This window comes from Pseudonaja textilis, chromosome 3 (genome assembly GCF_049901715.1).
Source record: "Pseudonaja textilis isolate UNSWEBS1 chromosome 3, rPseTex1.2, whole genome shotgun sequence".
Taxonomy (NCBI): domain Eukaryota; kingdom Metazoa; phylum Chordata; class Lepidosauria; order Squamata; family Elapidae; genus Pseudonaja; species Pseudonaja textilis.
In genome coordinates this window covers 106,431,936-106,576,114 of record NC_141992.1, presented here as the reverse complement: position 1 = coordinate 106,576,114, position 144,179 = coordinate 106,431,936, and the positions used below count along the sequence as shown (strand labels likewise).

Genomic DNA, 144,179 nt, shown 5'->3' with positions numbered 1-144,179 from the left:
AATTTCCTTTTTTCCATAAAAAGGGAAACTCTTTTTTTGACCCTTTCTGATCATCAAAACCATAAATCACAATTTCATTTTCTTTTCTTTTTTCAGCAAAAATTCCATGAGGGGTTTCCAGTCACTAATATAGTTACTGTCCTTTCTCTAATCAAACAAATCAAGTTTGCAATCTCTGCTAATTCCGTCATCTTCACCAATCATTCCTCCATTGTGGATATTTCAGAGTCTTTCCATTTTTGTGCACACAATGTTGCAGCAGTTATATATAAAAATGATTTTTCATAACTCTTCTAATTCTCTAGCCATTAATCACAGGAAAAGGTTTGGTTTGAGAAAGCAGAAATTGACTTTAAAAAGATCTTAAGAGTAGTTTGATAAAATATAAATAGCTGCACAATTGCTATGAAAGTACAAATACATAGTGGAGATGATTAGAAAAGATATAATAAGAAAAGTCATCAAAATGCCCATGATATGGTACTGCAAAGCTGGTGAAGATAATCAAAGGTATTATGGAGCTGGAATCATTCCTTTAAGAAAAAAATTATAAGTTTAGGAACAACGGAATAACAGAATTGGAGGGGACCTTGGAGGTCCTCTAGTTCAACTCCCTGCTCAAGGAGGAAACCCTAAACCATTTCAGACAAATAGTTCTCCAATCTCCTCTTAAAAACCTCCAATGATGGAACACCCACAACTTCTTTCTTAATAAAAGTTTTATTTAAGTTTTCACAAAACATACAAATAAAATATCTTTTTTTTTAGAACACCGTGGCCCTGGGTTATCACTTCTCCATACAGACATAAACTCAATACATATTTATCTTATGCATTCTAAACCATATCTTATAATTATTTTTGCAATTTTTTTCAATAGATTTTCCCTTTCTTTACTTCCTGTAGCCTTATTTTAAATTATCTCATTCCTTTCTTAATTCAATTACATATCTTTTTCTAATTTTTAAAATCTTTCTAAACAATGTTTTTATACTTTCGTCTGTCCTGTTTACAATTTCATATTATCTTTTCTCATAAAACAATTTTTCCCTGTAATTACTAGACAGGGGTGTAACACCTTTGTATCTTTTTTCAAATCTTGTTTAAAAATTTAATTTACACCTTTACAGTTATAACATTCATTTTCTAACCTCTATTTTATAACACATACCTATTTTCAATCGAATTCTGCTTGGTACATTCCCTTAAAAATACACACTAAATTCTTAAAAGAAAAAAGTATATATGTGTATATATATATATATATATATGTATATATATATATATATATATATCTAGGTGTGTTCAGGTGTTTTCCCGTGTAAGATTAAGAGTATCTTGGTGATGTTTCGGCGAGGTCCCACTCGCCATCCTCAGGCTGATGCTTTCAGCTTCGTGCCAGTGCAAGCAGTGACATCGCCAAAATACTCTCAATCTTACATGGGAAAAGACCCGAACACACCTAGACCTACATACCTGTACCCGTGAAAATCTATGAAAACAGTATATATATCTGTGTATCTATGTATAACAATAGTAAATAGAATAATTATTCTATTCAAGTACAGCTCTGCCATTAATATTAATAACAATCTTTTACATTTCTATTTCTTTTAACAAACATTACCTAGTAATATCAGTTGTCTTTCACTTTAATCATCTATATTTCATATTTTACTTATTACTGTCTTTAAATAAAAAACCAAACAATAGTTATTAACAGTAGTCAATAAAGTTATTATTCTTATTCAAGTTCATCTTGTCAACTGATAAAAATCTTCCATATTTCTTTTCAGTTTTTTTAAACGTTCTTTTTAAATCATTGAGAGCCTTATTCTCTTTACAAACAAATATTCCACTACACATCAATATAAATTTTTTCTATCACTTTAATCATCTAAACATATTTTCTAACCCCTTTCTATTTCTAATATAACAATGCTATCACATGCACCCTTGCAGAATCGTCTCCTTAAGTTAAATTTTAACTATTGTCTCTGTGTCTTTTAAATAGGTTTATACCTTTAATTCTTGTACTCTTTTCCTGTACCTCTATATCTTGTTTCTGTCCTTTGTAGCTTCTTTTCCTTTCCCTCTTCCCTCTCTCCTTCTCCCTCCCCTTTTTATTCCCTTTTCTATCTGATTCTCCCTTCTGTGATCCTCCCCTCTGCTTCTTCCTGATATTATGATTACTTTTCAAATTACTCATTTTTTTGGTTGTTGCTTCAGTGCTTAAATTTTTAACTCCCTTTCCCCCCTTTCCGTTTTTTACCCTGCTTAAAATTGCTTGGTCATTAAAGATGACTTCTTCGTTGTCCTGCCCTTCTTGTTCTGCCAGCGTTTCTTGTTGTTCAAGATCTCCATTTCTAAAAATTGAAATACGAAGCCAAAAGATCCTCTTCTGTCTTGTGCTTCTTTTGTTCTTTAAGTCTGATTTTTAACTCTTCAAGGAGTGATGCCATTTTAAAACATTATAAACAACCCCCAATTGATTTTATTTTATTTCATTAGAATCCTCCATCCTCCATTCCAGGAATCATCCAATAATCCAAAACTGTTTCTTGCTTCTTTTCTCACTTTCTCTTTCCAGGGGTTTTGTTATCTTGTGACAAAGTTTCAGCTCCAATGTATCTTTTGCAAGCCTTGTTAAAATTCCACTATCATTTTTTTTTAAAAGTTCCAGGTGGTCTCCTCCATTTTCCAGATTCCACCCTCTTTTTTCCTTTTTCCCTCAGCTGCTTTCTTTCTTTTTTAAAAGAAAGTTTTTAAATTATCCAAGAAAATTTATCCCTTTGACACTTTATTTTCAGCTAGAAATAGCCTATTAATGTCAAAGTGGATTAGTATCAATTTCTTATTCGAATCTCTTCTTCTTAATGTTCCAAGTCAGTTAAAACTGTCGATGTTAGACAAAAAAAGCCAATTCCATTTCCTTTCCCTTTCTCTTTCGCAGCTTAAAATCTTTTTTAGGAATAGTATTAGTCTTTAAAATTCAGGTTCCAGGTACCTTAAATAGATGTTCTCCATTCAACCCGGTCAGTCAAACTTTCTCCTTTAAACTTCCCTCCTGCACAATCTTGTCTGGTTGGGTTCTTCTTTGAGGTGGCCATTTCTGACCACCGCTGCAACCGCCTTTGGGAAAGGGAGTAATGGCCAGCTGAGGAGGAGAGTTGCGTCTCTCCTCAACCCCGCTGATGGCTCCCCCTTCTTCACCACCTCTACGGGGTGGCTTCAGCCCCAAATCCGGGCGGCTCAGGGTGCTCCAGCGACGAGCATGGATCAAAACCGCGCACGATCGCGATTTCGGTCCATCACCGAAGAAGCTCAAACCAGAAGTCGAACACCCACAACTTCTGAAGCTAAGCTGGTAGACTGATTAATTGTTCTCACTATCGGGAAATTTCCCCTTCCTTCTAGTTGGTTCTTTCCTTGATCAGTTTCCATCCATTGCTTGCCCTGTCTTCAAGTGTTTTGGAAATAGATTGACCCCCTCTTCTTTATGGCAGCTCCTCAAATATTGAAGCACTGCTATCATGTCATCCCAGTCTTTCTTATCACTAGATTAGATATACCCATCTCCTGCAACCACTCTTCATATGTTTTAGGCTTCAGTCTATTAAAATAGTATTATAGTAGTAATGAATTATAATAGTAACATAAATAAAATAAAGATCCAATGGCAGAGATATATAATGTTACCTGTAGTGTCAACATAGTGATAGAGAAATTCCTCCCTCATAATATTAAATCCAGAAGCTTCCAATAAAGTAGCATGTTAGAAAATTCAAGAAAAGAAAAAGAATAAATAGTGACACTTAGAAAAGCAATTGAATCAATTCACAAATAAGATATTTAGGAATATTAGTTGTTGTTTTTTAATCTTTATTGGTCATATTTTCACAATTAAAAACAAATTTCCACTCATTACAGCGTATTCTTAACAGTGTTCATTCACATTGACATATTCCTAAATATATAAGTTATTACTAAATATTATTACAATTATTTTTACATAAAATTTAGAGCATATATTTATATATTTACATACTTATTTACATAGCTGTACACAGTATTGTTTCATCTTACCATAACCTTTCTTTTATTTATCTACTTTATGTCTACCTTCTAGCCAGTTGTACTATAGGTTCCAAATCTCGTGGTATTCTGTTTCTTCTCTCTCTTTCATTTCCATCGATAGCCTATTCATTTTTGCCCATTCTAAGACCTTTTTTATTATCATGGTGTCAGAAGGAATATTATCACATTTCCAAGTTTGGGCATAAGCAATTCTTGCCACAGTTATTATATGGAGTATGATATATTGAATTTTTTTTTGCCAATTTTATCTCTTAATATACCCAGTAGGAATATCTCTGGTTTCAGTTCAATTTTCTGTTTTGTAAATTCTTCAATCCAATTCTTAATTTTAAGCCAATAATTCTTAACTTTAGGGCAGATCCACCACATATGGTAAAAAGTTCCCTGTTCATGATCACATTTCCAACACATTTCCTATTAGGGAACATCCTAGCCACCCTTGCCAGAGTTAAGTGCCATTGATGGAATATTTTATACAAATTTTCTTTGTAGGCTGCTGATAATGTTAATTTGTAATTTACTTCACATATTTTTCCAAATCTTCCAAATTAATCAAAAATTTTCACCCAAATAATCATGGTTTCTTTTACTATTTCTTCTTCCATTCAGAATCTTAAGAGATAGTTACACATTTTAGTAATAATTTTTTCCTCTGTCAGGAATACTAGTTTTGATGGCTACATACTACTTTTAATATGATAAACACTTCAGTGCTTTTGTACTATTTTTTTCTTTTCTTAAAAAATCTAAATAACAGACTAACAAGTTGTGACTTTGTTGTGATCATTTTAAAAGGAACAGGAATTTACAGTAATTGTTTAGTAATTGTTGCTACATCTTTCTTAGTATATATTTCTTTTCTGCTCTTTCTAGGTCAAGCTGGGAACTTCCAGACTTGAGAGAAGGACGTGTAAAAGCCATCAGTGATTCTGATGGAGTGAGCTATCCCTGGTATGGGAACACCACAGAAACAGTTACCCTGATTGGTCCTACCAATAAGGTTACCAGGTTTTCAGTCAGTATGAATGACAATTTTTATCCTAGTGTGACATGGGCTGTCCCTGTCAGCGATAGCAATGTGCCACTATTGACTAGGATCAAACGGGACCAAAGTTTTACTACATGGTTAGTGGCCATGAATATGACCACTAAGGAAAAAATAATCTTGCAGACTATAAAATGGAGGATGAGAGTAGACATTGAAGTTGATCCCATGCAGCTCTTGGGCAAGCGAGCCCGCCTGGTGGGGAAAACTCAACAGGAGCAGCCTAAGATTTTGAGCAGAATGGAACCCATCCCACCAAATGCACTAGTGAAGCCCAATGCCAATGATGCCCAGGTCCTCATGTGGAGGCCTAAGAGAGGTCTGCCTTTGGTAGTGATACCACCAAAATAAAAAATGCATTTAAATGAGGACTTTTGCCACTCTAGAATGGATATCTGAACCAAAGAAGACCTTTCAGGTTCACCTGCCTTTTGTTACTGCAAGTATGAAGAGGGCTTCTTCAATATAGTGTTAGATGGCAATGGCCAATTATGTGCCATTGCAGAATAGTTGAATTTCTGGACGTTGGAAGAAGAAATGTTATTCTACGCTTTCAGGGGCATTCTCATGAAGAAGAAAGTTTCTATTCTTAATTTTGAAATATAATGAATATGAATATAATTTTCAGTGCCTGTGGCTAATGCTGCTTCCCAATCAATTAAATGTGATTATAAAGACTGTTATGAGATATTTATGGACTCATGTTGCTTGATTTCTGCTGGTTTAGGACAGGAAGGGATGGCATATTACCATATTATAGCTATGCATTTTAATTGATAATCAAAATGAACAGTCTGCTCATTGGAATGAAGAGAATGTTTACAAAAAGAAAATACTCTCAGTTTAATCTCATCGGTATAAAAAGAGCAGTTCTATCCACAAGGAACTATCCATAGTGCTGAATTTTGAAAATCAGGACCTCCATCTAATCAACTTCTTTCTGGGGCTAATTATTTGGATTAATGAAATTAAGACTTTTTGCATGTTTTTCAATGTGTTTGAGTAATTGTAACTGTAGGAACTTTGCCATAGAGTTTTACCAAGCTATAGGTGAAATCCAAGGTAAATAACTGGCAACAGCCCAGGTATTTAAGAAATGCTTTTGTTTTCATAAACCATCTCTAACTTCGCTTTTTATACAAATTTAATGGATATCTACACATAGTATGTTTTTTTCACTTTTTTTTAAAGAGGAGAAAAATAATTAATTACATTTGGGATGGAAGGTGTTCATCCCAAATGTTCAGAAAATTAAGTGCAATCCAGCTTATTATCAGTAAAACAAAATAATCTGAATTGTTACTAAACATGGATAAAAGGGAGACTTTGGAAATTCAGTATGTCTCAAGTTTCTGCTGGGCTGTGACATCTTTGCTCAGGGGTGAGGGGGGTGAGGGCATTCAGAGCCTGTGGAACAAAAGCATTACTTTGTAATATGGGCAAAAAAAAACCCAGATAACATTTTGCAAGGGTAGACATTATTCAAGGGCTGCCATTTGAATAATGGAAAACTTCCCAAAATATTTTCTTCCAACTTAAATGTAGCTAGGTAAGGTATTTTATCTTCTCGTGTTTGAGAAGAAATACATAATTTTAGATTAAATAATGGAAATGAAAAGTTAATGGGTATTTACCATCTCTAGCATTTTTTGAGAATTCATTAGGGCCACTGATTTGTCCCAACTCTATTTAATGTGATGTCTATTTAATGTAACATCTAAATAAAAAAATAAATGTAGTTATGAATTTTAGCTTATAAGATCTTCAGAGATGTGTTTTAGCTTATTTTACTTTCTATAGAATTGTTCTGGGAATCTTTGAGAAAGAGAATAAATAATTAACAATAGTTCCTGCTTTGCTTTTTCATCCCATATTAAGAGCCTTAACAGCCAAGAAGGTCCTATAGAAAGCTCCAAAATTTAAAGTCCATCTCCCTCCCGCCCCGCAAAAATCTTGTGCTTTTACCTTCTATATAACTTTCATATATGGGATGTATAGCTAAGAAATAAAAAATAAGAAATAAAGTTTCATACAATGAATATTATTTCAGGAATGTTTGAGGAATATATAAGAATGAGAAACTAGTATTGAAAAGTATTCTTCAAGTATATAGGGATGAAGCATGGCTGGTCTTATGGGTCATTTTATTTTCCATATCTGGGTGTACAATGCTCTAAATATTGGGCATTTATACATCTATCTGTCTGTCTGTCTATCTATCTATCTATCTATCTATCTATCTATCTATCTATCTATCTATCTATCTATCTTGGATATGAAATAATTGGATTATTCTTCTAAATTTAGCAGTTTTCTTGACAATGGACTCTTTGCTTTTGCAATAATTCTATTCTATCTTTTGGGGAGAACACCTCCCAAGTACATTAGGACTACATTTTGGCTGCCCTTCTTAAAAACTTAAATGCAATTCCTTATTCCTTACATCAGCACTGGTTAGACATTTTGATATTGTTCTGCCTCACTGTAAAATGCATATCACAGAATGATCCCATTATTGCCATGTTTCCCTATAGAATTTTATAACCCCTACTTCTACATTTACACGAGCCCTGTTATACTAGTAGAATGTAAGAACCCTGAACATCAATAATATACATATTTTTCAAGATTTATAAGAAATTACATTAAATTACATTTGAAATAACTTCCACTAATTCCTTAAGCATTTTGGGGTTTAATTTATATTATCTCAGAGAAATTCACTCATTCATAGATTTAAACATCTTGCTTATTCTGGGCTGCATGATCTTCCTTACACCATTTGTTTTCCTTGTTTCAGGTTGAACAACTTGTGGAAGAGGACAGAGGCAAAATAGGAACAAGTAGTTGTCAGGCACAAGAATTTAGGAAGCAAGTCAGTTCAAATTATTAGAGATCTAATACATGCTAACACTATAAGTTTTGCATTCTCTAGGCTCACAGAAGCAAAAAGGATTATCTAAAATATTAGATCCAACTCCCTGATCAGTGTAAATTAAATAATCCTCAGGTGGTGGCAGTCCAACCTCTGTTGAACACATCAGGTGAGTGAAAAGAAATATATCTGTAAATATTTTGTGATACTAATAACTGGCTGAAGAATGAGCAGGAGCTGTGTGCGGTGGAGTCTTCCCTTCTCCTCCTCTCCCTCCTTCTCTTGTCACCCCGTCTGGCTTTGGCAAGGCTGGGAAGGGGCTCACGCGTGGGGAGACCCTTAAGTGAGCGGCCACCCACCCTGCTCACACCTTTGCTGCGGTTTGGCTGAGCTCGTCCACTCACTTGAGGAGAGTCTCCTCACATGAGCACACCCTCCCGACCCCGCCACAGCCAGCCAGGGGGCAAGAGGAGGGGGGGTGAGGAGAGAGGAAGCCTCCACCATGCTCGTTCCTCAGCCAGCCTGTATTTTCAAAAAGAAGAAAGAAAAGGAGTAGTGAAGAGCCCCAAGGAGAGCTTGCTGGTTTGGCCCAGCCTTGGCTTTCCTAGAGAGAAGAGAAGAGAAGAGAAGAGAAGAGAAGAGAAGAGAAGAGAAGAGAAGAGAAGAGAAGAGAAGAGAAGAGAAGAGATACACACACATACACACACAGACAGACAGAGACACAGAGAGAAATATAGAGATAGGGGGAGACCGGCTGATGGGTAAGCATCTTTGTGAGGGCGCTCCAGCTTTCTCCAAGCCTGACCCCCCAGGGTGAGCGTGCAAGGTTTGGTGGGGCCAGCCCTCTTTTTCTGCTGCCCTGAGATTCTCAAAGCTGCAGCTGAGCACTGCAGGACCATCCCTCTTTCCAACGTCCTGTCCTTCCGGTTCCCATTCCCACCCCACCAGCCCTCGTGTTAGTGAGGCCAGCATTGGTCACAGCTGGGTCAGACCAATATCTTGGGGTGGAGAGCAAATTGCGTGTCTCCCGAAGCAACCAAGGCATGCCCAGCACCAACAAGGGCCAGAAGAAGCTCCAGCAAGAGTCGCGGGCCGCTTCTCCATCCCCCTCCATCGCCCTTACCTTCTCAGGCTAAGCAAGGGAGGGGAGGGTGAGAGGTCAGCCAGTGATGGGACAGGGAGCTACAGCAGAGGGCCCAAAGTGCCACATTCAGCTCCGGAACCACGAGTTGCCGACCCCTGCACTAGACCAACTGACTCTTTCCCTTTTATCCCTTTATTCTTTCAGTTTTCAGAATCATTCTTCTTGTTTGAACTCCTTTCCCCCTTCCCTCAAGTTTTTTTTTAAATTTTAAAATAAAGCTTATTTAAGATTAGTATATTTAAAACATTTTTTAAAAAACAAACATATAAACAAATATATATACATATATACATTTTGCAGCAGGTATGGAGCATTGGTTACACTTTTTTCACCCCCTAACATTGACGTGATCTGCCTTGTTACAATACCTTCCTCGTTCTTTTAAAGTTTTAATTTCACAAAATACTTCATGATTAAACTCATGTCTTCCACAGTTTCATAGCTTATCTAGTTGTCAAATATTGCTTTTTCTTTAACCATTGATACCAAACAATTCCAAATTTTATAGTAGTCACTATCTTTGTTGTTTTTTAATAATTTAGTTAGGCTATCCATCTCTGCGCACTCGTGAATTTTTTTAATGACTATCTCCTCTGAAGGGACAGTAGAGAGTTTCCAATTTTGTGCATAGCTTATTCTGCCTGCCGTTATAATGTGCAAGATTAAATATTGATAATTTTTTTTCTATTTTTAAATCTATCATACCCAGCCAGAATGTTTCGGGTTCAAATTTTACATCTTGTTTAGTTATGTTTAGAATCCAATTTTTAATATTTCTCCAAAAGTTCTGGGCATATGGACACATCCACCACAAATGAAAGTATGTTCCCTGGACGCAGTTACACTTCCAACAGTTTGGCCGGAGGTTCAGAAACATCTTAGCCAGTCTTGCAGGTGGCAGATGCCAGCGAAACACCATTTTATACAGATTCTCTTTGTACAAGACTGACATAGTTAATTTGTAATTTATTTCCCAAATATGTTCCCACTTGTCTAGTTCAAAATTGTGGCCCATGTTTTTTGCCCAAATTATCATACATTCCTTTATTGTTTCTTCTTTTAATTTATAATCCAAAAGATATTTATATATTTTACTAATCAATTTCCTTTCCTCTCCATGCCAGATCTTGTCTAATTCTTGGTAGGTCATATTAAAACCAATTGTTCTTTATCTTTTTTATAATACATTTTTATATGTACCAAGGGCCACCATGCTATCTCTTTTCCTTGGATTTGTATTTGATTCCTACCCTTTAACTCTCTGGTTTCATGTAGTAGGTCTTTATATCTTACAATATTATCAAAATCTAAAACATTTCAACGTGCAACTGCCTCCATTGTAGATAACCAAAGTGGGACCTTAAAATAGTGTCTTTTTTTAATCTTTTCCCAAATAGTTAATAACATGCTCCTAATATAATGCCTTTGAAAATACGAGTGATGTTTACTCTTTCCATCCCACATAAATGCGTGCCATCCAAGTTGGAGATCAAAGCCCTCCAATATTAAGATCCTTTTATGTATCAAATTAACCCAGTCTTTGAGCCAAGTTGCTATTGCGGCATGGTAGTATGTTTCGAAATCTGGAAGACCGAAGCCTCCTTTCTTTCTGTCATCCTGTAACAATTTATACACTGCTCAAAAAAATAAAGGGAACACTTGAACAACACAATGTAACTCCAAGTCAATCACAATTCTGTGAAATCAAACTGTCCACTTAGGTAGCAACACTGATTGACAATCAATTTCACATGCTGTTGTGCAAATGGAATAGACAACAGGTGGAAAGCATAGGCAGTTAGCAAGACATCCCCAATAAAGGAGTAGTTCTGCAGGTGGTGACCACAGACCACTTCTCAGTTCCTATGCTTTCTGGCTGATGGTTTGGTCACTTTTGAATGCTGGCAGTGTTTTCACTCTAGTGGTAGCATGAGACGGAGTCTACAACCCACACAAGTGGCTCAGGTAGTGCAGCTCATCCAGGATGGCACATCAATGCGAGCTGTGGCAAGAAGGTTTTCTGTGCCTGTCAGCGTAGTGTCCAGAGCATGGAGGCGCTACCAGGAGACAGGCCAGTACATCAGGAGACATGGAGGAGGCCGTAGGAGGGCAACAACCCAGCATCAGGACCGCTACCTCTGCCTTTGTGCAAGGAGGGACAGGAGGAGCACTGCCAGAGCCCTGTAAAATGACCTCCAGTGGGCCACAAATGTGCATGTGGCTGCTAAAACGGTCAGAAACAGACTCCATGAGGGTGATATGAGGGCCCAACGTCCACAGGTGGGGGTTGGGCTTAACAGCCCAACACCGTGCAGGACGTTTGGCATTTGCCAGAGAACACCAAGATTGGCAAATTCGCCACTGGCGCCATGTGCTCTTCACAGATGAAAGCAGGTTTACACTGAGCACATGTGACAGACGTGACAGTGTCTGGAGACGCCATGGAGAACATTCTGCTGCCTGCAACATCCTCCAGCATGACCGGTTTGGCAGTGGATCAGTAATGGTGTGGGGTGGCATTTCTTTAGGGGGCCGCACAGCCCTCCATGTGCTCACCAGAGGTAGCCTGACTGCCATTAGGTACCAAGATGAGATCCTCAGATCCCTTGTGAGACCATATGCTGGTGCAGTTGGCCCTGGGTTCCTCCTAATGCAAGAAAATGCTAGACCTCATGTGGCTGGAGTGTGTCAGCAGTTCCTGCAAGATGAAGGCATCGATGCTATGGACTGGCCCACCCATTCCCCAGACCTGAATCCAATTGAGCACATCTGGGACATAATGTCTCACTCCATCCACCAATGCCATGTTGCACCACAGACTGTCCAGGAGTTGGGGGATGCCTTTGTCCAGGTTTGGGAGGAGATCCCTGAGGAGACCATCCACCATCTCATCAGGAGCTGCAGAAGGGGCAGAGGGGCAGCTGCAGGGGGCTGCAGAAGGGGCAGAGGGACAGCTGCATTAAGGAGCAGGAAGATCTTAGCCATGGTTTATTCATTGACTAAGCCAGAATCAAACAGCATGCTAAACTAAACCAGAATGGCTAGGTTGATATATTCAGCCCGTGTTTCTCAACCTTGGCAACTTGTGTGGACTTCAATTCCCACTCTGGCTTTGCTCTACTTTCCCCTACCTACCTACTTGTCCACCAATCTACTTACCTACCTACCTATCCATACATTCATCCAAAAGGTCTGCCTGCCTGCCTGCCTATCTACCTATCTATCTACCAATCTATCTACCTACCTACCTGTCTCTCTCTGTCTCTCTCTCTCTCCATCCATCCATCTATCTATCCATGTTCGAAGCGCCAGCCCCGCAGGCACATTGGGAAAGTAGAGCAAAGCCAGTCTGGGAAGGAGGGAGGGAGGGAGGGGGAGAGAGAGCGCGAGCGCTGATGCATCTGATTGAAATGAGGCCTAGCTTAGACTGAGGCCCTTTTCCACATTGAAACGTCTTTGCCAGCACATTGAAACATCTTTGGCTTCTATTAAAGGTTTTGTGGACAAAACATGGTCAAGACTATCAGGAAACTCACATTTTGTTGAGGCTTTAAACAGGATACATTGGACCAGATCTCCCCCCTAAAAATTACTTTTCCCCAATATATTAGTGTGCCAATTCTGAAAAAGGCAAAACCAAAATGTACTGGTAAATTACAAGGCGAACACACACACACACACAGTCCCTTCTAACTCTGCTGGAGGAAGTGAGTGGACTAGAATAGTTATCTCATTATTTTTCTCCTCCCTCCTTTATTTCTTTTTCTTTCTGCCCCTTCCTTCCATCCCCCCCTCTTTCTTTGTCCCTTTTTCTTTCTTTCCCTTTTCTCTTTCTTTTCTTCCTTCTCTCTCTTTCTCTCTCTTTCTCTCACTTCTTTCTCTCTCTTTCCCTCTCTCAGGCTCACCCCATTGACTTGACTTGCTTGGGCAGGTCCCTCCAATGCACTGGGCTCAATGGGGTGGACCTGTGGGGCCTGCACCTAGAATGCGGCAGTGTCGGCATGTTTGAAAAGTAGAGCAAAGCCAGAGGTTGGTAATTTTTGCTGCAAAGAATCACAAAAGCTTCTGGGTTGTGCACAAGAACGGACACACATGTCAATGCAATTCAGCAACATAAAATAATGAGAATCAGCAAAGTGACTTCCGGTTTGGAGGGCTTCAGTGACAGACAGGAATCCGTAATCGTGCACGGTTTCTGCTTCGGGGCTAAGCCACCCCATAGAGGTGGTGAAGAAGGGGGAGACTGCCAGCAGGATCGAGGAGAGCTGCATCTCTCCTCCTCAGCTGGCCATTACTCCCTTTCCCGCAGGCGGTAGGAGCAGTGGTCAGAAATGGCCACCTCAAAGAAGTTCTCAACCGGAAAAGAACGTGCAGGAGAAAAATAAGAAGTGAAAGTTTTGGCTGACCGGGCTAAGTTGAAAAAGCAATAACTAAGGTATCCTGGAATTTAAATTTTATAAGAAATAACATTGCTCCCAAAGAAGAGTCGGAAGCAGCAAAAGAAAGTGAAAAGGGAAAGGTTTGACTTTTTTTTCCTTCTCTCTCCTTCCTTATATTGACAAGAATAAAAAATTGGAAAAATCCACTTTGGCATCAATAAGCAATTAAGCTGAAAATATAACTAAATGCCAAAGGGACAATAAACATTTCTGGACATTAAAACCTTTTTCTTCTATAAGCAGGAAGGGAGACAAAAAGAATAAGGGCAGGATCTGGAAGAGGGAGGAGACTGCCTGGACTTTAAAAGAATCTAAAGTAAAATTTCAATAAGACTTCTAAAAGATACATTTTAACTGAAACTTTGCAACTAAATAGTAACCCCAGGAAGAGAAAGTGGGAAAAAAAAGAAAGAGCAAAAAGAAACAGCTTGTGTGTGTTTGGATTGCTTGGTGACTTTTGGATTTTTGGCTATTATATTTGAATGACTAAAATCAATTGGGTGGTTGTTTAAAAATTTCTACAATGGCATTACTTTTGGATGAATTGAAAATGGAACTTAAAAAGTACAAAGAAGATGCACAAAAAGGAAAGGGTTCCTTTGGCTTCGTTTTTCAATTTCTAGAAATGGAGATTTGGAACTATGAGAAACAACAAGAAAAGACTGCAAAACAAGAAGACTGGGACAAAGAAGAAGCCATCTTTAATGAACAAGTAACTCTATGTGGGGAAGAAAAAGGAAAGAGGGGAAAGAGGATGGAGAATTTAAGACTTAAAAAAACAACCAAAGAAAAGAAAAATAATTTGAAAAATAAGTATAATACTGGAAAGCAACAGAAAAGGGGAATACGGAAGAGGGAAATAGAGGTAGAGAGACAAAGGGGTAAAAAGGGGAGAGAGAAGAAGGAAAGGAAAAGAAGTTACAAAGGTCCGGAGCAAGATATATAGAAACAGGACCTATTTAGAGAAAATGGGTGAAAATCTAACTGAAAGGGGGATTCTGTAAAGGTACATGAGATTGTGTTGAAATAGAAATAGAAATAACTTTGAAATAGAAATAACTTTAGAAAATTGGAAACAACATATGATTAGAATGAGGGATAGAATGGCTAGTCTAATTTAGTGAAATGTTTGTGAATAAAGTAAATGAAATAAAATAAATGAGAAAATTGAATTAGGAAGGAATGGGAACAGTTTAATTAGTCAATGTTTTATAAAATATAAGTGAAGAAGGGGGAATTGATTATGGAAAGTTTATAATTGCTCCCATAGAAATATGATATTTAATTGAAAAGTAACGTGAAAAATGTTAAACTGCAATGAATATTAATATTAATGATAGAATTGAATTGGAATGGAATGTTGTTTTAATTATATACATTTATAATTTTTTCTTTCCTTTTTTTTTTTTTTTTGAGAATACTGTGTGTAGTTTAAGAATGTACCAAGCAGAATCTGAATGGAAGTTATGTATTATATTGAGTGTTATAACTTTAGGGGAAAGATATAAAGGCATCATACTCCAATCAGTAACTACAGGAGAAATTTTGTTTAATGAGAAAAGATAATAGACAATTGAAACAGGACAGATAAAAAATATAAATATAATGATTTGAATTGAGATAAAATAAATACAATAAAATTGAGGAAATTAAAAGAGGGGAGAACATGTAGAAAATGTAAAACTGTAATAAGATATGGAATAGAATATAAAAATGAGCATGAACCTGAATTTGTGTCTGTACGAAGAAATGTAACCCGGGATTATGCTGCTTTCAAAAAATATGTTTTAATTGTATTTCTTTTCTTTTTGTGAAAACTCAAATAAAATTTACAAAAAAAAAAAAAAGAATCCGCAAAGCATCTTTGATTAGATTTTATTCACTGCTAGAATCTAATCAGAGATGCTTTGCCGATTCTAGTGCAATGACCTGCTCCAGCAGGGTTAGAAGGGAGTGTGTCACGTATATGTGTGTGCATGGCTGTCAAAACTCCAAAACCGGGTCAAGTATCTCTGGGGAGGCCAGTCATAAATTAGAACACTTGCTAAACAACTGGCCATTAAGTGAGGACCACTTGTATTTGGTTTGCCAGTCACCTGGCCATGCCCACCCAGTCACATGACCAGCAAATCATACCTACCCCATCCTGTGACCAGCAAGCCATGCCCAGCCAGCAAGCCACGCCAGCCAGTCACGTGACCAGCAAGCCACGCCCGCCCAGTCACGTGACCAGCAAGCTACACCCTCAAATTAGGCCACGCCCAAGAAATTTGAATCCCACCCCTGGGTGGGGGGGCACCAAGGATGAATTTGTAGCACCAAGGGGGTGGTGGACTTAAGTTTGGGAACCACTGGGTTAGACCTCTCACATAAGCTTTTGTTGTATCCCAGAGGTTCTGTAGGGATATATGTTCTCTCTTATTTAATTCAAAAAATATTTTCAGTTCTTTTTTCGCCATTCCAATATATTAGTTATCTTTAAGTATACTATTATTAAATGTCCATCTTCCAGTCATTCTCTTTCCTTTCCACTTAATTTGAACAGGATTATGGTCAGCCCATGCATTTGGCAAGATCTCTATATTTTCAATGTTTTCCATTAAGCCTGGGTGCATCCTTATCTGATCTACTCTGGACCAAGAGTGGTGGGGGTTGGAAAATAAAGTCTATTCCTTTTTAGTTGGATACAGTTCTCTCCATACATCCTTCAAATTTAATTCCCTCACCGCATTGTTAAAAGAAGATGGGAATAGTCTCCTTTTATTTTTTATATTTGGAACTTCTATAGTCTTTATCCTTGTCTGAAACAACATTTAAATTTCCTACAATACATACACTTGTATATTCAGTTTCTATTATCTTGTGATGGAGTTTGGTATAGAATTCTTTTTGATTTACATTTGGGGCATATACTGTAGCTAAAAAATCTTTTTCTGATTTAGTATTATTTCTATAAATAACATTTACCCTTCATCATCCTTGTTTGTGTTGCAGCCAATCTTTTACATATACTACAATACCCCTTTTTCTTTGATGTGAAAGAGCCCAATACATTTTACCTGAATTAATATCCTTTAGAAGGTCTGCCTGTTTATCTATAATGTGTACTTCTTGTATACAAGTTATGTCTGCATTTTGTTTTTCAAGTTTTTCAAATGACTGTTTTCTTTTTAACACTGAGTTTAAACCATTGATATTAACTGAGAAATTTCTCTGTTCATGCTACTATCTGTGTAGAGCATTTTTTATTTCTGTCCTTGTTCTGGATCCTCTAATTCTTCACTGGGTTTCTGAGATTCTGTGTTACAGGTTCTTTCTCTTCGGAGAGTTGTTCTTCCTGACTTCTTGTATTTGAATCTTCTCCACTTTCATGTTCTTCCTCAGGTCCCCGATATTGTTCGCAAAATTGATGCGCTTTCTCTATTGTATCAATTTTATATTTTTTGTCCTGTCATGCTACTAGGAGCCCTCCTGGGGTGAGCCATCTGAATGGTATACCATTCTTGATTAACTGAGATGACAAAAACTGGTAACTCCTTCTTTGCTCCCTGACTCTCCTGGGTATTTGCTTCAATGTTACCACTTCGTGATCTTTATATATCAGTGGCTCATCTCTGGTCTTACTGTATAGCATGTCTCATATCGTCTCTCGCGAATCGGATGTGGACTTCTCAGGGTAGTCTGTGTCTTCAGGCGTAATGTGTGTATACTCTATAAACCTCGTTGATGTCAAGTTCACAATATAAGACTTTCCAATTTTGTTCCGATTCATCTTATCTCTTTTCCACCACCTTAGTTCTTACCTCTACTGTGTTTAATTTTTGTTCATTTGTTGTCATTGCCTCCTGCATCTTTCCAATTTTACTATCCAGATTTTGTATCTCGTTCTTCACTCCTATTTCCGTTCTCATTTCTAATTTCATGTCTTCGTGATTCCTCGCTATCATTTCTTGGGTTTTTACCATCACTTCCTGCATCATAGCAAGTGTTGACTGTACTGTCTGCAAACTTTGGGCAGAGCTTGTCTTTTTCACCAATAACATTGCATCAATTGATCTCTGTCCCAGAGGTGAAGATGTCACTGTTGTAGGTTTCTTCCCTGATTTTGCAGTTGTAGTTATTGTTGCCATTTTAACTATTTGTAGGAGCTCATCAACTATCCCTAGTAGAGTTATATTGTCCTCTCCTTTGAATTCAGTATACGTATTAATACATATATTGTTAATTGAAAATTTTCTATTATAGATAGTCCCAGTCAAATCTTATTTCTATTTTTTAGGTACTCAAATATTCTAAGATTTAAAAAGTTAAATATTAATCCAATATAGATGTAGTTAATCCACTATAAATATAATTAAATAAGTATAAATATAATTAACCAGAAAACAACAGTCCTATATAATTAATTGATATAAATAGTTAAAGCACCAGTTCATTAATATATTTGAATTCCTATATCTATTTCCTTAAGGTTATATATTTAATCAGTGTAAATGAATCTAATTTCTTTTTTTCTAAATTTCTTATGTATTGATTTTAAACAGAAACTGATTAATATAATTTATCAGTATTCAACAATAAGATGAGGATAATAGTATTACATAGTTATTCTTTGAGAATCTAATTTATATGCTTATACAATCACTTTCCAACAATCATTCAATTAATCAAAAAAGTTTAGTCATTATTAAGCAATATTCTATATTCAAATTTCTAATGTATTTACCTCTATCAAATTAGTTTTCTACAATGTCACTTAAATAGACTTATGTTTTACCAGTATCTTTTAAGTCAAATCCAAGGTCTTTTTGTTAAATGTCTTACTACAACTCTTGATTCAAAATGTCCTCATTCCAAATTGCACAGTCACTTTCTCTGTTTCGTTTCTTCTTTCCATTTGTATATTTTCTTCTACTCTTTTATTCTTTTACTCCCACAGTCACAGTTCCACTTATGGATATTAAATAGATCTTCCTTATTTTATCGTCAGAATTGTCTATTAATATTTGTCAAGTTAAAGTTTCTTTTCCCCAGTCCTTTCCTCTGATCTTTTAATGTGTCAAGAGTTCTTTTCCAAATTTTACACCCTTAACTGTCCTTTAGTTTTCCTGTACCACTTAACCACTTTCACTTCTTTCTCTTTCTTTCCCCAATTCTCAAATAAACAAACAATAAAGTTCTATAATTCATTCCTCGACTCACAGAGCCAGTGTTATTGTCTCACCCTTTGTCTCCTCAAGTTTCACGATTTCACTAGTCAGTATAAATCTCTGCCATTGTTCTGGTCAGTGCTCCTGTCAATAGTTCTGCCATTTCACCACACCATTCAAATCGGAGCTTCCTTTACAATATACACCAATATTCTGGAAATTTTTAAATATGCCTTTCCAGTGCTCAGCCTGCTGTTTCCCCCTTTGCTTCTTTTAATCGGCTGGGCTGCTACGTCTCTGGTTCCAATTGTCTCGGTCGTCACGATCTCCCTCTCTGCTGTTGGTTTTCGGGGGGTTCTTCCAGTCTCTGGGATTGTGGCACCTCCCCAAGACCTCCATGTCTTCCTCTTTCTTTTGCCTACCCCTCTGGGGTCCAACATGCTCCAAAAAGCCACCAACTAGTGAAAATCGGAATCTTTCAGAATGGCGATCCGCTCCTCAGCTCTGCACTGACACAGCGCCCAACCGGAAATCCCCCTTCCCTCAACATTTCTAATTATGAGATTTTGTCTAACTTTTTTCCTGAAGTTTTGATAGCGACTTTCCTAAATTTTAGGAAGTTTACACTAATTTCAGTTTTCTGACTATAACAGCTTTCAAAATCAGACAGTTACATTCCTCCAACATTACTATTACATCAGCATATAGTTCTTCCCTATTGATCAAAATTAATCCCAGAAGAGTCCCTTTATCCTTTCTTCTGAGAAATACATTTAATATACAACAGCAAATATATTCCTTTTACCCGCATTTCTAGCCTTATCTGCCTGCCTAACAGGATAAGTCGAGAATCATAGAATTGGAAGGTTCATTGTAGTCAATTGCTAACATAGTGCAGACATCCAAATTAGATTTCCAGACACTTTCTGGCCTCTGCCTGAACACATCCTTATTGAAATAGTTTCCATTTGTTTTCTGAATAATTGGACCCATTCTTGAACTGCTCTATTAGGATTTTTTTTTCTAGTACTCAATCAGAATTTGCCATCCCTTAAATTAAACTCACCACTTTGTGTTCTGCATTCTAGGATGATAGAGAGTAAGACTTAAGCTTCATCTGCATGAAATCCTTTCAGAGTATTTGAAGATTACTGTTAATATCAGTTCTGGAAATCATACTTTGATTGATAGAATAGAATAGAATAGAATAGAATAGAATAGAATAGAATAGAATAGAATAGAATAGAATAGAATAGAATAGAATACTTTATTGGCCAAGTGTGATTGGACATACAAGGAATTTGTCTTGGTGTAAATACTCTCAGTATACATAAAGAAAAGATACATTTGTTAAGAATCAAGAATCATAATGTACAACACTTAATGATAGTCATAGGGTACAATCAACAATCAAATCATACTAGGAAACAGTCAATATAAATCGTAAGGATACAAGCGACAAAGTTACAGTCCTACAATCACAAGTGGGAGGGGATGGGTGATAAGGAGTGCTGAGAAGATTAACAGTAATAGTTGTGCAGACTTTGTAATAGTTGAACAGTGTTGAGGGAATTATTTGTTTAGTAGAGTGATGGCTTTGGGGAAAAAACTGTTCTTGTGTCTAGTTGTGATGCAGTTTAACATTGCATTTGCCTTGTTAGGAGCCGATCACTCTATTAATTCATATTCTATAAACTACTATCCCAAGATTTCTCTCACAAATGCTATTATCAAGTGAAGTTTTCCCTATCCTTTATCTCTGCATTTCTTAACATAGATCAGTTTCCAAGGTCAGTTCAGTCTGATTTGGTCAATGCCCCGCAGAAGATACATTTTAAGTTCAAACCTCAACAAGTAATGTCCATAGCAAATTCATCTTCTGTGGTCCCCATACTACTACTTCCTAAGACAAGTTGCTCCATATGTATGTGCATTGCTTTTTGTTTTCTAAATGAAGAACTTCATATTTGCCCCATATATATTTCATTCTATTATTTTCACCCAATTCTCTATCAAAATTATTTTGAATGTTTTTTACAATATTGGGCACTTGTTCTGTCATCTTTGGATTTGAAAAGCCTTTGTTCTATAATTTTGACTTTAATAAAAATGTGAGTAGTGTTCAAGAAGGAACTTTGTAGTATTCTGCTCAGTCTCATAGTTTTATAAACCAGATTCCTTATAAACCTTCCTAGAATCTTCTCAAGTACTTATTTCAGAGTGACTCAAGTTCTCCAACTCCTTCCTTTTCCACAATACAATCAACACTGGCTCTCCTCCAGTTGTCAGATTTTTCGTACTTTTTCCAGGATTGCTCAAAGATAACATGCATAAATATTTCTAGTCAGGCCATCAGAAACTTCCTTCAGAACCTTAGAATTTAATCCTAGTCCTCAAGTTCATTCAAAGGAAATAGAAACATAATTAGCAAGTACCCATAGCTTTTAAAATTTAATTTTGCTTTATTCTGCTCTTGTTGAACACCTACCCTTCAATACAAGAAATGAAAATCAAAGAAGACATTTTTGTAATTTATTAGCATTTTTCCTCATGAGTAGAAACCAGTATGATTCTTGACTCTTAATCTGAAGATTTAATTCCTTTGTAAACCTCAGCTCATTTTAGCTTTGCTGACACCTCTATAGTTCCAGTCCATCTGTCCATACAATTAGTCCTTGATTTACAACTATTTATTTAAGAACTGTTTGTAGTTATGGGGCCTCAGAAGAAGTGGTTTGTCACTTATCCTCAAAGTTACCACCAACCTCCCCTATGGTCATGTGATCACAATTTGGATACTTGGCCATCGACTCACATTTGCGAGTTGCAGCATCCTGTAGTCATGTGATTGTGATTTGCAACTTTCTGGCTTCTGACAAAGTCAATGGGGAAGTCAGATTCCCCCAATGACATGTTTTGCTTAATAACTTTGGTAATTTGCTTAATGACAATGTTAAAAGCCATAAATTTGGACCTAGATTTCTTTAACAACTGCATCATATAATGACTGAAATTCCAGTCCCAATTGTGGTTGTAAGTCAAGGACTACTGTATTTTCTTGGTGTCTAAACCCCGTAACTTTTTTCATATTGTTAGAAAGTGCTCTGTGTGTCTGTGTGTGTGTGTGTCTACACTGAGTCAAGAGTCAATCTTCCATCCCTTCTGAAGTTGGTAAAATTAAGACCCAGATTGTTGGGGGCAATATGCTGATTCTGTAAACTGCTTAGAGAGGGCTGTAAAGCACTGTGAAGAGGTATATAAGTCTAAGTGCTATTGCTATTTTACTGGTCACCATTTCCCCGTTCCCAATTATTTTTTGCAGTTCTGTTTTGGAGTTCTCATTTTTAGGAGAACTCTCTCTCTTTCTTGTGCTTCATTTCCCATTAATTTCTTCAGCTGTGGGAACCTGCTCATAATTACACCATGTTTATTCATATGTATTTTCTTCAAATTGAGCATGCATTGTTGAACTACACTCAACTTTAGTTTTCCTTCTAGTTTAGTTTCCCTTTATTTACTCCTGCTTTTTCTACATCACTTAAATCTTCTGTACTGATTAATGTTGTATAGCATAGGGTCAGGTTATTTGCTTGGATCACTTTTCTCCCATTGTTTCTACTTATGCCATCAGATCTTGAGAGGGGGCATACTGTAGGCTCCTCCTATTACTTTGTGTTATTTGCTTAGAGCCGTGAATTATATCTTTTCTATGTCATTACCTGCCTTGTGGAACATCATTCCTCTGAAAATCTGGAGGTCACCACTCTATTATCCTTTTTAAAGCTCTGAACACCTGGCATTTGTCTTTGTTGGGTGTTTATAATTGGAAAGTGTCATTTTCCTAGGACAGTGAGGATGTTTCTGGCAGAACTATTCCTTTGTCTAAGATTTTATATCAGGATAATTTAAGTTTCCAATTACTTCATTCCTTTTTGAAACGTTTAAACTTATTTTTGGAAGACATTTCTCTTTGTTTGGGCAGACAATAAATGAGATTATAGATTAGGGGTAGGGATGAATTTTCCCCAGGAGCCACACGAAGAACTGGGACTGCTGTGGAGGTCCGAACCAATAGCTTCCAATTGCACTCTACCCATCACCTATAAAGCTCCATTTTGACTGAGCAGTAGTGGGTGGCTAAGCCTGCATCCTCTCATACAATGACTGCCACCACCTCCTCCTCAGGCTGCTCCAGGCATAGAAAAACACTTTCCTCATCCTCCCACAGCACCCAGCTGAATGAAGGAGCTGGACCTAACTCAGCTTTCCCATCCCCTGCAGTACGCTTATTTACATTTGGTTTCTAATTTCTGATTGACTTCATGCAGGCTAGACAGAGACAGCCAAAGGGCTGAATGTGGCCTGGTGCCATAAAATGTCCAGGTCTGTTATAGATCTATATAGTAAAACACTGGCTCTTAGTTCATGAGGGATCTACCAGTGGTGAGATACAGTAATCTTGATGAGCAGGGCAGCAAAGCAGATTGGGAAGGGGGGTGTTGAGGACAAATTACAGAGAAGTGGCAGCATTGGAGTCCATGCAGCCCGCAAGTAGATCCCTCCCACACCTCCCCCTCTCCTCTGATTTATCCTCCTACACTTCAAAGTATTTAAACAGGGTGAGAAGTGGGCTGAGTGATCATTGCTGCCGCTGCTGCAGGCAAAGGACAGCCTTCCTTCCTTGCTTTGCTTTTGTCCTCTGATGAATTGATTTGATCCAGCTTTGGAGTGTTTTGCTGCGAGCCGCCACCACCGTCCCCACCCTATCCCGCCCGGGTGCATCCAGGTTGACACACCATCCTGCTGTTTTTCTTTTTAAAAATTTGGTTTTGAATTTTTTTTTAAAGTTCCCCTTCAGGGGCCCCTTTTGAGCTCCATGGGCCTCGAAACAATGTACCCACTGACTGAACCTTCCCCCTCTCCTCAGGCCTGAGCATAGTCACCCTGTTAGAGACTGCACAGCGGAGGAAACTTACCCCAGCAACTTGAAACCTTCTCTGCTGTTTTCCCCACTGATTTTCTGGGAAAGCTGGCTGGAAAAGTTGCAAATGGTGATCACGCAAATACAAGGTATTGCAACCAGTTGTAAGTGCAAGTGGATTGCCAAGCATCCAGACTGATCAATTGATCCCAGAAGTGCTGGGACAGCCAGAACTCCAAGGACCAATTGTAGCCATCATTCATTCAGCAGCATCGTAACTTTGAACAGTTTCTGAAATCAAGGGCTATCTGTATTAACTTTTTAAAAAGGTTTCTGTTATGTACATACACTGCTCAAAAAAATAAAGGGAACACAAAAATAAGACACCCTAGATCTGAATGAATGAAACATTCTTATTAAATACTTTGTTCATTACGTAGTTGAATGTGCTGACAACAAAATCACACAAAAATTATCAATGGAAATCAAATTTAGCAACCCATGGCCTCAGGTTCCATCAGACAACCGAGAGGAACAGCCTGAGATGAATCAGGAGGAAGGCATGTTGGAGCAGCCCCTGACAGGGAGTGAAGAGGAAGAGTATTGGCTCGATCCCAAGCAGCGTCATAGGGAGAAACGTGAGCAGCAACATAGGAGGCGTGGGAGGGTCAGAGAGTGAGCTGAGTCATTGAGCCACACCCCACAGGGGATAAAAGTGGGTGTGTTTTCTCCTTAAACTTTGTACGGGACAAAGTTTAACCTTACTTCAGATTTTCTTCGTGAATGATTGTTTTGTGGACTACCTTGTGATTTTTATGAAGTAAAAGAACCATTTATCTCTGTGAGTAAAACTTTTATTTTATAATTGCTGCCAGCTCGGACTTGGCAGGCAGGACATGGTGGAATGCCAAGAATATTATCGGTTCCAAAGAATTAGCTCTGCGAAGTCTGAGCCAGCTTGCCTGCCTGAGTTTGTGTGTGTGTGTACTCCCTCACCTTTTGGAGGAAAGGGAAGGCGAGACAGAACACATGGGCATGCTCCTGATGAGGTGGTGGATGGTCTCCTGAGGGATCTCCTCCCAAACCTGGACTAAAGCATCCCCCAACTCCTGGACAGTCTGTGGTGCAATGTGGCATTGGTGGATGGAGCGAGACATAAGGTCCCAGATGTGCTCAATTGGATTCAGGTCTGGGGAATAGGCGGGCCAGTCCATAGCATCAATGCCTTCGTCTTGCAGGAACTGCTGCTGACACACTCCAGCCACATGAGGTCTAGCATTTTCTTGCATTAGGAGGAACCCAGGGCCAACTGCACTAGCACATGGGGTCTGAAGATCTCATCTCGGTACCTAATGGCAGTCAGGCTACCTCTGGCGAGCACATGGAGGGCTGTGCGGCCCCCTAAAGAAATGCCACCCCACACCATTACTGACCCACTGCCAAAACGGTCATGCTGGAGGATGTTGCAGGCAGCAGAACATTCTGCATGGCATCTCCAGACCCTGTCACATCTGTCACATGTGCTCAGTGTGAACCTGCTTTCATTTGTGAAGAGCACAGGGCGCCAGTGGCGAATTTGCCAATCTTGGTGTTCTCTGGCAAATGCCAAACATCCTGCACAGTGTTGGGCTGTAAGCCCAACCCCCACCTGTGGACGTCAGGCCCTCATACCACCCTCATGGAGTCTGTTTCTGACCGTTTTAGGAGCCACATGCACATTTGTGGCCCACTGGAGGTCATTTTGCAGGGTTCTGGCAGTGCTCTTCCTGTCCCTCCTTGCACAAAGGCGGAGGTAGCAGTCCTGATGTTGGGTTGTTGCCCTCCTACAGCCTCCTCCACGTCTCCTGATGTACTGGCTTGTCTCCTGGTAGCGCCTCCATGCTCTGGACACTACGCTGACAGACACAGTAAACCTTCTTGCCACAGCTCGCATTGAAGTGCCATCCTGGATGAGCTGCACTACCTGAGCCACTTGTGTGAGTTATAGACTCCGTCTCATGCTACCACTAGAGTGACAGCACCACCAGTATTCAAAAGTGACCAAACGATCAGCCAGAAAGCATAGGAACTGAGAAGTGGTCTATGGTCACCACCTGCAGAACCACTCCTTTATTGGGAATGTCTTGCTAACTGCCTATGCTTTCCACCTGTTGTCTATTCCATGCACAACAGCATGTGAAATTGATTGTCAATCAGTGTTGCTACCTAAGTGGACAGTTTGATTTCACAGAAGTGTGATTGACTTGGAGTTACATTGTGTTGCTTAAGTGTTCCCTTTATTTTTTTGAACAGTGTATTAAAGTGTCATGTCTACTCAGTTGTTTTCTTTTTTTTAATATCTAGAGGTTTATTAACTTAGAGTGAGAGAGATAAAAGCTTTTCTTAAAGAATGCCTCCAATTTTCCATTATCTAACTATTGACTTTATCCCATACTCACCAAGATTATCCATATCTTTAGGGAGAATTATATCAGCATATATCTTGGTCTGTCAGAAAAGAGAAAATCATGTTAGAGCAACTGTAGAGATGATATTTCTCTAGGAGAAGATGACTTGATGGGTTTCTCCCTTTAAACTGCAAGTGGAGTTAGAAATCCCCATTGTTGCACTTTCCTTTCTATTAGTGTCCATGCCAGCCATCATAAGAACAGATGAAGAAGTGTGAATGGCTGTACCTTTTTTCATAAGAGGATTTCCAGAAATACTACTTCACCAAGTGTTCCACCAGAGTTTTTCTCCTTCTAAACCTTCAATTCCCATTCCAGGGAAGGATAAAACCTTTTACTCACAGGTAGGAAGAATTCTTCAAAGGCTGGCTTGACAAATGTAATGTATTGTTGTCCCCAATTCGGGTCTGAGCCTGGTGCCAAGGCCAATGACAGATGCCAGACACGAGGTACAGGTTTTCTGATTGATTTTTTGTTGGAGTACTCCAAGGAAAAGAGCTCCTGGTCAAAATGCCAAGAGCCCCAAAAAAGGATTGAATAAGTTTTATACATTTTCACTAAAGGAGAAGGTGGGACAAAGTGAGATAATAAGAAATATCATCTAATAAACATTTTAGTAATAATTGCACAATCATTGTCCCTATTCCCAAGTCTTAACTAATGAATGACCTAGGACTGTGATGCGAACCTATGGCACGCATACCACAGGTGGCACGCAGAGCCATTTGTGCTGGCACACGAGTCGCAGGCAAACTTACCTCACTGCACATGTGCACACCTCACACCTGAGTTTTGGTCTGAGGCCATTTTTGGCTTCCCAGAGCCTTGAGGAAAGCCTTTGCAGGCCAAAAAATAGGCCCATTTCATCACTTCCTTTATTTCTGGAAATACTGGAAGTAATGAAACGGGCCCATTTTTCGGCCTGCAAATTCTGCAGAAGCTTTCCTCAAGCCTCTGGGAAGCCAAAAAAGGCCTCAAAAGGGCTGAAAATCAGCTGGGAGGCACAGTGTAGGTAAGGGAGCAGCAGGGGGAATTGCGCGTGCATGCGCAGGGGGCATGGGAGGGGCACATGCATTGCCTTCTGGGTGCTGGCGCGCGAGCGCAAGCGTGCACACAATTTTTGGCACAAGAGTCAAAAAAGGTTAGCCACCACTGCCCTAGGAGTTATCTAATACACATTTGATTTGCTGCAATCCTAACTTTTAGCTGAGGTCTGCATCTTGGCTAACTTGTGTTACTTTTATCAGCTTTCCAATTAGCCAGGACGGTTACATGATTTACAAAGAATGCATATCTCCTGTGGATAAGTATTCTTTGTTCTTGCCAGACAGACTCTACAATTACAGGCTTCCTGATTTACCTTGAAGTGTGTGCCATGACCTGGCTTTATTTTAGCAGGTGGCCCATCACTGTGATAAGATCTGCTCTAAATCCCTAACTTGTTTACTGGTATCTCAGAGAACTGCAGGCAGTAAAGAAACATGAAACAGGTGGATGACAACAGAAAAATACTAGTATACAGTTACAGTACATTCGCAGTAAAAACCCAAGCATACAAAGATTAAGCCGTCATATGGAAGTGAGCTACTATGATGTAATGGTTATAGTCTTAAACTAGGATTGAACAGATAAGATTCAGGTTCAGAACAAGTGCAGGCCAAATAAAAATACATCCTTCTGTTCCCTTACTTTTTAAACTAGTCCCTTTTTGGTTTTCAGTTACCACTTTCACTCACCCTTTCAAAGCTCTTTCAGTAAGATCTGCTTCTTTATTATTATTTCTACAAATTAGTACATTTACATTGCTGTTTGCTCTTTACATTGCTTTTGCCATGCAAAATCATATTAATTAAAGTCCTTTTTGTTTTTTGAAAACAACTTGCATTTCAGAATTAGAAAATTCTGTACCATCCCTACTAAGAATATCTATATCAAAAAGACTGAGGTCAGATAGAAAGTGGTTACACAGGTCAAGAAGAAAGAAAAAGTGAAAGAAGAGGCAGTGCCAAGATTTGGCAGTCAAGAGAGGGGAGGAATAACTGAAGGAAGCTTGATTTTAGTATTTCAACTGTTCTTTCTGATGAAATAATTGTGTCACCAGGTAACGTGATGGAAGAAGCTAAGAAAGAGTTAGGGTTGGGAAAGAGCTCTTTAAAAAACTCTTCTGACTGCACAAACTGAGAAAGTATTGGTGTTGATGATGCTTCAAGTTTACTCTCCTCCAGTAGCAATTTGGGACTGGAGATAAAGGTCTAGAGGAGAAAGAGATGTTACTTTCTGAATATGGATTCCCAGCACATGGTGCTGGAGGTGGTGGCTAACAAATCATACTCAATGTGTACTCCTCAATGGAATTACATCTAGAGGTAAAGAAGGAAGCAGTGGGGAACCCCAAGGTTCTGTTTTCAACATCTCTTCAACATCTTCAAAATTATTTAGATGAGGGAATAGAAAGGAACTCATCAAATTTACAGGCGACACTAAACTGGTAGACATAGCCAGCACTCCAGAAGATACTCCAGATGGATCTCAACAGATTTGAGCATGGCAGATTGTTTATACAGATGCTCATCTGTGAAACTATAGATAGCTGGAGTCTGGAGTTGAAGTTGAAAGAAAGAAGATTGAAGTGACCTTGAAAATACTGGAACTGGAAAGTCTGAGTTGATTTACCAAAGAGCCTAGGGGATATTTAGTGGCAGTGGCTTGCTTTCAATTAGAATTGTTTGTTATTTCTTACCTTCTTTTCTACTTCCCCTCTAGTTAGATTTTTATATTTGGATTTTAACCTTTTAACCCAGGAACTAGAATATACATTTTTTCTTTTGCTCTCTTTTTTCTATTAAGAGAAATACATTTTTTCTCTCATTCCTCTTACCCTCTTTTTCTTTTTAAAAAAACCTTTTTTATCCTTTTTTCCGTATACTGCAATTAATTGGATTAAGGTATATAAGTGCCCAAAGATTTTTTTTCCTTTTTATTTTTTGGAGTGGTAGCTATCTGCCTTCGCTCTCTTTTTTTCTTTTTTCTTTCTCTTTCTTTTTTTTACAGATAAGTATTACAAGATGATCAGAAAGACAACAGCCCCAGCTCCCTCAATACCAATAGACTCCTCTTCACCATCTGGAGGACAACGATCAATACAGACAATGTTACAACAGGAGAAAGAGAAGGATGTGACATTGTAGATGATTATGCAAGGAATCCAAAAGATTGAAAAGAGAATAGAAAATATTGAGCAAAGAACTGAAAAGACAGATGAGAAAGTAGAGAACATTCTACAGATGATGATGAAATATGAGGACAGATTTAAGAAAATTGAAGAAGATACATAAAGAGATAAGAACATTGAAGATATTGATACTCGATTGAGCGATGTTGAAAAGGGACCATTAGGATGGGAAATCGATAGATCAGAATTTTACCTGAGGTTTCAAAACGTAGAAGAAGGAAAAGGTGAAAACCTTGCTGAAATAATGACAGAAATACTGGCAGAAGTGTTAGAGATAACCAAAGAGAAGATGATCGATGGGATGGATGAAGTGTTCCATGTCTATACAAGATATGCAATGAGAAATAGGTTACCAAGAGAAGTTCACATCAGATTTACCAAGAAGATCATTAAAACACAGATATTGCAGGTGGCAAGAGAAAAAACATTAAAGTACAAAGACAAAGAAATTGTGGTGCTGAAACAGGTACCAAGAAGAGTAAGTGAGATGAGAAGAGAATATTTATTTTTGACTAAAGACTTACTTAAAAGAGGAGTAAATTACAGATGGCTGATACCAGAAGGCCTCTTGTTCACCTGGCAGGAACAAAGACACAGAATTGACACAGTCGAAAAAGCTGAGTTATTCTACTTAGAATACCTTAGAGGAAAGGAGGAAGACATAAGAAAAAAGAGTTGTTAATTGAATTTCAAGAGGAGTGTATAGCAGTAATTGATAAAGAAAAAGAAGAAGGTACAATAGGTGGTGTATCCAGAGAGCAACGAGAACTAAGATCTACTAGAGCAATAAAACCCTCTTATAAAGCTTAATATGGATGAAAGAAAATTGATTCCGATTAACATAAATTGACTTAATTTGGCTACTAAAAGAAGAAAAGTATTCCATAAATTAGAGAAATTAAAATTTGACATAATTTGCTTACAAGAAGTACTTATTAAAAAAACACGAATATATATTGAAATGAAATAAATTAGGGAAATTATTCACATATATAAAACAACGGTATTAACAAAGAATATGTTAGCAAGACAAAAGAAAGAGTTGGAAGAAGTTTTAGAAATACAGGTCACAAATAAGGTTAAGTATTTAGGGATATACATTACACCAAGATGTAGCACACTGAAGGAGGATAACTATCTTAAACTCAAACAGCAGATTGCGACAGTTTTGGCAAAATGGGAAAACTTACAACTATAATTGATTGGGAGAATATCTACAATTAAGATGAATGTATTGCCTAGAATTTTATATCTATTCCAGACAATTCCAATTCGACTAGAGAAAGAGTTTTTTGAAGACTTAAATAGAATTGTGCTGAAATATATTTGGCAGGGTAAGAAAGCGAGAATAAAACTTAAACTGTCACAAGATGCAAGAACAAGAGGAGGGTTTGCCTTGCAACTGGGAATTATATTACCAAGCGACAAATCTGATGTGGGTAAAGGAATGGATAACATTAAGGAACAGTAGATTATTGACTTTAGAAGGGCATGACTTGCTGCTGGGATGGCATGCTTTCCTCTGGTATAAGGGAACTAAAACACAGGGATATTTTAGAAGACATTACATTAGAGAGGCACTGGTTTTGAACTGGGAGAAGATAGAAAGACAATACTACTTAAAAATTCCATTATGGATATGTACTTGTTGTGATTGGAAGGACCAATCCTGTTAGGAACTTTGAATCTGATGACTGTTAGATCGTGGATTGACGTCAGAACCAGGAAACGTTAATCTGATGGGCAAGCCAGTTAATTAGCACGTTGCCTTAATGGGTATAAAAGGAACGAAATGACTGTTTGAATTTCAAAAGGGAGTCCTAACAGTTTTGCTTGCAGTTTTGAATGAGAACGTTACTCCCTTTAGTTTGATTTGATTGTGAAATGACTGTTTGAATTTCAAAAGGGAGTCCTAACAGTTTTGCTTGCAGTTTTGAATGAGAACGTTACTAGTTTGATTTGATTGTGAAATGACTGTTTGAATGAAAGCTCCAGCGAGGAGGACTTGTATGAATCAGCAAGTATTAGTGATTCCAATGAAGAGGAGGAGACGAATGTTACAAGGGAGGTCACATTTGATTTGCAGGACCGGCCTGAACCTTCAACCTCCTCTGCTTCTCAATCAGGTTATCAGCCGGGAACGGCTGACAATGAGGAACTTATGGAGTCTTCAGGTGAAAGTAATAATTTAGATGATTGCTGGGTGGATGTCAGAAGCAGGCGTCTCCTTACGAGAAGAAACCAACGGGAGCACAGGAGGAGGGCAGATCAGTAATTAGACTAATTAGCTGCTGCTCTATAAAGGGAGAGAGATGACTTTGCACTCTGTCCGGAACAAACTGTTTGTTTGCAAGGAGAACCGAAGATTTTGGCTTGGAGGATTTAAACCTGAAATATCTTGTTGGGACTTGGATTTATTTCCTTGGGACTATTAACTTGGACTATCTTGTGGAGGCTAACTACAGCTGTTATCAGTGAAGATTCCTGTTTGCTGCCTTTATTTGCGAGGACTGCTGCTTTCAGCCTTATCTGTTTATTTTGGAAGGTGGGACATAACATGTACTATTGAAGCTTTTTCCTATCCAATAATATATAAAAAGGAACAAACAGTTAGATATGGTGAGATATTGAATGAAAGGGGTGAACTGAAATCTATGCAAGCGTTGGAAGAACAAGGTTGTAAAAATGAATTGGTTTTCATATTTGCAAGTACAATCTAGATTTGATAAAGATTTTAAAACAGAAGGTATTTATGATAAGACTTGGATAAAATTCTGGTGGGTACTGATGAAAAGGTAATTAAACAACTCTATGGACATTTATTAGAATTTAAGTTGGAGGAAGAACAAGAAACGATGATTGCTTGGGGGAAAAATTTTGGATATGGGATAGATTTAGAGAAATGACAAGAATTGTGGTCTCAAAATTATAAAATGACAATGTCAACTGCATATAAAGAAAATTTGTATAAGATGTTTTACCTACCCCCAATGAGAATTGCGAGAATGTTTAAGAACAAATCAGATAAATGTTGGAAATGTCATCAGATACCTGTTTCATATTACCATATGTGATGGACTTGCTCAAATGCAAAAAGATATTGGACTAAAATCCACACATGATTGGAAAAAATGATAAAACAACACATAGACTTTAAACCAGAGATCTTTTTATTGGGAATTATACTGGAAATATACAATAAAGAGCTGAAATATTTGATGTAAATGTTTTAACAGTGGCTAGAATTGTATTTGCTAAGAATTGGAAAAATGAAAAAATACCTGTGCAGGAGGAAGTTATTAAGAAAATTATGGACTATGCTGAAATGAGCAAATTGACATTTGAAATTAGAGAGCAAGAAGATAAGCAATTTTATATGATATGGGATTTCTTTTATCAATGGTTGGACAAAAAGACATGGTAATGTAATAGATTAGATAATTTTGTAATAGAAGTTCAATGGACTGTTATAAAATATAATATAGACATATATAACCATTGGATGAAAGTACAATATAAATTTCAAAATAAAATTTGGAATATCTCATATAAAATGATGGAATAAATAGTTTAGTCATGGATGATTAATAACTGATAAATATATAAGCATATGTTAATTTGACAATGTGAAAATTTATATAAACTGTGAGTAATGACTATGACAGCACAAAAGATTAATAACCAACTGACACACTGTATGTATATAAAATGGAAGGTGGTTTTATGTTTTTAATGTTTTGTTTGTATATGTTTGTCTTAAAAAATAAAAACTTTTATATAAAAAAAGGGTCGCCCTGACGAGGTGAGAAATGATGCCTGCCAATGAACAAGGTATCAATAGCCCCTCCTGCCACCCCTAGGAAGAGCCTGCCTGGAGCCTGCTTCCAATGTGGAAAAGAGGGCCATCAGGCAGTCAGCTGTCTGGTCCACAACCCATTTGGCAGTGAGGGGCCCAGGTCAGCAAAGACAAGGCGCAGAAGAAGGGAAAAGAGAAGATGTGGGTGGTGCAGCAGGTTGTCGAGGTCTCTTCCCACTCTAGCAAGGGGAGGGGAACTCTGACCTCCAGCAACCCCAACCTGATCTTCTACAAGAGTGATAGCTAGGGGGAGCATGATCTGATGGTAAGTGGAACTACTGCCCCTTTGATTACCTGAATGGAGATGCTAGAGCCCCACTCAGGGGCAAGAGTGGTATTTATGGCCCTAGTAGACTCAGGTTGTATCTGCTGCTTAGTTAGCCTGCAAACTGTTGAAAAGATGGGACTGAGACTTTAAAAATTGAGGCAACCTATGAAGTTTGAGCAAGTTGATGGCTCCCTTAATGGGGGGGGGGGGCTGCCAGTCACATGCCTAACCGAACCAGTAACCCTGAGATCAGGAAGCCATGAGGAAACTACATTTCATAGTAACCCTGAAAATGGCAGAGACAATGATATTGGGGTTGGCATGGCTAAAGAAGTGGAACTTGGTAGTTGACTGGAACAACAACTGGCACTGAAGAAGTAGAGCAGGCAGGCTGCAGCACATTGCTGGCTCATACTGAAATGATTGCCTACTAGGACACCTAGATCCCTCTCACAATTACTGCTATTGATCCAGGTACCACCTATTCTATACTTGTGATTTGATTTTTCTTGCCCAAGTGTAAAAACTTACTTTTTTCATCACTGAATTGCGTTTTCTTGGATAGGATTCAATTCTGAATCTTGAGTCTATCTTCTAGTGTTGGCTATTCCCCTCAGCTTGATGTCGTCTGCAAATTTTATGAGCTCCCGTTATCAACATGCTTCTCAATGTTGACAACAGCACTGCAGCTTCTAGGAAATGCTGCTACAAAGTAAAAAACATAAAATCTCACTCTTTTGTGTCCAAGTTTGGTGTTGGAACATTTGCAAGAAAGGAGAAAAGCCAAGTACCAAAATCCAAGTAAAATATCACATTGGCATAAGTATTCAGACCCTTCACTCAGTATTTTGTTGAAGCATCTTTGGCAGCAATTGCAGTTTCAAATATTTTGGAATATGATGCGACAAGCTCTGTACACCTGGACTGGCAGATTTTCTGCCATTCTTCCTTGCAAATTCTCTCAAGATCAGTCACATTGGATAGTGACGATTGGTGGACATCCATTTTCAGGTCCCTCCAGAGATATTCAATAGGGTTGACTGGGCCATTGTAGGATGGGGATTCTCAACCCCTGGGCCATGGCCAGAGGTGGTATTCAGCAGGTTCTCACCAGCAGAAATTTTGAGTAGTTCAGAGAACTGAAAATACCACTTCTGACTGGAGATTTTACAGTATCCTTCCCCTGCCACACCCACCAAGCCATGTCCACAGAACTGGTAGTAAAAAAAATTGAATCCCATCACTGGCCACGGCCCACTAACGGGCCATGGTCTATTCAGAATTGGCTGATGCAGCTAAATTTCAAGATCTACAAGGCAATGTGTTTCCATAAAAATATAATGGCTGCAAGTTTACCGTTCTCGGCTATATTGAATGCAGTTGAATGTTCATGATACATTAATCTAACTACATATGTTTTTCCATGCAATACTTCTAGGAAACTTATCCCTATATCACACTCTAAGAAATCTGTGTACACAAACGCTACAGTATTCCTCTGCTATCACTATAAAGGTAACCCTCAATTTAATATAAATCACTAAATAAGCATTTGAAGTTACTGTGGACCCTCAAAACCTACTTACAACCTAATTCCAGAGTTATGACTGCTGCAGTGCTCCCATGGTCATTCACCTCTACAACCAACCAGTGTTATGTTTCAATGGCCCCTCCAATTATATCTTCCTCTTCCCTCCCAGGGTCGCCTCTGGCCTTAGGCCTGCTTCCCTCCATGTGTCACACCCTCCTCCTCACTCATAATGCACTTACTTTCAAAATTTTGCAGAGTTCAGCTTAGGGAAGGGGGCAACCTGTTTTGTTTCTGGGCTTGTGAAAAGTTCCACAGCAGTCTGGAACTCGCATTAAAAAAGCAGATCAAACCACTCTAATCCTGGGCCACGTGCACAATTCTGGAAGTGGCCCCTAAGGCACCCCATACTCTGCTTAATGACACACACATTTATTTAAAGACTGCATCAGGAAGAGCAGGGATGAAGGCACAAGTTGTTAAGTAGAGCATAGGATTCCTTAAGGGTCCGCACACACACACACATATTAAAAAGATACTAGCTGTATCTAATTCCACATCTAGATCTTAATGTCAGCAATGCCAACAATGGCAGTGCTGTTCTCAAAATCTTGGGAAATTTAGCGTCTTAAGAGGTGCACTGCCTAGCTCTGGAAATACATTGCTGCGTTTTGATTGTCCAATGGAAATGTTTACCTTGCCACCAGGGGTGGGATGCAAATATTTTTACTGCTGATTCTGTGGGCATGGCTAGGTGGAAGTGGCTAGGTGGGCATGGCCATGTGACTGGGTGGGTGTGGCTTCTTTTTGTGCAGCACCCCCCCTCCATTTTTTTTGCCTCCTGGGCCTTAGGGAAGCTTCCTGGGAGGCCATTTTTGCTCCCAGGAGGCTTCCCTTAGGCCCAGGAAGGTGATAAATGGAGCACGGGGGGACTGTGCAGCACTCCTCTTAGCTCCGTTTTTGGCCTCCTGGGAGCAAAATGCCTCCCCAGGAAGCTTCCCGGAGGCCCAGGAAGGTAAAAAATGGAGCTTGGGGAGGCCACGCAGCACCCCTCTTCGCTCTGTTTTTGGCCTCCTGGGAGCAAAACGCACCCCCAGGCGGCTTCCCAGAGGCCAGGAAGGCAAAAAATGAAGTGTAGGGGGTGCGCAGTATCCCCCCACGGCCCCCCTTTTGCCTCCTGGGCCTCCAGGAAGCCTCCTGGGCAAAGCAGTAAAATAGCAAGAGAGGGATCCCAACACAGCTGATCGTCGGAACAGCTGATAGTCGGGAGGAAAAAAAAGAAAAAAAAAGAAATACTGGTTTGGTCGAACTGGCAGCATTTTTTACTACCAAGTTCGGCCGAACTGGGCTGAACTGGTAGAATCCCACCACTGCTTGCCACTGGCTGTCCTCCCACTAACTCCAATAAGGAAAAGCTTTTTCACCAAACGAACTTGCGAAAGCGCTGGAGCCGCTGCTCGCTGTCCCCCGCCATAGTCTGTGTGTTTCAGGATATCTAGTCTTGGAAGATTTGTTGATGCTGGCCTCTTAAGTCTCTATTGCTTCCAGACAAGTCACAGCTTGGCTCATCCACCAGGCACTGCCCTTCTCTCCACTTCTTACCTCAGATGGCTTGTGCAGATGATCCTCGTCATTCCAATAGAGAATGCAGAATCCATACTTGCCATGCAGCAGAGAGCAGTGGGAAAATTATTGCTGCCAGTTTAGATCCATGCCAATACGGATTTTCCATTATGTCATAATTCTAACTTATGCTTCTTCATGTTGATTTCGCAGGCTTTGGAATGTAGAAAAATATAGAACTACACTATAATATACCACACTGTTACTATATACTGGTGCATGTTCTTGTGGTCAACCACGTAAGTATGAGTTAGCAGTGTGCTGCAGTTGCCAAAAAAGCCAATTCGGTCCTAGGCTGTACCGAACAGAGGGATAGTATCAATGTTTCTTTTTTTTAAAAAGAATTTTATTAATTTTCAATAAACATACACAAACAAAACACAAAACATGAAAACATAAAGCATCTTTTTGGAAAGCAGCTTAGTCCCGGGTTACATTTTTTGTACAGACATAAATTCAAATTTGTTGTGACTCCGAGGTTTGAACCTGCTCTGTTGGAGGACTTGGATAATGAGGAAGAGGAGGATTTGGCTCTGAGGTTTGAGCCTGCTTTGTTAGAGGATTTGGAGTTGCCTTCCTCCCCAGAACCTTCCTCCCTGATTGTGCCTTAGGTGTCGGCAGATAACCAGGAGGGCGTAGCAGAGCCTCTAAGGATCAAGCTATGGAATGCTGGTTTGATGCGAGGCAACGACGCAGGCAAAAGTGTGCAATACAACGCAGGAAGAAAGGACAAATCAGGGAATGAGATGAGGGACTGACACACCCCACAGGGAATAAAAGTGGGTGTGTTAGCCCTGGAAACTTGTTCGGGACAATTGGTTAACTAGTGAAAGAAGCTCCTGAATATTCTGTGTGGCATCAGAGTGTGATTTACATTCCTGCTCTTATATCAGACTTGGCTGATAGCTTGCGTGGGACTGCCAAGAACTTTCTCAGCTCAAGTAATTTAACCCGGTAATTTCTGAACTTGCTTGCTATTTGTGTTTTCAGTTTGAAATTTGGACTTATTACTTTGTTGATACCGGTGAGACAGAACACAAATTCATGCTCACTTTTATATATCATTTCATATCTTATTTACCATTCTACATTTTCTATATAGTTTCTCCTCTCTTTTCACTCTCTTAATTCTATTTTATTTATTTCATCTCAGTTTAAATCATTATACTTATATCCTTTATCTGTTCTGTTTCAGCTGTCTATTATCTTTTCTCATTAACACAGAATTTCTCCTGTAATCACTGATTGGAGTATGACACCTTTATATCTTTCCCCTAAATTTAACACTTAAAATAATACATAATTTTCATTCGGATTCTGCTTAGTACATTCTATTTTCTTATTTTAAAATAAGAAAAAATTATAAGTTTATAATTAAAACAATAATCCATAGCAATTAAACTCTACCGTTAAAATTAATATTCATTTAAGTCTTAAACATTTTACACATTCCTTTTCAATTAAGTATCATGCTTCTATGGGAACACTTATAAATTTGCTTAATTACTTCCTCCTCATTTCAGTTATATTTTAAAGTATTATAAGATTAAAATGTTCCCATTACTTCTTAGAGCAATTCTCTCATATTTCATTTCATTTATTTTATTCAAAAAGAAAATTTCACTAGATTACATTAAATATTTTATCCCATTTTATAATCATATATTGTTCCAATTTTCTAACATTTATTTCAAATACAAATACAACAATAGTCTTATGAACTTTTGCAGAATCTCTTTTTTAGTTATATTTTTACCCATTATCTCTAAATAAATCCTGTTTCTTTACATCTTGTTTCAAACCTTTGTAGCTTCTCTTCCCTTTTTTCCTTCCTTGCTTCTCCAGTCTAGCCTTTTTACCCCCTTGTCTCTTGATCTCCACTCTCTTCTGTATTCCTTTTCTGTTGCTTTCTGACGTTGTATCTACTTTTCACCTTATTTTTCCCTTTTTTGGTTGTTTTTTTAAGTCTTAGATTTCTCTTTCCCCCCTTTCCCTTTTCTTCCCCAGCTAGAGTTGTTTGTTCATTAAAGATGGCTTCTTCTTCATCCCATTCTCCTTGTTCTTGTAATTTCTCATAAGTAGAAATCGCCATTTCTAAAAAAGGAAAAACAGAGCCAAAAGAGCCCTCCCCTTCTTGTTCCTCTTTATACTTTTTAAATTCCATTTTCAGTTCATCAGCAAGTAATGCCATTGTAGAAAATTTTTTAAACAACCCAAATGTTTTTAATCTTTCAAATAATAATTTCCAAAAGTCCCAAAGTCACCAAGCGATGCAAATACACACAGACTTGTTTCATTTAACACTTTCTTCTTTTTACACTTTCTCTTCCTGGGGTTACAATTCAGTTGCAAAGTTCCAATTAAAATGTATCTTTTAGAAGTCTTGTTACAATTTAACTCTAGTCTTGTAAATTCCAAGCAGCCTCCTCCAGCAAAATCTTAATCTTAATTCTTTTCCTCTCCCTTCCCACTTACAGCAAAAAAATATATATTTTTTTCAATGTTCAGAAATCTTTATTGTCCCCTTGGCTGTAATTTTTCAGTTTGATTACCTGCTGGTGCCAAATCGGGTTTTTCCAATTTCTCATTCATCTGCTGTCACCGTAAGGAAGGAGAGTGAGAAACAAAAAACTTTCCCGTTTCACTTTCATTCGCTGCTTCCAGATCCTCCTTGGGAGCGATGTATCTTTGATGAGATTTAAATTCCAGGGTATTTTAAATGTTGCTTGTTATCCCAGTCAGCCAAAACTTTCACTTCTCAGCTTCCTCCTGCACATTCTTTCCCGGATGAGAGCTTCTTTGTGGTGGCCATTTCTGACCACCGCTCCACCGCTTTCCGAAAAGGGAGCTAAGCCAGCTGAGGAGGGGAGGTGCGATTCTCCCCGACCCCTGCCGGATCTCCCCTATCTTCAGTTACCTCTACGGGGTAACTATAGCCCCGAATCCGGCTGGATCGGGGCACTCCAGCACCGAGCGCAAGCAGAAACCGCGCATGATCGCGGATTCCTGCCGCCGCCGAAGCCCTGCAAACCGGAAGTCTAGTATCAATGTTTCTTGAAGTGTTAATGCCACTATTATGGTAAAACCACGCTTGAAATACTGCATCCACTTTTGGTCTACAGTACAAAAAATGTGAAGGGGTCTAGAAAGAATGTACATAACAATAACAAAGATAACTAGGGGACTGGAGGCTAAAATAAGAAAGATTGCAGAAATTGACTATGCCTAGTCTAATGAAGAGAAAGATTATGGGTGATATGATAGCAGTCTTCCAGTATTTGAAGGGCTGTCACAGAGAAGAGGGGCTTCACCTATTCTCCAAAACACCTGCGGGCGAAACAAGAAATAACAGATGGAAACTTATCAAGGAGATCCAACTTAGGTACAAGAAATTTTCTTTTTTTTTTTTAGAAAAAACTTTATTAATTTTACCTTTAAAAACAACAACACAACTACAAATTATGTACAACAAAAAGACAAATAGGCCTTAGCATAGGCCAAGAGGGAAAGAGAGGAAGGCTTGAGAGAGGAAAGAGGGAAAAGTAAGGGAAGGGGAGGATAGAGTAGGGAAAACAATTAAAATAAAACCATATTTTTTGTGACTGTCTGTAAGATCCTTTCTTCTTCAAAAATATCGTCGGCGGTGCTTTTCTTTATCTCTGCTTCAGAAGCCCTCGGCCTTAATTTTCCTAGAGGTGATCTATCTTTGGTTTAGCCAATTATACCAAGGATTCCAATTGTTATAATAGGTTGAGGATTCTTTATTTTTTAATGCTTGGGTTAGTTTGTCCATTTCGGCGTATTGTAAAATTTTCTGAATAACCATATGTTCAGTGGGGATGGAAGGTAGTTTCCAGCACTGGGCGAATGCCAGTCTGGCCGCGGTTAAGATATGAATTGTAATATACTTCAATTTTTTGGATATTTGTTTATCAAAAATTCCTAGAAGGAAGGACTCTGGTTTGTACTCAATTTGTTCCTTGGTTATTTCCTCTAGCCAGTGCCTAATTTTTTGCCAGTACTTCTGGGTTTCCTTGCATGACCACCACATATGGAAGAAGGTGTTTTGACATTTCCAACAGTTGGGGCTCATGTTGGGGTGCATCTTCGCCAATCTCGAAGGGGGCAGGTGCCATCTATAAAACATTTTATATGAGTTTTCTTTATAAGCTGCTGATTTCATTATTTTAATGTTCCTGTTCCAGATCCTTTCCCATTCTGCTAGGGTAATGCTCCGTCCCACGTTTCTGCTCCACGTAATCATATTTCCTTTGACAGTTTCTTGTTCTAGTTCTGTTTCTAATAAATGTTTGTAAAATTTAGATATATATTTTTTTACTCGGTCCTAATATAATTTTGTCTAAAGTCTGTAATTTATTGTAGATTCCAAATTCCTTAATGTCTTGTTTGTATCTACTATGAATTTGAAGATACACCCACTGATCAATTATAAATCCACGCTCTTGTAATTCTTGTCGTGTTTTCAGTTTTCCTTGTGGGTCTAATAAATTTTCATACTTAATCATTTTAGTTATATCCAAATTATTAGGGTGTACTATTGCTTCCATTGGAGATAGCCAAATCGGTATTTTTAGATAAAGTTTTTTACGTACTTTTTTCCAATTGGTTAATAGAGAGTCCCTGATAAGATGCCTATGGAAATATGATTGCCTGGGTTTCCCAGTTTCCCACAGAAAGGCATGCCATCCTTTCTGCATATCGTGGCCTTCTAATATTAGTGTTCTTTTGTTGGTTAAATTCACCCATTCCTTTATCCATAGTAGGGTGGCTGCCGTATGATATATTTCCCAGTTTGACAGGGCTAACCCTCCTCTGCTTTTCGAATCTTGTAGGGCTTTTACGTTAATCCTAGCTTTTTTCCCCTGCCAAATAAATTTCAGCTTTATCTTGTTTAATTGCATAAAAAAAATCTTATTTAATTTGATTGGAATTGTCTGGAATAAATATAGAAATTTTGGCAGAATATTCATCTTAATCAGAGCAATCCTGCCCAATAAGGAAAGTTGTAATTTACTCCAGGAATCTAAATCTTTCTTGGATTGTTGGAGAAGTTTGTCATAGTTGTTTTCTTTTAATGATTTGCTTTGTGGAGTTAGCCAAATTCCTAAGTATTTAATTTTTTTTGTCACCTGTATTCCCATTGTTGTCTCTAGCTCTTTATTCTGGTCTCCTGTTAAATTTTTAGTCATTAATTTCATTTTTCCCCTGTTAATTTTAAATCCTGCGACTTCTCCAAAGCGTTCTAATTCTTCTAATAAGTTATGTCCTTTTTCTATGGGCTCCTCCAGAAAAAAAACCAAATCATCAGCGAAGGCTTGTACTTTATACTCTTCTGATTTGATCCTCAGTCCTCTAATTCTCGAATTTTGCCTAATGTACGTCAAAAGAGATTCTAGGGCGAATATGAAAAGCAGAAGGGAGAGAGGGCAACCCTATCTTACCCCTTTTTCTATTTTTATCGGGCCAGTTTGTTCCCCATTTATTAGAATATTTGCCTGTTGGGTGTGGTAAATTGTAGTGACGACGTTTTCGAATCTGGTGCCGAGGTTCGAATCTTGTAGGGCTTTTACGTTAATCCATTGATTCTTGCAGGGATAATAGTGTCGCTTGTAGATTGGCATTAGTGACGGTCGGTTGTTTTTCTCCTGTCAAGGTCTCTTCTATAGTTTTCTGCGTTGTTGGGGAGGCAGTTGCCAAAGTTGTCATCAAGGTCTGGGTGTTCTTCCTTCCTGTTTTCAGGGCCGTGGTTGTTGTGGAAGTCATCTCTGATAAGATTTGTTTTTGCAATTGGACGTTAAGAATATTATCCCAAATCACCATTCGATGTAATAGCCCTTTAAGTGTGATTACAAATCTATTTACTAAGCTTACACACCAAGTTATTTTAGATCTCTTTCTTCGGCCCAATTTGTCGTTTAGGCAATTTAAATTCCAATTCAATAAAGTGTTATCAGTTACTATACCATAGAATGTTATCAAATATTATTATGTATTATATATTATTCTCTATACTAAGTTCATATACCAGAGTTAATTATATTTTACCCCTAATAAATCATTACCATATCAAATCAAACTTGTTTAAAGCTAACAAACAACTCTAGAATTTCTCACTCTATATATACCTTTATCCTATAATGTATATTAATATTTAAGGTTCCAATTAATCTGAGACAACACTATTTAACAGACCTTAAAATTTTTGTATATTCAAGAGACTCTAATCAGTAAACCCTAATAACTATAAGCAGTTTGCCTTTACACCTATATTTATAATTATTATAGAGAGAAAGGAAAGACCAAGAGAGAAAGGGAGAGAGAGAAAGAGTGCGGGAGGAAAAGGGTCTTTTCAATTTCGGGGAATCACTAGACATGTATCTGTGGGATTAGTTCCATAAAAAAACAAGTCTGAGTTGGGGCTGGAGTTTTAGTCTTATAGTCTTTCTTCCTGGGCGCACCAAAGAAGCAGAGGGAGGAAGTGCTGACTAATTGCTGTCAGCGATCAGCGATCAGTCTTTACCAGGTTTCCGTCTGTCTCTTCCTTCTTCTTTCCTCTTCTTCTTCCCTTCTGCAAGCAATTGTCAGTCCACAGTCACTTTGGGTGTCCGCCTCAGATCGATCACTTTAGAAATCAGTTTTGTAGGCAATATTGCTAAAAGGAAGAGGACCTTGCATATAAGTCAGTGTGTCGCTATCTCACTCTCTACAGCTCGCTCTGCCCTCCTTCGCAGCTATACTCCTCTCCTGGTCTTCTAGTCTTCTCAGGCGCTGGTCCCAGATGGCAATCCACTCCCGAGCTTCTTAAATTTCCCACTGCCTTCTTCTCTCCTCGACAATCTTCTTCCAAACGCTCCAATCCACACTTTCACTTTAAGTGTTGAGCCATTCTATTCGCGTTTATCCCCCTTTCATTTTTCAAACCGCTTTTCTAGCTGCTTGTCTCCAGCTTCCCACCACTGTTACTCACAATGAAACAGGGAGAGTCAGACCGATCTCTCTCACGGCTTTTGTAGTCCTCTGCCCTTTTCTGCTCTGATCTTTCAGGCTGTCACTTTTTGCTTCGTCAGTTCAGTGACAGACCGGACTTTGGAGCCACCATTAGCTGGTGGCTGGCTCAATCGCGCAGGTCTCAGAGGCTCTTACTTCATTGCTGGGGAGTTGCCTTCCCCCAAACAGCAACCCGGGGGTCCTCTATTCTGACATGAAGCTCTACGGGTTTCGTGTATCCACTGGGGATCCCTCCAAACGCGAGGTGTTCGAAAGCCACAGCTGGGCTTCTCCACCTCTGGACGTCCCTGTCCTGCCACCGGAAGTCCTACAAGAAATTTTCTGACAGAACGATCAGTGGAACAGCTTGCCTCCAGAAGCTGTGTGTGCTCCATCACTGAAGTTTTTAAGAAGAGTTTGGACAGCCATGTGCCCAGAATAATATAGGGGTTAGATTAGATATTCAAGGTCCCTTCCAACTTTTATTCTGTATTCTGATTTTTGGTTTATCAAAGATCTTGACAGGAAGAGTGGGGCAGAAGTGTTAAAATATATGGCTAGATGATGGATATGGTACAATAAGGCAAGTTTTAACAGCCTTGTACATGTCTTGATGTAACAAAAGGAACAGCATGATTTGAGACTCTCCATCAGCCTTCTTGCACACATACATACATCCAGTCTGTTAATCTTTTAACATTTTTCTAAAATTGAGATTGAGTATGATTGGTCTGCTCCTGGAATCATGGCAATCAGTTGTTCCCCAAATTATCTCCTATGAACTTCGTTTGTTACTAACCTTTATCTTCTGGTAGTAATTTCTTTTTCTAGTGACATTTTTTTTCTTTTTGAAGTCTGAATTTCTTTTGAGCTTACAATATTGTTCTCCTGCAAATAGCTGCTTCCTAATACAACTCTCATGATTATAGATATTCTGGTCTTTTCATTTTTAATACTGTTGGAACTGCACATTCATTGGTTTTTTTAAACTGTCCCCTGTCTCATTGGAATGGAGGATAAGCATACTTCCAGTATCTTCATCTTCAGAAGTTCCTAACTCTCCTGTGCTCCCTTTGACCTGAAAGTCAAGTAGTCCTACATATACTTCTCTACAGCTTTTGAAATTGGCTGTCAGTATGACTATGCTTCAAGTTGTTTTTTCAGCAGCATCTTAAAAACCTAGATTACACGGTCACTTCCTGACAAAATTCCAATTGTTTATATCTCTTCAACCAGCTCTTTTTCATTAGGATTACATCTAAGAAAGACAATCAGTTTTTTTAACTTTTTGAAATTGCAGGTACCTCATTCCCAAAATCCAAGCTTCTTTCTTGCCTTGCCTTTCCACCTGCTGCCCAAAGAACCCTTTTGCAAAACTAGAGGGGGTTCATAGAACACAATAGAATCATAAAATTATAGGGTTTGAAGGGACCTCACATCACTAACTATCTTACTGGCAAGATTCACTGTTTTAAAAGGTGAGGGTGGATCTGCTTAGACAGTTGCATCACACTGCCTGGAAGTCACAGAACACAGAATATAGAATCAGAGGTCTTTTAGTCCAAGCCGCTGCTCAAGGTAGGAGACCTTATACCACAGGTGTCAAACTTGCCATGTCATGTTGCCGTCACGTGATGTTTCGCTGTTTTTCCCCTTTGCGGAGCTAGGATGGGCATGGCCTGAGCATGACGCACCTGGCCCATGGGCCACCAGTTTGAAATTACCATCCCAGTCCTGGTTGTCGAGCATATTCTTGAAAACCTCCAATGACAAACCCACAACTTTGAAAGGCAAGATATTCCACTAATTGTTCTGTCAGGAAATTTCTCCTTAGTTCTAGGCTGGATCACCCTTTAACAAGCTTCCACCCATTATTTCTTAACTTGCCCTTTGGTGCAAATTGACCCCCTCTACTCTGTGACAGTCTCTCAAGTACAGGAAGAGCTATCGTCACTTCCTAATCCTTCTCTTTGATAGGTTAGATATACTTATCTCCGTTAACCGTTCATCATAAAGTTTAGCTTCTAGACCCTTTCTGGACTTTCTAGAAGCACCTTTTTTGTATCATAGTAACCAGAAGTGGACGCAGCATTCCAAGTGTGGCTTCACTAGCGCAGTATAACGTGTACCTTGCAACCTCCAAGACTCATCGCTTAATATAATAGGCTCCTCAACCTCTCCTGCACTCTTGCTACCCTGATGCCAAGCCTCCACATTTGTACACATCTCCCCTTCCCCCACTTTTGTGAACAGCTCTCTCTCTTTTTTGCTCCCGGGATCCGCCGAGCTCGAATCTTCTACGTCCGGCTTACCGGTACAATTCAAACAGGCAGGCGTGCGCCGGAAAAGAGGCTGGTTCTGCAGGGAGTTCCGGTCAACTCTGAAGTGTTACACACTCTCTAGGACGTAAATCTCTATATTCTCTAATTTCCGTTTGGGCCTAGTTTCCGGAAAAGAGCTGTTGCCGCTAGATCCGAGAGATGACTACTATGTTCGCTGATACTGTCCTTATTGTTTTCATTTCGGTCTGCACCGCTTTGTTAGCGGAGGGTGAGTGGGGAAAAGGAGGATAGAATCAATTTCTCGGGACGGAGAGCAGGATGGTGGCTAGAGATACAGATAATCAGATTTGGAAAGGACCTTGTAGGTCATCTAGTCCAATTCCCCACCCCCCCACCCGCCCAAGCAGGAGACCCTACACCATTTTTGACAAGTGGCTACATTTAGGGTGATCTTCCTTTAACCAATTTTAATTGTATTTGTTGCAACTTCGTGCAATTCAATCGGTATTGGTATTCCATGATCATGCTAGAGTGGATTTTGCACTTTAGTTCAGTAGCCGGCAGGATAGTTACAGGGGCTCCGAGTTATTTTACGTTGAGAGAGTGGAAATGGATGTTTGTATTGCAGTCCAAAGGACAGCGGATTGGGTAAGGGAATCAGGAAGGTGCTGGCTGACTTCTCAGGTGATTCAGAAACCGGTGCCCACCTGAATTCCATCTCAGAACCTTGGCTGGCTTATTTTGCCAGGGATGATTAAAATTGGCATATTTTAATTCTTTGATCCATTGTTTGAAGCTAAAAAAGTTAGAAATATAATAATTCTGGTCGGTCAAAATTGTTACAATTGAAATATCCTCATTTATATGCACATGACAAAATGTAGAATTAAATGTATTTTTGTAATCTCCATGATAAACTTTAAAATCATTGAATCACATCCAGACCATACCTTTACACCAGAACATTATTAAACGTGGCATGCCAATTACACCAATAGCTGATAATAAGAAATCAGCATTATGCATTTTACAGAAAATATGCCTCAGAAGTGTCTTCCTAGATCTGTCTAAAACAGGGGTGTCATACACAATTTCATTGAGGGCCACATTAGGGTTGTGGGGGGGGGCATGGGTGTGGGGGGAGTGGCCAGTTTGACATCACTCATATGGGCAGCTGTCACCATCACCTGTGGTGGCCTGGGTGGGGATGGGGGAACTCTCCCTCCTTTCCTTCTTTTTCCACTTTTCTTCTTTTTCCTTCCCTCTTCCCTCTCATATCTTTCTTCTTCCTTCTCTTTCCTTCCTTTTTCTTTATCTTTCCTCTTTCCCTTTCTGTTTTCCTGTATCTTCTTGGATGCTCAAATGCAAAAGGGGAAACATTTCTTGATGCCTCCTTGCCTTGTGTTCAAATGCCATTTTTGCTAGTAATTTGTGGGCACTTAAAATACTGAGAACAAACTAGGCTCAGTTTATCCCGTTCTTGCATTTAGTGGGGGCACTCACAGACAACAGCACAGCAAAACTGTCAAATGGTGGCTGTGATACCTGATCAGAGCTCCTCTGTTTTTTATGTGCAACAGCTTTAGTGTTTAGGAACAGAGCTAAGTTAGAGAGAGAGGAGGGAGGGAGAGATTTCCTTGGAGACACAACACTTCCTTAAGAAAGGAAAGATGCTTTCTGCTCTCCCCTGCTCCAAGCTTGGCTTGCAGACTTGGAGAGCTGCATGAAGAAAGGGGCATGAACCTTTTTGGGGTGCCAGGAGCGGTAGAGGAAGAAAGTGAGGAAGAAGAAATAGCAGGAGGAAGTGCTGAGAAAACAAATTTTAAAAAAGAGAGAGAACAAACCAACTCAGCATAGCACAGTGCTTCTTAGCAAACAAACCCAAAGCATGCAGTCACCTCAGTTTGCAAAGGCTTGGACCAAGCAGCCAAAGCCCTTTAAGCTCACAAATCCAACACACACACATCAAACATCCAAACCAAACCATACCATGAAAAACAGGCAGGATGTTGCCAAAACACATGAGGCATCCTCAAGCATCAAAAACAAAAGCAAAAAACTCCAGTTGAAGTTTAGTGGAGTCCATGGTCTTGGAAAAGGTGCAAACGAGAGAGGGATTCCCTTGGAGAGACAGCGATTATGGTGAAAGGTAGCTTCTCCCTGCCCCTATTTGCACTCGGAAAAAAAAGACATCCCCCCCACATCTTGGGAGGGCCTCCCTTAAGTGAAACTTTGGGAAAGCCCCCGTTTACAAGTTGGGCTGCTGTGTGCTTGTCTCGCAAACTTGGAGAGGTGCACAAAGGGAACACAAGCCCAGTTGGTGTGCCTGGAGAAGGAGAGGAGGAAAGTGGGGAAGAAGAGGAAGAAGAAGAGGAGGTAGCAGGAGGAAGAGGAAGCAGGACCAGGGAGAGGGGGAGGAGAAGAGGAGGAAAGGAGGAAAGATGTGCAACTCAGGTGTTGCAAGCCAGTTGTAAGCGCAGCCGCTGGAGGACATTTGCACTGGGCAAGAGGGCTTTGCATGCACTGGCATTACTGTTTGAGGGCATGAACAAAACCTTCAACTGAACGAAGCCCTCACACCCACATCCCGTCTGCCAGAATTCACCGCACCAGGGAAGGAATGAGAACCCGTTGTCCCGTGGAGCCTGCATGCATACAAGTGGGGCATTTGAGAGACCGCGCTGCCACCTTGGCTCCACCCCCTGGGCATGCACCCATACAATGGCAAGTGCAGAGGCACTGGCATCCCCAGAGATGCCAGGCCCTTTGTGTGTTCACCAACTCCTGGGTGCGAGCAAGGGGGTGGGGGAGGCCCCCTGCTGGCTCCAGAGTGGCACCACAGATCTAAAGCTGACTGCGTATCGGCCCAGATGGCCACCACCATGTTGTAGATTGGCACTTGGTCAGGCCACCACAGACCAGTCCTTTGCTATTTCCAGGGCAGCCTTGTGAGCTGGATCTGGCCTGCGGACCTTGAGTTTGACACCCCTGCCTTAGATGTTCTGTCCTACTGATAGAACCCAGTGGTCTGAAGCTTTTTGTGTGTTTCTGCCCAGTTGTACATATTTTTATGTCTAATGTTTATTTCAGGCATAACATGGGTTCTGGTGTATAGAACAGATAAGTATAAAAGACTGAAAGCAGAAGTGGAGAAACAGAGTAAAAAATGTGAGTATGTTTGCAAATACAGTAGCGGAGTGGTTAAAATGCAGTACTGCACTTTTTTAAAATAAAAGTTTTATTCTTTTTTAAGACAAACATAGACAAACACAACATAAAAACATCAAGCCATCTTCCATATGTATACATACAGTGTGTCGGTTGGTTTACAAATTGTTTTGTGCTTCTACTTCTTAGTCTTCAGTTACAATTACATTGTATACGTTCTCATATTGTCAATCAAATATTCCTAAATACATTAATATCATTGTTAATCATTTGACTATACTATTATTCATTCATGTTTTATAAGATAATCCATATTTTACTTAATTTGTTTTATGACAGTTCATATTATCATCTCAAATCTATCCTGTAATCATTTTGTAGATACAATAAAAAATACATCTTTATATATTCATTATGTTCTAAAAATCTACATATTTCATTACCATATTTTATTGTCTAACCATTGATAGAATAGATCGCAAATTTTATAAAATTGTTTATCTTCTTGTTCTCTGATTTCAAATGTCAATCTACTCATTTCAGCACATTCCAATATTTTCTTAATAACCTCCTCCTGTGTTGGTATTTTCTCATTTTTCCAGTTTTTGGCAAATACAATCCTAGCCGCTGTTAATACATTTACCATCAAATATTTCAATTCTTTACTATATATTTCAGGTAAAATTCCCAATAAAAATATCTCTGTTTTCAAGTCTATATGCTTTTTTTGTCATTTTTTCCAACCATGTGTGGATATGGTCCAATATTTTTTGGCATCCGCACAAGTCCACCACGTACGGTAATATGAGCCAGGTACCTGACGACATTTCCAACATTTTTCAAATTTGTTCTTGAACATTCTTGTTGGGGGGAAATGCCACCTATAAAACATCTTATACAAATTTTCTTTATATGCAGTTGACATTGTCATTTTATAATTTTGAGACCATAATTTTTGCCATTTCTCTAGATCAATCCCATATCCAAAATTCTCTCCCCAAGCAATCATTGTTTCTTTAACTTCTTGTTCTTCTAGTTTAATTTCTAATAAATATCCAGACAATTTTTTAATCACCTTTTCATCAGTACCTGTCAAAATCTTATCTAAATCAGTCAATTTATCATAGAAACCTTCTGTTTTAGAATCTTTATCATACCTTGAATGTATTTGCGCATATGAAAACCAATTCATCTTTATACCTTGTTCCTCTAATTTTTGCATAGATTTAAGTTCACCCTTTTCATTCAATATTTCACCATATCTAACTGTTTGTTCCTTTTTGTATATTATAGGATAAGAAAATGCTTCAATAGTCGATAGCCAGACTGGAATTTTCAAATAACATTGCTTTTTAGTCTTCTCCCAGTTTAACCACAGAGACTCCCGTGTATAATGTCTTCTAAAATACCCCTGTGTTTTAGTTCCTTTATACCATAAAAAAGTATTCCACCCCGTGGTTTGCAGGGCTTCAGCGGCAGCAGGAATCTGCAATTGTGCACGGTTTCTGCTTGCGCTCGCCGCTGGAGTGCCCCGAGCCAGCCGGCTTCGGGGCTAAGCCACCCCGTAGAGGTGGTTGAAGATAGGGGAGACTCGGCAGGGTTTGAGGGGAGCCGCACCTCCCCTCCTCAGCTGGCTTAACTCCCTTTTCCGAAGGCGGTAGAGCGGCGGTCAGAAATGGCCACCACAAAGAAGCACTCATCCGGAAAAGAATGTGCAGGAGGAAGCTAAGAAGTGAAAGTTTTGGCTGACCGGGATAAGAAACAACATTCAAGATATCCTGGAATTTAAATTTTAAAAAAGATACATCGCTCCCAAAGAAGATCCAGAAGCAGCGAATGAAAGTGAAACGGGAAAGTTTGTTTTTTTTCACTCTCCTTCCTTACCGTGACAGCAGATGAATGAGAAATCGGAAGAACCCGCTTTGGCATCAGCAGGTAATTAAACTGGAAAATCAAAGCCAAGGGGACAATAAAGATTTCTGATCACTGAAAAAACCTTTTTTTCACTGTAAGTGGGAAGGGAGAGGAAAAGAATAAGAGTAAGATTTGGCTGGAGGAGACTGCTTGGAATTTAAAAGAATCTAAAGTTAAATTGTAACAAGACTTCTAAAAGATACATTTTAATTGGAACTTTGTAACTGAATTGTAACCCCAGGAAGAGAAAGTGAAAAAAGAAGGAAGTATTAAATGAAACAGGTTGTGTGTATTTGGACTGCTTGGTGACTTTGGGACTTTTGGAAATTATATTTCAATGATTAAAAACACTTGGGTGGTTGTTTAAAATTTTTTTTACAATGTGGAGGAATTGAAAATGGAATTTAAAAAATATAAAGAAGAGGAACAAGAAGGGAAGGGCTCTTTTGGCTCCGTTTTTTATTTTTTAGAAATGGCGATCTCTACTTATGAGAAACTACAAGAACAAGAAGATTGGGAAAAAGAAGAAGCCATCTTTAATGAACAAGTAACTTTATCTGGGGAAGAAAGGGGAAAGTGGGGAAAGAGAATGGAGAATTTAAGACCTAAAAAAACAACCAGAAAGGGAAAAATAAGGTGAAAAGTGGATATAATGTCAGAAAGCAACAGAAAAGAGGAATACAGAAGAGGGAAATGGAGATGGAGAGACAAGGGGGTAAAAAGGGCAGAGTGAAGAAGCAAGGGAGGAAGGAAGGGAAGAGAAGCTACAAAGGTTTGAAACAAGATGTAAAGAAACAGGATTTATTTAGAGATAATGGGTAAAAATATAACTGAAAAAGATTCTGCAAAGGTACATAAGACTATTGTTTTATTTGTATTAGAAATAATGTTAGAAAATTGGAAAAACATATTATAAAATGGGATAAAATATTCAATGTAATTCAGTGAAGCTTTTCTTGAACAAAAATGAAATGAAATATGAGAATTGAATTAAGAAGGAATGGGAACATTTTAATTACATAATGTTTTAAAATATAAGTGAAATGGGAAGTAACTACGCAAAATTTATAAGTGTTCCCATAGAAGAATGATCCCTATTTAAAAAGGAATGTGTAAAATGTTTTTTAAATGAATATTAATTTTAACGATAGAGTTCAATTGGTATGGATTGTTGTTTTAATTATATATTTATAATTTTTTCTTTTTTTTAAATATAGTGCGTAGCTTTAGAATGTACTAAGCAGAATCCGAATGAAAGTTATGTATTATATTAAGTGTTAAATTTAGGAGAAAGATATAAAGGCGTCATACTCCAATCAGTGATAATAGGAGAAATTTTGTGTTAATGAGAAAAGAGACAGCTGAAACGACAGACAAAGGATATAAGTATAATAATTTAAATTGAGATGAAATAAATAAAATAGAATTAAGAGAGTGAAAAGAGGGGAGAAGCTATATAAAAAATTTAGAATGGTAATAAGATATGGAATGGTATATAAAAGTGAGCACAAATTTGAATTTATGTCTGTACGAAGAGATGTAACCCGGGATCAAGCTGCTTTTAAAAAAGATGTTTATGTTTTCATGTTTTGTGTTTTGTTTGTATAAGTTTGTTTTTTAAAAATTAATAAAAATTTTGCAAAAAAAAAAAAGCATGCCACCCCAACAACAGATCATGTCCTTCTAATGTCAACAATCTAGCATTTCTTAATGTTATCCATTCCTTAACCCACATCAAATTTGTAGCTTGGTAGCACAACTCCCAATTAGGCAAACCAAATCCTCCTTATTCTAGCATCTTGCAAAAGTTTTAATTTTAGTCTTGCTTTCTTACCTTGCCATATATATTTCAACACAATTTTATTTAAATCTTCAAAATAATCTTTTTCAAGCCTAATTGGAATTGTTTGGAACAAATATAAAATTCTGGGTAATATATTCATCTTGATTGTTGATATTCTCCCTATTAGTGACAGTTGTAAATTTTCCCATTTCGCCAAATCTAGCGCTATCTGCTGTTTAAATTTAATATAGTTATTCCCTTTTAGTGTACTACATCTTGCTGTCAAATGTATCCCCAAGTACTTGATCTTATTCGTGACCTGGATTTTTAATACATCTCCAGTTCTTCCTTTTGTCTTGATAGCATATTCTTTGTCAAGATCTTTGTTTTGTTTTTATTTATTTTCAAACCAGCCATCTTCCCGTATAAAAGATAGAGATCTTTTCTATCAATTTTAATGCTGTTTCTAGTGGGTCTTCTAAGATGAAAACCAGATCATCTGCAAATGCTTGCAATTTAAATTCTTTTTTAATTTTCATTCCTTTTATGTCCTTTCCTTCTCTAATATTTCTGTTTAGCACTTCCAAGGTTAACACAAACAACAAAGGTGGCAATGGGCATCCTTGTCTTGTTCCTTTTCTTATATCAATAGAGCCCGTTAATTCTCCCTCTATCATTACCTTTGCTGTTTGCTTATAGCTTCTATTGCTTGGATTAATTTTTGACCCAAACCCATCTGTTCCAGCTGTAATAACATGAATCGCCAATTCACATTGTCAAATGCCTTCTGTGCATCTAAGAATATCAAAACCATTTGTTTTTCAGGGTGTGCCGCGTAGTATTCCAAAGTGTCCAAAATTACTCTCATATTGTCTTTGATTTGTCTCTTTGGCAGAAATCCATTTTGATCAGGGTGAATAAAATTATTTAGGTATTTTTTAAGTCTTTCTGCCAATATTGGAGCAAAAATTTTATAATCTGCGTTTAGTAGGGAAATAGGTCTGTAATTCTTGATTTGTAATGGATTAGCCTTCTCTTTTGGGATAAGTGTAATATAAGCTTCTGACCATGATTTAGGTATCTTCTTCTTTGACATAACTTCATTCATAACTTTTAGCAATGGAAGATTCAACCATTCTTGTAGTGTTATAAAATTCCACTGGAAGTCCATCTGGGCCTGGTGCCTTTCCATTGTTTTGCTTCTTAAGTGATTCAGTTAACTCCATCATCGTTATATTGCTCTCTAACATTATTTCAATCTCTTTAGGTATCTGGGGTAGATTAGCATTCTGTAAGTACTGTTAAACTCTTTCATCGTCAATATTCTCTTGTGTGTAGTTTCCCGTGGTAGTCTCGTATAATTTCCTTCTTCTCTTTATTTCCATAGCAAACTTGGCCTTGATCATCTATTAATTGCAATATTTTCCTTGATTCTTCTTTCTCATTTTATATGCTAACTATCTACCTGGTTTATTTGCATCTTCAAAATAATTCTGTTTCGCGCCTCTGATTTTCTGTGCTAATTCTTCTTTTTCCATTAATCCCATTTTATGTTTAATTATATCCATTGTTAACTTAATGTCCTTTTTCTGTGGTATTTTCTGTAACTCTTTTTCAAGTTCTTTATACTCATCCTCTAATGCCTTAGAGGCTAGTCTTTTCAAGGTATTTCTTTTCATTGTATAGTCTATTATCAAGCCTCTGGCATATGCCTTCATTGTATCCCTTACATTCTGCGTTGATGTGTCTTCCTTTTTATTTTCTTTAAAGAAAAAAGCCAGTTCTTTCTCAATCCTCTGTATGATGTCTTTTTCTTTTAGTATAGTATTATTTAACGCCCATTTAGATCTTTTTCTTTGTCCTTTCCATTTAATTGGCATTGGATTATGATCTGCCCAAATATTTATTTCAATATTTATTTCTTGCATATTGGCTAACAATTCTGTTGACATGCAAATATCTATTCTGGACCATGATAAATGTCTGTTTGAATAGAAGCTGTATTGTTTAGTCTTGGCATTTCTTTCTCTCCATGCATCTTTTAAATTTATTTCATTTGTCATTTTAAAAAAGGATTTAGGGAGTCTTTCTGTTTTGTTGTTTTCTGTGTTGTATAGTCCAATTTATTGTCTACAATTCCATTAAAGTCTCCCATCATAACGATATTAGCATAGTCCACTTCAATTATTTTCATATGTAGTTTTCTATAAAATTCTTCTTGATTGTCATCCAGGGCATAGATTGTGATCAGGAATGTTTTCATATTATTGTCCATTATTTCCACCATTAATAATTTTCCATCATCATCCGTGTAGATCAGTTTCGCTGGGATAGTATCTTTAATGTATAAAACCACTCCTCTTTTCTTGCATTGTGTCAAAGAAGTAAATATTTTCCCTAACTTTGGCTGTATCAACAGTTGTTCATGTTGCTTTTTAATATGTACTTCTTGTAGGCAGATTGTATCAAATTTTAATTTCTCTAATTTATGGAAAGTTTTCCTTCTTTTAACAACTGAATTAAGTCCTTTTATGTTAATTGTAATCAGTTTTTTCTCTTCCATGGTTATACTTTATAAGTAGGTTTGGCAGCTCTTGTAGATCTTGGTTCACGTTGTTCCTTAACTTCCACCTTTCCGCCTATTGCACCTTCTTCTTTTTCAGTCACTATTTGGCAATCCTCTTGGAATTCAATTAGTGACATTTCTTTTTCTGTCTCCTTCTCTCTCCCTCCAAAGTATTCAGTATAAAATAATTCAGCTTTCTCAACTGAGTCAATTCTGTGTCTCTGTTCTTGCCATGTGAACATTAAACCTTCTGGAATCAGCCATCTATAACTCACCTCTTTTTAAAGTAGAATTTTAGTCAGGAATCAGTATTCTCATCTCTCTCACTCTTCTGGGTACTTCTTTTAGGACCACAATCTCCTTATCTTTATATTTCAATGTTTTCTCTCTTGCCACCTGCAATATTTGTGTTTTAATGGCTTTCTTTGTAAATCTGATGTGAACTTTTCTTGGTAAGCTATTTCTCATTGCATATCTTGGGAAGACTTGAAAAACCTCGTCTATTCCATCCATCATCTTCTCTTTGGTTATTTTCAGAGCTTCAGCCAAGATTTCTATCATTATCTCAGCTAAGTTTTGTCCCTTTTCTTCCTCTATGTTTTGAAATCTGAGATAAAATTCTGATCTATCCATCTCCCATCTCAGCATCCCACTTTTATCTTGTTCAACCACTGTTAATCTGCAATCAATATCTCCAATCTTATCTCTTTGTTTATCTTCTTCAATTTTTTTGAATTTCTCATCATAGTTCATCATCATTTGTTGAATATTCTCCACCTTTTCATCAGTTTTTTTCTATTCTCTTTTCAATATTCTCTGTTCTTGCTTGTATGCTTTGAATTCCTTGCATTATCATCTGCAATGACACCTTTTCCTGCTCTTTTTCTTGTTGTAACATCATCTGTATTGAGCGTTGTCTTCCAGATGGTGAAGAGGAAGAAGTAGGAATTGAAGAACCAGCTGCTGTTAGTTTCCTGCTCATTTCAGACAATTCAAAATCTTCAGGTTTTTCTAGACCTTAATCCACTCGTGAAATAACCAATTGTAAATCCAAGTAAAAATGGTGAAAAAAAAGAAGCAAGATAGAAAAAAAAAAGATTTCTTCAGGTTCTTGTATACCTTAATCCAATCAATTAGTTAAATAGCAGTAAAAACTCAAAAAAGGAAGAAAAAAAACATAAACAGAAAAAGAAAAAAATTGTTAAATCTTGTAGAAGGTAGAAAAATAAAAACTAAAAAACTAAAAAAAAGGAATTTCTTCAGGTTCTTCAACACCTTAATCCAATTAAGTCTCAGGTATGAAAAAGTATACAAAAAAAAGGAAGCCACAAAAAAACCCCAATATGGAAGGTAAATAAAAAATGCAGGAGAGGGAGAGAGAAAAAAGAAAAAAGACTACTCCCTTAAAAAAAGAAGAAGGAAAACATTAATACTAAGACTTTTCCTTTAAAATAAAATGCAAAAGTAAAAATTAGGCTCCAAAAGCAAAAAGAAAGACAAAAGCAGGTTCCAAAAGTCCAAAGATCCAAATAACTATTACAAATAATAAGCTGATAAGGAGTGTGTGTGAGGAATAGCCCAACTTAAAAAAGAGAAAAAGAACACACTGCACCTATTTAAGTTATCCAAGGTTAATTTGTATAGCTCTCTTCTCTAGAGTCTTACCTTTTTTCTGTATTCTTCAACACCAGACTCCAGCTACTGATAGAAACCCAGAAGAGCACCTGCAATAACTCTCCCATGCTCTTCTCTCTATCTTATCAGACAGGCTCAAAGTCCTTGAAAAGTCTGAATTCTTTCTCAGCTTTGTCTGGTCGAGAGAGAAAAAAAGAGAAACAATATTTCTAAGCTTCTAGTTGGCAGTGTTACAAAGTTTCCTCTGTTTTCACTTTCCCCCTCCTTTTCCAAACAAATTATTATAAAAATTAATTAAAAAGGAAAAAGGGTTTAGAAAAAAGAAGGCTAAAAGGGAATCTCTAGCCAAAAATATTGTAAAGACAAAAAGAAGAGACAAAAAAGAAAAATAAGGTAGAAAAAAAGACCAGTCCAGTTCAAAGTAAAAAATCATATATGAAGAGTCCAGCAAAAAAAATAATAATAATTTGACTTCCCGTTTAAAATCACCACTTAATTACTGCTATCTGAGATTTTACAGATTCTTTCTTTCCTTAGGGTGTCCTTTTAAATCTTAAAGTAAAGAAAAAATTCTCACCAAACTGGCACACTTTTTCTTTCTATCCTCTTCCGTTTCGGAGGTGTCCCAACTTCAGTAGCTTTAATGGCTGCCTCTTTGCTGCTGGCAAAAAGAGCTTCTCCTGGATCTACCAGGGACTTTGTGGTGTCCCTGGGATCGACAGGATGCACTCTTTACATTCACTGTCTCTTTGGGACGGTTTAGATCGGTTTGGACTGTCCAGGAGCAAAGATATTGGCAGCGATCTCAGACCTCCAAGATCGCATGCCGTATCGTCGCGACGCCAGTTCCGCCCTCAGTACTGCACTTACTTCTGCTGACTGCTGCCTACCAGCAGTTTGGCAGTTCGAATCTCATCGGCTCAAGGTTGACTCAGCTTTCCGTCCTTCCAAGGTTGGTGAAATGTGGACCCAGATTGTTGGGGGTAATATGCTGACTCTGTTAATCCCTTAGAAAGGGCTGTAAAGCACTATGAAGCGGTATATAAATCTAAGTGCTATTGCTATTGCTACATTCTTATGTACGGCTGAGTTACATTCTTTCCTAGGCTCAGTTGTAGTTATAAATCTTTGTGGTTGGTTTGTGATCTATGTGCAGTAACCCCAGCAGCCAATGCTCCCCAAGTGAGATACACGTTGCAAAAGAATGGTAAATATAACAATAGCCAGCAAAGGTGAAAGACTGGCATATAAACTCTGCAATTTTATGTATATTCGGGATCTGTTCATCTTACAAATGAGTTGCTTATGCAAAAATTTGCAAATTAACTGGAACTCTTTGATCCAAAATGAAGTAGAAAAGAAAGTTCTATAGGCAGGATGCAGATTAGAAAGACAGTTTGGATATGTCTTGAGCTCTCAAGAATAATTTTGTCTCCCCCAACATCCCTTAACTCAACATGAATGGTAATCCCAAAACCTGTCCATCTGTAATTTGATAGTTTTTAAATTAAATACACCAAGCAACAATGCCTTCATGTATTTATGAAACTTGCAGTCATATTAAAAACAATTGGAAGATTAGTTAATTTTCTCCCAAATCAGTAAAGATTCTTCTTTTTCACAATTTTCTATTACATGAAATTGAATAGGCTTAATCCACACAGAAATGGCAACTGTAAATGCAAATATGTAATTCTTTCAAAAAGTAAATATGGGATGTTCTTAAAAAACCCCATGAAATACATAGGAGGCCTGATTCTGAACCAGCACATTTATTTCCCTGAAAATGAGCAAGCTTCCAGTAGAAGAGAATATTCTGAGCAAGTTTCATCTCCTTCCTCATTAGGATCAACTATGCAAGTTATAATTCATTGCAAGATAAACTAATTTAGACAAAGCAAGACTCCCTTAGTCTTTTATTTTTTCATTCTTTCATTTTCTGCTGAGATTAGAAGACTGGGAAGGGAAATTGGTCTTCCTGGTACCCTCTATGAATTGTATGGGTAGATGAGGCACACATTTATTCACATATTTCCACTTATATATGTCCATAAACTACTCATAATAACTTTAGATTTTTGGTGTGGGTGCAAAGCAATGAAAAGAAAGGTGGTTTTCTAAGGAGGAATTGTTTATGAAAATAACTGGCTATATTGTCTAATTCCTACAGTGGAAAAAAAGAAGGAAACAATAACAGAATCAGCTGGTCGACAGCAGAAAAAGAAAATAGGTAATGCCAAGTGCTGAAGTTTGTGTGTGCTGCGGAATGGAGGGGAGGGGAGAGGATGGGATAGATGAGAAGAGAAGAGAATTTTTTATTGACCAAGTGTGACAAGGAATTTGTCACCAGTACATAAGCTCACAGTATACATATAAATAGCAAGTAATACCATAGGTATTCATAATCATAGTTTATATTCATAATCATAGTTTTTAATCATAAGTTATAAACAACAATTGATAAATCATAAGAAACCAAAAGGAGAAGATAGAAGGAAAGATGAGAAGATTTAAAAAAAGACAGTGCTGTGAGAATTAAGTGCTCAGCAGAGCGATAGCATGGGGGGACGACTATTTGGTGGTTTTGGCATGCAGTGCTCTATAGTGGCATCCTGAGGGGAGAAGTTGAAACAGTTTATGACCAGGATATGAGGGGTCTGTAGATATTTCCTCAGCCCTACTTCTGGTTCATGCAGTATACAGATCCTCAGTGGAAGGCATGCTGGTTGTGATTGTTTGGCTGATTACAGTTTGCCAAACTACCAATTGGCAGGATATCAAGAGTGGGCAGTAAGTGGTATCTGTATCTAAATAGGACAGTAGCAGAGGCTACCAGGAAATGCATGCAGCCCATGAGCTGCATAGCCATGTTTTTGGTTTATGTTTTTCCCTATTTTAAAACTGAATAAGCAATGACATTGTTCTTGATTCTGGAATGTAATCATGGAGTTCAATGTATACATGAAAAATAGTAGTGACCTTCCATTTCCAGTTGGAAGTTTTCTTAGAACACTGTGTTTATCAGTGCCTACAAAGTTTTGAAGAAAAGGGGACTCCATTGTATTATGTACACTTTTAGGACATGGGTAGTTGATCTGAATCTTCAGACTTCCCAATATGCCTCTTTGTGTTATCATAATGTGCTTTAGATGATACTTGGCTCATTGGAAGTTAATTTCTGATTTTGTACACTGATCTAACATTTTAATGCTTTCAGAGAGGCAAGAAGAAAAACTGAAGAACAACAATAGAGATCTGTCAATGGTAAGTGTTAGAAAAGAGGCTGGTCCTGTTCAATAGAATTATGAATGTGGTCGTAAGTCAAGGACTACCTGTACAAGAATTGGCTTCAGACTTCTTCCCTCTTGTATAGGTAATCCCAGATTACTTCAAAGTTCTGGGTAATCTGGGATTACTTATACAAGAGGGAAGAATTGCTTAATTCTTAAAGTTTAATTAGTTTGATTGCTGGGTTATATTATAGGTCATGTAATCATTCAGCAAAGTCTGATTCTTTTCAACATTTGGTCAAGTTATTTGTAATCATTCTCGGACCATAGGGAGTACCAGAAACTTAATGGCAAGAGTTTTGTCTCTTCACAACTTCTGTAGGAATACCTCATACCTTGATAGAATATTGAGCATGCATACTTGAGCATGCAGGTTTTTTTTCAATGTACTTTTTAAACAACCTATAACTATAACTTTACAAAATTGAAATCAACATTCTAAAAAACCAATGTTCTTAATACATTTTTCTCTTAATTTTAATCCAACACATAATAAATTGTCAAATGTAAATAACTTATATTTATAATGCTACAATAATTTCTTTTCTTTAATTCAATCTAATCTTCAAATCCTAAAGTCAAAAGTTGATTTTCAAATTGAGCAGTTTTTGAATAAAAATAATAGTTGCATTTATCACAAGAAATGAGAAGTAACCAGATTAAGATATTTCTTTGTATTTCAATCTTATTTGCATGGTCTTAAAACATTGAACACGATTTAGTAATGATGAATAATAATTCACATACATGCACAACCTGCAATGAAGATATAAAGACTGGATATGTTTTTTTGGAATGGAAGATAACTAATCCATGAATGATTGAGGGAATTTGTCAGAATCCACTGCAGAAATTGGGCATTGTTTTAGAATTACAATGAGAAAGGGCCAATGAGATCATGGAATACCCATATCTGTTGAGCATAGGAAGACAAGGTTCTGAATTAAAGCAACCCAAGAAACCTGTGTTGTCTATGCTAATCTGGTGAAGAGAATCTGTGCCTCCTTTGGTACCATATTTTTCAGAGTATAAGACACACTCCCCCCCCCCCAAAGTGAGCGGAAATGTCTGTGCATCTTATATAGCGAAATAAAAAGCCCTGCCCACTTGCCGGCCCGCACCCTTCGGCCTCTGCCTCCCAGCAATTTGCCTCTTTGCAGCAAATAGCAAACAGCTTGGTCAGCTTCAGCATAGCCTGATTTAGCACGAACAGCTGATTGGTGGTTGGATCAGCCTCCTGGAATACTGACAATCAGCTGTTTCAGGCTGCGGGGATTGCCGCTGCCCATTGCCTCTGCTACCTATCGCTGCCTCCATGTGCCCCATTTTTGGCCTCTGCATGTCCCATTTTCGGCCTGTTCCAGGCAGCGGGGATAGGCAGCAGCAGTGATCCCCGCTGTCTGGAACAGGTCAAAAACGGAACACATTAAGGCTGAAAATGGGTGTGCAGAAGCCGAAAATGGGATGTGCAGAGACTGAAAATGGGGTGCACAGAGGTGGTGATAGGTAAAAACATTCCTAATGAGATTTAACTATTCTAAGTTTTCTCCCTTTTAATCTATTCCTTTAAAAAACTGGGAGCCAGTAAACATTTGAAGTTCACAAATTCCTTTGATATTGCCAGTTCCCAGGCCAGGACTGGAAACAACTCTGTGCTCAGTTCAGAAATTTTAAACTATCCTGGATAGATAATTATTATAGTACTAGCTGGATACCCATGCTTTGCCACAACACTATGTGATTGGGCTATGCAGGAGAAATCCAGTTCACAATCCATTGGCTCAATGGTTAGTGATTGAAACACATAAGGGAGTATCGTTTCCACCACTTTAAATCCAGAAGCAGTTCCATAGGTGAAAGGTGTAGACATTTTGGTAAGGTACAGACGTTTAGTACTGTAAGGAGCCCCAGACTGCTCCTGAGTGAAGGAGTGGAACGTTTGCCAGTTTGAACTGAGGTAACAGAATGTGAGTCAACTGGCAGTGATCGGGCTATGAAGGAGAAATCTGGTTCACAATCAGTTCAGTGGTGGTTGATTATAGAAACATATAAGGGAATATCGCTCCTGCCACCTTGAGTCTGGAAGCAATTTCATAGGTGAGGCAACTGGCAGTTGGAATAGAGTTCTTTTCAGGTGGGGAGGGGGAATACTGTATTAAGAAATAGTGATGATCTGAGGGTCATTTTGAAAAATTCTTTCTTAGTGAGCGCCTAGAAGCCAAGGATCATACGTGCCAAATTTCAAGTTTGTAGGCTTTACAGTTCTGGAGATTTCATGATGAGTGAGTGGTACTTGGCTGTTATATATATAGATTAGTTGAAAAAGAACCAACCTTCAACACCATACTATCTAGACAGTGTAATCCTTTAAAGTATTCGTGTTTAAATAGAAGAGAAACTTCAATTAGACAAAATAGAGCAGCAAGAATATTGTCTGGGATTGAATGATATGATCATATGATGGCAGATTGTTTCATGAAATGATTTAATGCAATGGAATTGACTTTTAAAGCAATAAATGACTTGAAACTAAACTACCTGAATGAGCATGAAATACACATAGATACATGGTTGTTATGGTATATTCTTTGGTGTCAGGTAATTTTAACATTAACCGTGGCATTTCTGTTTTTTTAAAAAGATTTGTATGGGTGCCAATCTTAAAACAACTCTGGGAGGCTCACAACAATAAACTATAAAAACCATAACCCCCCATTAAAGACCAGCCCCTCAATCAACTTCCCAGAGTACCCTAACATTTATCTGCAGACTCTTATCACTTTTATCCCACTGTCTAGTGAAAAGCCAGGTTTTAATGACCCTCCAGAAGGCTAAGAGGATGGGGCCTGCCGGATAAATCCCTTTCTTCCTTCAGCCTCTCTTTCACACTTTGGATTCTTATTTATCAAAATAGTAATGTTTTCACTTTTATTTGCAGGTTCGCATGAAGTCCATGTTTGCCATTGGGTTTTGTTTTACTGCTCTGATGGGAATGTTTAATTCCATGTAGGTATTATTGATACCGTTTTTATTTTAAAAGAAAGATTCTTGGTGCTTTCTGAGCTTGGTTACTTTCTTGTAGACATTTCATTAGGTAATATCATCAGTGCTTAATCAGGTTGGATAATGAAAGCCAAATCTACCTTTCCAATAAGCAACTGAGTTGGAAGATAATTTAAAAGCAGTTTATTAGGGTACCCTGATAAAGTAGGTCTCTATAAAAAAAGAAGAGAGAATCTTGGGCCCCATGTTTCCCTTTTATATTTAACATAACACAACAAAGAAAATGCAAGAGGAAAGTTGATTGGACAGAATAAAAGTAATCTCCCCTTTGCACAGGAAATCAGTTACATGTAGTCAATGTGACATTTGTATCGCATAATATCACATATGTTCATTAAAATGAGGTCTGATATCAGAAGGGGCATAATTGTAAGGAAAAAGGTTGTTTAGAGTTCACGAAAGAGGTAAGCCAGACCCCAAGTTATTCTAACAAACTTTTTATCTGGAGGTAGTCTCCAGCTTGTTTATCAATTTAGAAATGTTAAAAGCTAATAAATTTGAATATCATTTTAAAAGAGAGAAAATAAATCAAATTAAAATACAAGGCAACTATGTTAGTTAACAAATAACAAAACCCACGTTATTTGCCCTTCAAAAATTGATTAATTTTTTTAAAATCATTTTTTAAAATTTAATCTGATTTATTTTTTATTTTTATCAAATTTATTTTAATAAAATGCTTTTGGAGTAAAAATCTATCTTAAGGCAATTTTCTATTTAAGATAAATTAATAATGTAGTTTATTCATAAAATAGAGCTTAGTTATGTAGCATGAGGCTGTATATTTTGCGATATTTACATTTTTGGTAAATTAAAATTAATTTAATTCAGTGAATTCAAACTGCAAGCTGAGATAACATGCACTGCATTGATGCATTCACACAATTTCACAGTAACCATGTGATAAATCATAAAGTTCAGGAATATTCCTTTATTACATTGTTTTGCAAATCTATGTACAATACAAACTCTATGATTGTTTGAAGAGAAATGCATCTCTACCAGGCTCTAAATGTGAGGAAGAAGGGCAAGTAGTAAAAATGAAAGTGAAACCTTTTAAGCAGCTTATAAACCTTGTGATATTTCTGACATAGCTTGAAGTGTTTTATTTCTCCCTTGAGGAGCAAATTGGCATCAGGCCGTAAAAGAGACCCAATTTGGAAATATTTTAATGAAGCTCCTCTAGCTATGGGTAAAACAAGTATGCATGCAAAATGCAAACAATGCAACAAAGAAATGCAAAGCCTGGTGGCCCGAAGGAAACAACATCAAAAGTGCTATGAGGAAAGGACCATGTTTGAAGAGGCAGGAGCTTCAGGTGGGTAAACTCTTTTTATTTCACCATAGTTTTTAGACTGCCACGAAGTATTGTTATGCTAAAGCAATAATATATCTGCTATTATTACTGGATGGCACTGTATTTTTATACAGTTGCCGAAAAAAGAAATAATGAGTTGAAATATGCAAATATTCCTTTTAGGCTGTACTATGTGTAAATACAATGAGTAATTCACAATAAGCATACATGGTTTAAATAATAACAGCATTGATTTTTTTATTTAGGTGAAACCACCATCAACATAAAAGATTCTGGAAACTATCCATTTTCTAAATCGCCATCCTCTTATTCTACAGTTTCAGAGTTATCTCTCCAGGATAGTGCATCAGTCACACATCATTTACACATATCTGCAATATATCACCTAAAAGAAAAAAAAACACCTGGAACCATAGATAACTTTGTGATAAAAACCAGCATATTAAAAAAAGAATTAATTGATGAAAAAATTGCTCGGTTTGTTTATGCAACAAACTCTTCTTTCCGTCTGCTAGAAAATCCACACTTTGCTAATATGATTCAGTCACTGAGACTGGATACAATCCACCAAGATGTTGCAGGGAAACTGCTGGATAAAGTATATGATGAAGAAATTATGCAATGTGCAACAAGTCAAGAAGGTAAAGTTGTTAACCTAAGTCTTGATGGGTGGAGTAATGTCCACAATGATCCTGTTGTATGTGCTTGTATAACAACAGAAGAAGGCAATGTATTCCTTGCAGAAACAATTGATGCTTCAGGAAATGCACACCCAGCAGCATACTTAGAAGTAGCAGCAAAAGTTAACGTGCAAAAAAAATTCAAATGTTAAGTATGCAGTTTGGTCAGAGACAACACTACAAATATGTCCAAAATGAGAAGTAATTTAGAACAACATGAAACTACCAAGCTAATAACATATGGTTGTAGCGCTCATTTGATGCACCTCTTAGCCAAAGATTTCTGTGTCCCAGAAATAAAGAGTAATGTTGAAATTGCTAAATACTTCCATAGCAATCATTTTGCAGCATCAGCTCTGAAAATAATGGATGGAACCAAGCTAACGCTCCCACAAGATGTTAGATGGAATTCTGTAGTGGACTGTTTTGAACAATATATAAAAAACACCTATTCTGATCACCGTTTGTGAGCAAAATCGAGAAAACAATAGATGGCAGTATCACAGCCAAAATCCTCAACATTGGGATTAAGAGAAATGAATTGAGCTTCCTTTTTTTCCCTTCAGTCTGAACAGCATGTTATCTGGACACAATTAGATTTAAGTAAAAATACAATATTAATCAACATAAATCATAAGCATAATAAATATCAGCAATAATTGCAAAACTAATACAATTAGTTTATCCATCTTAGAAAATTTTCAATAGAGTTGTTTATTATCTTTTAGATCTTATTAAATTCTAATCTCTGATTCTATTAGTTAACCATTGATAAAACAAGTCACATGTCAAGAAATATTCTGTTTCTTCCTTTTATTTTAAGTGTTAATTTATTCATCTCAGCACATTCTAATATTTTTTATTACATTTTCATCTCTAGGGATCTCCATTTTTTCCAATGTTGTGCAAACACAATTATTGCCGCCGTTAATACATCTAAAATATGTTTTCCCTTCGTTATACTGTTCTAGTAATATATCTAACAAGAATATCGTTGGTTTCAAATCTATGTTTTATCATTTTTTCTAACTAAGTATGTACCTTAGTCCGATATTTTTTTGCCCTTGAGCATGTCCACCACATATGGTAGTATGAATCTGATTACACTTTGAGCATTTAGCTGATAAATTTTCATACATCTTTGCTAATCTCACTAGTGGTAGATGCCACTTATAAAACATTTTATATAAGTTCTCTCTATAGGCCGTTGACATTGTTAACTTACAATTTCTATCCCACAGTTTCTGCCATTTCTTCAATTCTATTGGGTAGCCAAAATGTTTAGCCCATCTTATTGTTTCTTTCACTTGTTCTTCCAATTTAATACTCAATAAATAATTGTACATTTTTTATTAGTTTTTCATTTGTCCCTAGTAGTATTTGATCTAGTTCTTTATAAAAGCCCTACATTCTTGTGTCTTTCTCGTATCTTGATTGTATTTGCACATATGGCCATTATGCTAAAATAAATTCCTTGATTGGTCGGTTCTTGTTTAGATTTGAGTTCCCCATGTCATTTAAAATAACCTTATATCTTACATTTTTTCCCGCATCAATCACATTAGTATGCATCAGTGCCTCCACTGTGGACAGCCAGACTGGTATTTTCATATAATGTCTTTAACTTTTCCCCATACTAACAATAATGCATTTCTAACAAAATGTGTTTGAAAGTATCCATGCATTTTACTTTTGCCATACCATAAAAAAGCAATTGGAGAGCATGCCCCTCCAAATTTAATAACCTTTTATGTCTCAAATTTACTCATTCTTTCACCCAAACAAGTGCAGAGACTGGTAGTACAGCTCTCAATCTGGCAACCCAAAGCCCCCTTTATGTTTAGTATCTTGTAGGAGTTTCAATTTTATTCTTTTTTCCCTTGCCAAATATATTTTAATATCATTTTGTTTAGTTCTTCAAATACTTTTTTCCTAGTTTTATTGGAATTGTTTGAAATAATAATAGTCTCGGCAAGATATTTATTTTTATTGTAGCTATTCTTCCTATCATCGATAGCTGCAGATTTTTCCATTTCTCCAAGTCTAATTTAATCTGTTGTAACCATTTTATATAATTATCTTCTTTGATAGTTGCACATCTTCCTGAAACCCGTTTGAAGCTTTAAACAAAATCTAGAAAAATAGTTTTATTGCTGATGCTGTTGAAATTTGGAAGGAACTAAGTGAGCATTTAGAAACAGAACTACACGCTGACAAGCAGAAATTACAAGATTCTAAAAAGTGAATGGGACAAGCACTGTCTCCAGATACTTTTCTTGCAAACATTGTCAATATCTGGTACCAGGGTCAAACCTTAAGTGCTGAAGAAGCCATGACACGAGTATCCAGCAATCATCTATCTCTAGTACCAACTATAATGAACTTCAGAGCTAAGGGGGAACCATTTTAGAAATACAAGTTTGCTAATGAGGCTTTAAAGAAAGTTTCACCAGTGAACTGGTGGAAGTCATTTAAGCACTTGGATTCAGAAAGTAATGATTTCACTTTTAACTGCAGCGGCCTCTTTTGCTGGCATTGAAAGAATATTCTCTTCCTTTGGACTTATTTACTCTAAATTGAGAACTCATCTGGGGCCTGATAAAGCAGGAAATATGGTTTTTCTTTTCCAGATCATGAACAAACAACAGAACGGAGATGAAAATGAGTGAGCTGCAGAAGACCGTGTTTGAAGTTTTTTTTAATGTGGACCCAGCTGATATATTCAGTTTTAAGTTCTTTTGTTCGTTTGTTTTTCAAAAATATTTTGTTTATGCACCTCAGTTACTAAACATTGATGTTTAAGCAAATACAAGAATATGTAATATGTTATTGTTTTAATTAAATAAAAGAATTTGAATAGGTCTCCAACTATGTGTGATTAACCTGTTAACCTAAAATTGTTCTTGATATTACTGTTTTACTAACCTGACAGCTTATTTATTCTAAATAGGAAATCTTCATTTTGTTTGCAAATAATAAGATTAAAGATTCTAACTACAGCAAAAATGAGGCCTTATATTTAAAGAGCACCTGTCATTTCAGATTCATCATGGAAGCGCCTGTTAGCAGGCATCCATTCACCTGCTGTCGCCATGTCCCTCACTTTGTTGTGTTACTGCCGCATCACCAGCCATCCCATTAAAGTGAATGGGACTGCTGGCAAATCAACAGCAGATCAGAGGAGGAGCCACTATGGGACAGAGATGACAGTTGCTTTTTAAAAATTATGATTTAAATTGAGTTGATTTAAACCAAGCCTTTTTACCAGTGATTTAAATCATGATTTAAATTGTGATTTAAATCGACTTGATTTAAATCAAATCCACCCTGGTGCTAATAAGAAATTGGATTTGCTTTCAGTTTATGTTTTAGTGGCTTGCCCTGTAAGTATTGGTGGGGGTGGGTTTTGGATGTGCTATTTACAGGTAGGCAGTCTGGAAAAAGGAAGTCTATGCAGTGCAGTTCCTTGATTCGGGTATAGTTTACTTATTGATTGTTAGTCTGATGTTAATCTTGCTTTTAATCTGCTCATCTAGGTGTTGATTGCTGGTAGGGAAGTGTTTTGGTCTTTTTGTTCCCCTTTTGGCTTCTTAATTATCTCTTGCACAGTATATACATATCGTTAACGCCTATATGTCTGTTGATGGCCAGCATCAAGAATCCTTGTTGCTGTTGACTGTAATTTGATTCTTTGCCTTGACGTCTGTGGACTTCTACTGACGGGAAGTTGCACAAAGTGTGTGCAGCCACGTGGGTTCGAGCCTTGCTCTTGAATGTAAGTGTGCCCTGTGGACAGAGACTTTGGAGAACGGACTGGGAATTGCTGGATTGTGGGAATTTTGCAGGATGAATAAAGGCTGACAAGCTTTCTCCTAGTAGATGTTGCTTGTTCACCAACACTGGATGATAACAAAATGTCTCCCAAGTGATGCACACCCTGCATAGAATAGAATTGAATAGAATAGAATTGCATTGAATTCTTTATTGGCCAAGTGTGATTGGACACACAAGGAATTTGTCTTGGTGCATATGCTGTCAGTGTACATAAAAGAAAAGATACATTCATCAAGAGCCAAGAATCATAAGGTACAACACTTAATAATAGTCATAGAGTACAATAAGAGATCAAATCATTCTAGGAAACAGTCAATATAAATCAAAAGGATTCAAGCGACAAAGTTAGTCATACAGTCACAAGTGGGAGGGGATGTGTGATGTGTGATGAGAAGATTAATAGTAATAGTAATGCAGACTTTGTAAATAATGGACAGTGTTGAAGGAATTATTTGTTTAGCAGAGTGATGGTATTTGGGAAAAGACTGTCCTTGTGTCTACTTGTTCTGGTGTGCAGTGCTCTATAGCATTGTTTTGAGGGTAGGAGTTGAAACATTTTATGACCAGGATGTGAGGAGTCTGTAAATATTTTCACAGTCCTCTTTTTGACTCATGCAGTATATAGGTTCTCAATGGAAGACAGGTTCGTAGGCTTCCTTTTCCCAAACTGCCCACCTGTGCTTGGCTTCTGTGAGTTTTGTAGAAGTGTAGGCACATGGTTGAAGGAGGCTTACGAATTCTTTTGAAGGACAAGGTGCCTAACACAACATTTCTGCATCTGCCTGGATGATAAAGGGCTCATTCGGATCAGGGGGCTTGAGGATAGGCTCAGCAACAAACAGTTGTTTGAATTTTTCAAAGGCCACCTGGCAGTCCATGAACCTTTTAAGTGGTTGGTTTGGTCAGGGTTGTCATCCCTTTAGTCTTAAGTTGGTGATTGGCAGGGTGACTTGCGCGAACATCACAATAAATTCCTTGTAAAAGTTTGTAAAGCCAAGAAACTATAGCTGCTTTCTCATGTGAAGAGCTTCCTTTTCAAGCACAGCCCAAACTTTTTCTGGGTCCAAGTCTATCTCTTCGTGAGAAATGTGGTATCCTAAGTAGTCTAATTTGGTTTTGTGAAATTTACATTTTGAGAGCTTCTCATACAATTCCGCTGCGTGGAGTTTTTTTTAGGACTGCCTTAACAAGTTTTACATGCTCTTCCATGGTATAGATTAGAATGTCACCAGGTAAACCAGGATGCCTTTATATGCAAGTGTTTATGCACACTTCATTTATTAACTGCACAAACACAGCAGCTGCTCCTTGTAAGCCAAACAGGAAGACTCTGAACTGGAAGCAACCCAGCAGGCAATTGAAAGCAGCTTTCCATTCATTCATTTCCCTCCCTGATTCACACCCGATAATAATCAAGTCCAGCTTAGTGAAAGCTTAGCCATTGCCAAATGGTCTTTCATCAGTGACAAGGGGTACGCATTTTCTACACCAATGGCATTTAACCCATGCTTAATTTTAGAGAGCCGTTCTCTCTGAATAATATGGGGGCTACCATGTGGGATTTCACTGGTTAGATGAACCTCAGGTTAGATTTTTGTCAATTAAGGCTCTGAGTTCCTCTAGCTCTCCTGATGTCATCGAGTAAAGTTCAGGTTTTGGCAGTTTGGCTCCAGGCAGTATTTTGATGGCATGATCTGTGGGATGGTAGGGAATAGTATGTTGCCTCTCGCTCGCTAAAAACCTCCTATAGCCCTTAGGAATAATGTTAGCTACTTCCTCACGTTCACTGGCTGATGCGTGCCCTCTCCTTTCACTTTGTTAACAAATGGCAGGCAGTGGCCTAGTTTCATTTTCACTCTTCTCTGGGTTTTTCTGGCAGATACTTAATTTTTTTTTCCAGTTAATAGAAGATTTCCACTTTTGTAACCAAGTGAGACCCAGCACCATCCAGGGCTTCAAAATATGATGGTCTCATCATGGGCCTGATTTTCATCTGCATTGGTTCCATTATGAAAGTTACAGAGGCTCCTCCCACTAGGGTGCCATCTAGTTGTGAGAATGCCACAGGGGTCTTTAGCTGCCCAAGTTGAATCCAAGTTTCTATACTACTCTAGGACTAACTAGGCATCTGGTACACTCAGAGTCCAGCAGAGGTGTCATTGTGTCTGCACTCTGAGGAAGTCACCAATAATTCTATCTGGCTACCATCAGTATCATGGGGCCACTTACTAGTGGCTCATCATCTTTGCTGTCTGGCCCCATCTGGAGAGGGTGCTTGCCTTATCTTGGTCAGCACAGGTGGAGGCATCGGTTCTCTCCTGAAGTCTTTGATTGGGTTCTCAGTTTGAATTGTCTGCCCGACACTCCATTTTGCTTCCCAGGGTTCTCGGTTTCTTTCTTCCATCTTGAGATTCTCTCCTCTACTTCCCAGTCTGCTTGTTGGCGTAAAGACTGCTTCCTTCCAAGTCTCCATCTCCTCTTGTTCCCCTTCGGGAATAAACTTATTTGCAGTCCCCCCAGTAGTTGATTCTTCTGGGTGGACTGAAATTGCAGTTCTGGCTTAATGTCAGCCCTGCCCCAGCTTAGTCTTCTAGAAAAGTAAGACTTGACTCCATTGTAGTGAAAAGAATACTTTTACTAAAAGCCAAATGGTTGCAATAAATCAAAGCCACTGAGGATTTTCATATAAAAGCTTCCCAGCTTTCTCATTCCACCTCCTTACTATCTTCCATTTGTCGAGTCACTTTCAAATAAGTTATTTTAGTAATTGTCCTTGCAAAGGTGGAGTAGATATTGAGTATTCCATTCCATTTCCCAAGCCCATAACCTTGAGATGACAAACCAATGTCCCAGGATGGCACTAGGCTTAGTTTCTGTTTCCCTGTTCCCCCAGCTTTCTCCCCCTGTAATTTATGACAGGGTGACATCTAGCAAAGCTGGAATGGGCTGGAATGAAGGATGGTAGTTCTGAGACAGAGCATGAGTGATCAAGCAGAGGACCTTTCTGTCCAGAAAAAGACATAACCGGCACACAACACGAAGTCAGGCAAAGGCCCTCCTTGCCACAGCTGCTATCTGCTGTTCAAGCAGGAGCTGCGAGTCCAAGAGGACTCCCAAGTTACAATTTTGTTGAAAGATATTGTACAGATACTCTGTTTATTTTTACTGCTGTTCAGGAGGCACTGTGTTTCTGCTCATCTAAATACAGTTTTTACATGCTTCTTTTGTGGAAGGTTGGGTTATTATTTTAATAGTGGAAAACTTGATTGTTGGGGTACACACTTTGTTCCTAGTTTGCCATCATAATCTCTGGTGATTAGGATGTCCACAAAGGATAGTGAGATGTTTTCTTCTTTCCTGGTAAATCGGATTCCTTCAAAAACGTTGATGGCTGTTTTGTGTATGTTTTCTAATTGGCTCTTTTTTATTGTAGTGAAGGTGTCATCTACATATATGATCCATATTTTGGGTTGTATTTGTGGAAGTGCTATCACTTCCAGATATCACATTACAGCTTCTGCTATGAGTCCTGAAAGTGGTGATCCTTTAGATGCACTTTTAATTTGTTGGTGTTAGAGTTTGCAGTGATCCAACTAGCACACAAGTAAATAATTCAGCAGGATTAATTTATAGAAGAAACTTGTTTATATATAATAATATAAAACATGATGCATGTATACAATACCCATGCAGCTCTTGCAACTTGGTAGCAAGTACACGGACAAGAAGCAGAAGCCAGAAGCCAGAATTCAGAAGCAATATATGAAGCACAGAAGCATACCAACTCTTATATATACAGCCCAGTTACCCTAAGCCACAGGCTCCGAGCCATCTGACATGGCTCACAACTGGTACTGTTTCTTAATCACCAAACAGTTCCCATTCGCTGACTTGTTATGGCTATCCCAGCTCATAATTTCTTATATACTGACATGCCTCTCTTTATGACTGGAATAGACATAAAACTGAATAATTTAATCTTCCCATGGTGCATTCCACCCAATGGCTTGGTCATTATATCTGCCAGATTGTCCTCTGAAGAACAGTGAAGCAAGCTAATTAATTTACATTCGATGGCTTCTCTGACATTACAATACTTAATGTCCACATGCTCCTATACATCACTGTCACCTGTTGCTTCACTTTTGTCCTCACTCAAACTGTTATGAAAATCTGTGCTCATAGGTGTTGGAGCAAAATTACAATCCTTCATGTTATATCTCTCCAACAGCTGTTCAATTTTTCTTTGCCTGAGAACATAGCCACCTTTTTCAGTTTTTTTTTGTATCTCTACACCAAGATAATTTTGTATTTCATCTAAATTTTTCAAACTACTTCTCTTAATTGATTAGCAAATTCTTTTACCTGTGACACATCTTTTGCAATGAAACAAGATCATCCACAGATGCTAACAATTGACAATCCCCACCTTGTAACTTTCCAGTATATATGCAACCATCAGCTTTGCAATTATTGAACCCAAATCCCTTCAGTGCTGTATCTAAACTGATATTCCAATTCCTGGCTGACTGCTTCAGCCCATAAATGGCTTTGTTCAATTTATACACAGTGTTAGGCTCTTTACTTTCATACTCTGGTGCTTCAACCATGTAAATTTCTTCCTCTAATTTTGCATTGAGGAATGCTGTGGTTATATCAAAATGCCAAATTTGATGGTTACTTGCCTCTGCCAACGCTAGTACCAACTTTATGCTTTCACTCTTCACCATTGGTGCAAATATCTTGTCATAATGCACATTTTTCCTCTGTGAAAAACCTTGTGCAACTAATCTTGCCTTATATTGTACCTCATTGTTGGGTAGTACTTTCTTTTTGTACACCCATTTACATCCTACAACTTTGCAACCCTATGGCAAAATCATTTGTGTTTCATTTGGATTTCATTTCTTTGTCCATTTTGTCTACTTTACTTGTTCAATTTTAGATAATGCCAATACTTCCTTATAGCATTTTGGCTCATACCACACATTACACACATTTACTTCAGTAGCAGAACACCTGTCAGGTGGAATTCCCTTGTTCCATCGCTCTGACTTGCATGGCATTGATTGCTCAATCCTCTCTTGCTTCATATCCAAGTCATCATCTTCTCCCAACTCCTTTTCTAGTTCTTTTTCAGTTTCTCCTCCCTCAACGCTGACACTGTCGCTAAGTGAGTTATCATCACTAAGTGAGTCACCATCACTAAGTGGATCATTCCAAAAATTGGCATCAATTCTGTTCCAATTTTGCTTTTCAAAGCTAGCAGACCTGGAAATCACTATACTTTTGCTCCTATCGCTAAAACAATAACTCTTTCAGCCAGGCTCATAACCCGTAAACCTGTTTGCAGTCCCTTCATATCCTTTGGTTGACCTTTTCTCCTGATTGCTTTTGGAATATGCACCCATGCATTACTTCCAAATACCCTTAAATGTGCCAGAGATGGCTTTCTCTCATATAAAACTGCATATGGAGTATCATTTTGAGGAACTCCACAGCCTATTGATTAAATAATTAGCAGTCAACATGGCTTCACCCCAATATGACCTGCTCAAACCAGAATCCTCCAGCGGTGTGTCCTTTATTGTTTGTAAGACTCCATTCTGCCTCTCAGCTACACATTCTCAGCTGCTGTGTACGGATTTGTGCATCTGTGTTTTATTCCTAACTGTCCCAACCACTGTTGAAAACTTGTTGACATGAATACTGAACCTCTGTCAACTTGCAGCTGAGATACCTGTTGTTTATACCTTCTTTCTACGAAGCTTAAATTTCTGTAGCAGTTCTATTCTACTCTTTAGTAAATAGCAGAACCAGACCGGCTTAATCATCTACAAAGACCTGTGCATATTTTGCTCCTCCCAAACTGGCTTGTATCGGCCCAACCAAATCTGGATGTACCAGCTCTAGAGCTCATATTGTCTGCCTTGTGCTACTCTTGCTTACTGGAAATGCTTTGGACTTCGATGGTTTACATACTGCACAGTCCAAGTATGCCTTACACTCTTTTAAGTTTAACCCTTCTCCAAATTTTTGTGTCTTTTGCAAAACTCAGAAGCTGGTATGGCCAAGCTTTCTATGCAAGAGCTGAATGCATGAATAATGTTGTGCCACATTTCCAAATGTTTGGGCACAATGAATCTTTTGTCCCTGCGACATATAAAGATTACCCTGTTTTATGCCCTGTGCACATATACTTCCATTCTTTTTATGGGACACTTTCCATTTACAAATGTGGTCTGAAACTCTTTTTGGTTTAGACTGGAGATATTCAGTAAATTATGCTCCATTTCATGCACACATAATATGTTACTAAACTTTTCCTCCAGACATGGAATCAGCATGCTGCCTTTTCCAGTGAATTTAGTCTTCTGGCCATTTGCTAAAGCTACTGCATCTCCAGCTGGATCCAGTCTGAAAAACAATTTTGAATTATTAATAATTGTTTGAGTAACACTACTAGTCAAACTAGAATACTACTAGAATAGCAGATACTATTAACCATTTGTGTCTGCTATTAAAATAGCTAACTTTTGCAACAGCCATCTTGTCCATCTGTTGTTTTTCTTGCTTGCAAACAGTCTTTTATTAAATGATTCTTATCACCACAGATGAAAAACAGCCATTCTTTTTCTTTCTCTTTCTTCATAAAAAATCTTTGCTGGGCTCTCTGGTTTTTGCAGACATCCAGTCTGTTGCTTTTCTCTCTCTGATCCTGGGGCCCCCACCTCAGGAATTTCTCCTCCTGGCTTCTTCTAAAATGGTGTTTGTTTTCTTCTGAAAGCAAACAGGCTTTAAGGGCTTCATAAGTCCTGTTCTGGTTTGCGCTCAAAAACAGCTGAAACAATGTTCCACATTTCATCAAGACTATTTAACACCAACAGCACCTTCTGAGATTGAGGAATCTGCATTCCACGCTGTTTCAACTCAATAAATAGATTCTGCATGTGCAGCAAATGCTGCTCCACACTCGCTTGTGGCTGCAGCTGGGCTCTGTACAATTGTCTTGATGATTGCCAATATTGCATACTGACACACTCACACGCACATTTCTCAATTTCAGCCAAACTTCATTTGCAGTCTTCAAATCAACTACATTCAAGAATTGTTCATCTTCTAAATTTAAGATGATGTAGGGCAGTGCCTTATCATGCTGCCTTTGATCTGCTGCTGCTAATGGTGCCTGGGGTGGATTAATAACAATATCCCAGAGCTCCTTAACCTTCAGAAAGCATTCCAATTTTGCAGGCCAAATAATATAATTTTGTGTCCCAATCGAGGCAGAGAGCTGTCCTTGAAATAAACAGCCAACCTGCAAGCCTTCTCAGCCTTGTTCTCTTTTGCTTATAACACAGGCTGTTCTTTGACTTAATTACAGTTCAGTTTACTGTGTGTCGGTGTGCTCTGGGCTCATAACCTGTTTGAGATTGCAGTGATCCAACCAGTACACAAGTAAATAATTCAGCAGGATTGATTTATAGAAGAAACTTGTTTAGATACAATTCAGAAGCAATATATGAAGCACAGAAGCACACCAACTCTTATATATACAGCCCAGTGGTGGCATTCTACCGGTTCAGTCCAGTTCGGCTAAACTGGTAGCTCTGAGGATCATCTGTGAGCAAACTGGTTCGCTCCGACGATCGGCTGCTATGCACTTTCACCCACCCTGACTCTATACCGGGGTGGGCAATTAATTTCTGTCAGGGGCCACATGGAAAATCAGATCTGCGTTCGAGGGCCGAACCAATTTTACAAAAGGCCATTATAAAGGGCCCATTATAAAATGCAGCAAATTATATATAAGAATGTTTTATCTATCTATCTATCTATCTATCTATCTATCTATCTATCTATCTATCTATCTATCTATCTAAATATTCTTATATATAATTTGCTGCATTTTATAATATATATATATATATATATATATATATATATATATATATATATATATATATATATATATATATATTATATAAAAGAGAAAAATAACACCGCGGCTGCTCTTGCTACTATTTTCCACGCTTTCCAAACACGAGTCCCAGGAGAACAGCAAACCGCGCTCAGGGGCATCCAAGCCCACCTAAAGCTAGGTTACTGCTGGTGGAGCCTTGCCCTGCCTTGGTGCCCCGTTTCCCAGCTCGGCAGTCCTGCTCAGGCGGCACTTTAAAAGCCCTCCTCCTTGCGTACGCGCCCGACGAGCCGCTCACCACGACGGCGGCTCCCAGCACCCGAGCAACTTCCCAGCAACTTGCGGCTTGCTTTTTCCTCTTGGGCGCTTGCACCTGGCCCCGAGCCGCACGGCAGAGGGGAAACCCAGAGCGCCGCCGGGTCGCCTCCTCCAAGCAGCCCGCCCGCCCACCAGGCTTCCCCTCTGCCGCACGGCTCGGGGCCAGGCACTAGTGCCCGCGAGGAAAAAGGAAGCCGCAAGTTGCTGGGAAGTTGCTCGGGTTTCCGGGGCTTCCAGGCTTAAACTTTGCACAGGCAAAATTTGCAGGTGGGAGCGTCTTCCCGCCGAGGAGCGGGAAGGGTTCTGCCCAGAGGGCGGGCGGGCTGCTTGGAAGAGACGACCCGACGGTGCTCCGGGTTTCCACACGGCACAGGGCAATACGCCACACCCAGTGATTTTTTTTCAGGGGTGGGCTGGATTGGACAGACCAACGGGCCGGATGCGGCCCACGGGCCGTAGTTTGCCCACCCCTGCTCTATACTGACCTTTATTTCCTGCTTTTCAACCTCAGCTGCTTCATGTGGCACAGCTAATTGCTGCGTGCCAGCTGTTTCACACACAGTTTGCAGCTGAAGGTGAGTTGCAAATGCACATGTGCAAAGTGCCTGCTTGGCATGCGCAAAGCACCCATTTGGTGCATGTAAAGCGCACATTTGGCACACACAAAGCGAGCACTCACATTGAACCGGTAGGAACATTTTTTGAAACCCACCACTGATACAGACCTAAGCCACACCCAGACACTGAGCCATCTGACATGGCTCACAACAGGTGCTGTTTCTTAGTCACCAAACAGTTCTCGTTCTCTGACTTGTTGTTATGGCTATCCCAGTTCAGCTATCCCAGCTCATAATTTCTTATATACTGACAGTAAGTTTGTCCATTGAATTGGAAGTATGTACCAAACCCTAACCCTAGCATGATTTTTCATTATGCTCATAATAAGCCCCAGATGTCAGCCTTTGGGGGGGGTGGCTATCACAGGAAGTGGCGAGCGTGCGAGGGCCAATAGTGTCCAGCAGCAGCCACAGCCCACAGGTGAGTCTGGGCTGCTGCTGGACACTGTCGGCACCTGTGTACTCACCTCTTGTGCACATGCCGGGGGTGAGGCGCCCAGCCAGGCTGGGCCAGGACCGGTCCCTCACCATCACCCTGTGTTTCCCTGAAAATAACCCTAAGTCTTTTGGAGCAATATAAGACCCAGTCATTCATATATATATAAAATATATATAAATATATATATATAAATATAATATATAATATATATAATATAATATAATTATATATATATATATATATATATATATATATATATATATATATATATCTTTATTGTTTGGTTTTCTCCCGCGTAAGATTCAAGTATCTAGGCAACGTTTCGATGAAGTCTCATTCATCATCTTCAGGCTTCTGTCTCCGGCTCTGTGCTTCTCAGAGTAATGTGAGATTGCAGCTGCTTCCTCCTTTTAACTGCCAGTGGGGTGGGACTTGATTGGGTGGGGGCTTGGCTGTGTTCTGATTGGGTGGGGTGTGTTCTCATTGGTAGGGGTTTGGCTGTGTTCTGATTGGTTGGGGGTTAGCTGTGTTCTGATTGGTTGGAGGCGTGTTCTGTTCAGGTGGGGGCTTGGTTGTGCTCAGGTTAGTCTTAGTTGCTGGGGATTTGAGCTGGTGAGTTGTGATCTTGCTGTTTGGCTTCGAGTTCGTGGTCCTTCTGCATCTTCATAGTGGGTGTCGGTTTGCTTCATGTATGGCTCGGAGGGGTTTGAAGTGGGTAGTGATGCAGCTGCCGTGCAGCTTCTGGTCCATGGTCGTGTCTCATCTTCTGAGTGGGTGGGAGTCTGTTTTCTACATGGAAGTGTGGTGGTGGCATCTTGTGTGGCTCTCATGGGTGTGGGTCTGGTGTCCTTCTTCATGTTAGGTACTCGTCTGTTCATGAGGGCGGGTTTCCAAATGGCTGGAAGGTGGGAGGTGTCATCTCGTTTGTTCATGCTGTGTGGGCGTTTTTCTATCTCTATGGCTTCTCTGATTATTCTGCTGTTGAAGTGTTCGGTTTTGGCGATAGTTCTGGTATTTTTAAAATCAATTTCATGTCCTGTGGCTTTGAGGTGTTGGACCAGGGAAGAGGTCGTTTCTTCTTTTTTGATTGAGTTCTTATGTTCTTCAATGCGTGCACTTATTCTTCTGTTAGTTTGTCCAATGTATGTGGTAGGGCAGGCAGTGCAGGGGATTTCAAATATGCGGCAGCTGAATCAGTCACTCACAAGTGACTGAGGCTCACCCAGCACCAAGGGCTAGAAAAAATGGCTGCAAAATCTGAGATGCTGGAGTTTCAACCCGGCTGCTTCTCTCTGCTACAGCATTTCTAGATAGGACTTCTTACAGGACAGAACCCAAATGACTGTGGCCCACCTGCTCCGGCGCTGCCCTTGCCAACTTGCTGAGCGCTGCAGGCTGGGTAAATTGCGTCAGGCCAGGGGACATATTTTGAGGCCAGGGATTCTAGGTGAGTGTGGGCAGTGAATGTAGATTTCCCAGGGGGAATGCATGCAACGGCCCTGAGGGTGAAGTATGAGGTAAAACAGCAACTTACTTCCTAAAACTAGGGAGCAGTGAAGGCTTGGGAGTGAGGAAGCCGGAGAGCAGCTGGGCCATGGGCACCACATGGTCAAGGGCCTAGGCGAACTGCAACGGCTGCTGAGCAAGACAAGCGAGCGGCCAAAGCAGATGAGCTAAGAAAAGAAGTGGCTGTAAGAGGTGGGGTGGGCAGGGCAAGGCGGGGCCAGCCAGTGGTAGGATTTGCGCAGTGCTGAGCTGCGCAAAATCTTAACAAGTGGTTTGTCTGAACTAGCTGAATCCCACCTCTTATTCTATTCGTCTGTTAATGCAGCCGAAGTCTGAGTTGATTTTTTTGACAGCTGTAGTACACTGCACGCTCATATTTAAGTAATTGTCCACTAGAATTCCAAAATCCCTGTTACAGTTACTGTGAAGCTCCTTCTGTATCTTAAGGTTATCTTCTGAAGCAGAGTTCTCCAACCTTTCTGGAATGGTGGCCTGGAGTGTGGGGGTGGGGTGAGGAAAGAGTAGATGATTTTCTAGGGGGGCCAGGAACATGTTTGTGTGAGTGGAGCCGCAAGTGCTCACAACGAGGCTCACATGAGTGGGACCCCAGGTGCCTGCATTGAGGCAAGTGGGACCGTGATCGTGTGCAACGATGTGCAAACATCATTGCCAATGATAGTGGGCAATTGCCCACAGGTTGGGGGGCCCTGTTCTGGAGTGTTGGGTATTCCTCCTAGCTTGTTGTCGGCAAATTGGATGAGTTCCCCATCTATCCCCTAAATTGTTGATGAAGATATTGAAGAGTACCGGTCCTAAGAAAAAGCCTTGGGGTACCCCACTGAATACTTCCCTCCATGTAGATGCAATTCCATTAAGTACTACAGGTTGAATGTGATTGGTTAGCCAATTACGAATCTATTTGTTAGTGATGCTGTCTAACTCACAGCTGATTGTTGGAACAGCTGATAGTCGGGAGAAAAAAAATACCTTAAGGAGTGATTGGGCGGGGGAGAATGTAGTCAGTGATGTCAGGCATGTGCGTGATGTTGCGCATGTGCGATAAGGATTTGGCGGGGCAGAGAGGGGCGGGCAGAAAGGGGAGCAGCCAGCCAGGGTCATGATTTACTGGTTTGCTGAACTGCGCAGAATCTTAACAACCGGCTCTATAGAACTGGTGTAAACTGGTAAAATCCCACCCCTGATCTTGCCCCTTGTTGGCAGTGGTTTGTAGTAGGTGGTGCTGATTATGTGGAGAAGTAAAAGAACAGCTACCAAAGGATTAAAGGATTATTTTCCTCTTTAACTTATTAAAATAAACTAAAGCTGTGGAGATGAAAATGTTACTCCTTATTCTGTCATTGTAATTTATTTTTTTTTGCCCTAAATGTGATGTTTTTTGGTTAATGTGAAGCAAAATGTTGCTTATAAATGAAGTATTTTTATCACTATTGAAATTACTTTGCAAATAATATAAACTGCAATTTCTTTTTGCAGATTTGATGGAAGAGTAGTTGCAAAGCTCCCATTCATACCACTTTCTTACATTCAGGGTTTGTCTCATCGTAATCTTCTGGGTGAAGATTGCACAGATTGTTCCTTCATTTTTCTCTATATTCTCTGCACCATGTCTATTCGGCAGGTAAGGTCTAATTTGGATTTTACTTCTGTGGCTGAATAACCATAACTCGCACAAAAACTCTGGAGAATTAGAAGCAATGATTGGTGTACGTTGCTACTGATGGATATGTTGTTTTTTCTAGTAAACATTTTAAAATTTCGGCAAAATGGAACATTTGTCTATTTCTCTCATATCTTAGTGTGTATCTCTGTGTATTTGTGTATTTTATGTTTCTGAATGTATGTGCTGGACTAGGAATGGGGGATAAATATATGTAAGTATATGCTGGATTAGGAATAAGGAAACCTAGCTCTCTAACACAGAAGCTTGCTGGGTGACTTTGGACTAATCAATTGTCTCTGTAGTCTAGACTCTTTATCCTGTGTGTCTGTGTGTGAATGGTAGATTATAGTCTATTATAGTGATGGCTAACCCTTTTGGCACCAAGTGCCCAAAGCGCGTGCTAGAAGGGTGGTGGCAGCGGCTTTTCTGGTGCATTTGAGACCTCTGGTAGTTTTCGGTGGCCTCCAGCCAGCCACCACAACCACAAAGGCTTCTTGCAGTCACACCAAAAAAGAGCACTTGCCTTCCCCTCTGCCACCAGCTGCCGCAGAAGGAAGGTAAGCCCGAAAAAAGAGGTGGTCGTGCAGGAGGATGTAGGGTTAAGGCCACCTAGGCCAGGCCTGGACAGAAAATAGGTAGAAAGAAAGGCTGTAATAGTTCTAATTTCAAAAATTTTTCCTACCGGATTCTGTGGGCGTGGCTTGGTGGGGGGGTTCATGTGACCGAGTGTGGCCGTGAGTGATGGCTAGTTGGTCATACCCATTCAGTCACATGATCCCACCAGGCCACACCCATCAAGCCACGCCCACAGAAATTAAGCATATCTACTTTTTCAGTTTGTAAATGTGTAAGTGTAAATGAAGCTAGCAATTATTTGAGGTTGATTAACAGTGTTTACATATGATTTTGACTATTTATTAAGGGAAAACTTGCTTTATTTTAAAATCATTATTCAGTTCTTGTGTCTTTTTTGTTCCTTTATCAGAATATTCAGAAGCTGTTGGGTCTGGCTCCTTCCCGAGCTGCCACCAAGCAGGCTGGAGGATTCCTTGGCCCACCACCTCAAGCTGGGAAGTTCTCTTGAAATAAGAAAACTAATTTTATCTTTCTTGCCAATGAATATACTTTAAAAATATTCAGATTTTATAGAAAAGTTTCTAAAAATATTTGGATACCCAAGGTATCTAGTAACATATGTGTTTTGTGAATTGAACCATGTTGAACAAATATCTTTGGTTGGCTCTCAGTTTCCAGGATGGAGAGAAAGTACATTTCATGAAGATTTTAAAGTCTGGAAAAACTTGTAAGAATACATATTGAAATTAAAGATGAGGTAGGGATTCATAAAAAGTTGGAGGTTTTTTAAGGACATGATTCCACTTTTACTTATAAACAAAGAAGAATTTCTATTATCCCTGATTATTTAATTTGCCATTTTTCAAATGTTAATTTAGTCTAACATTATCTGGATTTCTCTAGGAATTTATAAGAAAGATCATACAATGTCCTTCAATATTTAATATTAATGGATAACGGAGGCACCGTTAAATTATGACAGAAAATTTGCCATGAGACACAATCTCCATTAATTATTGTAATATTAATTTATAGAAATAATTACAATTTTTCCTCAGAACGTATTTTTGTTGATTTGTTTTTTGTTCCACTGTCTGAAAGTGGCAAAGAGAAAAAAGTGGAGCAGTGTTATGAATGGAAATGTTGTGATATATTTTAGTTAGTATGCTTCACTCTTGTCAATTGGCAACTTTTTGATACGTCATGCTTATTTTATCTCCTTTATTTTTCCTTTTGAAAGCTAAACATCTCTTTCAGCCATTCCTTACTGAGCTTGGTTTCCAGAAACATTATCATCTTAGTATCTCTTCTGAAACCATTCCAACATCTGCATGTCTGTTTTATAGCATGATATCTAGGACTGGATTCGGTAATCTTAATTATGGTCCATTCATTGCTGAATATACTACCTTTTTTGATCTGGATACAGTATCTCTGCTAATGCAGCTTACCCGTCCATTAGCTGCATCACACTATTGTTTATCTGGCAATTCACTAGAAAGGTGAATCTTTACAGTTGTAGCCAATCTGCTTGAGTGAATATCATCTGCTAATGTTGTAGATGTCCCATGCTATTCTAGGCTCATTTATAAAGATACTGAAGAGTATTGGTTCCTGGAAATCACATTGATTATTTCCCTCCAGGATAATATGGAGTTATTCATGAGTACCTTTTGGGTATAATTGTTCATCCAGTTGCGAATCCATTAGATTGCAGTGCCCCCTGGGCCATATTTAATTACTTTGTGACAAAAATATCAAACTATTGAACACTTTACTACAATCAAGGTACACAGCATCCACATTTGGTCTACCAAAATATTCATGTCAGTTTTAAAATGTTATGGTTAATCTAATGCTGCTACTCTAGAAATAATAGCATTCTTTTCTGGTTGCTTACATACTGGCTACTTGATAATCTTTCCTAATAGCTTTCCTATCACAGATGTTAGAAGCATGGAGGCTACAAATAGCCTTTTTTTTTTGTCTTGGAGGTTGCCCTTAAATAATTCATTCTAGTGACATCTTCATATTAGTGATGTTCCCCTGCAGCTCCAGGATGCCAAAAAATATTGAGTTGTTTATCCTGTTGTGTATCATCTTCCTCGCTTATATAATATACCTGTTAAATAAACATAACTCTATTAATCACACTTCTTTCCTCTGGCAATATTTTCTTTTATCCTCATTGTATTTTTATTTAATTTATTTAACAGCATATCACACACAAGTAACTCTGACTTACCTAATTAAAACAACTCCAACAAATAACCACAGGGCCAAAGAAGCCATAGAACCCACTTATCCACCCCTGACTCAATTGGGTGGGAAAACAGCTAGGTTTCCAATGCCTTGTAGAAGGCTAACAGGATTGTGACAATCCAGAGGAGGCGGTTCCATAGGGCAAATGCCACTGATAAGGCACCATTTTGTGCTCAAACAATTACATTGCTTAATGGAGAGGGCCTGGAACCTGCCTTCTCAACTAGCTCATGTTGCACAAACTTTGTTCCTGTATTTTTTCTATTTAACTTTGCTAATGCTAGACATTCCACAGAGCAAATGATTAGCCTCTTATTTACTTGCCAAGAGCTTCACTGTAAAACTATTTCAGGTGCTTAACGAGAAGAAAAAGTAAAAAAAAAAAGTGGGGGGGGGAGCCTTGATATGCTATTTTTGTGCTACATATGCAGGCAAGCCTATAGAAATAGAAGAAATATGTTTTTAATAAATGTATCCCTACCATTGTTTTTTTCCACAATATTGTCTCAGACTTTTTATTACCACAGACCAAACTGCTTAGTCTGCAGTTTGTACTAAGTCTGAAGTCTAACGCAATGAGTAATTTATTGATATATTGCAGTAATTGAATGATGATTCAGTAAAAATGTTGACCTTATCATAAATGAAAGGCCAGTTGCAAGTGTCAGAAGGTTGTTCTAAATTAATATTCTGAGCAAAGACATTTGGGGAATATAAACTGCCTCATTAGAGTAGGAATTGAATGGATTTGTTGTCCCCAAAACTGGGCTTTTGCTTGGTGTCAAAGCCAATAAGTCACCGAACACAAGGTGTGATACTTTTATTTTGGTACCAAGATATAAGGACCCTGGAAAGAGACTAAGGCCCTAATTACAATCTTACAGCAATTCTTATAGTCTCCTAATAATGCATGCATAACAGATATTGATTGGTTATTTGGATTACAGCCCCCTAAACCTTTAGGCTTGCTATGCTAAATAGCTAAATGTCACATCACCTGCTTTTCACCCCAGGTCATGGGTATCTTGCAAAGTGTCCTAGTTTCATCTGCCAGCCATGTGGGTTTTGGGTTTTTCTTATAAGCGAGCTATTCTTATTTTGGGTAGTGGTTTTCTAACAGATAAGGTTTTATCTTTTGCCTCGCTACGACTGTGCATCCCTCCCCTTCCTATTGCAGAGCAGAATAAAAGAACAGTTTTGTCTCAAGGCAGCACCCCACTTTCCCCTCCTCCTGCAGAGAGAGAGAAAGGAGCAAAGCTGCTTAATTGTCTATTTTAAGACAAAGTTTTTATCAGAATTCATATTCCTCACTCTCATGTCCATTACATCCACACCTGGATCCTATCTCTACATATGACTCTGATCCCCAGGGCCACATACATTCCATCATCTGTTCCTTCAAATTCCACTACTAAATTCCACTACTACTAGCAGTTCAAAACTAATTTGAGACATCTGTGATTCCACAGTATTTGCTCCATTCAATAGCTGTGCTGATATTTCTGGGTCACGTTATATTTAAGCATTTGTAGAGGAAACACTGAAGCTTGGAGGAGAAATGCCCTGCTTTCCTGTTCCTGTAAGAGTAATGATGTTCTGTTAAAGCTTGGAGAAATAGTATATACCAAAATATAAATACAAAATGAAGTACTAGGATTAAGTAACTGGGACATTTTTTTCTCAAAAATACCTTTTGACAGTTTTCCTTTTACCTTGCTATCCTATACCTTGGTGATTATATTATTATATTATGAATTTATTATAATAGAAACAGTAATTTTGCAGAGCTAGAGAAGCCAAAAAATTATGATAAGGACAGGGCAAAACCTGTGACTGACTTGAATTCGGGGTTATTGAACCCCGAATTCCTCTCCCTTTGGGGGGGCGTTGGGGAACTCCGCTCTCGGTGCAGGCACTCTTAAAATCTTTGCAATGGGTTTGCAACGCATACTTGCTGCCTAAGCAAATACACTCCTGGATGACGAAAGGCTCGTAGTTGCAGGCTGTTCCTCCGAGGGTTTCGCATAACCAGCCAATAGCGTGGGAGGCGGATTCAATGGGCAATCAGACCCCTCCCATTATAGGGAGGGGCTTTTCTACAAGAGGGGACAAAGTTGCAAAAAGGAGTAAAAGGCTCCTTCCACACCAAAGGGCGGTTCTCGGCGCGCAGGTGTAGTGGCTGAAATGTGAGTATGAGCGATGACTAAGATTAGGGAGGTTTACGGATCCTTGAACAGGAATAATTCCACTCAGGTTGCATTGAGATCTGAGGGAGGGTTCCTGCTTTCCTGTTTATGGCGGGCAGGGTCGAAGTGAAGGGATAACTCTTTGCAATAGATTATTCCTACAGATTATAGTTGTACCCGCACATACACTGGTACAGAGCAACCCAGCAGCTCGCTGTCCAAATGATCTCATTTGAACTGCTCCGCGCGCAGGAAGGCGGTTCTACTCTCCGATTAGAAAAAAAAGGGACCTTCCCCTCCCTTACTGTGAAAAGTAGATACGGAAGGGACACGCTTTGTTTTCGGATTGCTCGTTTTGGAGCGAGTATTGTTTGACGGTAGATCCGAGAGGGTGTTGTGCGAAACAACACACTTTATTCCACTTGTCGGAGGTAGTGTATTTCCATTTCCCAAGATGGTTTTAGGCCTGAGGTTTATAAGGCGGGGCCTGTTTCATCTCCTCCCTCTGTTTTTTAAAGCTGTTTTCTGAACCGCGATAATCTTATATTACTATTGTGGTCTCCATATCCTGGCAGTATGTGCGATTTACTGCAACTTACTGGTTTTTCAATTGTTGATCCATTAATTGCGCCCGGAAGGAGGGAGAGAGAGAGAACAGATAGCCCTCAATTTACGACCACAATAGAACCCCAAATTGATGTTAAATGAGAAGTTTATTAAGTGAGTTTTGTCCCATTTTATGACTTTCCTTGCTACGTTTAAGTGAATCACTGCAGTTAAGCTAGTCACATGATTGTTCAGTGAATCTGGCTTTCCCATGGACTTTGCCTCAGCAAAAGTCACAAAAGGAGATCACGTGACTCTGAGACATTGCAACTGTCATAAATCCGAGTCAATTGCCAAGCATCTGAATTTTGATCACATGACCATGGGGATGTTGCAACAATGGTAAATATGAAAAACAGTCTTAGGTCACTTTTTTCAGTGATTTGTAACTTTTCAGTGGTCACTAAAGGAACTGTTGTAAATCAAGGACTACTTGTAATGTAACAATAATTCAAGAAATTATTGCACCAGGTTTTATGTGTTTCTATCACAAAATGCATTTTTGTGTATGGAGTGGATGCATAAATTGGATGCATAAATCAGCTATAAGTATACCAGTTAGTACTAAATAATGTAATTATGATGCTCCAGAATGGGTTATACAACCTATAATGCTTTATACAACTTCTCTGGTACAGAAATGAGTGCCCACAATTATTGAACTTGATAATAAAAATATTTTGCCTTGTTTGTAAACTATTTTGGAAGCTTTTCTGAAAGATAATATTGATTTATAGAATTGGAAGGGAGCTTGCAAGTCACCTAGGCCATTCCCAGGTGCCCAATTTAAAAATTGAATTAAATAAAACAAATGGTTGGTCTTGAAAACATGCAAAGCTATCCTTGTATGGGAGACAACCCCAGGGAATCCAGAGCAATAAGCTACACTGGGAATCTGTGAGGGCCAGTTTGGCATAATAGTTAAAGTGCTGAACTAGAAACTGGGAGCTGACAAGTTAGCTATAAAACCTATCTGGATGTCGTTGGGCTAATCCCTCTCTCAGCCCAACTTGGCTCATACAGTTGTGGTGGGGAAAAGGAGGTGGGAACATTATGTATGCCAACGTAAGTTGTAGAAAATCAAGATGGGACATAAAACTAATAATAATATTGAAAAGCAGTGGTAAATATCCATATGGGTTTGATTCTAAAGAATGTACTTTACATAAGATAACTTGTCACAGAGCATGCATATAATTACATCCTCTGCAGCTTTGCATCAGTCCTCGGATGCTTCTTAGTTCCAGTTTATTGTTTCTTCTCCGTGGCTTTCCTCGTTTACTCTGTTCTACTGCAATGAGCACCATTACTGGTACATTTCAACTGCAGCAACCTCTCAACTACCGAGAAGGTGCCCGTCACCAACCTGTGGATGGGGATCACAGTGAGGAGATCTATGAACCAGCAACTGGTAATCATCTGTTGTAATGGTGATATTAAAATCTTAGAGAGTTAATGTTCTACAGCTATATAATGATGACCTCTTATCACAGTCACAGGAATAGCTGACTTGGAAGTTATATAAATGACTTTTACATCCTTCTTAAATAATTAGATAATAACTAATATAAGACAAAAATATATTGTTTTTTCAAATATTTTATTGATACTTTTTATGGCAGGATTTATTAATCTGCTGATGGAAGAAAAATTTTGAGGATTCTTATACATCTGTATAAAGTAATTGAAAACTTATGTTTATATAGGAATACACTTTTAGATCATTATGATTGTTTTTAGAAAATTTCTGTATCAAAAAGATTTTTTTCACCAGGAAACAAAAAAAAATAAGTGGGCCTTCTGCTGTAATTCCTTCGCATATATCAGTGATGATGCCAGAACAAATAATAAAGGAGGAATATATATTTAGACACATTGGCTTTGGATTACAAATTGGTTGCAATTTTTCATTTTAGAAAGTACTATTGCACAAGGCAATCAGTGCTCTTTGCACTCAGCAATAATATCAGTGAAAGAGAAAAAGCTTTGCTGCAGTCTCATGTTAATGTAGAGTGTAATAATGACCCCAAATATGAATCATCTGCCAAATACTTAAAAGTGTTTTTATTTCATTTCTTTACCAAGTCTAGGACCTCATGTGACCTCTCAAATCTTAAATCTGACACTGAGGAATTATCAAAACTCATTTCCAAATTGCAATTTTTAATGTACAGGAAGTCCTTATTTAGCAACCACTCATTCAGCGACCATTCAAACTTATGACAGCATTGATTGAGTGGTAGTTATGACTAGTCCTTATATTTCAGGCCATTGCAGCATTCCTATGATCATGTGATCTGGGCGTTTGGTGACCATCTCATGATAGGATGTTGCAGTGTGCTATGGTCACATAATCATGTTTTCCAAATTCCCTTTCAACTTCCCACAATCAATAGGGGGACCAGTGGGAAGTTGCAGGTTGCATGAGGTTCTTGCTTAACGATCTGTGCAGTCCTCAGCAAGTGGGATTGCTGGAACTGCTGTTGCTAAACTGTGAGGTAACTTTTTTTTACTTATGACTTTGTTGCTTAACCACAGTTTTCAGTCCCAACTAGCTGCTTATCAACTGATTATTACCTTCCTGTAGTCAAAGGAAAAATAGTAAATATACATTAAAGAGAAAATATAAGTATATTGAAATAAAAATAAGCTGAAATTAATATTTTTCTTAGGTCTTTGTTTTCCCAAAGGTATCTATATTGAATGTGACCTATGGTATGCCACTCAAATGCCAACATTAATCCTGACTTAATTAGCATACAAAATATGCACCCAGATAGTACATGTCTTTTGTCAAAACGATAGCTTCTGTTGTGTACTAATAGCGAATGTGAAATATTCTATTATTCTATCAACACTGGGTTATGTACAAATAATTGTTTAGTTCTGGTACACAAAACAGATTCTGTCAGCTATGCCTCATTCAAAATCCAAGAAAGAACTCCTTCAACTCCATTAAAATAGAGAAAAAGTACTTTTACTGAGTTTGAAGTGATAGCAACAAAAGGAAAGCAAGATCTGAAGCAAATAGGCTCGGAAATTACATATTGAAAGTTATCCCAAGTTTCCTCATCCAGGAGTCCAGACTGGTCATCCAATCTGAGGTGTGTATAATGTCATGTGGGGTACATCTTCAGGTGGTTTCTCACTCATATGGTATGCCAAGACGGTTGACCCTGCATAAGTCTATGCAGTCGTGCAGTAAGCAGGAAAGCATCCCCTCCATTTTAATTCACACAGGAATGTCTTCGCACTCCAACAAACACCTCCCAGGATCAAATTACCCCTCCCCCTGTTTCTATGGCAGCCAACAAGAATCAAGAAGCAAAAGATGTCAAGAAAACTACTTGGAGGCTGACACACTCTTAGGTCTATTATTGAACATATTTATACATAACTTTCATGAGAGGTTAGAAATTTTCTAATAACACAAATATAGAAGAGATAGCAAAAACAAAGACAATACCAAGATTCAGGAGAATCTTGACAAACTTGAATGATGGTAGCTAAATCTATTTCAACAGGGATGAGTTGTATATTTGGGTACGAAAAATCAAAGACATAAATATAGGATGAGGGGGATCATATGGGACAGCATTATATGTAAAAAGATGCACATATCCTGATGGATTATAAGAGTGTGAACTGATAGCGTGCCACATCTACAAAATAGAATTATCCAGGTATGTGATATAAAAGCAATCCATGTACACTGCATCTGGAACACTGTGTTATTCTGGGCATGGCAGGCAGGCAGGCATACAGAAATAGGGCTCTCCTGAATAATCCATTTAAAAGCCTAAAAAAAAAAAAACCCTAAACATGCACAGGAAAAAAAGTGAATGGAGGAAAAGACCGAACTTGGAGAGAAGAGAAAACTGGAATTCAAACATTTATTTGGATGCAACATTTATCTGCTGGGATTTTGTTTTCCTTTTCAAATTTTATACATTTGTCATTTATAATATATCTGTGGATTGCAAACTATATCAAGAGGGCAAAATCAACATTGTCACCGAACTCAGAACTCCCAAAACGGAGGTTGAGTGATTGGATAGCCATTTGTCCAAAATAGCATAGGTCCTTTCAACTCTGTTACTCTACAAAACTAACATCTAAGGATAGAAATTTAAGTTTAAATTTTCTTTTTAAAAAAATCTTCTAAATTTTGAGATTTATGAAAATAAACTTCTAGAATTTTTAATTTTGGGGAGGGAAAAAAGCCCAACTGAGAGACAGCACAGCTGAGAGATGTCCCAGCTGCGAAGCAGCCCAATGTCCCAGCTGAGAGACAGACAGCACAGCAGCCCAACTGAGGGAGAGAAGACTCAGTGACCTAGCCTGACAGCTGAGTGGAGGCAGTGAGGTGCAAACGGAAGCCACTGAGCAGACATGAAACAGCTAGGTGGCAGTAGACCAGCAGTTGGGAGCAGGGTGGACATGAGCAACAGCTGTGCAGAGCTAAGTGGCAAAAGAGCGGAATGCCCAGAGAAGTGACTGAGAGTAGTACGGCGGACCAGCTGAGAGCAGCGTGGCATTCCAATTGAGCAGCAGTGGAGCAGAGCTGATAGTAGGCTGGAGTGCCCACAGCAATGGCTCAGAGCAGCATGGCAGAGCAGCTGAGCAATGGCTAAGCACCCAGATCAGAACATGGTACCTGCATTAAGGAGCTGAATGACTATAGTTCAGTTACTCTGACATCCATAGTTATGAAAACCTTTGAAAGGTTAGTGGTGGCCCACCTGAAAGCCATCATGGATCTGCTGCTAGACCCCTTGCAATTTGCCTACTGTGCAAATAGATTGGCAGATGATGCTGTCAGTATGTGTCTGCATTACATCTTACAACATCTTGAATCCCCAAAGACTTCAGCTTGACATTCAATACTGTCATTTCAGTAACTGTTCCTGGCCACACCTGTAGCTGGGTTATAAGCTTTCTAACAGGTAGTAAGTAGCAGATGAAGGTAAATTGGCACAGGAACCTCCCAGGGCTGTGTGCTGTCTCTACTACTCTTTTCTCTATATACCAATGACTGCATCTGGAAGGATCCCTCTGTTAACCCTACTGAAGTTTGCAGGTGATACAACAGTCATTGGTCTAATTCAAGATAATGAGTCTGTATACAGACAGGATGTCAGATCCGTGTATCTGCTATTCTTTAATGGAAGAAGAAGGGGGGTGTTGATACAAGTAATCCTTTTTGATGTAATCTGAATATCTTAATTCTTGTTTTGAATCTGTATAACCTGCATACAATTTACAACTGGGGCCTGGAGCCCAGATGCCTGGAAACTTGTCACCTCTTGGAGAGATAGCAAGAGGGAAAAAGGAGCCATAAAAATTCCATCTCTGAAAGAAACTTCCTGGAAGTTCTTCTCAACTACATTTCCAAAAAAAAGGGGGGGGGGGGTTAACATGTTGCTTCTTTGTATTGACACACCAGACTAAGGGGAGGAGTTCTAACCCCCCCTTTATCTAAGCTGCATGCCTGGAGGGATATTAGACCCTGCTTTGAATATTGCCTGGCTATCTTCCTTTTTGTTCTGTATGTACATTTGCATTCTTGGAAACCTGCACTTCTGATTGGCTAAACGCACAGCAACCGGATTGGTCGAGTGCGCGGCACTGATTGGCCGTTACGAAGCAACCGCGATTGGCCGAGCCGATCGCGGGTGATTCGAATGGCTTTCATTGGCCGTGGCGCCCGGCACCAGGTCAATATAAGCTGCTGCATACTCAGCCGGCGGCCAGATTCAACTTGAAATAAAAAGAGCTTTAAACTAGTCACTGCCTTGAGTCTCTTTGTGATCGATCAACCGATACAACACTGGCGACGAAGGTGGGATCCTGAAGCAAGACCCACATCGCATGTGGCCCGTGGAACAGCAACTGGCAACATGGCTAGCAGCACTGCGCCACCCGCACCCTTCAACCAAGCTGCCGAGGACTGGGAATCCTACATCGATAGATTCCTCATGTTCTTAGAAAGCAGCAACTTGAAAGACGCAAATGGGCAGAAGAAAAGGGCCGTCTTCCTGACCCACTGCGGGCCCGCAGTGTTCAAGATGGCAAAGGCCCTCGCCAAACCCCTCGATGTAAAGGCAATGGACTAGGCCGATCTCGAGCCCCTGCTGCGAAGCCACTACGTGCCCGCTGTGCCCACCCTCATCCGCCGGCACGATTTCTACCGGGATCAGAAGGAGGGCGAGAGTATCAGCGACTTCATGGCTGATCTACGGGACCTCGGGGGCCTGTGCAGGTTCACCGATCTCAATGCAGCCCTGCGGGACCGTGTCCTCGGCCTCAAGGACCCCGTCCTGCAAAGCCGGCTCATGGCGAGGGGCGACATATCCCTCACCAACGCCCTCACCGAGGCAACAGCAGTGGAGGCAATCAGGAAATCAGTGGCCCGCATGCGGCAAAAAAGCACCAATGGCCGAGACGACCCCGACCCACGAGAGGCAGACCGAGACCAGTCGCCGAGCAACCACCTCCACACATCATGGCGGCCTCGACTCCCCCACCGACTCCGAGGACGACGAGGAAGACATCCACCGGCTCCAAACGGAACGAGACTGGCGCAAGCGGTGAAGCCGTAAGTCGAGGTTCCAATGTGCTGGGTGCGGCGGCGATCACCCACGGTCGGAATGCTGGTTCCTTGACGCAATATTCCGGCACTGCGACAAACGGGGCCACATCGCCAAAGTGTGCCATTTTAAACGGAACCACAGCCCCCGGCGCCGAGACAGCAGCCCACGAAAACGAGACAGCACCCCCCCGAGGAACCGAGACTGAAACACCGAGAGCCGGTGGAGCCGGGAAGGAAGGAACAGGAGCTTCAATGAGGCCCAACAACGAGAAGAAACCCACCAGACGGTTGTTATCGGCCATTCTTCCAACTGGGATGGCCGGAAGGTCCATGTGGAGGTGGGCATTGAAGACCGCCCATGCAAAATGGAGGTGGATTCCGAATCCTACCTCTCCATGATCGCATGGCGGGAAATCAAGCGTCTGGTGCCAACCATACATCGGCGCGAACTGGAGAGCCAGAAACTCATCCTCAAGGACTACCAGGGGAACCGCATCCCCGTGGTAGGAATCGGACATTTTAAAATTACATTCAAGGGGCGCACCGAGATACTCCCCTTAACCGTCGTAGAGAAGGACCGCCCTAGCCTCTTGGGACTACAATGGTTCGCGCCACTGGGAATAGAGGTGACAGGCACCAACCATGTCGCCAAGACGGACTGGGAGGAGCAGCTCGCAAGGGACTTCCAAGAGGTCTTCGACGGCAGCCTAAGTACCGAGGGCCCCCGGTAACCTTCAACCTAGACCCTACCATAGCCCCAATCCGCCTCAAAACCCGGCGAGTACCTTTTGCACTAAGGCCCAAGATCGACGAGCAACTAAATAAGCTCATCGAACAAGGAGTACTTGAGCCAACGGACCATGCAAGGTGGGAGACCCCTATAGTCACCCCGGTAAAACCAGACGGGTCAGTGAGAATTTGTGGTGACTATAAGGCTACCCTCAACCGCGCGCTGCAACAAAGCGCTTACCCCGTCCCAGTGGTACGGCAACTTCTGCACTCACTGGGTGGAGGCAAGATTTTTGCCAAACTCGACCTGGCACAAACTTATCAGCAACTGCCGGTGGACGAGGAAACCGCAGAGGCACAAACCATAGTCACCCACCGCGGGGCGTTCTGCTGCAAGAGGCTCCAGTTCGGAGTCAGCGTAGCCCTGGGGGTCTTCCAAAGTTTAATGGAGAGGCTACTCCAAGGCATCAAGGGGGTAGTGCCCTATTTTGACGACGTGTTGGTGTCAGCGGCCGACCAAAAACAACTGGAAAGCCGCCTGAGGGAGGTGCTTCAAAGGTTCAAAGACGCAGGGCTAAAAGTCAAGAAAGAGAAATGCCAGCTGCGCACAGAAAGAGTCGAGTTCCTAGGGTACCTCCTAGACCAGCACGGGATCCACCCAACAGAAAAAAAAATCAGAGCCATCAAGGAAGCCCCTAGACCAAGAAATAAAACCGAATTGCAGGCGTTTCTGGGGTTGATTAACTTCTATAATGTTTTCCTGCCCCAAAAGGCAACCGCGGCGGAACCGTTGCATAGGCTGCTCGACAAGACAGCCACCTGGAGCTGGGGAAGGCGAGAGGACAACGCATTCAACCGAACAAAAGACCTGCTCACATCGGACGCTGTTCTCATCCAATACAGCGAGACACTACCCCTAACAGTAACATGCGATGCATCACCTTTTGGCATCGGGGCCATCCTCAGCCACACCCTCGCCGATGGAGAAGAAGCACCCATCGCTTTCTTTTCAAGGACTCTCTCAAAACCGGAAAGGAATTACAGCCAGCTGGACAAGGAGGCCCTGGCAATCGTTGCGGCCGTAAAGAAGTTCCACGAGTACCTTTACGGCAGGACCTTCTCCATCATCCCAGACCACAAACCGCTGCTTGGGATCCTGGCAGGGGACAGGGCTACCCCGAACATCTATCCCCGAGGATGACAAGGTGGTCCGAATTCCTCGCCGCCTACAATTACCGGCTAGACCATCGCCCCGGTAAGTCAATCTTGCACGCAGATGCATTGAGCCGCACCCCGTTACCCGACCTGGACGCTGACCCAGCACCCGCCATGTCCACCCTGAGTATAGAGACCTTACCCAAGCTCCCCCTAACTGCGTCAGACATTGCCCAGGAAACCAATAAAGACAAATGTCTGGCGCGGGTTTTAAAGTGGGTGGAGAAAGGGTGGCCTGAAAAGGACGACGATGAACAATTCAGAACCTTCCGGAGCCGCCAAACAGAACTCTTCACACAAAAGGGCTGCTTACTGTGGGGAGACAGGGTCATAATCCCGGAAAAACTACAGAAAAGAGTCTTGGACATGCTGCACGAAGGGCACCCTGGCATCGTTAGAACAAAAGCCCTGGCCAGAAGTCACGCCTGGTGGCCAGGGATGGACAAAGACATCGAAGCCTGGGTGGCATCGTGCAAACAATGCCAAGAATCCAGACCGAGCCCTCCCGCCGCCCCAATCCTAGAATGGGAAACCCCCAGAGGGCCATGGTCCAGGATTCATATAGATTTCGCTGGACCCACCAAAGGACACACGTTCCTGGTGGCGGTAGACGCTTACTCCAACTGGCTGGAGGTAAGCAACATAAAAACAACCACCACAGAAGCCGTCATCAAGGAACTCAGCAAATTATTCGCAACCCACGGCCTCCCAGGTGTAATTGTATCTGACAACGGGCCCCAGTTCACCCATGCTACCTTTCGAAAGATTCCTGGTGGAACGAGGGATACGGCACGCGCTGACAGCACCGACTCACCCGGCAGCAAATGGAAGGGCGGAAAAAATGGTTCAATTTATGAAAAAGACAATTCAAAAAATCGAAACTGGGGAAATACAGGACAAAATTAACAGGATGCTATTCATACAACACATAACCCTGAACACAACAACGAACAAAAGCCCGGCAGAGCTACTTATGGGAAGAAAGCCACGATCACCTTTCGACCGGCTGCACCCCACATACAACCCAGAAAAACCCTCCAACTCCTCCAGCAAGCACCGGACGTTCACACCAGGCGACGCGGTCTTTGCGAAGAACTTCGCAGGGGACCTACTCTGGATACTGGCAACGATAACCCAGGTAATGGGTCCCCGCTCGTACCGGCTACTAACGAACGACGGGCGAGCATAGAAATGACACATCGATCAGCTAAGATCGAGAACCACCACGGGAAATACAACCAACACGCAATCACACAGAAACAGAGAACCAGGAGCAGAGGGGTAACACCAAAACACCAACCAAGAGGGGAGGGAAATCCCCGAGGAACAAAACAGACAACCCCATAAAAAAGAAACCAGAAATACTCACCAACCGAAGCACCAGGTAACGACCCGCTCGAAGCCTCGCCTGGAAGAAGCAGCCAAGCCAGCTCGACCAGCCCGGGAAGCCCAAGCGGGAGCAGCGAAGCCAGCAGCTCAACCAGCCCGGGTAGACCAGGAGGGAGCTGCGGCGAGAGGCCCGACTCACCCTTCCAGGCAGTTTCATTGACGCGGCAGAGAGCAACACAGACCCCGACCGAACCGGCCGGCGGCCAAGAGACAACTAACCTGCACAGGTCCAATAGGCAAGTACGGAGCCCCACTTACTTACGGGACTACGTCACGTAGGACCGAACCAAGAGGGGAGGGGTGTTCTGTATGTACATTTGCATTCTTGGAAACCTGCACTTCTGATTGGCTAAACGCACAGCAACCGGATTGGTCGAGTGTGTGGCACTGATTGGCCGTTACGAAGCAGCCGCGATTGCCCGAGCCGATCGCGGGTGATTCAAACGGCTGTCATTGGCCGCGGCGCCCGGCACCAGTTCAATATAAGCCGCCACATACTCAGCCAGCGGCCAGATTCAACTTGAAATAAAAAGAGCTTTAAACTAGTCACTGCCTTGAGTCTCTTTGTGATCGATCGACCGATACAACACTTTTCAATACAGAATTCCTTTTGAAATACCCAGTTTTCAAAAGTTCATTCTTATCGTCTGAAGGGGAGAGAGTCTGGTCATTACATAAAGCAGGGTATGCAATAGTGGTCAACCCAGAGAGGATTTTTTTCTCCTTCCAAAATTTCATTCTACCCGGGGGACTGCAAAAATGTCTGAACATAGCAACAAGCCAAATGCTGGGGAGAAACTTCGACAACTACCCAGCCAGACACTGGCCTTGTGTGCCCCATCGAAGCTGCCTGCAAAAATTCCATGAAGCCCCGATGGTCTATAGGCATAGGAAATGATGGAAAAGTCAAGGGAGTAACCCTCACCAGTGGTAACTGTAAACCTGAGTGGAAAATGGAGCTGGAAGCCCTTCCCAATCAGGAAGAACAGATCAAGGAACCACTGGCAGATGACTGACTGAAACGGTACATAAATCGCCTCGTGAGGGAAGCCCTGGAGGACTTTAATGTTCAGGGTGAACCAGGTCACCAACAAAGGAGATCAAGTGAACCAGAAATCGAGAGAAGCCATCAACCCTGATCCAGCTGAGACTGATCAAAGGACCAGCAGCCATGCCGGGTATCCGACCCCTTGCCATTTCAGAGCAGGGGATTAACCCTGGCCAACCCAGGGACCTACAGCTGCAGAGAAAGATCCTGCCCTTGGGAGTAAAATTCAATGGGGACCCCCAGAAATTGGGATTCTTCCTGGCACAAGTCCTCATCTATATGCAAGAATACAGGCGGATCTTCCTGACCCAGGGGGCTTGAGTGTGAGTCATCACCTTAGCCCTAGAAGGGGCAGCTGCCAGATGGATGGTTACCCTCCACAATGTTGATGTCCCAGAGCTGAGAAACCTCAATCAATTCATCTCAGGCCTACACCACTGCTTTGAAGACTCCCTCGCTGATTGAAAAGCCCATGACCGCATTAGGGTCATAAAGCAAAGCCGTCGCCCTGTAGCTGAATACACCGAGGAATTTTGCAACCTGGCTGGTCAAGTCAACTGGCTAGAAGATATTCTAGTCTGCTGGTTCAAAGATGGACTCAACGACAACCTGTACACTGCCTGCTTGGCCCATGGGGCCCCAAACCTTCTCTATGAATGGTATCTGATGGCAGAGGAGGCGGAGATCGACGTGGCCTGTAACCAGTACCACAGCGGCAGAGTTTGGAGAAGATCCCTACCCCAGTGGAAGCAGGAATTTTTCAAACCCCAAAGCACCATGACTCCAAGACCATCTGGCTGTTTAAATGTGGAAAGGAGGGGTACCGTGCAGCAGAGTGCCATTGAAAAAACCCTTGCCAGAAAGCCAGACCACCCATCGGGGGGAAACCTGAAAAATCAAACCCCCAACGAAAAGCAACTGCTTTGAGAAGCTGAGAATCCAGAAATCCAGAGGAAAAATCTCCAATGCCCTGAGGAGACCTAAGCCAGTCTGAAAGCGATCAGGAAGACAACCCACTGGTAAGTGGCCCAAACGAACTGCTCACTCTACTTCTAAGACTGTTTATCCCCAACAGAGGGAAGGGGGAGGAAGTAGCAGCATTACTGGATTTGGGATGCACCCGCTACCTAATCAACCCCACCCTAGTAGGGAAATTGGAAATCTAAGGAGAATGCAAAACCCCTTCACTTTCTGCCAATTAGATGGGACTATAGCGGGGGGGGGGAGCCAGCCAGTTTTGCCACAGAATCATTGCAAATAGAACTGGGAAACCATAGCGAGATGCTCACGTTCATTGTAGCCCCAGGAATGGAAGGGCCACTAGTCCTAGGACTCACATGGTTACAGAAATGGAATCCAAAAATAAACTGGAAGAGAGGAACTACATTTCCAGGAATAGGAGGCATTTGCAAACATCCCAGAGGGGGGGAAGGAAAGAAAAGAGAACAGAGAACCAACTATGGCCAGCCAGCCTGCTGAACCCATTAACATCTCCAAAGAATACTAGGATTTGGCTGAAGTATTTAGTGAGGAGATTTCTGATGAACTCTCACCTCATCATACCACAGACTGTGCCATTGAAATCCTGCCGGGAGCTAAACTTCCAAAACTGAAAATGTACTGCATGTCCCTCAGAAAAGTAAAATGAACTCAGAGCATTTATCGATAAAAGTCTAAAAAGGGGTTTCATCGAACCTACCTGATTGAAAATAGCAGCCTCAGTATTATTTCACAAAAAGAAAGATGGCACCCTATACCTCTGCATTGATTTCCATAATTTAAATATCATCAACGTGGAAAATATGTACCCACTCCCCCTCATGAAGGACATGCTCGCTTTCTAAAGGAATTTAATTTCAAAGTTAGATCTACGAGAAGCATACTACTGCATCAGAATAAGGGAAGGGGATGAGTGGAAGACTGCTTTTAACACCCCACTGGGATGCTACAAAGTTTAAAGTACTCCCTTTTGGACTACAAGGAGTCCCCTGCCATATTTATGCAGCTAATTAATGAGGTTCTCCATGATTTTTTATACAAAGGGGCTCTAGTTTATCTCAATGACATTTTAATCTACACTGAAACAAAAGAGCACATAAAGTTGCTCCGAGCAGTTCTCACAAAACTCCAAAACGCCAAACTATATGCAAAACTCTCTAAATGTTAGTTCCATCAAGAAAAAATTGACTAGGACTTTCTGTTTTGAGCTTCCCCGAAGATGGACCACTGACCATGATCGTGCGCAGCTTTGGTACGTGCTTCGGCGTCGGAGAGCCCCAATCTTGGATTCGGGGCAGAAGCCGCCTCATAGGGGTGATGGAGGAAGGGGAACTGTCAGCTGGTTAGAGGGGAGTCACAAATCTCCTCCCGGGCTTGGCAGTTACTCCGTCCTGAAGACGCCTGAAGCAGTGGTCTAAAATGGCCACCCTGAAGGGGAAGATGAGACTGGAATAAGATTGCGCAGGAGAGAGAGAACAAAGTGAACAGCAGGAGGAATGGGACAATATAATTAAATGGAGGGTACCCTCAGGATTAACATTTCAAAGAATCTTTAAGAAAGGATTTACAGTGGTGAACAGAAAGGGGAACAAAAAAGGTGTGAATTACCTTTGATAGCACGGAGCTTTGAACCCGGAGAGGTAGAAGCTGGAGGAGAAAGCACCTAATTAACTTGGATACGTATATTTTGACTTTATATAGGCACTAACAAAGCTGAACTATAAAATTCTTAAAGAGAAAATGTAATATCAATTGGATCTGAACTGTTTGGAAGATTGTGATTTTTAAAAAAAGCTCTGAATAATTGGGAAGGGAAAAGGAAAGAGGAGGTGTGGATTTGTCAGAATAAAGCATGCCATCTGAGTTAACTTTAATTTGTTTTCTTATAAAAGACTCTGTTTCTTAAAAATACAAGGAAAATTGATACAATAAAACAAGAACTTTGAAACATTGAAACAAAGAAAGAAACATGAAGATTCTGCCCTTGGATTAATTGTTGATTCTGATATGGATTTGGCATTGGATTAGCTGAAGACTAAAAGTGGACTGTTGGAAACTAATTTTAAAGACATTATTTGGACTAATTAGAAAGCTGTAAAATGGCGATATCTCTTCAGGCATTAAAGATGGAACTTAGAAACACGAAAGAAACATTACAAGAATGAGGTGAAATTTTAGGTTTTGTTTTTAATTTTTTTGAAGAGGCGATTGCAGAGTATGAACAACAAAGACAGAGGAGAGAAGAGGAGGAGGAGCAAGGAGCCATCTTTACCATCAAGAACTCTGGAAAGAAAGAGGAAAAGAGATGGGAATAAATATCGGAAATTTGGGAAATTGAATAAAGAGGGAAATATCCAGAAAATTAAAAGAGGGAAAAAGAATTAGCAGAAATTCAAAGGGTGAGAGGGGGTTAAAAACTGGAGTGAAAGAATAAAGGAGAAAATATTAGGGGAAGGAAGGGAAAAGAAACAGGATTTGGGAATCAAGAAATATAGGAATTCTAAAAAAATGGGGAATTTTTTTTAATTAGACACAGAGATAATGGCTGAATGATATTTGGGGAGGGGATTCTGCAAGGTGCTGGGGAGTAATATAAATAAACTTGTAGTTGTGAAATGGGGACATATAGATTGATAAGATGGAAAGTAGAATTGTTATTTTTTGTTAATGCTCTTTTCCTTTATATATAGAGATAATGGTAACAAATAATAGAATATGTTAAATATATTGAGATAAATGGAATGATTTAGGAGAAGAGCTGAAATGGAATTTACATCAGGGTTTAGGACTAAATGAGTAGATTAATATGTCTCTTTGTTCTTTTTGAAAATATAGATAAATTCTATGAAATCAAAAAGGGAATCTGATTTGTATATGTAATGTAATCTTAATGGGGGATATTATTTTTAATGATTTAGGTAATAAAATGTTAAACACTTAATGGGTTTTAAAAGGGGAGATAATTAATGAATATGTAACTTGGAGGTGGTGCACTTAAATTGATATTTTAGGGGGTTCATATACTTAATGTTATAGGACAAGCAGGAGAAACAACCAGATCTTTGGCAAAGACTGCTAGAATGTGTTGCAATTAGGAAAAAGGTAAGAGGCAGAGGATGAGAAAGCAACAGAACAAAACTAGCCGAGATTAAGTATCCCTCTGTTAATGCGACTAACCTGGAGTCTGGAAACAAACTGGAAATTGAAATAAAACCTGAATGGGGAAAAGAAGGAAGAGACAGCACTCTGCAGCAGAGTTTATTCAAGCCTTTGAAGCAGCAGAAAATGGAAGATTATATTGCAAACAGACAGTCTGTTCCAGTGAGTAACTCATTCACAGGCACCTTGTCAGACAAACTTAATTTATATGATTCATTGGAATGGGACTTACAAACTGAACTGGAAGATAAGCACTGTGTAGAGCTGTCCTCCTCCCTCTCCGAGGGTGGCTCCTGTTCTTGGAGCCCAGCAGCAGCCTTCTTTGCTCAGGGGGGAGATGTAACAAATTTAAAGAAGGAAAATGTGACAGACTTCCTCTCTAGACAATGTTTGCTTACAGCTCAAACTATAAACTCAATATATGATCTTTTGTCAATTGTCATAAATAAGGTCGATTGCCTGAAAGAATCTTTTGCAACGTTTGTTAGGAGCCACTCAAATACTGTAGAAGGACTTTGGAGGATAACCATGGATATGGGACGGCTAACTCAGAAAATGAAACTTGTGAAGGACCTAGTTTTCCTTCCCAAAATTTGAACACATATAGAGAAAACACACAATCAGGTAAAGGCCTAAGAGATGGCCAACAGAACTACAGTCTGCAAACTAACCAGGTTACCTTGCAAATTTATGACGAGAATAAATAGAGGGCATTGGAGTTAAAGCTATTAGGCTGTCCCTGAGCCAGCTGCTCTGTTGTGAGTTCACTCTGATATAGATCTACTACATGCAGAGTGGCTGCCAGCAAGAATGCAATGTATGAGAATTCTACTGTTCAAGCAACCCATAATACCCTCCATGCTTTTCAGAATGAAGCCCTTTCTGAGCACCTTCTCAATATTTCCAATAAGGGTTTTTTGCTCAGAAAAAGTGTACTCACTCCTGAAACAGCATCACCAAGTGGGAACTGTTGCTTTAAATATAGGTTGCAACAGCTCTCACATTGTTAAATCTGAGGCTGCTGCAATTGAACTGACCTGAGAAGACAAAGAAGCAATATACAAACTTAAACACAGCTGTAGGAACTGCTGAGGATATGCCAGAGGAAATGTTAATTGGCTTATTCAGTGCATTGTCAGAACCTGAGCAAGTTAAACATCATTCAAAGATTGGATAACCTAAAAGAGGCATTGACAACAACTCAATCTACAGAAAAGCCTTTATTTAATTTGGCTCCACTAACCACACAATCTTGTGACAATGTATTTAATTAACAAACTGCCTCTACCTTAACAGCAAAAGAAGGTACTGTCACACAGGCTGACTGTGGGGTAACTGCAGTGATTGACCCAACCTCTGAGAAACAACTGAAAGACAAAGGGCTTCATCACACAGTGCCCCCTAAGCTGTCAAACACTAAGGAGATAATCCATCTTCCATCTTCAATTGATTTAGAAGCTCCCATAACAGCTTTCCACAAGATGAATTCTCAGCTATGCCACTCCAAAAATGAACAGAAATCTACATTTATAGATTTAAACCAGAGTACCTGCCTATTGTGAAAAAAATCATTCTTGGAGCAAGAGCAAAGGCATACTGGCAACCGAGATATAGAGGAGCAACAACAAGTTCTGCAAACCATGAGGAGAAATATCAAACCTCACAACAATTGTGTTTATATGGGAAGCTTAGATGATATTCATCTGGCTCCAATGTCAAGTTGACATCTGACATCTTTACCATCCAGCCAATTAACCAAGCCAGATCATCTTGCTTCTGAGAATCCCATACAATTGGTGACCTGGAACATAGCAGGCTGGAAAGGGATACTTGATCATGGACTAATGAGCTTGGCGAACCAAAGTGGACAAACCAGTTCAACTGCCAAGCTTTCAGGGAAGGGCCTCTCCAGCCCAAAAAACAAAGAACAAAGGGAGACCCTCTGGTGGACTATGCATTCTTATAAAGCAAGAGTTGCAATGGCAGGGAGAGAAATTATATAACGAAGATAAGTATCCGTACTTTCTAGCTGTCAAATTTGAATATGACCAGTTTGAGTTAATATTGGTAAATGTGTATATTCCCCCAAGCACATCCCAGCACTATAATTCCGAATATTGGATGTGCTTGGAAGTTATCCTAGAAGATATAGCAATACTGTATCTTCAATCCATAGTGGTTTTATTAGGAGATCTGAACGCTAGACTGGGAGACCCTCTTTGTATGAGCTTGCCCAGAAGAAGGGAATCCCAGGGGAGTTCTTTGAAAACCATCCTCAGTGGCTCTTGAGAGATTGTAAAAGTAATGCTGCTGGTTTGCTCCTAGTCTCCTTAATTTTTAAGGGTAAATCTCCAAATTTGGGGAGGTAAGGATAAGAATTATCCCTTATACACACCACTCAACTAATTCAAGTAGTGTACTGGATCTCTTTTGTGTGTCTAGAGATAAGGCTGACCTATTCTTGGAGGTCATAGTACACCTTAGTGACAATAGCGACCATCAGCCTATAAGTGTGACATTGTGAGGCCGCTCAGATTTAAGACCATATAACATGGCTGACAGATGGCTTACTAAAAGGGTAGAAGTGACTCAAAATAAAAGGTTAATTTGGGCTAAGGTTGATACTAGGGCAATATTAGAATGCCTTAAAACAGAGAATGCTATTAAGTGGGCTAGAACAATCCAGTCATTTACTACTGACTGGATGTCAGCCTACAATGCATTCTCCAATCTTTGTAACATACTGAAGAAACATCTAACCTGCTATAAACAGAGCCCAAATGGGTAGACCTCGCTGGTTTGATTCGGATTGCCAGCGACTGAAAAAGAAATTGAAGGCAGCCATGAGGCTTGCCCAGAGGAATCCTACTGCCTATATACAAGCCAAGATGTTGCACACAAGAAGGGAATATAAAAAAACTATAACATTAAAGAAAAAAAGTTTTGCCATTTCAGTCTGGTCAGAACTTGAATTGGCTGCCAGAAGTCATAACTCAGTATTATTTTGGCATTCTGTAGCAGGTATCTTGAAGGAACGGAGATTTGTGTTTGACATACCAATCTCTGCTGAGGATTGGGAGAATTATTATTAGTGATTGCTTGCCTCCACCAAACCGGTAAAGAAATTATTTTTAAACAGTGATTTAATAAACCCTAGAACTTCCCCCGCTTGGCCACCAGTCTCAGAAAAGGGGATATAGTCCATCATTAAAAGTTTACAAGAGCAATAAAGCCCCAGGAGTGGATTTTCTACCAGCAGAACTATTTAAGAAATTTCCCAACTGGTGGGGCCCTGTATTAGCAGGCCTTGCTACACACATAAATAACACCTGCCATATATCAGATGGGTGGAAGATGGCAATAGTGTCCCCATATATAAAAAAGGGAGTAAAAAGGATCCTAGTAATTATAGGCCCATCAGCCTGATTGACATTGTAGCAAAAATATATGCTAGGTACCTTTTGAACAGAATTGAAATCTGGGTAGAGGAAAACAACATCCTCACAGAAAAACAATCAGGTTTTAGACAAGGCAGATCTACTATTGATAACTGCTTTGTCTTGAATCATCTAATTGCCAAATATGCCTATAAGAGAAGACCCTTGTTTGCTGCTTTCATAGATCTTACAGCAGCATTTGATATGGTAAATAGAGACGTACTATGGAGTAAACTGACATCTCTTTTTTTAAAAAATTTTTTATTGTTTTTTAACATACAAACAAACAGACAAAACATAAAAACATCAGCTTTCCCATATTTATATACAAACAGTGAGTCGGTTGGTTCATCAGTTTTGTGCATTCACTTCATAGTCACAATTGCAATTACCTTATATAATAACTCTTATTGTCAATACGAACTTATAAATCATCATATCATTATTAAAGAAAAAGAAGTTTGACTATACTTTTATTCGATCATGCCTTTGTGAGATAACTATATTTTAAGTAATTTATTCTAAAACAAATCATATAATCGTGCCAGTTCTATCCTAAATAAGAGAAAAAAAGAAAAAGAAAACGATTATATAAATATAATATCCAATACCAAAAAAAGAGAAAAGAAAAATGAAATCAATATTATTCCTTATTGTCTAACATTTCAAATATTCTATTTTTGTATTTCATCATTCAGCCATTGATAGAAAAGATCCCAAATTATATAAAATTGTTTATCTTCTTGCTCTCTGATTTCAAAAGTCAATCTACTCATCTCAGCACATTCCAATATTTTCTTTATAACTTCTTCCTGCAATGGAATTTTCTCATTTTTCCAATTTTTTGCAAATACAATCCTAGCCGCAGTCAATACATTTACAATCAAATATTTCAACTCTTTGCTATAAACATCTGGTAAGATTCCCAATAAGAAAAGCTCCGGTTTCAAGTCTATGTGCTTCTTTGTCATTTTTTCCAACCACATGTGGATTTTAGTCCAATATTTTCTAGCATCCTCACAAGTCCACCACATATGGTAGTATGAACCAGGTTTCTGATGACATTTCCAGCATTTTTCGGATTTGTTCTTGAACATTCTTGCTATCCTTGTCGGGGGAAATGCCACCTGTAAAACATCTTATACAAATTTTCTTTATAGGCTGTAGACATTGTCATTTTATAATTTTGCAACCATAATTTCTTAGAGAACTAAGTCAATCCCATATCCAAAATTCCTCCCCCAGGCAATCATAGTTTCTTTAACTTGTTCTTCCTCCAGCTTAATTTCCAATAAGTAACCATATAATTTTTTAATCACCTTTTCATCAGTACCCATCAAAATCTTATCTAAATCAGTTTGTTTATCATAAAATCCCTCTGTTTTGGAATCCTCATGATACTTTGAATGTATTTGCAAATATGAAAACCAATTCATCTGTATACCTTGTTCCTCTAATTTTTGTATCGATTTAAGTTCACCCTTTTCATCTAGTAATTCCCCATAGCTAACTGTTTGTTCCTTTTTATAAATTATAGGGTAAGAAAACGCTTCTATCGTCGATAACCAAACTGGAATTTTCAAGTAACATTGTTTTTTTGTCTTCTCCCAATTTAACCACAGAGACTCCCGTATATAATGTCTTCTAAAATACCCCTGTGTTTTGGTTCCCTTATACCATGAAAAAGCATGCCAACCCAACAACAAATCATGACCTTCTAATGTCAACAATCTAGTTTTCCTTAATGTTATCCATTCTTTAACCCACATCAAATTTGCAGCTTGGTAGTACAACTCCCAATTAGGCAGGCCAAACCCTCCTCTAGATCTGGCATCCTGTAAAAGCTTTAACTTTATCCTTGCTTTCTTGCCTTGCCATATATACTTCAAAACAATTTTGTTTAAATCCTCAAAATAGTCTTTTCCAAGCCTAATTGGTATTGTTTGGAACAAAAATAAAATTCTGGGTAGAATATTCATCTTAATTGTTGAAATCCTTCCTATTAATGACAATTGTAGGTTTTCCCATTTCTTCAGATCTTGGGCTATCTGTTGTTTAAGTTTAATATAATTGTTCTCCTTTAATGTACTACATCTTGGCGTCAAATATATCCCCAAATACTTAACCTTATTTGTGACTTGGATTTTTAACAATTCTGCCAGTTCTTCTCTTTGTCTTAGCAACATATTCTTTGACAAAATCTTTGTTTTATCTTTGTTTATTTTCAGACTGGCCACCTCCCCATATGCCTCTATCTTTTCCAACAGCTTCAAGGCTGTTTCTATAGGATCTTCCAAGATGAAGACTAGGTCATCTGCAAAAGCTTGTAGTTTAAATTCTTCCTTCTTAATTTTCATTCCTTTTATAGTTTTATCTTCTCTGATATTTCTGTTCAACACTTCCAAAGTCAATACAAATAGCAAGGGAGAAAGAGGACAACCTTGTCTTGTGCCTTTTCTTATATTAATAGGATCTGTAAATTCTCCCTCCATCATTACCTTAGCTGTTTGTTCATTGTAAATTGCTTCTATTGCCTGAATAAATCTTCTAGCAAAGCCCATCTGTTCCATTAAAAGTAACATAAATCTCCAATTCACGTTATCAAATGCCTTTTGAGCATCTAAAAATATCAAAGCCATTTGCTTTTCAGGATGCGCCTCATAGTATTCCAAGGCTAATATTGAAGCAAAGATTTTATAATCTGCATTTAATAAAGAAATCGGTCTATAATTCTTGATTTGAAGTAGGTCCGCCTCCTCTTTTGGAATAAGTGTAATATAGGCCTCTGACCATGTTTTAGGTATCATCTTTTTTAACATAACTTCATTCATAACTTCTAACAATGGAATACACAGTGATTCTTGAAAGGTTTTATAAAATTCTACAGGAAACCCGTCTGGACCTGGTGCCTTTCCATTATTTTGTTTCTTAAGTGCTTGGCTTAACTCCATCATTGTTATATTGCTTTCTAGCATTTCTTCAATCTCTTTAGGTATCTTAGGTAGATTTGCATTCTGCAGGTACTGTTTAATTTTCTCCTCATCAATATCTTCTTTCTTATATAAATGTTTGTAAAAATCATGAATAATTTCTATTTTCTCTTTGCTGCCATGACAAGTTTTACCTTGGTCATCTATTAACTGCAATATTTTCCTCGACTCTTTCTCCTTTCTCAACTTATATGCTAGCCATCTACCTGGCTTATTTGCATCTTCAAAATAATTCTGTTTGGCATTCCTAATTTTCTGTGCCAGTTCTTCTTTCTCTATTAAGTCCATTTTATGTTTAGTTATATCCAGTTTCAGTTTAACGTCTTTTTTCTGTGGCATTTTCTGCAGTTCTTTTTTGAGTCTTTTATATTCATCCTCCAAGGCTTTAAAGGCTTGCCTTTTCCTAATATTCTTTTTTCTTGTATAGTCTATTATCAAGCCTCTGGCATAAGCCTTCATTGTATCCCAAACATTCTGTATTGAAGTGTCTTCTTTTCTATTCTTTAAAAAAAAAAGCCAATTCTTTCTCCATCCATTGTATAAATTCTTTCTCCTTTAAGATAGTATTATTTAATGTCCATCTCGATCTTTTTTTTTGTCCCTTCCATTTGATTGTCAATGGGTTATGATCAGCCCAAGTACTTGTTTCAATATTTACTTCTTGAACGCTAGATATTAAGTCTGTTGAGATCCAAATCATGTCAAGTCTGGACCATGATAAATGCCTATTTGAATAGAACGTATATTGCTTAAGTTTAACATTTCTTTCTCTCCATATATCTTTTAGGGTTAATTCATCTATCATTTTAAAAAAGGATTTAGGAAGAGTTTTTCTATTATACTTTGCTGCTGTTGCAATATGATCAAGTTTATTGTCCACGATTCCGTTGAAGTCTCCCATCATAATTATATTAACATAGTCCAGTCCAGCCATCTTTGTATGTAATTTTTTATAAAATTCTTCCTGTTTATCATTCGGGGCGTAAATTGCAGTCAAAAGTATCTTTCTATTATTGTCCATTATTTCCACCATTAATATTCTCCCATCTTCATCTGTATAAATCAGTTTTGCTGGGATAGCCTCTTTAATATATAAAACCACCCCTCTTTTCTTACATTGAGTCAGAGAAGTAAACAATTTCCCTAATTTTGGTTGTACTAGCAATTGTTCATGTTGCTTTTTAATATGTACTTCTTGTAGACAAATTATATCAAACTTTAGTTTCCTTAATTTATGGAAAATCTTCCTTCTCTTAGCAGCTGAATTCAATCCATTTATATTCATTGTAATCAGTTTTTTCTCTTCCATGGTTATATTTTATATTTAGATTTGACCACTCTCATGGGTCTTGATTCACGCTGATCTTTAATATCCACCTGTCCACCTACTGCACCTTCTTCTTTTCCAATCTCCATTTGTTCCTCTTGAGGTTCAATTAATGAAACCTCCTTTTCTGCCTCTCCTTCTCTCCCTCCAAAAAATTCTGTGTGGAACAGTTCTGCTTTCTCAATTGAATCAATTCTATGTCTCTGTTCCTGCCACGTGAACATCAGTCCTTCTGGGATCAGCCATCTGTAGGTCACCTCCTTTTTCAATAACATTTTGGTCAGGAATCGATATTCTCTTCTCATCTCTCTCACTCTTCTAGGTATTTGTTTTAAGACCAAAATTTCTTTACCTTTATATTTCAATATCTTCTCTCTTGCCACTTGCAAGATTTGTGTCTTCATGGATTTTTTAGTAAATCTAATATGAACTTCTCTGGGCAGATTATTTCTCATCGCATATCTTGTAAAAACTCGATATATCTCATCTATTCCATCCATCATCTTCTCTTCTGTTATTTCCAAAGCATCCGCCAAGATTCCTATCATTATCGCAGCCAAATCTTGTCCTTTTTCTTCTTCTATATTTTGAAATCTGAGATAGAATTCTGACCTATCCAACTCCCACTTCAGCATCCCACTTTTTTCTTGTTCAATCACTGTTAGTCTATTATCAATATTTCCAATCTTCTCCTCTCTTCGTTTGCCCCCTTCTTCGACTTTTTGAAGTCTCTCCTCATACTTTGCCATCATCTGTTGAATACTTTCCACTTTTTCCTCCGTCCTCCCTGTTCTTTGTTCAATGGTATCTGTTTTTATCTTAAGATCTTGAATTCCTTGCATAATCATCTGTAAGGTTACTCTTTCTTGTTCTTTTTCTTTATCTTGCTTTAACATTGTCTGAATTGAACGCTGTCCAGATGGTGGGGAGGCAGAAGTAGACACAGAGGCACCCGAAGATATAAGTTTCTTACTCATTTTAAATGGTTCCAGCTCTTCAAGTTCTTTCAAGTTTTAATCCAAAAAGAGTAGCCAATTATAATCCAAAATGAAAAAGCCAATAATAAAAAAAACCCAATAATAAGGGATAAAGAAGAAAAAAGAAAAAAGGAAAAAGAAAAAGAAAGGGCAAAAAAAAAAAGAAAAAATTCTTCAAGTTCTTCCTGACCTTAATCCAATTAAAAAGTAATCCACAAGAGAAAATAAAAATAAGAATAAAAACCCAGTAATAATAATAATAAACAAGACCAAAGCCAAAAAGAAGAAAAAGAGAAAAAAGAAACAAAAAGAATAAGTTTCTTCAAATTCCACACCTTAATCGAACCAAAAAAGTCTCAATTGAGAAAAAAAAAATAGTCCATTGATATACATTAAAAAGAAAAGCAAAAATCCCAATGGAAAGAAAAATAAATAAATAAATAAAAATAAAATAAAAATAAAAAGTTCAGAGGCTTCCCCTTGCAAATAAATCAAACTTAAAAATAAAAACCTTACTAGAATAGAAATATAGATTGATGCTGGTGGAGGGGGTGGCGGAACTAAAAAAAGGGATTAGAAAAAGAAAGTAAGCAACAATACACTGCATTCTGTTTAATTGTCCAAGGCTCTAATTATGACTCCCTTCTCTTTCCCACAAGCTTCAAAGCTAAGCCATAAATGTTTAATTATAGACAAGAATCCAGAAAGACACCTGTAATAATATTCTACAAGGCACTTTCCTCTATCTTATCAGAAGATGTCCTTGAGAAGGAGTCTTTCACCTCTTTCCAGTTCAAGTAAAATATTTCCAAGCCTCTAGTTGGCAGTGTTACAAAGTTTCTTAGTTCTCACTTTCCCCCCTCCTCTCAGAACAGCATAATTAAAATAAAAAAAAAAAGCCCGCAAGGAATACACAAACATAAAAAGGCAAAAAAGAATAAAAAATAGACAAAGGGAGCCTCTAGCCTTAAAGAAAAAATAATATGAAAAATCCAAAGGGAGAATAAAATGTATAAATATAAAAAGGAACAGTCCAGTTATCCAGTAAGTAACAATGAAGTCCGGAAGCAAAGAAAAAAAAAAGCAAATAAAGCCTCTCTTTGACGTCTCCCTTGGAAAAAACGCCGCTTAGTCAGTTTTGTCAAAAAAAAAAAAAAATCACACAGATTTCTTCTAATAATCAGAGTGAACTTTCAAAACTCAAAAAATTAAATAAAAAAAAAGTTTCTCACCCAACCGACAGACTCTCTTTCAGACCCGTTCTTTCTGGAGCCGCCCCGACTTCAGCAGCATGGGGGCTGCCTCTCCGCTGCCAGCAAAAAGAGCTTCTCCCGGGTCTTCCAGGGATTTTGCGATATCCCCGGAGTCCACAGGATACGCTCTTCACAGTAGCTGTCCCTATGGGACAGCATAGGTCCGTTTGGACCGGCCGGTAACGAAGATATCGGCTGCAATCGAGGAGCTCGATTGCAAACCGTATCATCACGGCGCAAGCTCCTCCCTTCTCCAACTGACATCTCTTAAAATAGAACCCAGACTCCTGGCTTTGATTAAAGCCCTTTACACAAGTACCTGTGTACTTGTGCGGTATGGGTGCGGTATGGGGTTAATGGGGCCCTGACTAATAGGATTTGCACAAATAAAGGGATAAGGCAAGGGTGTATCCTGGCCCCATTATTAATTAATTTATACATCAATGACTTGCAAGAGTTAATGAAGGATACCATGGTACACATGCCGATGATCCTAAATACTTACTATCACAGCTTGCTTTATGCTGATGACATGATTTTATTATCATACACACAAGTAGGACTACATGGGCTATTAAGAAGATTTAGCTCTTACTGCCAGGATAACTCTCTAATCATTAGTAAATCTAAATCAAAAATAATGGTGGTCCGAAGAAACCATCAGAGACATAGATGGCAATTGGATGGTGAACCAATTGAACAGGTTAATTCCTTTGTATATTTGGGCGTAACTTTTTCCAAGACTGGATCTTGGGCATGTCATCATCAACGGAGTACATTTAGAGCAAAAGCCGTTTGAATTTATTGCTCATACTAAAAGACCATAGTTATCCAGGGTCCCTAGTTCCATTAATCAAGGTTTATAAGGCTAAGGTTACCACAATGCTCTTGTATGGAGCAGAAATTTGGGGTGTTTACTCAACCACAGTCCTAAAACAAACACAGTCCCAGCATTTGAGATGTATTTTAGGTGTAGATCTAAGAACATCTGCTGCAGCAGTTAGAGCTGAATTGGGAATTTATACAATTCAGGCATTATCTAAAATTAGAGCTTATAATTACTGGTGCAAAGTTAATGGAATGGAGACTGATAGACTACCCAAATTATGCCTACTAGAGCAAATAAAACTACAATCACAAATCTCCTGGATCATTAAACTAACAAATTTTGTAAGAAGCTGTGGTCTTCCTATCTCTTGTGTAACAGGAGAACAATCTAAAAAAAGAGTTGCCCAAAGAATTAAGGATATAGATGCACAAATTGATATAGCTATCCTTAGTAAGGTAGGTAACTTAAACTGGTTGAGTAAATACAAATGTACTTTCCAAGTAGATAGCTACTTGAAGTCACAATTCCCAAAACACCTTAGAGCAAGATTTGAACAACTTGACACAATGGTTAGACACGGGAGATTTCATGCAATACCGTACAATGACCGTCTCTGCATTTGCGGAGCGGCAGAGGTAGAGGACCTGGCTCACATCCTATTTGACTGTTGCCTGTATAAGAGGATGAGAGACAGGTATCTTGGTCTATATATCAGACAAACGATCCATTAGGATACCCATATCAAAATAACTTAACTTATGTCTGGTCAGAACTTGAAAATAACATTTAAAGTAGCACAGTATTTAAACAAAATGATTCGGTTGAGATCTGCATATGTCAGATTGATTGGGGTAGATTGCAAGGGCAACTCTGAAATATGATGTTATTATATTTTATCTAAAATTATTGCATATTATTACAATTTTATTTTGGATTGTATTTTATTACTATTTCATCTCAAATCGTATTTTGTCTAGATTTCATTTTAAATTGTATTTTATCAAGTTCCATTTAAATATTTTATCAAATTTCATTTTGAATTGCTTTTATTAAATTTTAGTAACAAATTGTTGCTGGAATTTTGCACTTTGATATGGCCCAAGGGCTAATCAATAAAGACTTATTATTGTGATATTTTAGGGGGCAAACCAATTTATAGAAGGAGTGTTATTAATCAGAATGTAAGAGGACTATACAAATGTGACAGTTAAAAGTATTAAAGTATAACAATTATGAAGTTAATATATGTGAATTAAAAAATGAGATATGCATTGGGAATAATACAATAAAAGAAAATGTATAAAAGCATCGTTAAGATAAAAAATTGAATACAAAAATTGAATATGTAACTATGGTCATATTTGTATATATATGTGAAACCTGTAATCATGCTGTTCTCTAAAATGAGATGTTAAAAGGTTGAAAAATGAATAAAACTTGTTCAAAAAAAAGAAAAGAAAAAATTGACTATGTGGGATACAGAATATCCCACGAGGGAATAGAGATGGACCCACAAAAAATAAAAGCTATCATTGATTGGGAGGTGCCCCATACTTACAAACAACTGCAAAGCTTCTTGGGTTTTGCAAACTTTTACCGTCAGTTCATTCCGGCTTTTGCAATTATCGCCCTCGCCATCACGAGCTTGCTAAAACCAGGGTGGGGGGAACTGAAGCCAAGGCAACCCCTTACCTGGACAATGGAATGCCAAGTGGCATTCGAAAAACTTAAAACAACTATTCTCAGCAGAACCAATCCTGAAACACCCAGACCCAAAGCAACCATTTGTCATCCAAGTGGACGCTAGCAATGTAGCAGAAGGAGCAGTTCTACTCCAAAAGAATGAACATGGACAGTTGCAACCACGTGCTTATACTTCCAGGTAACTGCCAGAAACCAAGCAAAGATGGGCCATATGGGAGAAAGAGGCATATGCTGTGCGATGGGCCCTCCTCACATGGAGACATTTCCTAGAAGGGAACAAAATCCCCTTCGAAGTCTGGACTGATCATAAAAATCTAGAAGCCCTGAAAAGTTCACGGAAACTCCCCCCCAAAAGTATGTTGGGCACAATATTTTAAACATTTTACCTTCACTCTCAAATATCTCCCAGGGGGAGAAATTTCTTGGCAGATTCCCTGTCCAAGAAACACCAATACAACAGCAAAAAGACTGAAATTGTAAAACCCATAATCCAACCAACCCAACTTGCAGCCAAAGTAATCACCTGAGCACAAGGGAAGAAAGAACCACTTACTGACAATGCAACGACTTCCAAATTTAAGGAGGCACTACTTAAGCATGACTGGCTCCAGGCTAACAAAAACATTTTCTTACTTAAAGACTGTCTAGCCTGGGTAGAAAACAAACTTTACATCCCTGCCAGCCAGAGACTGGACCTCATGAAACAATGCCACGACTCAAAAACAGCTGGACAGTTTGGATTTGTAAAAACCCTGCATCTGATCAAAAGAATTCTGGTGGCCATCTCTTAAAAAAGACATTGAAAGCTATGTTGTTAGTTGCCCTATCTGTGCTGCTGCAAAAAGAAGACAAGGAAAGTCCCCTGGACTTTTAGAAACAGTAGCAGAACCTTCAGCACCCTGAAGAGAGATCTCTATGGACTTTATAGTGGAGCTCCCTGAAAATTCAGGAAACAAAGTTATTTGGGTTGTAACAGACCTTTTTTCAAAGAGGTTCATTTTGTATCCTGCCAAAAGTTCCTAACAGCCAAGGTATTAGCAAATATGTTTTTAATACACATTTATTGCCTCCATGGAGCTTCTCAAGGATTATCTCAGACGGGTGTATGATTCACGTCCACATTTTGGTTGGCGTTTTTAAACCTATTAGGCCCAGGGGTTGTCCTCTTCAAATCGTCCCCAGACTAATGGCTTGACAGAGAGAGCTAATGGCATATTAGAATAATATTTCAGGTGCTTTATTAATTACCAACAGGACAATTGGACTGACCTTCTACCTTTTACAGAGGTAGCGTACAATAATTCGGTTCACAGTAGCACTGGTTTCACTCCATTCCAGGTAGCCACAGAATTCAACCTCATGCAAGAGCTACCTACCAAGGAACCTGAAATTCTCTCCTTTGAGGAGTGGATAAACCATTTACAAATCACTTGGCCAGTGGTCAGACTAGCCTTACAAGAGGCTAGAAGCAGCTTTTAAAACTCAAGTGGACAAAAAACGTTGTGAACCTAAACGGTTTAAAGTTGGGGACCACATATATTTATCTACAAAATTCCTAAAATCATTACAACCCTCTAAGAAACTGGGACCTAAATTTATTGGGCCATCTCCAGAATCATCAACTCTGTTACTGTAGACCTTCTATTCCCCAAGACACTGAGACAGGTTCATCCAGGATTTCACTGCAGCCTACTCAAACCAGAGATCACTTCAAAACTTAGACCCCGCCCCCTCCAACTCACATTATGGTACATGGGGAACAACATTTTGAAATTAAAAATATCCTTGACACACACACTCACCATGGATCCACACAATATTTTATAGCTTGGAAACACCTTCCCTCCTCACAAAATGAGTGGACAAACAACATGTAAAAGCCCACACATTGCTATAGAAGTTCCACCTGAAATACCCTCACAAACCATCCTAAATTGTAAATGTAAGACATGTTTTATGTCTTCCAGGTGGATTTGTCAATTTTTTTGAAGAGGGCAGTATGTCAGATCCGTGTATCTGCCATTCTTCAATGGAAAAAGAGGGGGGGGGTTGATACAAGTAATCCTTTTTGATGTAACCTGAGTATCTTAATTCTTGTTTTGAATCTGTATAACCTGCACACGATTTACAACTGGGGACTGGAGCCCAGATGCTTGGAAACTTTTCACCTCTTGGAGAGAAAGCAAGAGGAGAAGGGGGGATAAAAATTCCAGCTCTGAAAGAAACTTCCAGGGAAGCTCTTCTCAACTACATTCCCAGGAAAAAAAAGGGGGGGGGTGTTTTAACATGTTGCTTCTTTGTATTGACGAAATCCACACAAGACTAAGGGGAGGAGTTCTAACTCCCTTTATCTAAGTGCATGCCTGGAGGGATATTCGACCCTGCTTTGAATATCTTCCTTTTCAATAAAAAATTCCTTTTTAAATACCCAGTTTTCAAAAGTTCATTCTTATCATCTGAAGGGGAGAGAGTCTGGTCCTTACACAGGAACTTGAACAGCTAGCCCTGTGGTGCAGCCAGAGCCATCTGGAATTAAACACACTTAAAACTGTAGAGATGATAGATTTTAGGAGCAGCTCTACTATTTTACCATCTTTTACAATATTAGGCAACTTAGCAAGAGGTCTTCAAGTTTCTGGGTTCTACCCCAGGACTTCAATTGTTGTGACTGGAAGGATCGATCCTGCTGGGAGTTTTGACTCTGACGATGGAAGGTTGGAGCCTGCTGTGAATGTGAAGTCTGAATTATCAGAGGACACAGACGTGAGCCAGGAGGATGAGAGATTGTCGCAGAGACAATCCTCCCCAGAACCTTCGACTTCATTCATGCCAGCAAATGATCAACAAAATGAGACAGAAGTTTCCAGCGAGGAAACTGACAGATCGTGGATTGACGCCAGAACTAGGAGAACCAGGAAACGTCAATCTGAAGGGAGGCGTCAGGCCAGACATTGATTGGAGAGACTGACACGCCTATCCAGGTGATTTAAAGAGGCGTGCTGACTCTCAAGCTTTGCTTGGAAGCAAAGTGTTTGATGAGTCGAAAGAATACATTTGGAGTGGCCTTTTGAATTATGGACAATTCTGATTAGCCTGACAAGTTCCGGGAAGTATGCCAAGGACTGGAAAACAGTGCTAATTAACCCTTTTGAATCCGGTTGTGTTTCTGCTTGAATATTTTGAATTCTGAAACCTTGTCTTCTCATCTATGAACATAGGTGAGACATAACAGATAGCTAACATTAGAACCAGCATTAAAAAGCTACAAGGAATGTTCTTCCTGTCAGCTCAGAAAGCTCAGGTTGCCCAAGGATCTGCTGATATAGTTCTACAGAGAAATTACTGAGTCTGTCATTGTACCTCTATAGCTGTCTGGTTTGGCAAAGCAACCACACAGGACAGGTACAAACTTCAACATATAGGACTGCAGAAAAAACAATTGCAACCACCTCGCCTAGAGGACCTGTATATTGTATGAACCAGAAAGAGGAAATATCTATAGATCCCTCACGTGCTGGACATAAAACTGTTTCAACTTCTCCCCTCTAGATGCCACTATAGGGCATTGCATGCCACAAGAATTAGATACAAAGATAGTTTTTTCCTCTATAATTTTACTTATTAAAAATCCTAATTCTTACAGCACTATCTTACGCCTTATACCCATGTAGTAAGGCTGTATTGCTATTATTTTTGTCTTTATCTTTTCATTTTTTCCTGCTACCTTCTATTGGTATCTTATGATTTATCACTTGTTTGTATCCTATGATTTATTATTGTTTCTTATGATTTATGACTTATCACTTTGTTGTTTGTATGTACACTCAGAACTTATGCACCAGAGACAAATTCCTTGTGTGTCCAATCATACTTTGCCAATAAAGTATATTCCAGTGTGGAAGATTAGGTGAAAGTATTCAGCATTATTCCTTCAAAACAGAATATTTAATTTATGAAGTAGATTTCATGTGATGTTAAAAAAAATTGTAAAAATCATAGTATCAGAAGGGAAACAAGCTGCCTTAAGAAGTGATGGAGCCTCCTTTGTGCATGTGTTAAAATTACAGCAAAAGGATGCTGTAATATTGAATTGCCACTTATTATCAAGTCATTTTCACTTAACAAGTATTTTAATATATAGTAATAATAAGCATTGCCAAGTAAGCATTGCCCGTTGATTTTGGCAAAGTAAACTGCCTTTTTTCTTCTTCAGGCAGAGTTATTGGGAATTTAGCCTTCTCTGGTGAGAAGGAGATAGATCTGGCTGTAAAGAGTGCACATGCGGCCTTCAAAATATGGAGTCAGAAATCAGGCATGGAACGGAGCAACATTCTGCTGGAGGCAGCCCGAATTATCCAGGTATGTGATATAAAAGCAATATTGTAAGATTGTGTTGGCAAGTTTATTAGTATTGGGGGTACCCTGACTTTTATGGAACCTGGATAGTATCGAGTAGATAGGATACGTTGATTCCCAGGAATCAGGATGACTCTGGTCAAAATTACTGTTTTGTCACTTTTGACAAGGAAGAAAAATATGCAAGCCTCAGATTGTACACAGATCATAGATTGATTTGAAGTGATTTAAAGAAACAGGTCAAATCCTATCTTCACATTATCTGTTAATTTCACTACTCTAGCTTTTCCTTAAGCAGCTGTACATTACAAGAAATGAAGAGTTCAGATAGAAAATCTGCTATATTGTAAAGTTCAGGAACCTACAATTTAAAGAACTATGTTCTTTAATCCATAAAGCAATTCACTAAAAGTCTCATGGTATCTTTTCCAACTAACAAGATTTCATTTAAAAACATTAGTTTCTCTCAGCTACAGCTTACTTCATCAGATACAATGGTGGTGGTCCCCATTGACTTTGTTTGGCAGAAGATCAAAAAAGAGATCACACAACCAAGGGATACTGAAACTCATAAACATGAGCCAATTGCCAAGCATTCAAATTTTGATCCTGTGGCTATTAGGATGCGATGAAACAGTCATAAGTATGAAAAATAATCATGTCATGATTTTCAGTGACATTGTAACTTTGAACAGTCACTAAATGAATGACTGTAAATCGTGGACAACCTATAGTTCTCCCCATCGGAGCCTTTCGATGGGGAGAGCTCGGAGCAGGGCCGCAGGGCTCGAGGTCCTTGCCTCTGAAGCCACTGGAAGCACAGCTGGAAGTCCTGGCTGGGTGGAATTTGATGACAGGTCACTTGTTCAAAGTTGTTGCAACTTTGAGTGGTTGCTGAATGAGTTAAATTATCACTTAGAAAATAGTCTAAGCAAGAAAATAGTAAAAGCAAGATATGAGACACATGGGAACTCCAGCTCCCATTTTGTGTTCCATAGAGCACTTGCAGATCATGATATCAAAATTCAGAAACCAACTTTTGGTAGTCTGATTATTAATTACTTTCTGCTAAATTAACAACTGAAATTAGTAATTGTAAGCTCCATTTTGGCTCTTAAAGATCTATGCACCCCCCAAAATAGATACTTATTAGTCATGGGCCCTGGTGATATCATCAAATATTCTCTACGTTGTGTAACTATCAACTAAAGTACATATTTTTAATATGTGTTCCACTAGTTCAATGTATATAGTAAAGGTTCCCCTCACACATATGTGCTAGTTGTTTCCGGCTCGATTCCGAAGACATCTCTATGGTCATGTGGCTGGTATGATACTAAAGGCGCACGGAACGCTGTTACCTTCCTGCCAAAGTGGTCCCTATTTTTCTACTTGCATTTTTACATGCTTTCTAATTTCTAGGTTGGAAGAAGCTGGGACAAGTAATGGGAGCTCACTTTGGTGCTAGGGATTTGTACCACCAAACTGCCGACTTTTCTGATCAACAAGCTCAGTGTCTGAGCCACTGTGTCCCTAAAAAACAGTAGAGTTCTGCTCTAATTTAATTGGGATCCGTATTAGTATGTTCACTTACTGTATTTAATAAATTTAAAAAAAAGGTTATATTTGAATGCCCAAAAGATTTTATATGATCAAATTATTGGGTTGAAATATTTGATTGGAAGAAAAATTAAATAAATACCATAAATTATGAGATAAATTGAAACTTTACTTGAAAATGGTTTTAACTTGTTTTTAAATAATTTAATCTATCTCACCTAAGTATCATTTGTCTTTTAATTTTTTTTTCAAATCTACAATACCACATTTTGAAGAACAAAATTGAAAGAGATCATTTAGTCTACTCCCTGCTCAGTGCAGGAATTCAACTTAAAGATGCCAGATATGTGGTCCACATATCCTGAACACATTAACTTTGTCCTGGGTAATTAGTTTTAATTTCAAACTATTTTTGCTATTAGGAAGTGTTTTAAAATTTTCACTTGGAATCAGTCTTCCTTTAATTTAAAGTTATTATACCATAATTTGCAATGGCAAATCTTGGCAGTCTTCCTCTGACATCCATTCAGGAATTCGTAGGCCTCTCTCTTCCTGCCTCAGTCATGTTTTCTGAAGGCTAAATATATTCTTTTCTTCAATCTCTTTTAAGTTCGCTTAGTTTTTAGTGTTGTTCATCTTCATTGGCTCTCCCTGAACCTGTTTCAGTTTCTCTGAATTCATTTTAATATGTGGTGACCAGAACCTGACATATTATTTGAACTTATGTCTGACTAAGCAAAGCAAACTGGAACAATAATCTAATGATTTAGAAACTATACTTCAGTTTATAAAACCTAAATTTGCATTTGCTTTTTTTTTGCAGCCACATCCCATTGGTGGCTATTATTTTGTTTGCAACCAACTCCAGTCTGTTTTCTTATAAATGCAATTACAAAGCCAGATATTGCTCATTGGCATTTTGTTTCATAGTGAAGAATTATATACTTTCTTCTGTTACATTTCATTCTCTTGATGTTAGTTTATGTCTCCAATTATCAAGATAGTTTTAAATTTTATTTCTGTCTTCTAGGGTTATCCCACCCAATTTGATATAAACGGTAAAACTTGAGAATTCCCTCTACCTCTTCATCCAAATCATAAATCAAACTGTTTAAGAACAGAGGATTCATTGTGACTCTTATTATTATGTGATCCCAGTTAAATAACAATAGAATTTGATGGGCAGGCATTGATGAGTACTCTGTGGTTATAATTTCAATCCTTCAATCCTTAACTCTCATGCCAACCAGACCAGACATAAATGCCGTACTAATCAATATTTTATTTATTTTTGTTTTTGTTTTGTTTTTCTAACCTGCTCAAAGAGGGGCATTGGGTAGTGTATAATATAACTGATAAGTATAATATAACAATATAGAAAATTAAGATTGAAATTAAAAATTAAAATAGGGTTAGGGTTAGGGTTTTTTAAATTGTAGAATAATGACAATTAAACATCAAGAGGTGGGGAAATCCCTAAAATGGTCATTTAATGTTTGGATTACAGGGACTAGCCAGCCCTACAGATGCCATCAGATCAGATACCTGGCTCATATTACCATATGTGGTGGACTTGTGAGGATGCTAGAAAATATTGGACTAAAATCCACATGTGGTTGGAAAAAATGACAAAGAAACACATAGATTTGAAACCAGAGGTTTTTTTATTGGGAATCTTACCAGATACATACAGTAAAGACTTGAAATATCTGATTGTAAATGTATTAACAGCAGCTAAGATTATATTTGCTAAAAATTGGAAAAATGAGAAAATACCATTGCAGGAAGAAATTATTAAGAAAATATTGGAATGTGCTGAGATGAGTAGATTGACATTTGAAATCAGAGAGCAAGAGGATAACCAATTCTATAAAATTTGGGACCTTTTCTATCAATGGTTGGATGATAAAATACAATAATAGAATACTTAGAATGTTAGATAACAAGGTGTTATGTCTCACCTGTATCCACAGGTGAGCATACAAAGTTCCAGAGTTCAAAATATTCAAACAAGAACAAAACCAGACTTTAAAGAGTTAACAGTACTGTTTTCAGTCCTTGGCAGTCTTCCTGGAATCTGACTGGCAACTCAGAATTGTTCATAAATCGCAACGGCCGCTTCAAACGTATCCTTTCAAATCCACAAAGCACTACTCACGTTTCACTTTGCTCCAAGCAAAGATTGAGAGTCAGCACACCTCCTTAAATCCCCAGTATGGGCGTGTCAGTCTCTCTAATCAATGTCTGGCTTGACGCCTCCCTTCAGATTGTGATTGACGTTTCAATCTTCTTCTAGTTCTAGCATCAAGCCAACATCTGTCAGTTTCCTCCTCACTAGAAGCCTCTGGCTCATTTTGTGGATCAGCTGCTATCATGTACGAAGTCGAAGGTTCTGGAGTGGATTGTCTCTCCGACAATCTCTCATCCTCCTGACTCACATCTGTGTCCTCTGATAATTCAGACTCCACATTCACAGCAGGCTCAAACCTTCCATCTTCAGAGGCATCAGAGTCAAAACTCCCAGCAGGGCCAATCCTTCCAGTCACAACACTATCCCTCACCGCAGGGCCCTTCCCCCGAGTCTGATGATCAGGATGGGGTTTTGAAGGGAATTGTGCATGATATATTCGAATAAGGTCTGGGGCATGCACCTTGGACACATCCTGCCAAGAACGAATCTCCGTTTCATTTTCCAGTCTCCCCATGAAGTACTGGAATCGCCCCTTCAACCATCGTGAATCATAAATTCCGACCACTGTGGTATCCGTAATAGGTTCAGTGCTGGGCCTGGATGGAGAACCCGTATCTTCTGGAGAACAGAGAGTACACGATGGGGTGTCAGGTACTAACAGAGAGAGGTGAAAAACAGGGTGAATGCGCATGGAGTGTGGTAGGGTGAGCCAATAAGCCACAGGATTAATAACCGCCTCGATAGGGAAGGGACCAATAAAGCGATGATCCAACTTCCTAATCGGACGATCGACCCAAAGATGTTTCGTTGACAACCACACCTTGTCACCCACAGCCAACCGAGGCGTCGCTCGACGTGAACGATCTGCGAAACACTTATAGTCTGCTTTTGCTCGTTCCAATTGTCTGGAAATTAATTGATGCACGGCATATAACTCCGACAAAAAGTCTCCTGCCTCTGGAACTGGAGAATCTGCAATCGACGGGGGAAAAACCTCGGATGGTAACCCACATTTGCGTAAAAAGGCATCATGTGGGTGGAGGTGTGCCGAGAATTATTAAAGGCAAACTCTGCCAATGGAAGATAGGTCACCCAGTCGTTTTGCCGTTGATTTACAAAACATCTGAGGTATTGGGCAAGGATGCCAATTACTTTCTCAGACCCGCCATCGGTTTCTGGATGGTGTGCCGACGCTAAACATACTTGTACGCGTAGTACGTTCATTAGGCTTTTCCAGAATTGAGCGGTGAACTGAACACCGCGATCTGAAACAACTCTGTCCGGTAAGCCATGTAAACGGAACACATGTTGTACGAAAAGCCGGGCAGTAACACGAGCCGATGGTAATCTTCTACACGGGATGAAATGGGCCATCTTAGTGAGCATGTCAACCACCACGAGTGGTTGATAACCCAACGACGAGGGCAAGTGCATTAAAAAGTCCATGGATATCGCCCCCCAGGGTCGGGTCGGAGTTGGTAGTGGTTGCAGAAGTCCAGGAGGCGCACATGACACAGCCTTCGCTTGTCAACATGTAATACAAGACGCAACGTAGGAAAAAACGTCATGTCGAACTTGAGGCCACCAAAACGTCTGGGTGATCAAGTGCAGAGTTTTGTAAAAACCAAAATGACCAGCAGCGGGGTTGTCATGACATTGCATCATGATGAGGGCTCGAAGCGTCCTGGTGGGTACATACAATAAACCCCGATGTCTTAGCAAGCCTTCCTCCAAAGTCCATGGGGAGTCAGGTCCAACTACCCTCATTCTTTGTTGTGACCACGCGTCCAATCGCTGCGCCTCCCGTATTCGAGCCCTCAAATCCACCGGATCCTGAATCACGGCCAAAGATTCCGGTGGCAACACCGTTCGTGGAGGAAGAGGATCCTCGGGACCAATATATTCGGGTTTTCTAGACAACGCGTCTGCTCTCCGATTCTGTCCACTGGGAACATAGGTGATGGAAAAGTTGAATCTTGTGAAAAACAATGACCACCGGATCTGGCGTTGGTTCAACTTCTTGGCAGTAGACAAATGTTCCAAGTTACGGTGATCCATCCAAACCTCCACCTTGTGCCGAGCCCCCTCTAGGTGATGTCGCCAGATCTCAAATGCAGCCTTGATAGCCAGCAACTCTTTTTCCCAGATAGTATAATTGTGCTCAGAAGTTGTGAGCTTCCTTGAATAATATGCGCATGGGAAAAGAGGTGCGCCATCCTTCGAAGCTTGCAACAACACCGCCCCAATAGCTACGTTAGAGGTATCTGTCTCGACCACAAATGGAAGATTCGGATCAGGATGCTTCAATATCGGTTCAGCCACAAAGGCTTTCTTTAGAGTCTCAAAAGCCTGTTGCTGTGGGGGCCCCCACTGGAACGGGACCTTCTTGCGAAGGAGCTGAGTGATGGGATCCATCAGCTTGGCAAAGTCTGGAATGAAGGTCCTATAGTAATTGGTGAACCCCAGGAGACGTTGAACGTCCTTTACTCGACGAGGGGGTTCCCAACTACACAAGGCCTCTACTTTCCTCGGGTCCATGGCAATGCCCTCGGGAGAGATGAAATGCACCCAAAACTCTATAGAAGTCTGGAAAAAGAGACACTTCTCCAGTTTCGCATAGAGTTTATGCTCCTGAAGACGTTGAAGTACCTGACAGACTTGACGAAGGTGGCTATCCCTGGACTGCGAGTAGATCAAAATGTCACCCAGGTACACCACCACAAACCAATCCAGCATGTCCCTAAAAATGTCACTCATTAAATGCTGGAAAACCGCGGGAGCATTGGTTAATCCAAACGGCATTACGGTGTATTCAAAATATCCGTATCGGGTGCCAAATGCCGTCTTCCACTCGTCCCCCTTGCGTATCCGCACCAGGTTGTAGGCCCCTCGAAGATCGAGCTTGGTGAAAATCGTAGCCTCCTACAACCGCTCCATCAACTCCGGAATGAGCGGCAAAGGGTAACTATTCCTCACCGTAATGGCGTTCAACCGGTGGTAGTCACAGCACAAACGAAGCTCTCCCGTCTTCTTTTTTACAAAAAGAACGGGAGCTGAAAGGGGAGACGACGATGGTCGGATAAATCCCCGAGCCAAGTTCTTATCCAGAAACTCTCAAAGAGCAGCCAATTCGGGCTCAGACATGGAATATAATCGACCCTTGGGCAGTGGAGCATCAGATAGAAGATCCACGGGACAGTCATAGGCTCGATGCAGTGGTAACAGATCCGCCTCCTTCTTGCTGAAAAAACGTCGGAGAAGTCCAATAGCTCCGAAGGTATGGAAACAGCAGGAGCGGCAATGTCCTGGCCAGCGCAGATATGTCTCAGATGATCCACGCACTGGAGACTTGGGAAGGAAATGGAGTTCTGCGCCCAAGCCACCAAAGGATCGTGCAATCGTAACCAGGATACGCTGAGAACCAAAGGGAGATGGAGGTCCGAAGTGATATAGAAACTTATTGCTTCCTCGTGATCCCCTATAACCATACGCAACGGCTGGGTGGTGAAATGAATGGGCCCAGACCGAAGCTCACGCCCATCCATGGTTTCCACCTTGATGGGTGGATCCACAGCAACCAATGGGACCTCAACATGCGTGGCAAAAGCCCGGTCCATAAAACTAGTAGTAGCCCCTGAGTCTACCAACGCCACCACTGGAATCCCCTCCTTCCGGGACTGTAAGAAAATTTGGGTGTCCAACAGTAAATGCCGAGGAGGGCCAGAGTTCACCTCAGCAACTTGGGGTGGTGGTGTGATACGTGCCCAACCTAGGGTTTCCCCGAGGTCAGGCCTACCCCGTTTCTCTGACAGGCTAGGAGTAGATTCTGGCACTGGTCTTCGTGTTCCCCTCTTTTTACAAGAATTGGCAAAATGTCCTGGTCCCCCACAATAAAGGCACAAACCTTCCTGGAACCTTCGCGAGCGTTCTTGCACCGTCAACTGAGGGCGGAGTGCACCCAACTCCATCGGCTCCTCGGTCCTGGTCGTAGTTTTATAAACTTCCAATGGCGTGGTTTGCGAACGTAAATGAGAAGGTGGTTCCACAACTGGCCGTCTGCTCATGTGCTGTTGTAAACGGGCTTCAATACGCAAGCACTGTACCACTAGCGCATCCAAGGTTAAAGCCCGCTCCGCATGCACTAACTCGTCTTTGATGTTATCTGCCAAGCCCTCCTGAAAAGCATCCATGTGGGCTGACTCATTCCAAGTAGAGTCCATGCAGAGCAGATGAAACTCTGCAATATATTCTTGCAGAGGACATTTCCCCTGACAAATGTCCCACAAACGTCTAGCCACAGTTTGAGTCTTAATAGGGTTTTCAAACATGACACGCAATTGCTGCTGGAAACCCTGAAAATCATTCAACAAAGGGCTATCTTGAGTCATCAAAGGAGTAGCCCATTTGGCAGCCTGCCCAGATAAGAGGCTAATAATAAACCCCACTTTAGCCCGGTCATTAGGAAAATCTTCAGGCCGTAATGACATGAATAATTGGCAGTGTCCCATAAACGCCGGGAACATATCTGTCTGTCCCGAGAATTTATCCAGCACAGATACCGGGCTTTTCCTCAGAGGAGGAGCTGTGGGAGCAACTGGAGCCTGTAATTGTGTTACATGATTAACCAATTGAGTCACCTGTTGTTGTAAAACCTGGTTAAGCTGCAAAAGTTGATCTATTTGTTGTTGCTGCTGTTGCTGCTGCTGCTCTGCCAGTTGCTTTTGTTGTGTTTAGTTGTCCATCTTGGTTATAAGATGAAGTTTTGGCTTGGAGCAAAAATGTTATGTCTCACCTGTATCCACAGGTGAGCATACAAAGTTCCAAAGTTCAAAATATTCAAAGAACAAAACCAGACTTTAAAGAGTTAACAGTACTGTTTTCAGTCCTTGGCAGTCTTCCCGGAATCTGACTGGCAGCTCAGAATTGTTCATAAATCGCAACGGCCGCTTCAAACGTATCCTTTCGAATCCACAAAGCACTACTCACGTTTCACTTTGCTCCAAGCAAAGATTGAGAGTCAGCACACCTCCTTAAATCCCCAGTATGGGCGTGTCAGTCTCTCTAATCAATGTCTGGCTTGACGCCTCCCTTCAGATTGTGATTGACGTTTCAATCTTCTTCTAGTTCTAGCGTCAAGCCAACATCTGTCAGTTTCCTCCTCAGTAGAAGCTTCTGGCTCATTTTGTGGATCAGCTGCTATCATGTACGAAGTCAAAGGTTCTGGAGTGGATTGTCTCTCTGACAATCTCTCATCCTCCTGGCTCACATCTGTGTCCTCTGATAATTCAGACTCCACATTCACAGCAGGCTCAAACCTTCCATCTTCAGAGGCATCAGAGTCAAAACTCCCAGCAGGGTCAATCCTTCCAGTCACAACAACAAGGAATATATGAAAAAATATCTTTGTTTTTTCTTTTTCTTTTGTTATTTGACATCATATCTATAAAGCGTTTTTAGGATAGATTTGGTATGATTATATGATCCATTATAGAATAAACTACCTAAATTATAGTTATCTCATAAAGTATGAATGAATAAAATCATAGTCAAATGATTTTCTAAGAGTGATACTAGGATATATAAGTTTGGATTGATAATACGAGTTATTATGTAATGTAACTGTAATTGAGACTACGAAATGAATGCACAAAACTGATGAACCAACCGACACACTGCTTGTATATATGTATGGAAGAGAGCTGATGTTTTTATGTTCTGTTTGTTTTGTTTGTTTTTAAAAAACCAATAAAATTGTTTTCAAAATATATATATATATAACTGATAAATATAATATAACAATGTAGAAAATTAAGATTGAAATTAAAAATTAAAATAGGGTTAAAAAATTTTAAATTGTAGAATAATGACAATTAAACATCAAGAGGTGGGGAAATCCCTAAAATGGTCATTTAACGTTTGGATTACAGGGACTAGCCAGCCCTACAGATGAGTAATCCTCCCCGTGGTCACCCACCCACCCACCCAAGGCTGCAGCTTTCACCTCATCTTTCCCCAGGCAGAGAAGGTTTAATTCCTAGACCTCCAGCAGTCAAAATTCTTTGACTGACAGGGCTGTAGCATATCTTCCCTGCCTGATTGAGTGAGACAGGCCAATGAGATCCCAGTGCAGTATATTAGGGAATACTTTGTCTATTCTTTAGCAATTTATAATTATAAATTTATAGTTTAGCAAGATAAGTTATGTGAAAAATTCTAATCATATCTAGATCATAGCCTAGAAGGCAGAACAAGAAACAATGGATGGAAACTAATCAAGGAGAGAAGCAACCTGAAACTTCTTAATAGTGAGAACAATTAACCAGTAGAACAGCTTGCCTTCAGAAGTTGTAGGTGCTTCATCACTACAGATTTTTAAGAAAAGTCTGGAAATCCATTTGTCTGAAATGGTATAGGATCTCCTGCTTGAGCAGGAGGGCTGGACTAGAAGACCTCCAAGGTCTCTTCCAGTTCTATTCTTATATCCAAGATTTTTCTGGAAGAGACGCAGAAAAGGACAAACACATTTAGTGAGCACGAGTTTCTGTATTTAATTTAGAAAAAAAGCAAGAAAGGGAAGTCATTATAAAGGTTTATAGAATTATGAATGTTGTGAATAGAGTACAGAAATACGCATTTTTCTTTCTCACAATAAATGGACTTGGACTAGAAGAGCTCCCAGATCTATTTACCTTTAATAATGGAAAGTGTGGGAAAGATAAAATGATATTTTACATAAGGATTGGAATTCCTTACCAGAAGATATGGCTATGTACAAATGGTTAATATACTCCATGAGTACATGCTGTCTCCAGGATCAGAGATACCAGATTTGAAAAGTCTTTTGATTATCTGAGAAAGATTTCTTATTCCATTCTTAAATAAATTGCAGAGTTAAAATGCCAAATAAATACAAGAACTATTAATTCCTGTTCCTCTAATCAGTGTGTCCTTACTTGGATTAGATGCTAGAAATATGGTCTATTTGGAATGCACAGGATGGCATACTGCAAGGATGGGCAAATTTTGAGTCAGGAATTATAACTGTCCCCTGACCAGATTTCAAGCTGTAGGAAGCTTTCCAATGTCTGGGTGATATTAATGAAAACTTTGTTGGGTTAAGAGGTTTGTAGAGAAAAATGATCTTCAGAGGTTTTTTCTCCCTATCCCTTTTTTGCCATGTTGACTGAAAACTGTTCCATTAAATTACAGCAGACTTAAGCAGTGCTAGGGAAGTGTCTCATAAAGCCTGCAGCTGATCTACTCCTGATATGTGGTTATAGCACACTAACATATTTAATTGTATATGCATAGGCTTTTCTGTAATTTTGCCAATGCTCTGAGTACAAGCTATTTTCATGTTTCAAAATTCAGCCTCATTGAAAAAGAATTATTCACCTTGCTGGTTGATCCAGCAGATCATAGTTTCCATATGTGACAAAATGTATTATGTTTGTATTCTATTTCACTTGAAAAATGCATGCAGTTGTAAATCTCCTATTCCCCAGCTTCTTTTTAGAATTTTCTTTTGAAGCCCAATATGGTGCAAAGGTACAAAGGTGTTCAGGATTTATTCTTTTTATTTTTAATTATTTGTTTTTATTCAAACTGTACTTTTTTAGTATGCTTTATTATAAGCTGTCCAGAAAGCTTCAGTTACTAGATGTTTTAAACATTTTAATAGATGCATAAAAAATAGAAATCTTATTGCTACTGCTTAGCATGTTCTGTGCTATGTATTGGATTCCAGGAAAGAAGAGAAGAAATTGCCACCACAGAAACAATCAACAATGGGAAATCCATCTTTGAAGCTCTCATAGACGTTGATATATCTTGGCAATGCCTCCAGTATTATGCTGGTCTAGCTGGTTCCTTAGCAGGTAGCTGTTAATCCTGTCTCTTTTTTTATTAATTATTCTTTGGTCTAATGTCTCCTTAAATAAAACCAATTAATACAATTTTATAAGTACTTAATATTTAAGAATTAATATCAGGTGCTTCCAAGGAAAAAGTCTTAGAGCAAAGGTAACTTTATTTGAGAGCTCTAGTTGATGTAGACTAGCAGAATTTTTCTTGAATGTTTTAATATTAATTCCAGATTAATGGGGTATGGGAGAATATATGGGAGTATACTTTAGATTATTCATCTTAATTTGCATAGAATAATTTGAAATTGTTCAAAATGAATCTTGTGTTACACTTCCCCAAATTTGTCAAATTTGCGTTGTGTTATATTGTTATCATTAGGAAGCAATGCTGCAAGTACCATGGGTATGATTAAAATTAGTGAATTAGTTTCTTTTTTTATTATATGAAAGCCACAATCCTATCTGTTGATTTCTGCAATATGGAAAAAATGTGATCTTGAATGTAGGAGAGGTATGTGGTAAAAAACATGAATTAATGAATTAAATGAAGATATGTTGTATTGATTTGAATATAAAGAGATGAGTATGATTAACAGAAAACTATGATAAATAGAGTTGAATCAGTGTGATTTTATGCAGTGAAGTGATGCATGCATGCATGAAGGTGAAAATATAGTTTATCTGTGAATGGAAATGCTAAAAGGACTAACAAATATGAGATTGTATCATCTAGGTAATTTGTCAATACGTATGAAAGTACAGTAGGAGTAATTGCTTAGTGAATGATAAGTAAAATGTTTTTCAAGAGCTTTTAGAAAAACTACAGTATTGGGAAGGTGTTTGGTAGAATTCTGATGGAAGATATATGTGATGACAGTGAATAAAATTTGAAAATTATAATCCTTCTCTATGCTGGACAGAATACAGATTTTTGCCATTCCACAATCATTGAGGAAGATAGTATGTAGTGTATGTCTACTACAAGAAATTACTTTTGTTGAAAGAAGTAAAAATAGCTCTGCTTCTGCCCTCTGATGATTTGATTTGATGATTTGCTGGAATTCCATGCAGGATAGTGAATTAGAAAGAAGGACTGGTTGCATTGTCTACATTTTTCTGGAGCATTCAGTTTCTTTATTTATTATAGGATGGAAAATCTGATCTTCAACAATTAGAAGTTCAGTAGGTTATGTTCCATCCTTCCTTTACTACTTTTCTGGACATAAAGCCTTTTTAATTACTCTGCTTCTCATTGAGAATTGGTTTATATTTCTTATGCACAGATCTTAAAAAGGGGGGAGGGGGGGACAAACACAGGAAACTACAGTCTAATCAGGCTAACATCAATACCCAGGAAAATACGGAAAAGATAATTTAAAAAAAAAACCAGATCTGCCAAATCTAGAAATGAGTAAAGTAATAACTAGGAATCAACATGGGTTTGTTAAAAACAGATCAACACCAAACTAATCTTATTTATTTTTCAATATAGTGACTAAATAGTAGACCAGCGAAATACTGTAGACATAATATACTTAGACTTCAGCAACACATTCAACAAAGTAGACCACAATTTACTTCTTGGTAAGCTAGACAAAAGTGGGATAGATAGCATCACCACCAGATGGATTTGTAACTGGCTGACAAAATGTATTCAACAAAAGTAGTCCTTAATGGTACTACATCTACTTAGAGGGAAGTAAGCAGTGGGATACCACAAAGTTCTATCCTAGGCTGAGTACTCTTCAATATCTTCATACAAGACTTAGATAAAGGAACAGAAGGGGAACTTACCAAATTTGTAGATGATACTAAGCTGGCAGGAATAGCCAACACCCTAGATGACAGGCTCAAGATCCAGATGGATCTTGACAGACTTGAACACGGGTCCTATCTAACAAAATGAAATTCAATGTAAAGAAAAGTAAAGTCTCACACTTAGGCAAAAAAAACCAAAAGTACACATATAGATTGGGTGAAACCAGGCTTAAACTGTGAGAGGGATCTTGAAGTCTTAGTGGACAACCAGCTAAAGCAGTGTGCAGCAGCAGCCAAAAAAGCTAATGCAATCCTAAGTTGTATTAACAGAGGGATACAATCAAGATCAAGATAGGTACTAATACCACTCTATAAAGCCTTAGTAAGACCACACTTAGAGAACTGCATCCAGTTTTGGTCATCACACTATAAAAATATGTTGAGACTCTAAAAAAAGTGCAGATAAGAGCAACCAAGATGATTAGTCGACGAGTGATACAATGAACAGTTGCAGGAACTGGGCATGACTAGTCTAGTGAAGAGAAGGACCAGGGGATAGCAGCGATAGCAGGATACCATGATAGCAGTATTTGAGGGACTGCCACAGATAGGAGGGGGTCAAGCTATTTTCCAAAGCACCTGAAGTCAGACAAGGAATAATGGATGAAAACTGAACATGGAGAGATTCAACTTGGAAATAAGGAGAAATTTTCTGAGATTGAGAACAATCAACCAATAGAACCATTTGACTTCAGAAGTTGTTGGAGCTTTCTGAAAGCTTTCAGGAAGAGACTAGACTGCCATCTGTAAAAAATGGTGTGGGGTCTGCTTGGGGGGGGGGTTGGACTAGATGACCTACAAGGTCCCTTCCAACTCTGTTCATCTGCATCTGTATCTCTGTCTCTTCTGCTTAGGTCAACATGTCCAGCTCCCTGGGGGATCCTTTGCTTATACCAGAAGAGAACCTCTTGGAGTCTGTGTTGGGATAGGGGCTTGGAACTACCCTTTTCAGATTGCCTGCTGGAAATCAGCCCCTGCTTTGGCCTGTGGTATAATAAATTAACTTTTTGATAAATGAATGAGTTTCGTTCATAGAAACTAGTAGTCAGGAGTTCCCTTTCTAGGAATTCATTGTTACTATTTGAGATGTGAAAATGGGGAATGAAGTTCCAGTGGATTGTTATTAGAATTTAATAACACTTAAATAATAGTAGAAGAGACCACTTTATAAATATTGGCCTTGATTTAGCTTCAAAACATATGTGGAATGGAAATAATGATCCAGATGTTTGTTTTAGTTGGACTGAAACATTTTTTCTTCAGTATTACTCTCTCACTTGATTGTAGTTGAAGTTTTTAGACAGAAAATGTGTACCCATTCTTTTTATTTTTGTGAATTGGGTTACCTAGGTAATGCCATGGTCTTCAAGCCTTCTCCCTTCACCCCCATCTCTATTGTGCTGCTGGCAGAGATCTACAATAAGGCTGGTGTCCCTAAGGGACTTTTCAATGTGGTGCAGGGTGGAGCTGCCACAGGCCAATTCCTATGCCAGCACCCAGATGTAGCTAAGGTCTCATTCACCGGGAGTGTGCCCACAGGAGTTAAGGTACATACACACATATTTATACATATATAAAGTGCTGTCAGTATTTATATATATACATATAAAGTGCTGTTACTATTGAATAATAAAGTTTTAAAATGTTTGATTTCTGAAGCAGTCCTGCTGCAATTTGTCCCTTCTCCCATGACTTGACAATTTATTGACACACATGCAACTATACTAAGATCAGTTAGAAGATTTGCTTTACTGCTAACCAGAACTGCTAATTTGAAAGGCTGGTAGACCTGTTCCTTGTCCAATTTACATATTTGCCAGTTGCTAAATCTACAGGTATTTCATTGAAATCACAAGGTCTGCAGTTTTTAAAACAAATATGCATTTGAATATGATGCAGAAAATCAGGCCTATATGGGTGTCTTTATTATTCTTACATATATTCAATGCTTGGGTGGCTCTTCTTTGGAAATATGGAGATCATTTCTTAGTCCAGATTCTACTTCTGAATTGCATGTTGGTGAAAAATTATCCAGTAATCCATACTCAACATATTTATAAGTTATTTTTTCTGTGCTGAAGAATCTGGCAGCATTTTATAGTCAAAACAGCAACGAAGTACATGATTAACAACATAATCATTAAAAACATATTCATGATGGTTAGAAGAAGAAAAAAACAGTCTTAACATTCATATCAAAAAAGCTTGAATAAAGGTGAATTGCTACTTTAATAGCATAGCTTTGGGTAGATGTTTATATCAAAAATAGCAATTATGGGAGGTAAATGCTTGGAAATGTTCATCAGGCACTACCTATGTTTTGACTAAATCACTGAAAAAAGCAATAATTTTGTATTTGAGATGAATATTCAACAAATTCTAGCTGAGGCTCTTTGCCCTTACCAAGAAAGATAAAATTATAATTGCCTGTGTTTAGCAGCTACATCTTGTTCTGTATTTCCCCCCCAATAGATTATGGAAATGGCAGCCAAAGGAATCAAGCCTGTTACTTTAGAATTAGGAGGAAAGTCTCCCCTCATTATCTTCTCTGACTGTATATTGGATAATGCTGTGAAAGGAGCTCTCATGGCTAATTTCCTTACCCAGGGTGAGGTATGCATTTTTTTTTATCTAACAGGGAAGAAGTTATGGATCTGACTAAATCATTTTTAAAAGTCCACTTAAGTTCCATAGTTGGAGCAGAAATTTGCTATATATTGTAAAATATTGTAATACATGAATGTTTATCAGAATCTCTTAAGAAAAAGTTTGTGCCTTACCATTCCACAAGAGTTTTTCTTATTTCATTCTGGGTGAAGAGAATGCCTAAACTTGTGTTGTGTTTTTAGATCCAATTTTTTCAGTTTTTGTTGCTTTTCAGGACTGGTATTATCTTGTTCAAGAAGAGACTCTGCTCCTCTATTTATTCCTCACAGACTTTATGTATAATTATTTGATTTGATTTGACTTATTGCTATTTGTTACTTATTGCTGTTCCAAAGAGATGTTAAATCAGGGGTGTCAAACTCAAGGCCCAGAGCCAAATCCAGCCCATGGGGTGCTTAGATTTGGCCCATGGTGCTGCCCTGGAAAGAGCAAAGGACCAGCCCGCAATGCCTCTGCCAGTGAAAATGGAGCTTGTGAGGCCATGCACAGCCTCCGAAGCTCCATTTTCACTGGCAGAGGGTTGCAGGAGGCTATCCCAGCCAAAAACAGAGCTCATGAGGGCAGTGTCCCCCCCCAGCTCCGTTTTCGCTAGTAGAGGGTTGCAAGAGGCTGTTGCAGCTGAAAACAGAGCTTGGGAGCCCATTTTCACTGGCAGAGCGCTTGAGCCATCACACCGAACCCCCAACCCAACTGACATCATGCTGGCCATGCCCACCCTGGCCATGCACCCCCCCCCGGCCCTCCCGGGGTCAAACACAGCCCTGATGCAGCCTTCAATTGAGTTTGACACCCCTGTGTTAAATCAATGCAGAAATGTCAGTACATGTACTCCTCAAGTTATGATAGGTTATTTAATGACTGTTTATAGGCGTGACAGACTTTGAATGGGTGCTTTGCTGTCCATAAAGCACTTCTGACCATTATAAAATGTTGCATCACAACTGCTGCCATCATATAACCATATTTCAAGTACTTGGCAATTTGTTTGCATTTATGACCAGTAGCAAAGTGTCTTGTGATCCTGTGATCACTATTTGAAATCTCTGGCAGGTTCCCCCAAAAAACATTGGAGAAGCTGTTAGGGAAAATTGCAAGTGGAAGGAATTTTGGATTTGAGGCCTGTTCCTCCAACATGCTGAGGGATTTCTCCTCTGTGTGCAGTGAGAAGAAATCCACCAGATCTCAAATTGGATGAAAGTACTAGCAAATGCCAGCATCCCCACAACCACCATCTTCACAGGTAAAAACACTAGTGAACCCCAGCATTCTGAGCCTTTCAGAACAATGGTATTTCCTAGCATTTTCACCAGATTTGAGATCTATTCTTCCAGAATGCTGAAGGTGAAATCTCTCAGCCCATTGGAGAAACAGGCCTCAGATCTAGTGAACACTAGCAAACACCATTTATTTTTGTGGGTATTCTCCCTGGTGGGGCAGGGGGAGAGTCTGGGTGTGGTGGAAGACCTGTGCCCTCTCCCTGTCCCACCATACCTGCAAGGCCCAGGCCTCCCTGGCATTCCATTTAACAACCTGTGTGGGTCACTTTATCCAGTGACTGAGATTCTGGGCCCAATAATGGTCATAAGTGGAGAACTATCTGTAAGTTAGTTACAGGTTAGTTCTGAGCCTGTCAATTCTGAAAACGGGCCCTTTCTTAAGCCTGTGTCTGTGCCTCAGGTTTGCTGCAATGGTACTCGGGTGTTTGTACAACAAGCAGTTCTGGAAGAGTTCACCAAAGAAGTTGTGAAACAGACTCAGAACATCAAAATTGGTGACCCCCTGCTGCAAGATACAAGGATGGGAGCACTTATCAACAAGGCACACCTGGAGAAGGTCCTGAGTTTTGTTAAACAGGCAAAGGAGCAGGTTAGCATTATCTTTACTGAGCTTTATCCTGAGGGATTGGCTACTGAAAGCACTTCACTCCTCATCTGCCACATGAGGTACTAGAATACAGGGATCATATTATGTATTTTGTGCAAAACTGAGTATTGAAGATAGAACAAAGGTGCTTTGCTATGTCTGTATAGTTTATAGCCATTCAGTGAAAAGCTATCTGATCTGAGCACATCTGTTTAACAAAAAATAATTGATTACTAAAAACAATGAGCACAAACCACATCTGGAATAAAATTTGGTATGCTTAATATCTTATATTAGTATTTTTAATCTCTTATTGTGGAAGAATTTAAATTTGAGTAGCGTTTACCATAGAGAATTTTTTTATGATGAGGAGGTGTGCCTCTCATCAATCCATATTCAAGAAATTTAAGTCAGTAATGTTAAATAAATATATGCAGGTTTGCTTAACCTGTTTTGACTGTAAGGGCTGCAACTTATGTGGCTGGTAAAGTCATGGTATTACCCGAGTGGAACCTTTTTTGACTTTAGATGATTTTAAGGGGCAAAATATGTTTCAACTTTTTTTATTCCCATTCAATACTGCAAAATAAATAAATAAATGCCTCATCTCTATCCCCTATAGTATAAATAAATAGATAAGAAATAAATAGATATAATATGTGAATGTGTGTGTATGTAAACTCAACAGGGAAGGGGTCTGGTCTATTAGTTTTGCTTCATTATTTATTTATAAAAGTTATTGGCTGCCTATCTTACCTCAGGGTGACTCTTGGCAGCTTACAATAATAAAAAACCATAGGGAGTATATACTCATTTATTGGGTCCTCATAGAGATACAAATGACCAAAACTAGCCAGGGATCTTACTTCTGTTCTAATAAATATATAATAAAGAGAACATTTATTAGTCCTGTTTTCATTTTAATATTCATTCCCATTCCATATTCATATATAACCCAATTTCTATTGCTATCTCCCTTTCTAAGTATGTAAGCAATACAACTTACCTATCAGCCATTGCTTCCATGTGTTGTTCAGTCTTATCAATAACCAAAAAGGAAAACAAGAGCAAGTAACAATTGGAATTATATAGGTCTCAGCTGGCAAGAGGGTATACTTTACTCTTAGTAATAATCACCCCTTGCCAGACACTTTACTAAATCAATTTGAATGTATAGTGAGTATAAACAAAATTGGCAGTTAAAGGGAGTGTATATTTAACATCTAATGTAATACAGACCTGACAGGTAATGAGCAAATTCTTGAATTAACTGGTAGTAATGTTTATAGTCTGATTATAAATGCAATAATATGAACTTCTGATTAAAAACAAATCTACTGTTTGTTTCTTCTGTGGGATAATGCAGAAAAGAATAATTCAATCAGGATATTACATAGAGAAATTGCTTACAAATCTATATTTAATAACTTTGTATCTTGGTTGTGTACTATATTAACATTCACCTGGGCTATGTTAAAGCTTCAGGGTTTTGTGTTGCTCGCCATAGTCCCTAAAAGTAAAGTGCAAAAGAATCCCATAAATATAGAGTTAGTTTAATCACAAAACTAAAAATATACTTTGTTCCTTGTCTATTTTTATCTCTCTAGTATATAAACTGCTTTTTAAAATAAATTTGTAGGGAAGAGCTGACAACGACTTAAGTCAGTGCTTCTCCACATCAGCAAGTTTAAGATGGGTGGATTCCAACTCCCATAACTCCCCAGCTAGCATTCTCTAGGCACTGTACAAAACAGCATACTGGCTAGGGAATTCTGGCAGTTGAAGTCCAGCTATTTTAAAGTTGCTAAGGTTGAAAAGCAATGACTTAGATTAATACGTAGAAAGCAATCTGATCCTGATCCTAAATATCTATAGTAGATGAGAAATGAGAAAATTAAATATGTCAGTCACATGCTTCTTCTATTGGTGAAATGTCAAACCAATCTATTTGGGTTTCAAACACTTATGTATGGAGAAGATTCATTTCTATTGCCAAGAGTGATATTGGACCAAGAGAAAGAACCTTCTATCCAGTCTAGTGTTTTATTATATACACTCAAGCTTTGGTACCTTCCTATATAGGTTGGCAAAGTTTTGCTAATTATAAATAAAATGATTTTCTGCCATTATCTTCTGTTACACTTTTTAGGGTGCAGAAGTCCTGTGTGGAGGGGATGCATTTGTTCCAGATGATCCCAGTCTGAAAAATGGCTTTTACATGTCTCCTTGTGTCTTAGGTATGGATACTATATTATCAATGCCATTGGCACTAATTTTTAACCATAGTCAAAACTTTGATATTACTAGACTAAAGAGGGGTATGGTAAAGACAAGAAAATAACATGGTGCTAAAAAAATGATTAAATTAAAATGACAAAGTAACTAAATTAGTGGATCAGGGAAATGTGGTTGGTTCAGTCATACCTCAGTAAAGCATTTGACAAATTCCACAGCCTACTCTGTTTACTTATTTACTTATTTGCCTTAATTCATCTCCTTACTTTTACTGAGTTTGAAATGATAGCAGTGAAAGCAAGGCAAGATCTTATTCAAAACGCGCAAAAGCTACAGATTGAAAATTTCCCTAAAACCTAGGGCCCATTGCTGAGTGTCCAATCAACATCTAATGTAACGTTGTGTGAAGTTCATCCTCCAGTATTTTGCCCATTTGGAGTCTCAGGACAGTTGGCCTTGACAGGGTGTAAACAACTCCACTCAGCAGTGCAATAATTCTTGAGAGCAAACCTCCTTTTTAGTTCACATGGGACTTCACCTCACCAGCTCACTTCCCCAATTGTGCCCCCCCCCTCCCTGTTACTATGACAGCTGATAGCAAACGTGCCTCAAAGGAGAATCCCATGCTGGAGATCTGGCTGACACCATCTATACACAAAAGGAAATAAATAGTCCAACCTATCAGAAACAGTACCATAGAAGACAGAATAGGAATACAAATTAAAATAGGCAAGAAAATAGTAAGATAATACCTATTCAGTACAAGTACAAATCACCAGGACCCCATGGTTCTGAAGGAGCTGCCAGATGTGATCTTGGAACCAATGAACAAAAGGTTTCAAAGTTCCTGGAACACTAGGGAACTACTGCTGGAATTGAAAAGGGCTGATGTGATTCCAATCTTCCACAAAAAAAAATGTGTATGGGGGAGGGGTAGTGGTTCAGGAAGCTACAGACCAATCAGCCTGACATCAATACCTAGGAAAATCCTAGATAATAGACCACCTAGGAATGAGTACAGCTATTACTAGAAACCAACATGGCTTTGTGAAAAACAGATTATGCCAGACAAACTTTATTGCCTCCTTTTAAAAAGTGACTAAGTTAGGGGATTGAGGAAATGCTGTGGATATAGTTTACTCAGACTTCAGCAAAGCCTATATCCACCAGATAGATTCACAAATGGCTGGCCAACCATACTCAATGTGTAGTCCTCAGTGAAACTACATCTACATGGAGTGAAATATTTTCGCTGTCTTCATAAATGACCTAGATGAAGGGATTGAAGGGGCACTCATCAAATTTGCAGGCAACAAGCTGGGGGGAATTGCTAACATTTCAGAAGATAAACTCATGATTCAGAAGGATGTTGATAGAACTGAGCAGAGGGTCTTAGCCGACAGGATGCAGTTCAATGGAAAGAAGAGTAAGGTCCTGCATTTAGGCAGGAAAAACTAAATGCAGTTATAGAATAGATGATACCTGGATCAACAATAGTAACTGCAAGAGGAATCTTGATGTCCTAGTGGACTATCACTTAAATATGAGCCAGCAGTGTGCTGCAACTGCCAAAAAAGCCTATGAGGTCCTAGGCTGCATCAAGAGAGGGATAGCATCAAGATCATGAGAAGTGATAGTACTGTTCTATATCGCATTAGTGAGTCCACACTTGGAAGGCTGCTTCCAGTTCTAGTCACCACATTACAAAAAAAAAGATGCTGAGTCCCTAGAAAGATTGCAAAGAAGAACACAAAAATATTAAGGGATCTGGAGGCTAAACTGCATGAGGAATGGTTAAGGGAACTAGGTAGGTCTCTAGCCCAATGAAGAGAAAGTGACATGATAGTACTTCTGGTACTTGAGGGACTTTGATCCCCTTCAACATTGAGAAGGGGATTCTCCAAAGCATCTGAGGGCAGGACAAGAAGCAAAGGGTGAAGCTTGTTAAAGAGAGATCCAATTTGCCAGTTGCATTGAGGAACATACTGCCCAATATGTTGTAGACATTAAAAACAGACTTCATGATCAGACTGAAACTCTAAACTTAAACTCTATTGTGGGACTTGAAATTAAGTATTTAAGGGCCATTTATTTAATTTAAAAGTTTATCTCAGATCTTACAAATGGAGCTTTAAAAAGTAGTTCTAAAATTCTACTTAGTTCTTAGTAGCTGAAGTAGCCCTTCTCATTTCATATAAATCCAGATTGACTGATTTTTTAATATTGTATGGTCACACCTGTGTTGCTTCCAGGAAACTGTAAGGACACCATGACATGTGTAAAAGAGGAGATTTTTGGACCAGTCATGTCTATTCTACCCTTTGACACAGAAGAAGAGGTCTTAGAGAGAGCCAACAATACCCGTTTTGGCCTGGCAGGAGGTGTCTTCACCAGGTATCAAAAAAGGGAATATATTTTAGAAGTGGTAGATAGTTGTGGCAAGTTGAGCTGCAAATGACCTGTGAGGCTGAAAGGCATTTATGACTGCTGTGAGACTGGAAGCAGACAGCTTAGAGCATGACAGAAAACTTTTTGCTGCATAGTTGTTCCATTTGATAGAAACTGAGTGTTATCCTTACTTTCTGATGCTTCACTAAAATGGCAGACATCCCTAGCAGTATCCCAGAGGAAAAGGTAATAAATGATGGACACTTGTACTAGAGAAATGAGAGTTAATTTAAATTATCATTCTGCTTTACAGAGATATCCAGCGTGCCCACAGAGTAGCAGCTCGGCTCCAGGCTGGTATGTGTTTCATCAACAACTATAATGTCAGTCCTGTGGAGCTTCCCTTTGGAGGATACAAGATGTCAGGTATTCCATTCAGCAACTTTGCTGTAATATTTTGGCTGTTGACAGCTGCTTACATGATATTTGGCAAAAGTTGAAGAATTACCCTAAATTGGATTGTAAACAAAATTTCACAATTTCAGTGTATACAATTAAAGCAGCAGAACTTTATTACCCAGTTTACAGTAGTAGTGATAGCCAGATTTGCCATTGATTTGTTCCTTTCTCATGATAATTTCACCTTCATTCTGAAAACTGTTTTTATTTCAAAAAGAAGTTCAATTACAGGACCTACGTACTTATACAAATCTATTTTAGGACCAAGCTCCATTTAGTAAGGATAACTTCTACATACATATACATGCTGTAAAGAAACTTCTTTTAAGTAGAAAAATGTATACATGGCATTTTAAATTAAAACAGATAAGAAAAACTGGTATTAAATTAATGTGAGATTTTTAAACTATAGACTCATAGCTGCTCACTGAGTGGGTGAGGAAAAACACTTGATTTATACATGTCATTTATATTTTATCGTTAGGAATCTAATGAGTCAGTTTTGCCCAGTTCTGGAATTGAGACTATTAAGTTTGTTTCAACAGTTTCCTGATACATTTTTTGCAGATTTTTAGAGCAGATGAGTACAGTTTTATCATAAATGTATCTGTCTTTTCAGGGTTTGGACGAGAGAATGGCAAAGCAGCAATTGAATATTATTCCCAGCTGAAGACAATCTTTGTGGAAATGGGAAATGTAGAATCAGTGTTCTAATGGCTCTAGTCTAGTTGTTCCTGGTTAGCATACTATGGAAATGCTACGTACAACATAAGCTGGAAATTTTCTTTGCTGTATTTGATTACATTGTTTTTTCCCTACAACTACTTTGAATTTTATTGTTTCTTTTTCCTTTCTTCTCTTGAAAGTACATAATGGAGAAAAGAGGACAATCACTGGCTATAAGATTTTTGTGCAACCAGTCCCAAATAAATTCCTTGACACCCCTTGCCAAGTTTTCTGACCTAAACATAGTAGCACAGTCTCAGCATCATATCATAAGTGTCTGACTCTAGACCTTGTGATAACTTATATTTCCCAATCTACTGATCTTGGTTGTTATTCTGTCCCACCTGTATCCACAGATGAAACTTCAAGTTATATAGTTCAAATACTTTACGTAAACAAAACCAGAGGCAGAAGATTCATTTGCTCTGTTATCACAGTCCTTTGGCAATCCTCCTAGAATCTGTCCGGCAATACTGTAAAGTTCGTAACTCACAACGCAGTAAATCAGATGCAAGTCTTTCCAAGGCAAGATTCACTTTGTTTCCAGCAAATATTTCAAAGTCGTGCGCTACCTTATATCCTCTAAGAAAGGGCCTGTCAGTCTCATTAATTAACCCTTTGCTGGACGTCTCTTTTCTAATTGAGATTGACATCTCAATCTTCTAGTTCTGGCATTCAGCCAGCATCCGGCAGTTTCATCACAGCTTGAATCCTCTGATACACTTTCCTGATTAACAGTTAACACCTGAGGTTTAATTAGGGAAGTAGTTTCAGGGGAGAGAGTGGCCTCTGAATCTTCCCATAAATCAGGCTCATATCTCAAATCCCACTCCTCTCCCACTACCTGACTCCCCTCCAAGTCACTTAATAATGCAGGCTCAAATCTCAGTGCCAGATCGTCTTCCTCGCTCGAACTCACATCTGCTGACTGATCAGGTTCAAGTCTCAGAGTCACAACAGATTGTCACTATCCAGAAACAATAACTAAACATCTGCACAAAGGAGGTTGATTGTATTCCTTACTGTCTTTTCTAGGCAGGCTGTTCTGGTACTGAGCACTGAATGCATAACATTACATGATATATATTCTAGCTGTTCTCAATGTGTGGGATGGGTTATGTTTTAAG

The 144,179-nt window shown here is 39.2% G+C and overlaps 3 protein-coding genes and 1 long non-coding RNA gene across 12 annotated transcripts in view; 3 read left to right on the top strand and 1 right to left on the bottom strand.

The window, feature by feature from the left end:
* The window catches only part of FAM78B (family with sequence similarity 78 member B), a 12,997-nt gene extending 5,649 nt beyond the window's left edge, over positions 1-7,348 (top strand). Inside the window, exon 2 of the mRNA XM_026718751.2 lies at positions 4,972-7,348. Within this exon, the coding sequence (XP_026574536.1) occupies positions 4,972-5,494 (523 nt within the window). The 3' untranslated portion in view covers positions 5,495-7,348. The remainder of the gene's footprint in view (positions 1-4,971) is intronic.
* Positions 7,349-40,018: 32,670 nt separating this feature from the next.
* LOC148126262 (uncharacterized) lies at positions 40,019-40,793 on the bottom strand. The gene is made up of 2 exons (XR_015743030.1): positions 40,352-40,793; positions 40,019-40,283 (listed from the first exon to the last, which is right to left on the bottom strand). It is a non-coding gene; the product is annotated as an uncharacterized LOC148126262 (long non-coding RNA).
* A 5,301-nt stretch (positions 40,794-46,094) lies between these two features.
* TMCO1 (transmembrane and coiled-coil domains 1) lies at positions 46,095-84,375 on the top strand. Of its 7 annotated transcripts, XM_087932046.1 has the most exons (8): positions 46,095-46,184; positions 49,007-49,084; positions 59,153-59,212; positions 60,200-60,246; positions 63,211-63,278; positions 64,457-64,653; positions 64,899-65,294; positions 67,964-68,201. In XM_087932046.1, exons 1-8 carry the CDS (start codon positions 46,115-46,117, stop codon positions 67,990-67,992), a joined length of 945 nt encoding a protein of 314 aa, XP_087788172.1. In that variant the 5' UTR covers positions 46,095-46,114; the 3' UTR covers positions 67,993-68,201. The 7 variants fall into 7 exon arrangements, with proteins under 7 accessions (XP_087788172.1, XP_087788173.1, XP_026574512.1 ...); XM_087932047.1 differs by lacking the exons at positions 64,457-64,653; positions 64,899-65,294; positions 67,964-68,201 and adding exons at positions 81,515-81,604; positions 82,632-84,375; XM_026718727.2 differs by lacking the exons at positions 64,457-64,653; positions 64,899-65,294; positions 67,964-68,201 and adding exons at positions 81,460-81,604; positions 82,632-84,375.
* A 2,253-nt stretch (positions 84,376-86,628) lies between these two features.
* Positions 86,629-143,273, top strand: ALDH9A1 (aldehyde dehydrogenase 9 family member A1). Of its 3 annotated transcripts, none has more exons than XM_026718723.2 (12): positions 86,629-86,670; positions 88,489-88,687; positions 119,138-119,283; positions 130,779-130,908; positions 133,569-133,703; positions 134,065-134,261; positions 135,187-135,327; positions 137,059-137,247; positions 139,394-139,481; positions 141,732-141,873; positions 142,181-142,293; positions 142,946-143,273. In XM_026718723.2, the coding sequence occupies exons 2-12, from the start codon at positions 88,507-88,509 to the stop codon at positions 143,038-143,040; spliced, it is 1,557 nt and encodes a 518-aa protein (XP_026574508.1). In that variant the 5' UTR covers positions 86,629-86,670; positions 88,489-88,506; the 3' UTR covers positions 143,041-143,273. The 3 variants fall into 3 exon arrangements, with proteins under 3 accessions (XP_026574508.1, XP_026574509.1, XP_087788168.1); XM_026718724.2 differs by having other exon boundaries at positions 86,629-87,101; XM_087932042.1 differs by lacking the exon at positions 88,489-88,687.
* The last annotated feature ends 906 nt before the right edge of the window (positions 143,274-144,179 follow it).

What these genes read in the sequence shown, in the direction of transcription:
- TMCO1 (XM_087932043.1), top strand. Translation starts at nt 46,115, where the DNA reads ATGACTACTATGTTCGCTGATACTGTCCTTATTGTTTTCATTTCGGTC. An exon ending in ACAATAGAGATCTGTCAATG is followed by an intron (nt 60,247 to 63,210) that starts GTAAGTGTTAGA and finishes TTTTATTTGCAG; the next exon opens with GTTCGCATGAAGTCCATGTT. An exon ending in ATGGGAATGTTTAATTCCAT is followed by an intron (nt 63,279 to 64,456) that starts GTAGGTATTATT and finishes TTCTCCCTTGAG; the next exon opens with GAGCAAATTGGCATCAGGCC.
- ALDH9A1 (XM_026718723.2), top strand. Translation starts at nt 88,507, where the DNA reads ATGCTTCTTAGTTCCAGTTTATTGTTTCTTCTCCGTGGCTTTCCTCGT. An exon ending in GATCTATGAACCAGCAACTG is followed by an intron (nt 88,688 to 119,137) that starts GTAATCATCTGT and finishes TTTCTTCTTCAG; the next exon opens with GCAGAGTTATTGGGAATTTA. An exon ending in TTAAACAGGCAAAGGAGCAG is followed by an intron (nt 137,248 to 139,393) that starts GTTAGCATTATC and finishes TACACTTTTTAG; the next exon opens with GGTGCAGAAGTCCTGTGTGG.